Genomic DNA, 121,896 nt, shown 5'->3' with positions numbered 1-121,896 from the left:
TATTTAACCAGTGACTTTAGGACAATCAGCAAAAGAAGAAAACTGTATTTCCATGGAGCCAAGACAAGAAAATCATTTATACAAATTAAACTGATACAAAATACATTATAAAGAGAACCACACATACAAAAGTCATTAAGCTGGTCAAAGAGCAAGAATGCCACAGAACCACCACACTGAGAACACTGGTGTGAATTCATTTCGGTTATGAAACGTATGTCCGAGAAAGTCTGAGTTTTCACATTTACTGAGGTAAAGGCACAATCACTTCCACGTAGTTAATGGGGAAGAAGCCAGATTCCCCATGCAGAACTCCTTCATACCAGTTTTCATCTATTTGATTGGTTAACGTAATGATGTCCCCTTCTTTAAATCCTAGTTCTCCTTGGTTTTCAGGCTCAAAGTCATAGAGACCACGACAGCAGGGCTGGTCCATGGGAACGTTAGAACCTGTCCGCATCACGTGGAGACAAAAAGTACATGGTTAACATGACGGAGCATCTGTGGGGCGCTGCAAAGGTGGAGAGTTGCAGAGACCAGAAACAGCAGGCCCCTGCCTGCCTTTCCAGGACAAGGCTGGCTCAGCACCCACAGGGGGCCCTGCACTTGGGGCCTCTGCCCCCCTCAGCTCTCCCTCCTCCCCTAGCTGACCTCCTGAGCCCATGGCTTTCCTCGTCAGTTCTCCTAGCCAGAAAAATTCAGGCCCAGCCCGTTCTTGAAGCAGCTGTTCAGCTCTGCCCGCAGCCCAAGGGAGGTGCAGAATTTTACAAGGCCTAACCCCTGCCCTCAGGGGGCTCAGAGTTTCTTTCGGAGAGTGGACAACACATGAGAAACACCTGAAGGACAAAGATGAGGGACTTCCCTGGTGGTCCAGTGGTTCAGACTCCAAGCTTCCAATGCCAGGGACGCAGGTTCAATCCCTGATCAGGGAACTAAGATCCCCGCATGCCACACAGTGTGGCCAAAAAATAAAATAAAGTGGTACAAAACCAAGGCTAAAACAACAACAACAAAACAACAAAGACAAGGTAGTGTATCACCTATAAGTCAGAGAAGAAGGAAGCAGCAAAGGCCTGGATGGTCAGGGCCATATTCCTAGAGCTGGTAACCAGGGTCATGGAACATGGCAGGGTGTGAGACTACAGAGACAAGAGCAGAATCTTCCACAGGTCAGCCTTCAGCCTTGGGATTGTTGCACCAAGCCAGTAGTTCTCAGGACAACATTTTTAACATAACTATTGTTTCACTTCAAAACCAAAACTAAACATGGTAAAAAGAGAAAGACAAAAAGAGAGAGTAAATACATGCAAAACTGACTGCTAATGAAGAGGTGCGTGTGTGTGTGCTAAGTCATTTCAGTCCTGTCTGACTCTGTGTGACCCCATGGACTGTAGCCCCCCAGGTTCCTCTGTCCACGGGATTCTCCAGGCAAGAATACTGGAGTGGGTTGGCACGCCCATCTCCAGGGGATCTTCTGGACCCAGGGATCAAACCCACATCTCTTACAACTCCTGCATTGACAGGCGGGTTCTTTACCACTGGTGCCACCTGGGAAGCCCCAATGAAGAGGTCACCAGTGTTAAATTAATGTGATGGCATAGAAGCTTCCAGATAACTTTATGAATATATTTGTGTATGTATTTAACATAATTATTTTCATAAAAGAATATTTCTATTATATTACTATGAACATTTTCCAGGTTACTTTTAATTACTGAACAGTTGTCAACTATATCAGGATAACATAATTTCTTTACTGTTGTTGTTTTGGCTGCATGGTGTGGCATGTGGGATATTAATTCCCTGACCAAGGATCAAACCCCTGCTCCCTGAATTGGGAGCTCAGAGTCTTAACCACTGGACCACAGGGAAGTCCCTAACATAATTTCTTTAACTGATATCCTCTCATAGGATATTTAAAGGTCTTCCTTTCCTTCCTTCCTTCCTTCCTTCCTCTTTCTCTCTCTCTTCCCTCTACATTCCTTCCTTTTCATTTTCCCATTTGTTTCCTCTTAGCATTCATTGATAACTCTTTGAAAAATATCATAATATATGTGTATTTACAAATAACATACATTTAATTCCTGAGGGTAAACTTCTAGAAGGAAATTTCCTCTTCATAGACATAACTTTTTCCAAGATTTTTAAATTTTACTACCAGTGTATTTTTCTATTTTCTTTGTCTTAAAAGTATTAGGTGCCTGACTACAAGGAGATCCAACCAGTCCATTCTGAAGGAGATCAGCCCTGGGATTTCTTTGGAAGGAATGATGCTAAAGCTGAAGCTCCAGTACTTTGGCCACCTCATGTGAAGAGTTGACTCATTGGTAAAGACTCTGATGCTGGCAGGGATTGGGGGCAGGAGGAGAAGGGGACGACAGAGGATGAAATGGCTGGATGGCGTCACTGACTCGATGGATGTGAGTCTGAATGAACTCCAGGAGTTAGCGATGGACAGGGATGCCTGGCATGCTGCGATTCATGGGGTTGCAAAGAGTCGGACATGACTGAGTGACTGAATTGAACTGAACTGAATATATTATGGACTTTTATATCATAAATATTAACCCCGTATCTGTCATGTTTGATATATACACTATTTCCAGCTTATTATCTGTATTTTTTTCCTTTCATTTTGTTTTTGGAGTGTGTACTGGGGGTGGGGCAGGGATGGGGGTTTCTGTTTTATTTTGTCATCCATGCAGAAATTTTAAACCACATAAGCAAAGTGATGAAACTTTTCATTCATAGTTTCCCTTCCACAATTATATATAAATATTCAACTAAATTTATCCCAGTTACATTTTAAAATTAATTTTTAATGTGAAGATGCCTTCCTTCAATCCATTTAGATTTTTGCAAATAAAGATATTATATATTTTTAATAATGTTTAAGCAGCTACCTGAACACAATTTATTAAATAGTAATAATCCATTATTCTCCACTGATTTCAATACTACTTTTGTCTTATGTGCGCTTGGATCTATTTTAGCATTTTCTACTTTCCCCCACTGATGCATTTCAGTAACTGTACCACACCATTTTAAATACTGTAGCTTTAAAGTAAATGTCCCTTGGACTGCAAGGAGATCAAACCAATCAATCCTAAAGGAAATCAACCCTGAGTATTCATGGGAAGGACTGATGCTAAAGCTGAATCTCCAACACTTTGGCCACCTGATACAAAGATCCAACTCACTGGAAAAGACCCTGATGCTGGGAAAGATTGAAGGCAAAAGAAGGGGCAGCAAAGATGAGATGGTTAGATAGCATCACTGACTCACTGGACATAAATTTGAGCAAACTCCAGGAGATAGTGGAGGACAGGGGAGCCTGGTATGCTACAGACCATGGGATTACAAAGAGTCTGATACGACTTAGCAACTAAAGAACAACAAAAATTAAAAGCAATTAGTAGAGCAAGTTCCTCTCTATTACTCTTCTACAGGAATCCCTTGGAGATATTGCAGGTTTGGTTCCAAACCATTGCAATAAAGCAAACATCTCAATAAAGCAAGTCACACATTTTTTGGTTTCCCAATGCATATAAAAGCTGTTTACACCATCCTGTAATAGCATTGTGTCTAAAATACAATGTATACACCTTAATTTTAAAATACTTTATTGCTGAAAAATGCTAACCATCATTTGAGCCTTCAACAAGTCAATCATTTCTGCTGGCAGAGAGTCTTGCCTTGGTGTTGATGGCTGCTGACTTAGCCAGTTGCCGCAGCCACCCAACCACCAAAGGTTGGGTTGCCAAAGGCTGGGTGGCTGCAACTTCTTAAAATAAGACAACAGTGAAGTCTGCCTCATGGATTGACTCTTCCTTTCACAAACGATTTCTCTGTAGCAGGCAATGCTGTTGGATAGCATTTTACCCACAGTAGAACTTTTCTCAAAATTAGAGTCAGTCCTCTCAAACCCTGCTGTTGCTTTATCAACTAGGTTTATGTAATACTGTAAATCCTTTGTTGTCACTTCAACAGTCTTCACAGCATCATCAGTAGATTCCATCTCAAGAAACCTCTTTCTTTGCTCATTTATCAGAAGCAGCTCCCCGTCTGTTCAAGTTTCGTCATGAGGTTGCAGCAGTTCAGTCACATCTTCAGGCTCCACTTTGAATTCTACTCATTCTCTTGCTCCTTCCACCACATCTGCAGTTATTTCTTCCACTGGAGTCTTGAATCCCACAAAGTCATGCATGGGGAATGAAAGCCACTTCTGATAATGTTGATATTGTGACCTCGCCCCATGAATCACAAACATTCTTAATGGCAAGCAGAATCCCTTCCCGAAGGCTTTCCATCTACTTTGCCCAGATTCATTAGATGGGTCACTACATGCGGTAGCTATGTTGCTCAGCTGCTCACTCATGTCTGACTCTTTGCGACCCCATGGACTGCAGCCCACCAGGCTCCTCTGCACACGGGATTCTCCGGGCAAGGATACTGGAGTGGGTCCCCATTTCCTTCTCCAGGGGATCTTTCCAACCCAGGGATCAAACCCGTGTCTCCTGCATTTGCAGGCAGATTCTTTACCACTGAGGCACCAGGGAAGCCCCACACAGGCAGAGTAGATTTAGCATAATTCTTAAATGCCTTAAGATCTTCAGAATGGTAAATAAGCATTGGCTTCTACTTAAAGTCACCTGCTGCAATAGCCCCTAACAAGAGAGATACCCTGTCCTTTAAAACTTTGAAGACAGGCACTGATTTTTCTTCTCTAGTTTTCAAAGTCCTAGATGGCACCTTCTTCCAATAGAAAGCTGTTTCATTTATACTGCAGATCTCTTCTTTAGTGTACCCACCTTCATGAATTCTCTTCGCTAGATCTTCCTGATAACTTGCTGCAGCTTCTACATCACTTGCTACAGCTTCAACATCAGCATGTGCTACTTCACCCTGCAGTAGTTAAGAATCCACCTGCCAATGCCGGGGACATGGATTGAATCCCTCGTCCCAGACAATCTCACACATAGCAGAGCAACTAAACCTGTGTACCACAACCAGCGAGCCTGTGCTCTAGAGTCTGCTCTGAAACAAGAGTTCCTCTGCCATCCTGCATTTTCCATTTCAATTTCCTCTTTCTATTATTATGAAACATTCTTATTTCTCTCCCCATCTAGACTTTAAGTAAGAGTTGAAACAAGTTCTACTAGAGACTGTGTTCCTTTCTCAACAAGTCTTTTCCAGCCAAGTAAAGAGAGAAGATAAATTTGGGGCTGGTCAAAAATTCAGCAAGCAGCACCTGTTCTCTGGGGGAGGGCCTCCCTCAGTGCCACCCTCAGTATCAGTTCAGTTCAGTCACTGAGTCGTGTCCGACTCTGCGACCCAATGAATTTCAGCACACCAGAACTCCCTGTCCATCACCAACTCTTAGAGTTCACCCAAACCCACGTCCATCGAGTCTGCGATGCCATCCAGCCATCTCATCCTCTGTCATCCCCTTTTCCTCCTGCCCCCAATCCCTCCCAGCATCAGAGTCTTCTCCAATAAGTCAACTCTTCGCATGAGGTGGCCAAAGTGCTGGAGTTTCAGCTTTAGCATCATTCCTTCCAAAGAACACCCAGGACTGATCTCCTTTAGAATGGATTGGTTGGATCTCCTTGCAGTCCAAGGGACTCTCAAGAGTCTTCTCCAACACCACAGTTCAAAAGCATCAATTCTTCGGCGCTCAGCTTTCTTCACAGTCCAACTCTCACATCCATACATGACTACTGGAAAAACCATAGCCTTGACTAGATGGACCTTGTTGGCAAAGTAATGTCTCTGCTTTTCAATATGCTATCTAGGTTGGTCATAACTTTCCTTCCAAGGAGTAAGCATCTTTTAATTTCATGGCTGCAATCACCATCTGCAGTGATTTTGGAGCCCCCCAAAATAAAGTCTGACACTGTTTCCACTGTTTCCCCATCTATTTCCCCATGAAGTGATGGGACCAGACGCCATGATCTTCGTTTTCTGAATGTTGAGCTTTAAGCCAACTTTTTCACTCTCCTCTTTCACTTTCATCAAGAGGTTTTTTAGTTCTTCTACACTTTCTGCCATAAGGGTGGTGTCATCTGCATATCTGAGATTATTGATATTTCTCCTGGCAATCTTGATTCCAGCTTGTGCTTCTTCCAGCCCAGTGTTTCTCATGATGTACTCTGCATATAAGTTAAATAAGCAGGGTGACAATATACAGCCTTGACGGACTCCTTTTCCTATTTGGAACCAGTCTGTTGTTCCGTGTCCAGTTCTAACTGTTGCTTCCTGACTTGCATACAGATTTCTCAAGAGGCAGGTCAGGTGGTCTGGTATTCCCATCTCTTTCAGAATTTTCCACAGTTTATTGTGATCCACACAGTCAAAGGCTTTGGCATAGTCAATAAAGCAGAAATAGATGCTTTTCTGGAACTCTCTTGCTTTTTTGATGATCCAGAGGATATTGGCAATTTGATCTCTGGTTCATCTGCCTTTTCTAAAACCAGCTTGAACATCCGGGAGTTCACGGTTCATGTATTGCTGAAGACTGGCTTGGAGAATTTTGAGCATTTCTTTACTAGCGTGTGAGATGACTGCAATTGTGTGGTAGTTGGAGCATTCTTTGACATTGCCTTTCTTTGGGATTGGAGTGAAAACGGACCTTTTCCAGTCCTGTGGCCACTGCTGAGTTTTCCAAATTTGCTGGCATATTGAGTGCAGCACTTTCACAGCATCATCTTTCAAGATTTGAAATAGCTCAACTGGAATTCCATCACTTCCACTAGCTTTGTTTGTAGTGATGCTTTCTAAGGCCCACTTGACTTCACATTCCAGGATGTCTGGCTCTAGGTGAGTGATCACACAATCGTGATTATCTTGGTCATGAAGATCTTTTTTGTACAGTTCTTCTGTGTATTCTTGCCACCACTTCTTAATATCTTCTGCTTGTGTTAGGTCCATACCATTTCTGTCCTTTATTGAGCCCATCTTTGCATGAAATGTTCCCTTTGTATCTCTAATTTTCTTGAAGAGATCTCTAGTCTTTCCCATTCTGCTGTTTTCCTCTATTTCTTTGCATTGATCGCTGAAGGCGGCTTTCTTATCTCTTCTTGCTATTCTTTGGAATGCTACCCCATGGACTGCAGCCTACCAGTCTCCACCATCCATGCGATCTTCCAGGCAAGAGTACTGGAGTGGGTTGCCATTTCCTTCTCCAGGGGATCTTCCCGACCCAGGTCTCCTGCATTGCAGGCAGATGCTTTAGCATCTGAGCCACCAGGGAAGCAATCCCTCAGTATCACGCCCACTGCTAACCTTCCACCCCACGTGGGAGTGAGAGCCAAGCCCCACCCTGGCACCTCGCTTAGCGAGCGTCTGTCAGTGAAGTTCCCCAGTTGGACTGAGACGGTCCCCTCTTGCCTCCCTGCTGCAGTGGTTCTCAATCTGGATAAACACCCCCTACCTGGACTGACCCCAGAACAACTAAATCAGAAGCTCTGGCAATGGGACCCAGACACTGGAGTTTAAAAAATTTCTCAGGTGTTTCCAATTTCCAAGAGAGGTTGTGAACCACCAGCCCCATGGTCCTCTTTCACTCCAACTCCTTTGACAAGAGGCTGGGAGTGTCTGGGAGCTAGTGGGGAAAGGAGGTGGGGGGAGTGATGGCGGGGGAGGGGAGGCTGTTCTTCCACTTCAGGTGGGAAGCTACTTCCCAGGTGTGACTTCCAGGTAGGTCAGCATTTTAAAATCTGGGCTCCTTGCCTCATTATTTCTAGAATCTTCCTGATGCTTCCAGCATGTAGATGGCTCCTTCCATGACAGAACACTGTCCCACCCCAAGTTTGCTGTAATGACGGGAATTGGGGATTGTTTAGTCGCTCGGTAATGTTGGACTCCTGGCAACCCCATGAACTGTAGCCCGCCAGGTTCCTGTCTATAGGATTTCCCAGGCAAGAATACTGCAGCAAGTTGCCATTTCCTTCTCTAAGGGATCTCCCTGGACCAGGGATCAATCCTGTCTCTCTTGCATTGGCAAGTGAATTCTTTACCACCGAGCCACCAGGAAGCAGGAGAATTTAAATAGGGGGCCCAGTTCATGATCTTGAATGTGAACAGAATAACCTTCACTGATTTCAAAGCATTAGGGAATTGTGTGTTTCCAGGCCAGACTTTCCATTTTCCTTTGGAAATACAGCTCGGATCTAGGTGGGCTGGGGGGCTGTGGGAGCTGGTCACTGAAACCCTGCAGCAAGTCAGGCTGCTGAGTCAAAGTCAGTTTTACTAGTGAATAACTGTTCCAGAGTGGTCTATTAAAACGATCAGTATTCTTTTGTCATTTCTCCCACGACCAGTTTTTGACACAGAGGGAGTCAACTGCCAAGCCCCATGATGGTTTTGGGAGGCATTTCCTGGAACACAAAACGTCCGTGCTAGAAGGGTCTTTAGTGGTCTTCCACAAGCTTTCTTCTTGAAGAAGAGGCAGTACGTGCCCCTGAGAGGTCACAACAGCCTGGCCCCAGAGCTAATGGCAAAGTCAGAAAGACACCAGGGCTCCGCCCGTGACTGCCTCTCCTGATGTCACCTCCTACATGCTCTACGCCACTGCTAAGTCTTACCAAGAAACTTCATAGGCTATCACACTGATTACAGGGCTGTGTGTGTATGTGTGTATGTGTGTATGTTGGGTTGGCCAAAAAGTTAGTTCTGGTTTTTCCATAACATCGCATGGGAAGACCCGAATGAACTTTTTGGCCAATCTATTTTTCCTCCCATTCACTTTGTAAGCCAACTGTGATGACTGAAATAAATACTAAATGGCAGACATGCATTTATCCCAGCCCCCGCCTATGCATGCATACGTGTGCCCTCGCTGCACACATGCTCTGAACCAGTCGGGGGAGAGACACGTCCCTCCCGTCTCACTTCATTTACTCCAGGTGAGGGACCACTGCCATACTTCCCACTTCTGTCTCCTAAGAGCTGGAACTCAACCAGCACTCACATCACACTCCATCAGCAAATCAACCCCAAACGTGGCGTCTCTCCCAAGACCCGGGAGTGGAGAGCCCCCGGCGAGAGTTCCCCAACTCCAGTGAGGCGTGAGTGCTGGTTCTCCCCAGCCTCTGCACTGTCCCTCCACCCCCAACATCCACCCACCGAACACAGTTCTCAACAACAGTGCAGGCACCAGGTAGGTCCACCCCCAGCGGAGCTCGGCCCACTGATCTGAACTGTACATGCAGCAAGATGATATTGGGAAGAATCATCTGATGCCTTCATCATGCTGGGTCACCTTGGCTGTCTGGGGACCCCAATCCAGAGAGCCATGGTCTCCTGTACTTTAGGGAGAGGGTGGAACCCACACGAGGGAGTGATGTTTAACTGGTAAGTTCCAAAATAATGCCATTTCAGTTGCGAGATGGTGTGGACACTGAGGCTTTCGGGCTTTCATGCCTGAGCCAGATAGGCTTTTAGGAGATTTGAAGCTGAGGTGGAGCGAGACTTCTGGGTTCCAAGGAACCAGAGGCTGAAGAACTCGGAGCACAGAGATTTGTCTTACAAGCGTGGGGAGGGAGGGACTGTTTCTTGCCACCAGAGAAGAGACAAGAGCACTTCCTGGAGTCAGGGAAGAGGTGGAAGAAGAGGGCAGTTTGAAAAGGCTGAGATGCTTCCTGATCCCACCCTGGGGTGGGGGTCTTGGCCCCACTTCCCACTGGAACTGTAGGAGAAGGTAGGCTTCAAAGAGCTCTAGACTTGGGGGTGCTGAGCACAGTGGAAATGGTGGGTTGTGTAATTAAACAGGGGCTTCCCCTGTGACTCAGCGGTAAAGAATCTGCCTGCAATGCAGGAGACGTGGGTTCAATCCCTGAGTCCAGAAGATCCCCTAGAGGAGGGGATGGCAACCCACTCCAATATTCTTGCCTGGAGAATCCCCATGGACAGAGGAGCCTGGAAGGATACAGTCAATAGGGTTGCAAAGAGTCGGACACAAGTGAAGCCACTGAGCACCCTCACATGTATTTAAACAGGGAGGGTGCCTGAGGGGGTCACCTGGGCTCCCCATGCACTGTGAATACATCTCCTGAAGGTCAGGCAGGAAGTGAGAAGTGCTGAGGGGGGATCTGGACCAGAGATGGCCTGGGGGTGGTTGCACAGGCTCCCAGTACAGAGGTCCAATAACCCAAGGGCAAAGCCTTGGTCCTCTGACCCGGACCCAGACCTGGTGTGATAAATCTCCTCTGTGGAAGCAGTTAAGACCCTGACAAGCTTCCCCACCCATCACGGTGATGTTCCCTAAACACCTCCTGTACCCAGGCAACATCTTGAGGGTACAGAAGGAGGTAAGAGACAGCCTTGGAGGAAAAACCAATAGCTCTGGCAGGAAATTTTAGCTGAACTGACCAGGTTTAAGTCTTGAATCAAGCAAGCAATAAATGGACAGTCTGCGCTTTCTATTGGAAGAGACCGAGTTACCTTGAAATGGCCAGATTACGTTTTTTTCCACCATTAGAAGAAATGGAAAAAAGATTAATTTTTTTTTTCTCTTGGCCAACAGTAGAAATGGAAAAAAGATTAAGTTGTTTCCGCCATCGGTCTGAAGGGAGGCTCACGAGCAAGTTTGGTTAAAGAGGAATCAAGTTTGTGCTCAATCCGTGACAGTGTGTGAACTTTCCCTCTGCACAAAAGACAGGGCAGGACACCACAGATGGGACGCTAGAAGTGAAGGCAGAAGAGGTGACACGTGCTCAGTGGGATCTTTTCAAACTGGCCGTGCTTGGCGCAGATGTGTGCAAGGAGCCTGAGTGCTCAGTGCCCAAGGATAAGCTGCACCTCTACCCAGATCTTCCCCGAAGAAAGGAGGGGTCCCACCCAGCGGCTGCATCTTTCCTGAACACCCACTCCCCTTTCCCCTGGACCTTCCACCACCACCTCCATATGCAAGCTGTCTCGTGCATGGTACTTGGCACCTGAACTTGCTGAGAATCTGTGCACGTGAGCTCCTGGCAGCCGAAGCCCCAGCCCCGGGCCATCCAGTGAGGAGGCTGCTTCTCCCGCCCTGGCCGGGGAGCCTGTGTTTATTTTCTCTCACTCCTGAGGCCTGGCTTCACGTAATGTGAGAGCAGAGGTGGGGAAAACACAGTCTCTTCCTTGTTAAGGCACTGAAACAAAGATTATTTTAACAGAGAGAAGGGTGTGTCCCTATTGAATATTTATTATTCAAGCTCTGTTCCACACCATTAGGGAGTTAAAAAAGAGACCCAACCACAAGAATTTTAAGGGAGGTGGTCGGTCAGTCAGTACTGCATCGGCAACATGCAACAGGTCAGGAAATCGTGTTCTCTCTAAAAGAAATTTCACTCCCTTCTGGGCAATAATGTGGACTGGCTTCTGACAGTATTTGGTCCCCTCTTGTTTTAACAGAAGGAAGATTCTCTGGAGGCTCTTCTCTGACTCCAGCTTTTATCTCCCCAAGTCCCTGCTGCAAAAAGCTACTCACGTGAATGGAACTGCCAGGCACATTTTACTCTGGTAGCCACAGTCCCAGAATGAAAACCACAGTCCTGGCCAGCTAGAGGGATAGAAGACTAACCCTCAGTTTCAATATTTACCATGTGCCAAGAAAACATTCTAAATGCCTACAAGCAGACTTAATTCTCAGAGGAACCCTTTGATGAGGTACCATTTGTCATTGTTGTTCAGTAGCTCAGTCGTGTCTGACTCTTTGTGACCCCGTGGACTGTAGCCCACCAGGTTCCTCTATGGATTTCCCAGGCAAGAATACTGGAGTGGGTTGCCATCTCCTCCTCTAGAGGATCTTCGCATCCCAGGGGTTGAACCTGCATCTCCCACACTGGCAGGTGAATTCTTTACTGCTGAGTCACCTGGGAAGCCTGAGGTATTCCCCCCGATGTGATAGAGAGAGAAATTGGGGTTCCAAGCATTTAAGCAGCAGTGCTGAGATCTGACCTCCATCTAGGTCCAGATTCTGAGCTCTTGATCACCATGGCATGCACCCAGTCTGAATATTGTTGGATGGTGAGTTTATGCCCACTCGGTTTCCGAGCCAACCACAGTCAACAGGGTGGTCCATCAGCTGGGTTGGAAAGAGCCATGGGTCCTCAGCAGGGCAGGCTCCTGGAGCTCCCAGGCCTGGGATGCTCTTCAAGAGTGCTCTCCACCTTAATCCTTCTCTGATCCTAGAAGGTCTGCCCACATCTCACCCCACCCTGTCAGTCACTGGAGGGATGCCCTTCAGGGCCTTACTCTCTGTGCAGCTTGAAAGTGAGCAGCTCAGGCTTCAATCAAAAATACCATTAAGTCCCTATACATGCGAATGAGTTCCATTCCGAGAGTGCATTTGTAAGTCCAGTCTGTTCTTAAGTCCAACAAAGTTAGCCTAGCTAACCAACTGACTAATCGGCTATATACTGCTGCTTTTGCGCTTGCTTCTGGACATTCTGGGCTTGAAATAAAGACACCGCTCTACTGTCCTCTACACAGGACTGTACAGTAAAGTGCACACAAGCACACCCACTTGTGGAGGATGCATGCACGTGACAATGTATGCCAGACATGAGAAGTAACTTGCAATAGCTTTGATTGGAAATGCAAACATTCACATCTTGGAAAGTTCCCAACTTGAAGGTTCATATGTATCGGACTTAGTGTAACAAGCAAATAAAAATGGGCGTCTATTCCGGGTGGTAGGTTAGACCACAGGGTGGAGCTGGTGTGCTGGCGTTTCTGCAGCCCAGCCACCTCATGTGCTCCCTCCCTCTCTCTCTGCCACCAGCCAGGACCTGGGGGCCTGTTGTCGAAAATATATTTCTCACCCTGACTTTGAAGGAGATCATGGAGGAAGTAGAAGTGGTAAGAGGGGCAGGGACATCCTTCTCTCCGTGACACTAAAAGTCACAGCTCTTTCGTTGTCCTTGAACTTGCCATATTTTCAGATCACCCAAGGAACCCACTGCACTCTTGTCTCCTCTGGTGGCCCTGACTTTGGGGATTTCATTACCTGGAAGCATCTGGTCAGAGCATCACAATCGAAAGGCAAGCGACAACCCCCACTCCTACTTTGTGGTGAGCGGGGAAGGGGATGGAGAGAGAAGTAAAATTCACACACCTGCTGTCAACATGCGTGCCTATCAATGTACAAGGTACAGAGTCTACAGAAGCTACTGACCTGAGGAAGGTTCTTTGTCTTTTAGTAAATGCCCCAAACTGCTGTGCCTTTTAGAGATTTTGTTCCTGCTCCTTATAGTGTTTCTCTTGTCTCCCTTGTCATCAGGCTGCGACCTGTCACTTTTTCCTGCCGACAGTGGGCCTTCCCGGAGCAGTCCCCCAGGCCTTTCTAATCTGCTCCTTCCAGTCTGCTGTAGGCTGGGAAATCAGATAACCAGTTATGAAACGTTAACAACTGCTGTGTCCTGGGCACTTATACTATGTAGCAAGTACCATGTATGCCCAGTACCTCTTATTTATAGGATCTGATATAATCCTCAGAATAACCCTCTGCAGGTAAGGTGAAAATTCGTATTTTTTTGATGACAGAATTCTGACTGAGAGGGATGGAGTAAAAGCCAGGACTTGGGCCTTCCTCTGAAAGGCAGGTGACACCTGTCCTGGCTGGGTAAGCCTGTTTTCTGCTCACTTCCTGGTCTCAAGCCTTGAATGCAGGGGTGTCTGCACATGACTTCTGCTTCCCATGGGGAGAGAGAAAGGTACCCGACAGCAGGTGGAATGGGCAGCCAGTTAGGAGGAGTATGGTCAGCCACCCAGAGACTCACCACACCCATACCATCTAACTAGAGAGTTCATCTCTTAACGGGTTGGGCCAAAAAAGGACTTGGAACTTTCAAGTCTATTTCTGTTTCAGACTCAAACACTGAGTGTGTACCCTGGGCCAGGCACCATCTCTCTTGAATTAGAACCAGCATATCTGGTTCCAGCTCCTTCAAAAGTTGTCATTTTTTTCTTGATCAAAAATCTCAAGCTCTGGTAGCAAACATTTTTTTGAAGCCAACACTTTTGCTTGAGCTGACCCAGATACAGCATTGGTATATAACTCTGACGAATACTACAAAACTCATTTTTGTTCAACATCTGTAAAGGACAATTTTCGTTCATTTGGTAAGACCCTATGAGATAGACAGTTTGGATCCCTGGGTTCTAGCTCTGGGTGAGGTCACCTCTGGACCCTGGTTTCCTTACCTGCAAATTTTACATATAGATCTATGGCTAACACCATGGACAGAATGTCTGTGTGCCCCCAATATTCAGATGTTGAAGTCCTAATCCCCAAAGTGGTGGTATTAGCAGGTGGGGATGTTGGGGGATGACAAGGTCATGAGGGTAGAGCCCTCATGAATGGCATTAGTGCCACCAGGGACAGACGACGAGAAGACAGCCATCTGCAAACCAGGAAGGGGTCCCTCACCCGACAACGAGTCTGCCAGCACCTTGATCTTGAACTTCCCAGACTCTGAAACTGTGAGAAATAAATGTTGGTTGTTTTAAGCCACTTGATCTAGTATTTGTTATAGCAGCTCGAGCTAAGACAGTTAAGTCGTAAACTAGTGAGTACTGTCTAGTAAAGGTTTATGAACAATCTAGAAATAAGAACTCTGTATTTATCCATAGGAGATGTGATTTGTTAAAATAACTTGTCAGTGGAACTCAAGCTTAATTATTATAATCTATAAAAATAAGCACCTTTAATTTGTTTTTACCTTAATACCAATCCTCTACCACTCACAGATTATAGGAGATGGATTTAATTAGTGATGTTTGTGCCCTCCTCCATTCACTAACAAAGCTTTCCCTTGTGTACCAAGATAACTCGCACAGACTTCTCAGAAGCTGTGGCCCATTATTTAGCGAAGTTTCCTGGGAGGTGAGCCCTCTGCTACAACCGGGTCCAGCGCGTGTGGGTTGCCTTTGCCACTCTGAGTTAAGCGAAAGGAGAAGATGAACAGCAGCCTTAATCAAAGGTGGCTTCCTGGCCACTGGCAGGGGGATCAGTTTGCAGACGGTGTTTTGCTTGGCCAGCTCCACGCTTTGTACATTGTGGATTAGTTGCCAGTATTTAAAAATCAGGAGATTGCACATAAATATGTGATTTCTGGCTTCTCTTGGAAAAATCCTAAGGGCTGGCTATCCTCGGTCCACATTCTCGGGCAACAAGCGGCTGCAGTTTGGACAGGGTGAGTACTCTATCCGCTACAGACTCCTCTGCCGCGGTGCTCCTGAGTTGGAGGTCTGCAGTCAGACATCACTGGCCTCACTGTTTTCTCGTTGTTGTTGTTTAGTTGCTCAGTGGCATCCGACTCTTTGCGACCCCATGGACTGTAGCCCACCAGGCTCCTCTTTTTCCCAGGCAAGAATACTGGAGTGGGTTGCCATTCCCTTCTCCAGAGGATCTTCCTGGCCCAGGGATCGAACCCATGTCTCCTGTATTGGCAGGCAAATCCTTTACCACTGAGCCACCTGGGAAGACCTTCCCACAATCTGGCATCAGGATTTGCACCTGAGGCCACACCCACTCAACTCCAGAGGGGGTGTCACCCATGTGGATTCAAACACAAGGTCCTCTGGAACTGTGCTGCATGGCCGCCCTGTTTGTAATCCTTGGAGACTGACTTCACTTGACTATTTTTTTTTAAACATAAGTACATACATGAATATTAAGATAACATTATTTTAAGTTTGAGCTTAAAGACCAAGCATATCATTGTAGAATATATGCTGAGATTTTAAAATATGCATCTGAGATGATAGAACCATTTCAGCCAAGGAGTATTAAAATTTTGACAACTAAATTGGAAATTATGTCAAACAGGCTTTTCAAAAACTCTTTTTACAGACTATTTAGCAGAGTTACAGGAAACCATCCCCTGCAGCAAGAAAACTTTTCCCTCGGAAGCTTTCTTGAGACAAAAAGAATAAAAAAGGACCCTTCCCTCTTTCTCACATCAACGCCTACTGATCAAGAATAATAATCAGAGCTCACACTTTACTTTTTAATAGTATTTTTTAAAATACAGAGAATAGAAAAACGTTCTGTCTGTGCACTTTGTAAATTTTTAAGAATGCTAAGCCACAGAATTTAGAGCTGGAAAAGAAACCTGGAATGTATTGAGTCCAATCACTTCATTTAGGAAAAAGCATAAATCAGTCCAGAGATGTTAAGAAACTCTCCCAAAGTCACACAGCAAATAAGCGCCAGAATTCTGAATTCCAACATGAGACTCCCATTTTTTGCTTATATCGCTTTGTCTATAACTCTGACTCTGAACCACTACTGATAATATACAGACATGGAGACTGCAGACAGGCTGATGGCAAGGGAAAAAAAAACCAAGGAAAGAGCGGGAAGGACAGGAGAGAAAGAGTAAAAAAGGACCTGCTGACCGAGCAATCACCGTTGTCACTGCTGTGTGAAATTTTAATTTCCTCTTTGGAAATTCAGGTTAAAAATACATCCATTTCTACTTGCAGAGTGCTCGTCTTCTTTAAGTTTCACACTTCACACTTTACTTCTGAATAAATGTTTATTTTCTAATGTAATCCTAGAGATTTTACTCCATTGAGGGGAAGGACTTAAGCCCTAGACATTACATCCGAGCTCCCTAAGAAGTGTCAAGGAATTTATAAAAAGTCTCTTTATACCCAAAGGGAGTTAGAATGTCTTAATATACATCATTTGAAAGATTTATTTCACCTCGCTCTGAAATGCCTGGAGCACGTTTGAAACCAACACTTGTTCACCCATCTCTGCCTTCCACATTCTTAACGCCAGTCTCAGTTTGGTCCATATTAACCCTCAGTTGTGATTAGACAAAGCGGAGCCCTCTTTAAGAAGAGCAGTGCAAAAGAATACCTCCATAGGGACTTCCCTGGTGGCGCAGTGGATAAGTACCCACCTGCCAATGCAGGGGACACAGGTTCAATCGCTGATCCAGGAAGACGCCACATGCCCGCCGGGCAACTAAGCCCATGCACCATGACTACTGAGCCTGTGCTCTAGAGCCCAGGGGCCGCAACTGCTGCAGCCCGCACACCGAGAGCCCATGCTCCACAACCAGAGAAGCCATCGCAATGAGAAGTCCACGTACCGCCACTAAAGAAAGCCCGCTTGCAGCAATGAAGACCCAGCACACCCAAAAATAAAAACACAAATAAAATTAGCAAAAAGAAGGCCTTCATAAATAAGTGAGTTGATTAAAAAATGTACAATAGCCTCTGTTCTCTAGTCTTTACATTTAGAATTCAGCAAGTGACAACTTACCCAAGGTAGGGAAGATGCCTAAGCATAGGTCACAAGTTCCTTTACTATTTTCCTGAAAACCAAGGGTTTTCTGGGAACGACCCAGGCACACATTTTACCACGAAGACTTTTCTTGGCCTCCCTTTCTCTTTGGGGACAAAGAGGCAGCATACTCCGCTGAAGCCTCATGACCCCACACTCAGGGGCTTGGACAGGCAGTGGTTTCTCCTCGCCAGAGCCTAAACTTGGATTTTGTCTGCAATCCATCATTTCAAGATGTGATTTCCACCACCACCCCCCTCTCCCTTTTTGGCTCACTTTATTCATTCTCTTAAGTACCTAGAAACCATATTATCAAAGATTCCATCTCAGTCCCACCATGGATTCAGCCTAATTGATCCACGTCCTTTCATCTCCCCCTACCTCTTTTTTTTTTTTTTTCTTTAGAAAGAAGAAATGATGAAGAAAATGTTCTTGGAATTCATTTCTGGCAGAGTCCTAGGAGCTTTGCTTTAAATTGTTAGTGAAATGCTTGACATTTTTCCTTCACTTTATAAACATTATGTGCAAATCATTCAGAATCCTAATGGAAAGCAATTTCCCATTAATACCGGCTATAAAATGCCATTTTCTTTTGAAACTGTGCCTTAGAAACAAACAGTACGGGACCCCTTCACACTCGCAAATTCTACCCACGAATCAACGAGGAGCCCAGGGCGGGGGTTGGGGACTAAAGCGGAGGCAGATGGTACGCGGCGGCATGGCATGTGATGTGCTGGAATGGAGGCTCCAGTTGTGGACCCTGAGCCTTCCTGAAAGCCGTCTTCTACACATCTGTGATCTCTGGCTGACCATCACCCAGCTAACAACTTAATCTGCCTGGGGACTGAGCTACTGGCCAAGAAGGAGGGGACACAATACTACGTGCACAGTCTGGATGAGGAGGCCAAGGAACGGACTGTCCTATCACTGCTTTCTTCTTCCAAGTCAGATGCATACAACAGACTCCCTCTGCAACCACTTGCTGGCCCGACTCCCTCCGATCAAGAATCTTGGAAAGAAATCTTTCCTGATGCTCTTGAACGTCTGCTGACATTCCCCAGTATGATTTCTTAACAAGATAAAATGAAAAATCTGTAAGATGTAGAACTACCATATGACTCAGCAACCACACTCATGGGCATACACCCAGAAAGAACCATAATCCCAAAAGACACATGCACCCCATTGTTCACTGAAGCACTATTTACAACAGCCAGGACATGGAAGCAACCTGGATGTCCATGAACAGATGAATGGATAAAGAAGCTGGGGTATGTATAGACAATGGAATATCACTTGGCCATAAAAAGGAACAAAACTGTGCCATTTGCAGAGACATGGATGGACCCAGAGAATGTCATACAGAGTGAAGTAAGTCAGAAAAAGAGAAGAACAGATATCGTACATTAATGCATATATGTGGAATTTAGAAAAATGTTACAGATGAACCTATTTGCAAAGCAGAAATAGAGACACATAGAGAACAATGTACAGACACCAAGGGAGGAAGGCAGGAGTGGGATGAATTGGGAGATTGGGGTTGACATATACACACTGCTGCTGCTGCTAAGTCACTTCAGTCATGTCCGACTCTGTGCGACCCCATAGATGGCAGCCCCTGAGGCTCCCCCGTCCCTGGGATTCTCCAGGCAAGAACACTGGAGTGGGTTGCCATTTCCTTCTCCACATATACACACTACTACGTATAAAATAGATAATTAATGAGAACATACTGTATGGCACTGGAAACTCTACCTAATGTTCTGTGGTGACCTAAATGGGAAGGAAATCTAAAAAAAAGTGGGGGGGACATTTGTAAATATATGGTTGATCCACTTTGCTGTACAACAGAAACTAACGTAACATTGTAAAACAACTATACTCAGTTGTGTCCAACTCTTTGTGACCCCACAGACTGTAGCCTCTGTCCATGGGATTTCCCAGCCAAGAATACTGGAGTGGGTCGCCATTCCCTTCTCCAGGGGATCTTCCCGACCCAGGGATCGAACCTGCATCTCCAGTGTCTCCTGCATTGGTAAATAAATTCTTTACCACTGAGCCACCTGGGAAGCCCTTCTGGGGTCCTAGGGTCTGCTGGTTCTAATTCATTCAGATACAATACAGGGAGGAAGGCAGGCTGGGGTTGGACTAGCTTTCAACGTTTTTAGTTGTATTTATAACCAGCTTCTTTCTAACAGAAATTTTGAAATGGCTCACAATAACATATGTATTCAGAAGAGAGGTTCCACAGACCAGAAAGAGAAAAGTAAAGCCATAAAAAGTAAGGAAACAATGTATTTTCATACAAACAATAGAACTTGTGAGTAAAGGTTGGAGGGGACTATTAAAAATGGTATGAGAGGGACTTCCCTGTTGGTCCAGTGGTTAAGAATCCACCTGCCAATGCAGGGAACACAGGTTCCGTCCCTGGTCCTGAAGATCTCACATGCTGCTAGGTAACTAAGCCTGCACAGCACACCTGCTGAAGTCCATGTGCCCAGAGTCTGTGCCCTGCAATAAGAGAAGCCACCGCAATCAGAAGCCCGCACACCACAGCTAGAGTAGCCCCCCAACTGCAACTAGAGAAAGCCTGCACATAGCAACAAAGACCCAGTGAAGCCAAAACTAAATAAAGACATTTTTTCAAAAATTATACTGGAGCAACAGACATATGCTGGGACTGTCCCAAGCAAACTAGGATGCAGGGTCACCCTCGTGAAAGGGGAGGAGGTGCACATGGACCAGCTCGGGCCATTTTATAATGATTGCTGTGCTTGAACTTTGCATCTGGCACTAAGCTTCCTGGGGCTGGGGAGAATATGGAATACAATGGGTACACAGTTTTCTGTAAAGAAGGAACTATACCTATTCTTCAAAAGTCATCGACTTTCCCATTATTAAATACATGCTTGTTTATTCAAATACACTTATTGAAATACAATTTAAAGAATATATCTTTAAAAAGGAAAATATTGCCCAGAATCCCACCGTTTAGCCTGGCCTACATGCACATATTGATTTACAAGGATCTGTATGCAGGTCAGGAAGCAACAGCTAGAACTGAACATGGAACAATAGACTGGTTCCAAATAGGAAAAGGAGTCCGTCAAGGCTGTATATTGTCACCCTGCTTATTTAACTTATATGCAGAGTACGTCATGAGAAACACTGGACTGGAAGAAACACAAGCTGGAATCAAGATTGCCAGGAGAAATATCAATAACCTCAGATATGCAGATGACACCACCCTTATGGCAGAAAGTGAAGAGGAACTAAAAAGCCTCTTGATGAAAGTCAAAGAGGAGAGTGAAAAAGTTGGCTGAAAGCTCAACATTTAGAAAACGAAGATCATGGCATCCGGTCCCATCACTTCATGGGAAATAGATGGGGAAACAGTGGAAACAGTGTCAGACTTTATTTTGGGGGGCTCCAAAATCGCTGCAGATGGTGACTGCAGCCATGAAATTAAAAGACACTTACTCCTTGGAAGAAAAGTTATGAACAACCTAGATAGTATATTCAAAAGCAGAGACACTACTTTGCTGACTAAGGTCCATCTAGTCAAGGCTATGGTTTTTCCTGTGGTCATGTATGGATGTGAGAGTTGGGACTGTGAAGAAGGCTGAGCACCGAAGAATTGATGCTTTTGAACTGTGGTGTTAGAGAAGACTCTTGAGAGTCCCCTGGACTGCAAGGAGATCCAACCAATCCATTCTGAAGATCAACCCTGGGATTTCTTTGGAAGGAATGATGCTAAAGCTGAAGCTCCAGTACTTTTGCCACCTCATGCGAAGAGTTGACTCATTGGAAAAGACTCTGATGCTGGGAGGGATTGGGGGCAGGAGGAAAAGGGGACGACAGAGGATGAGATGGCTGGATGGCATCACTGACTCGATGGACGTGAGTCTGAGTGAACTCCAGGAGTTGGTGATGGACAGGGAGGCCTGGTGTGCTGTGATTCATGGGGTCACAAAGAGTCGAACATGACTGAGCAACTGAACTAAACTGAACTGAATCATAGTACACTGATAACTCTATGTCTTTCTTTTCAACTTCATATCAAACCACAAACATTCGAATGTTTCGACATAATTTCCATGTCAGTGAGTTTGAAAAGCTGCACAATATCCCACTTGATATACCATCATCTACTTAACCATTATCCTAATGTTGACAAATATATATAAATAAATATTGGTCATTAGTCTGTTCCCAATTATAACTTGTTCTTCCTCTGTATAGTGCTGTAATAGGTACAGGAATATGCTTTTGGTTAAATTATTTCTCTAGGGTACATTTCCAGGAATGAAGCCACTGAGAGTATGCAAACATTTTTATTAATTTTGATTGATATTGTTGAGTTGATTTCCCAACGAGTCACCCCAGGGTGGCAAACTCTGGCCTGTGGGCCAAGTGACATTTGAATGGAATACAGCCATGCTCATCCATTTCCATACGGTCTGGGGCTGCTTTCACGTCAGGACAGAGTTGAGAGGTTGCAACCAAGACCAAATAACTGACAAAGCGTAAACCTTTTATGACCTGTCCCTCTACAAAAAAAGCTTGCCAACTCCTAGGTTATCCTTAATGCACGTTCCCATACCACCCTGCATGTGGTACCACGTTCTAATGGAAATGAATTGTGTAGGGTCTGATGTGCTCTTCCACAACATATGTGTAGTAGATAGATGTGTGTGGTAGAAATTGCAAGCTGGCCACCAACACTCTCTCTCTCCTCTTCACGGTGATATAGTGGTGGGATGTGGCTCTCCAGCTAAACCCACTCCCCCAACCTCTGCAGCTAGTTGTGGTCCTGTGACTAGGTCCATCCCAGGGGGATGGGAGTGGAAGTAACATCAACCATCTTTGGTTTACTTCCCTAAAAGGAAACCTCTAGACCTGGACTTCCATTCTTAATTTCTATCTCATTTGAACCATTGCTTTCTTGAGTCTCTGTACAACAGTAACTATTCTTACCCTAACTCATGCAAAAACTGGTACCAGAAGTGGGATGTTGTCATGATAAAAGCTAAAATTAGTGGCCAAGCCGTAATGAAGAAGAAACAGATATAAATGGCATGAAAGTCGGTGATCCTAGTTAGGGTGTGGACAAATATTTGGTAAAACTTTTGCCTGTGATAACTTTCAAAGCATGCCACATATCAGGAGCCTAAAGGAAGAAATTGGGGAAAACAGAATGTGACTGGATGGTAACTGCTCCTTGGTACATCTAGCTACTTATTGTAAGAAAGGGAAGAATTGCCCGGTTTGCAAGCAAAAAGGGAAGAGACAAGAATCAGAGATTGGGTCCCGGAGCATTAGAAAAGCTTCTGTACCACCAAAGAACGGACAATGGGTAGGTTGTGCTCCAAGTCATTCTCAGAGACTTCTGTAAACTGAATGAATGGACCTCATTCCACAGCAAAGATTTATCTAAAGGTATTGCCTTCCCACCCATCTGCTATTCCAGATGGCCTCAAGGTAGCCTCCATAAGTTAAGAAAGGTTAGCTGGGACTTCCCTCATGGTCCAGCGGTTAAGAATCTGCCTTGCAACACAGAGGACACAGGTTCGCTCCCTGGTCAGGGAACTAAGATCCCACATGCTGCAGGACAACTAAGCCCACACACCTCAACTAGAGAGTCTATGGGCCACAATGAAGAGCCTGCATGATGCAAAGAAGATTCCACGTGCCACAGCTAAGACCCAAGAGAGCCAAATATAGAAATATTTAGAAAAAGAAAGGAAAGGTTAGGCAAGAAAGGAAAGAAGGCAGTCTTAAGAGCTATCTAAGAAAGAAACTTGGATGTGATTACTGGCATGTGGGAGTGCTTGGGAGACCCAGATCAGAAGCTATTACACTTTTGGAGGCCTTGAATTGGGAAAAGGAAGTGCTGCTCTAACCTGAAAACATCTGCAGAAGAACCCTCAAGACACCTAAGCAGCAAAGCACAATTGTCCAAGGAAGCGGCTTTCCAAAGGCTACTTCAGATGTGAAGATGTGGAAGCTATGAAAGACGTCTGAGAAGACAAATCTGGGGACCTGCAGGATAAAGGACAAGAGCTAGGCTTCTCACCCCTTCCAGGGAGTAGAACCAGGGTCTAATCTTCTTTCACTGACTCAGTAGGGGGTCCCGCAGAATCCATCATTTCTTTGGACAAGTGTGTGCATGCTCAGTCACTAAGTCATGTCTCACGCTCTGTGACCCCATGGACTGTGGCCCTCTAGGCTCTTCAGTCCATGGGGATTCTCCAGGCAATAATACTGTAGTGGGTTGTCATTTCCTTCTCCGGGGGGTCTTCCAAACCCAGGGATCAAACCCATGTCTCCTGCATTGGCAGGTGGTTCTTTACCACTGAGCCACCAGGGAATCCCAGCAATCACTAACGATTATAAAATAGGTATGTCTTCCAAGGGGGAAGAAGTGGGGTCGGAAGAATTAGGAGATAGGGATTGATACATATACACTATTGATACTATGTATAAAATAGACAACTAATGAGAACATACTGTATAGCAAAAGGAACTCTAATTCACTGTGGTGACCTGAACAGGAAGAAAGTTCAAAAGGGAGGGGTTATATGTATATGTATGGCTAATTCACTTTGCTATACCATAGAAACTAATACAACATTGAAAAGCAACTATACTTCAATAAAATCAGTTTTAAAAATTAAAAAATAAAATAGGTGTGTCTTAAATTCCAAATAATGTTGGAAAACAAGAAGGACCATAAATTATGAAAACTATAAGGAATATCTGAAAGATAGAAATCAAGCAGCTGGAGAAAATGAAGCTCAAAATGGTCCCCAAAAAGAGATGCAACAAAAGTGGGTTTGGAGGGTGCCCCAAACTCAGAGTAAGTAGATTTGGGAGCTGGAGGACTAGTTGGCATTCTGGGAAAAGAGTGGCCTGATGACTCCTCCCACCCTGGCCTTGTACCAAGTACCTGGGAGACCAGGCATCTGCCTCCAGGAGGAGTACTGAGTGCAGGGACCTGAAACAGTGCCATGAGGGAGGCAGCCAGCCAGAAAACCAGAAACCACTGCACCTCACTCAGCAAAGCATCTGTAATCCCTCAAAACCATGGGAAGTGGGCAGCAGTAACAGACACAGCACCCCAGGCAAACTGACATGGAATCTCAAATGAGAAGTTGCACACAGAGCAAAGAATTGTTTATCCATTAGTACTTGGCAAAAATTGAAGTCTAATGACACAGGCAAGGGGAAGCAGGTATTGCTATATTAATAGTAGTGTACCTGTTTCAGCAGGTAATTTGGCAGTATCAATGGTCTCTTAAATGCATTCACTCTAACTCAGCAATTTCATTTCCAAGAAGGACTTGCCCATCAGCATGTAGAGGCAGATAAAGGACATTCCTTTTAGAAAATAACTGGAAGCAACCTTAATGTCTATTAATAGGGGAAATGGTGTCTATAATGGAAAACTATGAAGCCACTAAAAAATAATAGGATAACACATACAACATGGAATATGACTCAGCCATAAAAAGAACAAAATAATGGCATTTGCAGCAACATGGATGGACCTAGATTGTCATACTCAGTGAAGTAAGTCAGACAGAGAAAGACAGTCAGACATATATATACATGTGATATAAGTAATAAAAATATGGTAGAAATGAACTTATTTACAAAATAGAAGTAGAATCACAGATCTAGAAAACAAAGTTGTGGTTACCAGGGAAGAAAGGGAAGGAGGGCTCAACTGGGAGATTGGCATTGACATATACACACTACTACATATAAAATAGATAACTAACAAGGACCTATTGTATAGCACAGGGAACTCGACTCAACAATCTGTAATGACCTATATGGGAAAAGAATCTAAAAAAGAGTGAATGCATGCACATGTATAACTGATTCACTTTGCTGTACACCTAAAACTAACACATTTTAAACTGACTATACTGCAATAAATTTTTTTTTTTAATAGTGGGATAGATCCATATGCATGATGTGGGAATAACTCCAAGAAACAATGGTACATTTACAAAAGCTAAGCGTAGCACAATACCTCTAGTACAAGATCTTGTATTTGAAAAACAGTGAAGGGTTTAAAGCAGTAAGTATACAGTATATCTATGCACATCAATAGATATGACAGTGTTCATACCAAATTTTTAACACTGGCAACATCTAGGAAGGGGCCTGGGGTAGAGTGAGTGATCACAAGGAGCTAAAGTATGACTTACACCACTTGAATGTTATTTTTCTCAGTTCAACCATTTTCTTTAGGCATATATTTGTGCCATTTGTCTAATTAAAAAATAATGATGCAACACTTATGATGGTGCCTACCACATAGCAGGTGCTCAGCCACTGCTGATTCAAATTTTTTCTTAAATTAGGAAAATATTTTACAAGAGTTAAAAATTTAAATATAGAGGGTAATGCACCATGATGGTTCTATGGCCAAGGTTTGACACACGAGAAGGCAGTAGATATAGATATGATAGACAGTGCCTGATTAACTATGGACAGAGGTTCATGACATTATACAGGAGACAGGGATCAAGACCATCCCCAAGAAAAAGAAATGCTAAAAAGCAAAATGGCTGTCTGAGAAGCCCTTACAAATAGCTGTGAACAGAAGAGAAGCAAAAAGCAAAGGAGAAAAGGAAAAACATACCCATTTGAATGCAGAGTTCCAAAGAATAGCAAGGAGAAAAAAGAAAGCCTTCTTCAGCAATCAATGCAAAGAAATAGAGGAAAACAATAGAATGGGAAAGGCTAGAGATCTCTTCAAGTAAATTAGAGATACAAAGGGAACATTTCATGCAAAGATGGACTCAATAAAGGACAGAAATGGTATGGACCTAACAGAAGCAGAAGATATTAAGAAGAGGTGGCAAGAATACACAAAAGAACTGTACAAAAAATGATCTTCATGGCCGACTGTGTGATCACTAACCGTGGGCCAGACATCCTGGAATGTGAAGTCAAGTGGGCCTTAGGAAGCAACACTACAAACAAAGCTAGCGGAGGTGATGGAATTCCAGTTGAGCTGTTTCAAATCCTGAAAGATGATGCTGTGAAAGTGCTTCACTCAATATGCCAGCAAATTTGGAAAATTCAGCAGTGGCCACAGGACTGGAAAAGGTCCGTTTTCATTCCAATCCCAAAGAAAGGCAATGCCAAAGAATGCTCAAACTACCGCACAATTGCACTCATCTCACATGCTAGTAAAGAAATGCTCAAAATTCTCCAAGCCAGGCTTCAGCAGTACATGAACCATGAACTTCCAGATGTTCAAGCTGGTTTTAGAAAAGGCAGAGGAACCAGAGATCAAATTGCCAACATCCGCTGGATCATGGAAAAAGCAAGAGAGTTCCAGAAAAGCATCTATTTCTGCTTTATTGACTATGCCAAAGCCTTTGACTGTGTGGATCACAACAAACTGTGGAAAATTCTGAGAGAGATGGGAATACCAGACCACCTGACTCGCCTCTTGAGAAACCTGTATGCAGGTCAGGAAGCAACAGTTAGAACTGGACATGGAACAACAGACTGGTTCCAAATAGGAAAAGGAGTCCGTCAAGGCTGTATATTGTCACCCTGCTTATTTAACTTATATGCAGAGTACATCATGAGAAACACTGGGCTGGAAGAAGCACAAGCTGGAATCAAGATTGCCAGGAGAAATATCAATAACCTCAGATATGCAGATGACACCACCCTTATGGCAGAAAGTGAAGAAGACCTAAAGAGCCTCTTGATGAAAGTGAAAGTGGAGAGTGAAAAATTTGGCTTAAAGCTCAACATTCAGAAAACGAAGATCATGTCATCTGGTCCCATCACTTCATGGGAAATAGATGGGGAAACAGTGGAAACAGTGTCAGACTTTATTTTGGGGGGCTCCAAAATCACTACAGATGGTAACTGTAGCCATGAAATTAAAAGACGCTTACTCCTTGGAAGGAAAGTTATGACCAACCTAGACAGCATATTAGAAAGCAGAGACATTACTTTGCCAACAAAGGTCCGTCTAGTCAAGGCTATGGTTTTTCCTGTGGTCATGTATGGATGTGAGAGCTGGACTATAAAGAAAGCTGAGCACTGAAGAATTGATGCTTTTGAACTGTGGTGTTGCAGAAGACTCTTGAGAGTCCCTTGGACTGCAAGGAGATCCAATCAGTTCATTCTATAGGAGATCAGTCCTGGGTGTTCATTGGAAGGACTGATGTTGAAGCTGAAACTCCAATACTTTGGCCACCTGATGCAAAGAGCTGAGTCATTTGAAAAGACTGGGAAAGATTGAGGGCAGGAGGAGAGGGGGTCAACAAAGGATGAGATGGTTGGATGGCATCACTGACTCAATGGACCTGAGTTTGGGTAAACTCCGGGAGCTGGTGATGGACAGGGAGGCCTGGCGTGCTACAGTTCATGGAGTCGGACACGACTGAGCAATTGAACTGAACTGAACGTGGTGGAATTCATCCTTGATGTAAGTGCTCAATACAAGGAAGCAGGAAAGGGTGCATTACTAAGGGGGAAAAGCAATTTACCAAATAACCTAAGAGAGAAATTCAGGACCTCAGTGTAGCCACACAGAATTCAGCAATGAGCAATGAGCAAGCACTTTCAGGAGAGCCTTGCAGAAGGGCGTGCGGTACCCACAGAACGGTCAGCTCACCTGTTGTCTTTGCTGAGGAGGCGGTGGACACCCCATTGAGCTCGCTGGGACTCCTTTTTATGGGCCGTGGCTTGTATTCTCGCTTGGGGATGTTGGATGCAGCCGATATCCTGTGATACACATTTTAAGATGAGTCAGACATCTGATGAAAAATTCAAAGCCTCCAAACCTACATTTGTTCTGCCTTGTGGACCTACACATTTAGGTCCTAAGGTGATGGTCATGAAGGGGTTGGTTTTTACACATTGACCCTTGAGTAGCCCAAAGTGATGGCTTTGATATCCCAAATGTAGTTTTTTGGCTATATGCAGACATACCTCATTTTATTGCACTTTGCAGATATCTGCTTTTAAAAAAAAAAAAAAAAGAAAGAAAGAAACAACTGAAGGTTTGCGGCAACTCTTGTACAGCAAGTCTCTGGGTGCCATTTTTCCAAGAGCATTTTCTCACTTTGCATCTCTGTATCCCATTTGATAATTCCCCAAATATTTCAAACTTTTTCTTAGTTATCCTATCTTTCGTGGTGATCTGTGATTAGGGATCTTTGATGTTTACTGTTGTAATTAATATGGGCCCCAGAAACAGTGGCATGTGAGCTGGCAAGCTTAATTGATAAATGTGTGTTCTGACTGTTCTACCTACCACCTCCAGCTGTTCCCCCATCTCTCTCCTTCTCCTTGGGCCTCCCTATTCCCTGAGACACAACAATATTGAAATTAGGCCAATTGATTACCCTATAGTGGCCTCTAAGTCTTCAAGTGAAAGTCTCATACCACTCAGTTTAAATCAAAAGCTAGAAATGATTAAGCTTCGTAAGGAAGGCACATTAAAAGCCAGGAGAAGTCAAAACCTAGGCTTCTTGTACCACACAGCCAAGTTGTGGATGCAAAGGAAAAATTCTTTCAGGAAATGAAAAGTGCTCCTCCAGTGAACACACAAATGATAAGAAAGCCAAACAGCCTTATTGCTGCTATGGGGAGAGTTGTAGGGGTGTGGATGCAGCTCACGGATGACTTTGGGGGGTTCAAGACTTCGGTGAAGGAGGTCACTGCAGATGTGGTGGAAAGATTAAGAGAACTAGAAGTGGAGCCTGAAGACGTGACTGAATTGCTGCAATTCTCTGATAAAACTTGAATGGATGAGGAGATGCTTCCTATAGATGAGAAAAGAAAGTGGCTTCTTGAGATGGAATCTATTCCGGGTGAAGATGCTGTGAAGATTGTTGGAATGGCAACAGAGATTTAGAATATGACATGACTTAGTTGACAAAGCAGCAGCAGAGTTTGAGAGGGTTGACTTCAATTATGAAAGAGGTTCTACTGCGGGTAAAATGCTACCCAACAGCACTACCTGCTACAGGGAATTCGTCTGTAAAAGGCAGAGTCAACTGATGCTGCAAACTTCGTTGTCTTACTTTATGAAATTGTCACAGCCGCCCCAACCTTCAGCAACAACCACCCTGATTATTGAACAGCCATCAACATGAAGGCAAGATGCTTCACCAGCAGAAAAGATTAGGACTTGCTGAAGGCTCAGGTGATGGTTAGCATTTTTAACAATAAATATTTTTAAATTAGAGTATATATTGGGTTAGCCAAAACATTCATTTGGGTGTCTTCCATAAGGTGTTACAGAAAAACCCCAAAACAAACATTTTGGCCAACCCAATACAGAGTGGGTTGTTTTTTTTTCCTTAGACATAATGCTATTTCACACTTAAAAGACTACAGTTTAGCATAAACATAACTTTTATATGCACTGGAAAGCCAGAATATTCATGTGACTCACTTTACTGAAACATTCACTTTATTGTGATACTCTGGAGCCAAATTCTCAGTATCTCCAAGGTATGTCTGTATCTGTAAAGTATTTTCTCTCATAAAGTCTCTGAGGCATCTAGCAAGTACCAGGGATGAACTGGGCACTCAACAATGTTCACTTCCTTCTCTTTTTCCTCTTATAAAGATAGAATTAGGAAAAGACACACATGTGAGCAGGAGATGAACTACCTGCCTTCGAAAGTGGATGATTCAGAGACTGGACACATCTTGTGTCTTCCTTTTATAATTGCTGCATTGATTTCAGCCAAAATCCCTCCAAATTTACTCATTTTGATAATCCCATGTAAAACAATTATCTGTTCTCAAATTTGGTCAAAAAAGGGGGTGGTATTTCAACCCAGTATTTCAATTAATAGGGTTACTAAGCATGACATCACTGATTTTCAGAAAACCAGACAACACGCTCATCAGTAAAGTCATAAGGAACATGGCAATCTTTCTTTGACCATTTGGGGGCATTTTTGGCTCATTCAGTATCAGAGTCAATATTATAAACATGCCCTGATATTTCTGCTGGGGAAGTAAAAATACATCTTGTTCGAGATAATTACATACTATCTGGTGGGCTTCCCCAGTGGGTCAGTGGTAAAGAATCCGCCTGCCGATGCAGGAGATGCAGTTTGACCCCTAGGTCAGGAAGATCCCTTGGAGTAGGAAATGGCAACCAACTCCAGTATTCTTGCTGAGAAAATCCCATGGACAGAGGAGCCTGGCAGGCTACACTCCATGGGGTCACAAAGAGTCAGATTTGACTGAGTGAGCAGGCACACAAGAACCTGCTGTATAGCACAGGACTCTACTCAATGCTCCGTAATGGCCCACACAAGAAAACAGTCTAAAAAACGAGTGAAAAGTGTTCGTGGCTCAGTTGTACCCAACTCTTTGCAACCCCATGGACTGTAGCCTGCCAGGCTCCTCTGTCCATGGGATTCTCCAGGCAATACCGGAGTGGGTAGCCATTCCTTTCTCCGGGGAATCTTCCCAACCCAGGGATGTATGTATATGTATAACTGATTCACTCTGCTATACCTGAAACTATTAATAATACACGTTGTCTGAAGACCATCTCACTCCTCCCCACATCCCTAGATGTTGGGGAGTGGCCCTATACCATCCCACCTTCAGCTCAACTCTCATCATGTCAGCAATGAAGACAGGACCGCTCTGAAAGGGCTGAACTCCAAGGTAAGTGTGCAACCTGGGTTGCCCTAAACACAGGTCATGAAATAAGGGACTTGAGCAAAACGAGAAAGGAGAAAAGCTGCCAGACCTCCTTTCCAGGTTCTGTCCTATTGGACAAAGTCATACGGTTATTATCTCAGCACAATCCACACCCAACCATGAAAACCAGTGGAAGAAAATGCAACACAGGAAGGGGCAGTGGGAAGGGGGAACTGGGGAGAAAGATAGAGAGATGGATTTCTGACTTCAACTCTGCAGCCCTCGTCTGGCAGTCAATGGGGAGGCACTTACCTCATCTGTAGCTTGCTCTGCAGCTCCTGCAGAATCTCTGCGGACTGTCTGTGATAATCTAAAGCGGCCTCGACAAACACAGCCAGCTGGCTGACTTGTTCTACCTGCGGCACAAGTGGAAAATGACTCCGTGGAGGCCAGCGCCTGGGTCATGTTCAGACAGAGGAGACTAGTGACCCAGACCCGGCTTTTCAGGGAAGACCCCCACCCCACCACCAACAACAACCCTGTCTGCCTGGGCTCTGGTCGATTTTGTTTCATTTCATCACAAAGTAATAATCACACAGGTCATGGTAGAGAGCTAGACATGCTAGAGAAACATGTTCAAATTAGTTTTGATTATGAAGTTGCTTTAACTCAATAAAAAAAGTCTGTTTTTCCAATTAGATGATATTCCCGGGAGATGTGTATGCTATAAAGCTCATGGATCTGAAAAAGTAGAGATAAAGCTTTTCCAATGACAACTCAAGCCAACATTTAGTAAATGAATTTGCTTCCTTAGTGAAGTGTCTCTATCGGCAATTTTGAACTAAGTCACATCAAGAAAGTAAGTAAATTAAGCTGTTTTCAGGCTTCCCAGGTGGCGCAGTGGTAAAGAATCCACCTGTCAATGCAGGAGACACAGGAGATGCAGGTTCAACCCCTGGGTTAGGAAGATCTTCTGGAGGAGGAAATGGCAACCCACTCCAGTATTCTTGCCTGGAGAATCCCCATGGATAGAGGAGTCTGGTGGGCTATAGTCCATGGGGTCACAAAGAGTCAGACACAACAAGCAACTGAGCAGCACACAAGCTGTTTTCAGACAAGAAAAGAAGCCAGGGAGCAGGTCGTGCCCCAGGGCAAAGATATGCCAGCCCCCTATATGTATGTATTGCCATCAGCACAAAATAATTTCCCGGAAATAAACAACCCAAAGGAATGAACTAGGAAGACTCTGGTATCTCTCTTTCCCATGAACCAAGACATTCATGAAATTTGAGACCAAATTACAGGGATGAAAAAAAAAAATCAAAAAGTTATGTTATATAGAGAGCCCCAAAGACGTGGGGATGCAATATTTTAGGAAGAGACATCTCCAGTGGGGTATCAGAGCTCTGCCCCCAGCTTCCCTATATGTCTGGGGGGCTGCAACAAAAAAGAGGGATGAATGGAGCTGATTTCCACATGCCTCAGAGGAGGGGCCACTGGGTGGAGGTGATGGGGAGGGAAGGGGTTCCAAGAGTGAATGCCATGAACTCCAGAACCAGACAAAGCACAAACCAAAATCAATCCCGCTCTTTCCTAAACTTCCCCAGAGTGCATACCTCATCTCCTTACTTCATTTCTAAGTAACTTAGGGGGAAGTCTGCCTGCTTAGTCCCTCCTACACAATAACCCTGCAAAACCAATCATGGGCTCCTTTGCCTTCAAAGACCCAAGCTATTTTCATTTTCAATCATTGACTGTGCTTTATCTGTCTACACTTTAATTCTCCTTGCCCACGCACACCATTTTAAACACAGGCTCACTGTGTTTAAGATCTACATGGACTTCCGTTTGGGTCATTCTGTGATCCGCATCTGCACAATGAAATCCCATCATATCACATTTACATAACCACACTCTGTGGCTGGAAAAGCAACAAGCCTAAGCCTGAAATTTCCAAAAACCCAATAAACAAAACAAAGACAGCCTGGCCCCTGCGAAATTCTAAGGATTTAAGGTTCACGTCTTTGGCTTTTACACACGCTTTTAAATAAGTCCAGCACCATGGCCTAACAGGATCACAGCAGAATCTGCTTCAGGCTCCTCACAGTGCAAGAGCTGTGGCTGGTTAACAACTGCACCACACTCCTCGGTCTTTAGTAAGGTTAATTCATATAGATACATACATATTTTAAAATTTTTATTAATTTACTTTTGGCTATGCTGGGTCTTCATTGCGGCACAGGCTCTTCTCTAGTTGTGGCAAGTAAGGGCTACTCTCTAGTTGCGATGCACAGCCTTCTCATTGTGGTGGTTTCTCTTGTTGTGGAGCATGGGCTCAGCTGCTCCACGACATGTGAGATCTTCACGGATCAGGGGTTGAACCCATGTCTCCTGCATTGACAGGTGGATTCTTTACCACTGAGCCACCAGAGAAGCCCAACTCTTAAAAAGAGTGTATTTTTTTCTAATGTGAACCATGTTTAAAATCTTTATTGAATTTGTTAAAATATTGCTTTGGTTTTATGGTTTTTTTTTTTTTTTTTTTTTTTGTAGCCACAAGGCATGCAGGTTCCTAGTTCCCTGACCAGGGATTGAACCCGCACCATCTGCATTGGAAGGTAAAGTCTTAACCATTGGACCACCAGGGAGGTCCCAAAAGTCATTTTCTAGGGGCATGTGACTAAGCAGAAGCAAAACCAAAACCACATAACAGGTCTTTCACTCTTTGTTGGATGTGTCTTTCTACTAATGCAATACTTCCTAGATGTCTTCTTCCACATATCACAAGTCCCTTGATATGTCTATAAAATAATAGTTATAAATTCCCTAATGGCTCAGCAGGTAAAGAAATCGCCTGCCATACAGGAGACACAGGAGACTTGAGCGACTCAGGTTCGATTCCTGGGTCAGGAAGATCCCCTGGAGGAGGAAACGGCAACCCACTTCAGTATTCTTGCCTGGAAAATCCCATGGATAGAGGAGCCTGGCAGGCTACAGTACAAGGGTTGCAAAAAGTGGGACACGACTGAGCACACACTCATTCGTTCAATAGTAATAATAGTGGTGTGGAAGAGTTCTATGATCAAATAACTTTGAGAAACTGCCTTGTGTATTCTCTCTTAGGACTCTCTTAGAGATTAATTTTTCATATATTCATATAATCTGAACAGCCTTGTGATAAAGAAAACCTGTTTAGTTTTGGTTAACCCAGGGTTTCCCAAACTTATTTGACTGTGGAGACATTATTGACAAAACACAAACTACATCCTGTGGAATAAATTTTGGGAAACTCCACTCTAGATCAATGAAAAGCACCCAGGAATCTGGACTCTAGTCAGTCCACTTGTCCTGGAAGCCCATAGACAGGGGAGGAAGGGTTCCCAGGCTGGGCGTTTGTATCAAGAGAGCATACAGAATCCTGCAGATGCCTGCCTTCATGGAGCTGGGGAAATGGCATCTTTGTGTGGTATTTCTGGCTCTTGCCGAAGTCAAAGACCTACATTCCGTTATGTCAAGTCATGAGGAATAAGCTTCTCTGCAAAGACAGAAGAGGAGCATGTTAACAGGTCTCCAGGTGATTCAGCAGCAGTGGGGGGACTTCCCTGGTGGTCCAGTGGCTAAGACTCCCCACTCCCAACGCAGGGGCCTGGGTGCCATCCCTCGCCAGGGAACTAGACCCCACGTGCCACGACTAAGAGTTCACGTGCCTCCACTAAACATTCTGAGCACCATAACTAAGACCCGGCGCAGCCAAAAACATTACAATAATTGGGGAAAAAAAAGGCAATGGAGACTGGGAACCAACTTCTGAATACCCTGTACCCCCACCTCAGAGCCCATTGGGCCCAAGGGCCCCTCTCCTAGGGGGTGCTGCTCTGGGTGCCTCTGAGGGCACTGGCAGTCCCAGCCTGACCCAGCGAAGGAACCATCCTAGACCTGCCCCTCTGGGCTCCTGGAAAGCTCAAGGCCCCAAATGACTCCTGCTTGCACCTGCGTGTAGAATAAGGAAGCTACTCGGCCCCCAGCCAGAGATGAAGTAATGCTCGATGTCTCAAGTCCCACTCTTACTGACAAGTCCCTCAGGGACAACAGTGGGGGGCCAAAGGGGACTCTTCTCGCATTCCCAACTCTGCCCCAAATAGGCAGGAAAACAGAGGCCGCTTTCCCTTAGGAGTGTTGGTGTGAACCACTCAGGTCCTTCTCACCACCCCTTCCTTCTTTCTACACCAGAGGAGGAGGAGGCCTGTTTGATTGATGAGATCAGGGCAAACGGACCCTGTACTGGAAAGGCAAGAGGGTCTTGGCCCAGGAGGTCTGTTTTCTTGAAGAGAGTGGGTTTGTGAAGCGACTTTTCTGCTCGGCCCAACCACTCCCCGAGGGTGGCTCTACAGGCTAGACCAGGCCTGGGGGAAGCAGCTGGAGCCCAACGTGGGCACAGGCCCAAGCCGCCCACATGATTTTCCAGATGGTCCTGTCCTCCAGGCAGTGGGCTCGTTTGTCGTCCTTGTATGCCTGCCCCCCTACCTCTCACTGGGGAGAATGTAGATGGAGAAGACAGATAGGCAACCTCACCTGGAAACCCCTACAAATGGCCCGTTGGCTAGAGAATCAAGGGGAACTGGAGAACATTTTCCAGACCTTTCCTCCTCAAAAAGACTGCCAGACCACCTGGATGTGACCAGACACTGTTGTGGAAAAAGACAAGGCTGTCCCTTTCTGGGTCCCTTTCTTGCGGTTGCCACAAGCAGAGGATGAAGGCAGTCTTCCGGAGCTTCCACAATAACTTGTGAGTCTTCTCGACTGTAAACCTGAGAGGGGCAAAGTTAAGAGCAGCCTCCCTCTCATGAGTCACTCCGTAAATGGTAGCTCTCGTCACTGTCATCGCCACCACCACCACCGGTCTCCTTAGCACTGTCATTATCTCGAGAATCAGCAACCACAGCACAGATGGGTAAGGACCACTGTGGTTAAAAACAGCACAAGGAAAGGTGGGAAGAGAAAGAGAAGGAATCTCGTACCAAGGAAGCCTGCAAAGGCCTTCACCCTTTCTTTATTTTGATCTCTTCCCATCTCAATAGTCGATTTCCATAGAGATGTGAGCCCAGGTCCCAAAATGAGGGAGTAGACCCTGCTCCTCAGAGCTGAATGGAGCCACCCCACCTTTACCTGCTAAAGGAAACTTTAGGGGGAACCCTGAAATTCATGCCTCTGTGAGCCCTGAGTTACAAACTAGCCTTCTCCCAGGATAGCATGGGAAGGGGTTAACTCATTTGAGACAAGCAGAATACTGTCCCTGTCAACAAATGGACAAATGACTGAGCTTTTATAAGGACGGGATTATTTCTGATTTTGATTGATACTAGAAGGAAAACTGAGGTCTCTTGGGTCAACCACCAAGGAGAGAGAAATTGATTCAGGGCTCCCTAATGGAGTACTTTGTAATAGCTTATCACAGATTATGAATGAAGGTCACGACAAAGCACCTGGGTTAGATAGCATGTTTGCCTCAGAGTTTAAATCCATCTCTAAAGGGCACAGGGCCGGAGGGACGATCTTTACTGCAACCCAATAAGGAATACATGCATCTGATGCCTCTCAAAACACTCTCTAAATACTTCATTTTTGAATCAATATGGCAACCCAAGACAAAACTAAACCAAATGGCCTATGGTTTGGGGATAATTTCAAGGAAATGTGTATTTTTAAGGGAAAGCAAACAACAAGGGAAAACTGTTATACCACTTCTCATTTTTCATAAAGTGTAAAAAAGAAAAAAATCTGATAAAATATTTAAAAGGAGAAACAGAATGTGCTTCTCAGCACTGGGGTCTAATGGACATGGGAATTTCAAATTGTTTCCTCCAGGATTGATGTCTTGTTAACATTGAACATAATCTTTCCTTGACATCACCATGGCAGATAAAAGGTGCTCAGGAGACTTGGTTTGACTTGACTCAAAAGATGCAAGACCTCAATGTACCTTTTAATAAATTATTGTAAGTAGAACATAGTTTTGCAGATATATAAATCCTCTGACTTGTTCCAACAGGTTGGAAAGTTCAACAAATAGGACCAAAGTAATGCTGGGCTGAGGTGGCTCATGGCTTCACCAAGGCCAGGCTTAGGGCAGGAACTCCAGAGGCAGGTGGCCAAGCGTTCTTGAAAAATGCCAAATGACCTCTCATTGCCAAGGCAAAGAAGAGTGGCTTTCAACCTTCATGGTGTCCGCTTGGGGGTTACCATCCTGTTTAGTTTCATTTCCACCTGGTCTTCCCAGGTGGAAAAGCATGTGCCTGCAATGCAGGAGACACAGGAGACGTGGGTTCGATCTCAGGGTCAGGAAGAGCCCGTGGAGAAGGGAATGGCCACCCACTCCAGTATTCTTGCCTGGGAAACCCCATGGACGGAGGAGCCTGGTGGGCTACAGTCACGGACGGCAAAGAGCTGGAAACGACTGAGCGACTGAGCGCGCACACAAAATCTAACTTTACTTGCACAAATAAAATAAGAGCCGGTGGCAAGAATCACGGTACAAGAGAATGTTAGCATTTCTGAGGGATCTGTGTCAAGACCTTCACAATCCCCAAGTTCACAGGTACTACAAGGGTACAGCTGGCCATGTTTTCATATCCTGAAGGTTCACTGTGACAAGCAAAGGCACCGGAGAGCTGGATGATGAGTGAGGCTTCCCATGAGCCAAGGAAGCTGCTCCTCCTCAAACATCTGCCTCACAGAGCACATTTCAGTTTTAGCAAGACCGCAAATTACCATATTCTTGGGCTTTCCATTCACCTGCAAAACCACCAATAGTATAGCCTCAAATATCACAAGGGCAGCTCTATCATGCACTTCACCCAAGACAATCCCGCCTCCCCAGGGCTGACCTAAGCACATCTCTGAGGTAATCCCAGGATAAACAGGACCCTCTCCAGATCTGAGATTTGAGTCAGGACTTGCTGGATGTCCAAAGCTATTTCTGAGGCAGGAGATAATGGTTACGGAAAATTCCAAAAATTTGTAACAACTAAGGCTCCCAAGCTCCTCAACATGCTGACGACCCTGGTCATACAGTCAACGTTTTCATTCACATTAAAGTCTCCTGTTTGGTGTAAATACTTACATCATTTTCTAAAAAATTAAACATGCTTCTTTCAGCCAACTCCTTTGACTCTTCAAATTTTTCTACTGCTTGTCTGACTTCTTCATCTGGTATCTTACCTACTCGCTTCTTTTTATAATCGTAATCCAGGCGGCGGCCTTCCAGCTTTTTCAGGTGGTGCTAAGGGACAAAGGAGTCCTTCAAAGAACTGTTACACAACACAAACAAACTGTTGGCATTACGACAATAGTCATTGCTTTTTCTCAGCATAAATTCTAGGGGGCAGGACCCCACCTTATACTTCTTTTGCATGCACTCAGCATCTATTAGCAGCTCCTCTCACTGCTGGTCAACAAGGAATATTTGTGGAATGATTGAATGGGTAGATGGATGGATGGAAGATAGACTAAATGAGTGTCTATATGGAACATAAAGATGCAGTATCAGGTTTTAGATTAATTTTCCAAGGTTCTCTATAGAACCCTTCAATTAAGTTCCATTAATTTCTAGGTAATTTCCAACCAAATTAACCATACTCCCAAAAATGTACGTTTCTTTTGGCCACTCCTCACTAAGAAGTAGATTATAAAGCACAAATTTCTAGTATCCTCTTGAATACTTAGGGATCTTCCATAAATTTCCCAAATAATTACAAAATAAGTTGAATAAACGCTATTGATGAATGTAAGGCATACAGAGGACTGAAAGTATGATCTCTTTAACAAAGTAGAACAATTTAGAGGTGTCCATCCGTGGAATCCAGTGCCTTCTGTGGTAGTAAGTTCCCCATTACAGTCTGTTTAAGCTGAGGGCTCTCGTGTCAGAAATACTATAGAAGGGATCACTATACAGGTCAAGGGAGTTTACAATTATAACCCCTGGAAAACAGATATTTGATATTGAAAGTGTAAGTCAAAACAGACTTCCCACTGAAGCATGTGGGTAGCTTGACTATTCTTTTTAGTGGGAAGCACTGGTTCTAACTTCCACAATGGTTGGGTGAAAAAAGTATGAGACAAAAAGTCAGAACCATCTCTCTTACATGTTCCGTGACTCAGGGCAAGTCTCTAAACCCCTTCATACCTCCACAACTATGGCTGTAAATGGGGACAACCGGGCTTAACTTGGCTACTTATGGGTGATGAAATGTCTGTAAAAGCTCTTTGACTCCAACAAGACCTTTTATAGATATGTCAGGCATATGTTAAATGAATGGGCTTCCACTCAGGAGGTCCAAGATACATAAAGCATAGTTGAGACTATGAAAAGCCTAATGAATATTGGACACAAGTCTTGATCATCTATAGTATTAGGTTTAAATGTATACAGATTCTCCATCAAACCAGAGCTGAGTAACAAGTGGTACCACTTAAAAATTATCTTTTTCATAGGGAAAAACATCTAAGGCTATGTGTATTTTGAACATTTATCCCACTTTCTATTTAGGATCCACATTCATATCCAGCCACCCTACTGAACCAGGTCGAGTGGAAGAGCGATGTCGTCCAGTGAAGTTTCTGTCTTTCTTCAAGGACAACAGCATAAGAAGAAAGGGCATATTATGTATTTCCACAAAGGAGGTGTTTGGTTTAAAGGTTCTGCATTTGGGAAAGATACCTTGGTATCCCCACAGCTCATAATGCCTCTTCTCTAGAATCATCTGTTCAATAATAATCTGTGAGCACAAAGGCTGTGCTAGTCATCGTGACTACGAAAGTGAACAAAACCTGACTCCTTACTCCAAAGCACTTTCTCCCAAACAACAGAAACAGAGAAGCCGTGATACTCACAGCACAAGGAGCTGTGATTAAGTCCAGCAGAGAACAAGAGCTTCCCACAGGGCAGAACATCGGAGCTGAGACCCGTGAGGTGAGATGGCTCAGCCGGGAGAAGTGGGGAAAAGGAGAACGAGAAAGAACAGAGAGAGCGCCCAGTGCCATGGGGACTGTACCTAATTCAGTGAGGCTGGGCAAAGAGCTCAAGTGGGAAGGCGCTATCAAGCCCAACCAGTCAATCAACAGAGAGGAGGAAGGACTGGGAATTGGGGACTAAGCTGCTAGGTCTTTACTCCCCGTGGGCAGCTCCTGGAGGGCTTGTCCCTTAGGAAGACCGCTCTGGCTGCAATGTGGAGAGTGGACCGCAGGGGCCGAGATGTGAGGCTGGGAGTCAAGGGCTGCTGTGCTGATGTGTTTAAACATTAACCAGAAGAAGTCAATAGAGAGAAAGGGGAAGAAGGGAGGTTCTAGAGAGAGGATGATGGATGTGGCAAAGGCCCTGAAGAGGTGAGGACGAAGGATTCCGGGGCCCAGTGAAGGACTGGCCTGAGGGAGCAACTACTGCTGCTGCTAAGTCACTTCAGTCGTGTCCAGCTCTCTGCGACCCCATAGACGGCAGCCCACCAGGCTCCCCCGTCCCCGGGGTTCTCCAGGCAAGAACACTGGAGTGGGTTGCCATTTCCTTCTTCAGTGCATAAAAGTGAAAAGTTAAAGTGAAGTTGCTCAGTCGTGTCCGACTCTTAGCGACCCCATGGACTGCAGCCTACCAGGCTCCTCTGTCCATGGGATTTTCCAGGCAATAGTACTGGAGTGGGTTGCCATTGCCTTCTCCAAAAGAATAGACAGCAACTGCCCTGATATGGAAGAGGAAAAAGGAGGACAGTGGGAGTAAGGCTCTGAGCGAGGTGCTGGGCATGGGGTAGCAGAATGTTCTAGGAGTTCCTGAATGGATGCTTTCATTTTTCGTTCAACCTCGCCAAGTTCCCCTCCATAGACCTTGGTCTCAGTGTAAATTCTAAACGTCTACACGGGCACCCCAGACTCTCCCCTGGGAAGCTCTGGGATACAGCCCAGGAATCTGCATTTCTAACACGAGATGATGATGCTATTGCTCGCCCTGGGACCACACCAGGAGAATCACTGGGCCTGAAAAAGAGAAAGGGGGATCTCCCCAAAGTTCAGATGGCTTCCAAGCTGGTCCCCGGCTGCACTCAGATCACTCTTCAAGGCCCCAGGTGTTAGACTTCTGGGCAGCTCCTCAAGAGGGTGCCCAAAGAAGGTCTCAGTGCAGGCTGTCCCTCCAGAATAGAAGTCCCTGGTGGGGTGGAAGTCTCAAGGCTGCTTTTGCGCATCTGCCAAAACACCACCAAGCAAGTGATGTGTGATTATTTACAGGTCCCTGAAAGCTCCTAGATATGCTCTGGAGGGCCATTTTTAACATTTTCCAAACACAAAATTGGGCTTCCCTGGTGGCTCAGATGGTAAAGAATCTGCCTGCAGTGTAGAAGACTTGGGTTCAGTCCCTGGGTTGGGAAGATCTCTGGAGAAGGGAATGGCAACTCACCCCAGTATTCTTGCCTGGAGAATACCATGGACAGAGGAGCCTGGAGGGTTACATTCCATGGGGTCGCAAAGAGTCAGACACGACTAAGAGACTCACACCAACACTAAACACAAAATGCTGATTCCTAGATACTGATTTCCATGAGAAGTAATGGAAAATAATGATCCCTAGTGCAATGAATTGAAAGACGCAGCCTGGATGGGAGGGGAGTTTGTGCGAGAATGGATACATGCATACGTATGGCGGAGTCCCTTTCCGTTCTACTTGAAACTATCACAACATTGGCTATACTTCAGTATAAAATAAAACATGTTTTAAAACTAAAATAAAAAAGATTTGCGAGAGTAACACTGAAACACATACATTACCGTATGTAAAAGAGATAACCAGTGGGCATTTGCTGTGCGACATAGGGAACCAAAGCCAGCCAGTGCTTTGTGATAACCTAGAGGGCTGGGATGGGGAGGGAGGTGGGACAGAGGTTCAAGAGAGAGGGGACATGTGTATACCTATGGCCGGTTCATGCTGATGGACGGAAGAAACCATCACAACATTGTCATTATCCTCTAATTTAACATAAAAGTTAAAACAATAAATAATAGATGGTGGCATTAAAAAAAAAAAGATGCAACTAATACCGCATGATTTTGATGATCAAAAAACCAGTACAAAGTTCTGGAATCATTTTGTTATGTGAAAACGACTGTAGAAATAGGTATCTTGAGCTTGGCTTCTAGCTGGCTTCAATAAGACACAGAATAAAGGTCTGACTGTCCTGGAACTCTTTCCTGGTAAGCCAGGTTACCATAACTGAGTTATTATTTTACCACCCACAGTAAGATGATGTTTTCACTGAGTTGCTATGGAAACGTTCTAATGATTTTAAACAGTCTAAACATCATATTAAGTAGCAACAGGCAGATTTATAGCCTAGAAAACTTACCCCGATCTCTTTTAAATCTTTGTCTTGTAGTAATTGAAGTGGATCAATAAAAGTTTGCTTTACATTAATATCAAGAGAGTCTTTCACCTCAGCCATTAGCTTCATGGATTCACCAACTTCTATCAATGCACTGCCTTCAACAGAGAATACAAACAAAAAAGGCCCTTTAGCAGACTTCAAATCTAAGTGAACAGTGATATTTATTTAACTCCTTCCCCAAAGTCTGTGATGATCAATGATGTGAAATAAGGTCCTCAGTCTGGGACCTCTGAATCTTGACCCAGAGAAAAGAAAATGTTAAAATGAGAAAGTCTTTCTATTTTACACATTTTCCTCACTGCTTCTGCGCTTTTCACTGCAGAGAATTAAAACCAAAGCTCCGACAGACTGAGGCACTTGCCGTATCTGCCACTAGAGGGGGATAAAGCTCCTTGATTTTAAACTGGTGGTTTTGTGACCTGGCACCAAAGGTTCCTCAGAAACTAGAACAAAATCCCTCTTTGTAAACAGTGAAAAGGATTCATTCATGGGGGCTAAGTATTAACCAATAAAGATGACAATAGAAATAAGTGAACAAATCCTCATCTCAGCTTCTGGCTTCTAGGTCTTCTTGAGGCCTTGTATTGAATACTCCCTGTATTCTTGAGATGGTTCTAAGGCTCCCAGCCCTTTCTGATCAAAGAAAGCCTGGCAGTGTCACACACACAGGGTGGGCAGAATCTGCTCCTGCAGTGAAGTGCAGGCCAGCCACACCGAGCTTGAGCAGCCACAGGCAGCTTCAGCTGGATTGAACCCTGATATTTGGCACCAGCTAACCTGCAATAGTACACAAGTAGGCATTCGGGGCGGGGGCAGGGAGGCGGTGATTCTAGGTGGCTCATGGTAAAGAATCTTCCTGGCAATGAAGGCAATGCAGGAGACTCGGGTTTGTTCCCTGGGTGAGGAAGATCCCCTGGAGGAGGAAATGGCAACCCACTCCAGTACTCTTGTCTGGGAAATCCCATGGACAGAGAAGCCTGGCAGGCTGCAGTCTATAGGGTCACACAGAGTCAGACATAAGTGAAGCGACTGAGCATGCATGCACACATTCTGGCAGCTGAGCACAAGGAGGGTTGTAGTGACCAAGCTGACCAAACTCTCTTTGCATCGAAGCCCCTGCCCTGTCACCTGACCAGATGCACCGCAGGGCTGTCCATGGATGTCAGGGCCTGCCTGGCGGCCTCTCCTGTTCCTTTCACTGGTCAGCCTTCAGAACAAGGAATAGGTCGTCTTGATCCCAGTCACCCAGGAAATAAAATAAAATTCACATTATACTGCTCCAAAGGACACTGATACCCTCTGAGACTAACATTTGAGGGTCTTTTTTTTTTTTCAAGTTTTCAAAAGACTTTCCCCCCAGTTTCCTAAATGAATTACTATGGCCTAATATCTGAATTCTCAATTGCCATATCTTGCCTTGTTACCACTACAAGAGGAGCAAACATGCCAAATTCTCCAGGAAGACTTAACAATTCAATTCACCCACAATTTATCAATTTAAAGTAATCTCAATCAAATTATATATGCTTTTCTGTGGAATTCCCTAGCGGTCCAGTAGTTAGGACTTGCCTTCACTACCATGGGCCCCAAGTTCAATCCCTGGTTGGGGATCCTGCAAGCTACACAACGTGGCAAAAAATAAGATAAAATTAATATTTTTTTTTGTTTTTAGTAGAAGGAACTTAAAAGAACTCTAAATTTCATCTGGAAAAATAAAATAGGTGAGTATGTCTGTGAAATTTTTATAATTTCTAGGGGAAATTTAGTTAAATATATTTTTAAATGATGATACTTAACATGGTACTTGATCAAAGCAGAGTACAGATCCAGAAAACAGAAGAGAAAGATCAGAAACAAATTTAAAATATTATATATAAAATTTTATAACAGAAAAGCTATAGCTGAGAAAGGTTGAACTTTTCAAAAAACTATTAGGGCAACTAGCTATGCATTTGTGAGAACACAAAATTAAAACCCTATTGCACAGTATTTGTCCATTAAACTCAAGAGCTTAGAAATTTAAAGGTAAGGAAAGAAAATATAGGTATGAAAATTAAGTATAAATAAACATTTGTACAGTTTATTAGTGCAGGGGGAGGGGTGGAAATGTTTTTCTAAACAGGATACCAAAGCCATAAACCATAAAAGAAGATCAGTGAGCCCCACTAAATAAAAAGCAAAAATCTTTCTCCGTTAAAATGATCTCTGTCTACAAGAGCAGAAGGTACAGGCATACCTGGGGCAAAACTTCATCCAACATATGTGACAGACAAAGAGTAGATATTCTGACCACTGAAAAAGGCTCACAGGGACTTCCCTGGTGGTGTACTGGCTAAGACTCTGCGCTCCCAATGCAGGGGGCCCGGGGTTCGGTCCCTGGTCAGGGAACTAGATCACAAGCCACAACTAAAGGTTCCACATGCCACAACGAAGATGGAAGATCCTACACGCTGAAACTAAGAGCCAGTGCAGCCAAATAAATATTTACAGAAAAGAAAAAGTTCACGGAACAGTAAGAAAAAAAATGAACACCTTAATATAAAAATAAGCAAAAGACACAAATATAAAACTCACAAAGATGATGAAAAACATAACTAAAAAATCTGCCTCACACACAATCCAAAAAATGAAGTTAAAACAGTGCCCAGATACCGGTTGTATTTGCTAGAAATCAGATGATCAGTTATTTAAAAGGAAACTAACAGGATAACTCTCAGAGTTAGTATAACTGTGCTGGAAAACATTCTCATACCCTCCTGGCAGGAGTGTCAATATGGTATAACCCTTCTGGAGGGTCATTTGAAATTATGCTTCAAAAACCTGAAAACTAAGCATCCTCTTGACTCAACAACTTAATTACTAGGAATTTCATCTAAGAACATAATCTTGGATATTTCCAAAGCTTTATCTAGGAAAGTGGTTATCATAAATGCTGTGTAAATTTTTTTTACATTAAAAAATCTAAATATCCAGTAAATGGGATTCATTGAACAAACTATGGCTATATGGAATATTATGCAGTCTTTTTTAAAAAAAGGCCTGTGTGGAATATGACTCAGCCATGAAAAGGAATGAAACTGAGTCATTTTTAGTGATGTGGATGGGCTAAGAGTCTGTCATACAGAATGAAGTAAGTCAGAAAGAGAAAAACAAATATATTAAGGCATATATGTGGAATCTAGAAAAATGGTGCAGACGACCCATTCCTGCAGGGCAGGAGTAGAGATGCAGACACAGAGAATGGGCATGTGCGCATGTGTGGGGAGGAGGGGAGAGTGGGGTGAATCAGGAGAGCGGCACTGACAGACACGCGACCACGTGTAAAACCGATGGCTGGTAGGGAGCTGCCAGGGCACAGGGAGCTCAGCCTGGTGCTCTGTGACGCCCTACAGGGGAGGGGTCGGGGAGGAGAGGGCGGGGAGGGGATGCGTGCATACACATGGTGAGTCACACTGTGTACGACAGAAACTAACATAACACTGTAAAGCAACTATCCCCCCCAGAAAAACAGTGGAAAGTACTGCGGAAGATTGTTTAACAACAGGGACCGTGTTATAGTCAGTGGGAATAAGCAGATTACAAAAGGGAATTAGGGTATATATACTATAACCCCACTTTAATATTTTTAAAACTGTATATGAACAAATACAAGAATAAACCAACAGCATTTAATATAAAGAACAAACAACTCTTGCAAATGAAGCAACTGACAAACAACTAATCTCAAAAACATACAAGCAACTCCTGCAGCTCAATTCCAGAAAAATAAACGACCCAATCAAAAAATGGGCCAAAGAACTAAACAGACATTTCTCCAAAGAAGACATACAGATGGCCAACAAACACATGAAAAGATGCTCAACATCACTCATTATCGGAGAAATGCAAATCAAAACCACAATGAGGTACCATTTCACGCCAGTCAGAATGGCTGCAATCCAAAAGTCTACAAGCAATAAATGCTGGAAAGGGTGTGGAGAAAAGGGAACCCTCTTACACTGCTGATGGGAATGCAAACTAGTACAGTCACTATGGAGAACAGCGTAGAGATTCCTTAAAAAACTGGAAATAGAACTGCTTTATGACCCAGCAATCCCACTGCTGGGCATACACACTGAGGAAATCAGAATTGAAAGAGACACGTGTACCCAATGTTCATCGCAGCACTGTTTATAATAGCCAGGACATGGAAGCAACCTAGATGTCCATCAGCAGATGAATGTGGTACATATAAACAATGGAGTATTACTCAGCCATTAAAAAGAATACATTTGAGTCAGTTCTAATGAAGTGGATGAAGCTGGAGCCTATTATACAGAGTGAAGTAAGCCAGAAAGAAAAACACCAATACAGTATACTAACGCATATATATGGAATTTAGAAAGATGGTAACGATAATCCTGTATGCGAGAGAACAAGAGACACAGATGTATAGAACAGTCTGTTGGACTCTGTGGGAGAGGGCAAGGGTGGGATGATTCGGGAGAATGGCATTGAAACATGTATAATATCATATATGTAACGAATCCCCAGTCCAGGTTAGATGCAGGATACAGGATGCTTGGGATGACCCAGAGGGATGGTACGGGAAGGGAGGTGGGAGGGGGGTTCAGGATGGGGAACACGTGTACATCCGTGGCAGATTCATGTTGATGTATGGCAAAACCAATACAATATTGTAAAGTAATTAGCCTGCAATTAAAATAAATACATTTAAATTTAAAAAAAAAAGAACAACAAAGAGTATAACTGGGCCCATCACTGGGGAGGTAACTATGGGTGATGCTGGCATCTTCTTTTATTTTACTTGCCTGTTTTCTAAATGTCTTACGATGAACATGTATTATTTTTTAAATTTTAATTAATTTAATTTTTGACCATGCCATGGGGCATACAGGATCTTAGTTCCCTGACCAGGGATAGAACCGCGCCTCTGTGTTGGAAGTGCAGAGTCTTAACCACTGGACTGCCAGGGAAGCCCTGAACGTGCATTTCTTGATAATAGGAAAAATTAATAAGGGTTGTTAAAATGAGGGTTTTGTGCGTTACCAAAACTCGACGAAGGCTACGTGCTCAGCTCTCCCAGTGACGTGGTAATACTCACCAAAAGTGGAGCCTTCCCCGAGCTCCTTGCCATATTTCAGCATGCAGTCGCCCAGCAGGCCCTCCGTCTGCGGGTACCCCGTGGTTTTCACCTGGCCTCGGATCTTCGACACAGTGTTCAGCATTCCTAGCTTAGCTCTGTATGCTTAAAAACATTACCATTTGTAATCCCTTCAAGTGGCACAGCAGAGTGACAGGCACACAGCATTTAACAAATGCAGCCGCGAAATCAAGGTCGCCCTAGACTCAGCGTCAGAGACCAGAGACAGGAAGGGCCCTGTGTGACCCAGTTTCTCACAAGGCTTCCTAGATTACTAACTAGGATAGGCGCTAAGGGCCATGAGGAAAAAGAGAAATTAGGGCACAGACTGTTGACTCCCAAATAACATTGTAGTAACCGAGGCTATCGTTACCCTACCCACAGCTAACTCATTGAGTCAAGACGCGGACACTGGGGAAGACATATTTTCCTAGGGACCGACTGCAAACTAAGAATAGAATGGCTGAGGTGGGTGTTTCAAACCAATTGGTGGTTAACACCCACCCCCACCCCCAAGAGTGTATCCAGACTGATGGTCTTCAGTGTTATGGTACCAGGGCACTGTGCGGCACACTCCCATTTAGGAAGCAGAACCAGCAGGCAACAGACACTCCCATGGTGAACAGGAGTCTGTGCTGATGGCCCCTTGGATGCAGCTCCACTTCTGGACCCAAGGGAAATGGTGGGCGGCCCCTAGATCCTTTCTCTGACCTAGGCCATGAGGCTTGACTAATCCCAGCTCTGTGCGACACACCACGCTAACTACTAGGACCTTAGAGAGACCAAAGACAGGGACGCCCTGGTGAACCAGTGGTTAAGACTGTGCTTCCACTGCGGGAGGCATGGATCCAATCCCTGATCAGGGAACTAAGATCCCCCATGCTACTCAAGGTGGGCAAATAATAATTTAAAAAGAGAGACACCTAAGACACACTCTGCCCTCAGGGAGTTCACACATAGTTCTTGGAAGGCAAAAAATCTAAGATGTCATTATACAAATAAAGTCTTATGTGGTATACAGAAAAGAAAATATAACAATATGCTGAATAAAGATGGAAAGGTGCCTCCATCTCAAAAGTTCAGAAATAGAGTAAGATGCAGAAAAGGAATGCTTATGGTTTATAACCAACAGATAAAGGGTAGGCTGCTTTGACTGAAGAAGAAATTAATACAGAACAAATCAGGAAATCCTTAGCGGAAAATTGTACTATGAACTGAACTCCAAGCTAAGGATCTGGGATTTTATTCTGCAGGCTATGTGATGTTTGAGATAATTTTAGGCAGTAACGGGATAAACTTCTATTTTCTCTGATTTTAATAATTACATATTTATTTTCATGTATTCTAGGCTACTGTTGCTACTGCTAAGTCGCTTCAGTCATGTCCGACTCTGTGCGACCCCATAGACAGCAGCCCACCAGGCTCCTCTCCTGGGATTCTCCAGGCAAGAACTTTAATGTGCCTGCAAAACACCCAAGGATCCTGTTAAAATGTAGAATATTTTATCCAATGTATGTTTTTAGATTTATTTCCTAGATTTTCAGATGTTTGGATGTGTGCTGATTCCTACAGCCAAGGGAATCACAGTAATTATGTACAAATAATAAATTCATACAAAGTAAAAGCAGATTTGGAAATCCACAGAATTCAAAGCTTGGACGCCCTCTGTTGGTCTCTATAATTTAGAACTCAGGAAAACTTCATCAAGGGAATCCTGCTTCTGTGCCTAGGAACGGAAGACCTCCTGTCAAGAAGCTGCAGGAACAGCGGATATTCTCCTGTTTCTGAGGTTTATCCGATTCACTTCATCAGTGTTTGAGCCATGAAGTGAAAGCAGTTTCAAAGTCACTGACACTGTCAGAACAGGATGGCAGAATTAAAAAGAAAAAAACAGAAGAAACAACTGAATAAGGAAGTATTGACAAAATATTCAGTGGGTTTCCAAAGCCTCTCTTCCTTAGGAAAGGGCCTTAGGGCTTCCCAGGTGGCACCAGTGGTAGAGAATCCATCTGCCGATTCAGGAGACGCATGTTCAGTCCCTGGGTGGGGAAGATCCCCTGGAGAAGGAAATGGCAACCCACTCCAGAGTTCTTGCCTGGGAAATCCCAGGCCACAGGAGCCTGGTGGGCCACAGTTTGTGGGGCCGCAAAGGATCGGACCCAACAGAGCACACACGCACGCATGCAGCAGGCTCTTGCTCTAAGATCAAGGCTCCATCCAAATAACGTCTCCATAGTTCACAGAAGCCTCTGCCATGTTTGCCATCAGCTAAGAAACACTGCAACTACCTTTAGTCACTCAACTTTAAACTACTTAATTTCATTATTTGGACATAGAGGACATTGTTTCTAGATCATGTCAACCATACGCTCAGTAGATACTGGTTATTAGAATCTGTGATGCTCAGTAAAATTCAGTTATTAGAATCTGTGAGTGAACAATTGAATATTTCAAGACATTTTCTAACTTTACCTGGATTTGGCTGAAGATATTCTGTGGCTTTTGAAAGAATTTCTGCAACAGCTTTATTCGTAATGTCTATTTTCTTTTTAGAAAAGAAAGAAACATAAAAATATTAGTAAATGACAAATTCAACAGAAAAACAAACAGAAGAATAAATTTCATTAAGTTAGTATTTATAACAACACTGTTATAATGATTTTAACTCCAATGAGCCTTTCAACATTTTGAGTAGACAGAATAGTTTCTTAACTTTTAGATTCTGGGACATCCTTTCAATAATTGCTCCTCCCAATGACAGTAGAGAACACTAACTTCTTTTTCAGCATTAAAATGAATATTAATGTAATTTAGGAAACTTGCAAAACTTATTATGCTCCACTAGATTATTGGATATACTTGAAGGTCTCTCAAAACCAAGCCAACCAATTCTGGACACTCTGGCTGTTGGTTGACCAGAAGATATGAGCATATACAGTAAAGTTAACCATGCACATTTCAATAGCTTTATTTTATACCATCAGTAGTCAAAAAGAGAACGTTTTAAAGTAAAAGGATATTCCACTCATGAGAACAATTTAAAAATCATCAAAATAATGAGAATAAATATTTGTTTTAGGTTTGATGTTAAGTTTGAGGGAATCCTAAGCAATGCATTTGTATTGTAGTTTGAAAACTCCAAGGGAATTTGCCTAATGACATAATGAGTTGGTGATAAATGTGTATTTCATCTGTTAATGTATGACTTAATGGAACCTAAAGTGAAGTTCACTAAAAATGATCGCCAGTTTTCTATACTGAAGTTATTCTTGTTTAGTTGCTAAGTAGTGTCCAACTCTTCGCAACCCCATGGACTGTAGCCCACCAGGCTCCTCTGTCCATGGGATTTCCCAGGCAAGAATACTGGAGTGGGTTGCCATTTCCTTCTCCAGGGGATCTTCCCGACCCAGGGATCAAACCCATGTCTCCTACAGTGGCTGACAGATTCTTTACCACTGAGCCACAAGGAAAGCCCAGTACTGAAATTACTAACTGTATGAATAAGATCCATATGTTTAGCTTAAGGCTTAAGACCTGGGTTTGAGATTTATAACTTTGTATAAATTCAATATTAATTAAAGCACAACTTGGAGTGGTCATTTCATGTACACAGTTCTCCTGGGACATGAAAAGTCACTAGGTATCTAAGAATCACCTCTGAAGGGTGAGGGTGAGAGGAGGTAGAGGCGAGAATACTTTCTACTTAGACTCTTCTATTTCTTTTGGGGGAAAACGCCAAGAAACAAACAGCCCAAAACTCAACAGGCCTTGCTCTGCACATACTGGCAGTGCTTCCAAGACAGCCCAGGAATGAATACAGGGAATGAATCCTTTACAAATGAAAGAGGATGCCACTAACCATGTTGGCAAATGCGGTCAATCAAGATAAACACTGAAAAAATAACTCACTGCATAAAAACAAAAAAAATTAAAAACAAAAACCTTGCTTCTAGAATAAGTGGAAATACTGGGGGTAGGGTGGGTATATGTGTTCAGATTAAGAAAATGCAATGAAGGGATTTCCCTGATGGTCCAGTAGTTGAGACTGCCAGAATTATCTTTTTTTTGGTTTTACTGATTGATTCTACCTTTTTGCTGTTATTATTGTGTATTTGATTCATCTCTCATTTATCTGTATTGATTTCTTCCTTTCACCTAGAGTGATTTGTTTGCTGTTATTTTCCTACCTTTTGGTTTGAATGATTTATTCATTCTCTTCCAACATTTACTTTCTGTTAAATGCATTTAAGACAGCTATATATCACAGGTTTTGACACACAGAGTTCTCATGACTAAGTGATCTTTAATTTTACTTTCCATTTCCTCTTGAGATAAGAATTATTTTTGCATGTTCTTCCATTTCCAAACATCCAGAATTTGGAAACTATACCTTCCTTGTAATTCTTGTGTTCTACGATTTTACTTAGGAAATTTGTTTTTTTTTCCTACAGTCCAGTAAATAATTGATTACTGAAACTGTTTTGAAGGAATTTGAAGTGAATATAAATTCTCAATTTGAGAAATGAAGACTATATTTACTTACAATCAAATTTATTAGTCATATTTTATGCAAATTCCCTATGATCCTATTTATTATTGTCAACTTAATCTGTTATTTTATGGGAAAGCTATGCATTTTTGTCAGTTCTCTATGTATTTCTGATGGCTTTTGCCTTCTATATTTAGCTGCCATGTTATATGATGCATAATGTTGTATGATGTCATCGTGTTCCAATAGACCACATGATACATCTTCCTGTAATGCTTTAAAATCTCCTTTTTCCAGCCAGTACTCTTTCAGCCTCAGATTTTACTTTGACATCACTTTTGCTCCCCTGTTGTGTGTGGTCAGCACTTGTCATGGCATGTCTTTCTCCACTGTTGTTGTTCCATCGCTAAGTCACATCTGACTCTTTGTAACCCCAGGGACTACACCACGCCAGGCTCCTCTGTCCGCGGGATTCTCTAGGCAAGAATACTGGAGTGGGTTGCCATGCCCTCCTCCAGGGAATTTTTCTAAGCCAGGGATCGAACCCACATTTCTCATGTCTCCTGCATTGGCAGGCGGGTTCTTTACCACTGAACCAACATTAACTTTGTCATTTCTATGTTATGTTTCAGGTGAGTCTAATATCATCTAATTCACCTGTTGTAGAAAGTCCTTAAAGCTTCTTGTCACCTATTAGATATTTCCATGCTTTTTGATGCTGTAGCAAAACAGATAATAATTTTATTTTTATATTTGTTGTGTCACTCACTTGGGTTTGGGGAGGAAAAAGAAGTAATCAAGAGAGGTTTCAGTCCATCAACTGAAACTAAAATTCCTGAAATGTGCTTTTAAATTTAACCTTTCAACTGAATCACTTTGTTAGTAATAACGTTGCATAAAATATCTTTATTTGTAAAGAAACTTTAAAGTAATTTTAGGTATGCCAGTGATGTTTAAATGTTCTGTGTTTCTCATTCTTCCAAAACTGTTTCCAAAAGCAAAACAAAATAAGCTTTCTGTTAAAGCATTAGCATTTCTAGAAAATTAACTGTGCTCACCCAGAAAACAAGAAACTCCCCGGAAGACAGTGAGACCAGGTCCAGGGCATCCTGTAGAGGGTAGCCCCACACACACCCTGCATGGCACAATCTGGGGCTGGACTCTCTTCCCCAGCATCTGCTGAAAGCCCTGCTACCTGCTACAGCCTCCATCTTACCCCCAAGGAAGCCTTTCCTTGGAAAGCAGAGAAAGCTTTGATTTCTCTCAGCCCTCTCTCATTGGGGGAGTCTGGTTGTTAACACAGGGTTATGTTTAAAGGTCCCAAGACAAAAGGGAAGGGAATTGAGGAGACTGATAAGTAGTGATGGTCCCACTTTTGCCTCTACCTAAATTATTTCACGGGCTTCCCTTGTGACTTAGTGATAAAGAACAGGCCTGCCAATGTGGGAGACACAGGTCCCATTCCTGGTTCAGGAAGACCCCCTGGAGAAGGAAATGGCACCTGCTCCACTACTCTTGCCTGGAAAATCCCATGGACAGAGGGGCCTGGCAGGATATAGCCCATGGGGTCGCAAAAGAGTTAAAAATGACTTTGACTAAACAACAACAGCAAAGGACTTCACACAGGGGACCAGGAAGCTTGTTCAGAGACACAGAGTCCATAGTCTTCCTTTGGAACATGATAACAATCATTTCCCTGTACACTCACTGGATTTTTTAGATGTTTTCACACATATAATTTTTTTTTTTTTTTGCATAATTCTTAAAACATCCATGTGAGGCAAGCAGAGCACACATTATCATCCTGTGTCACAGGTCACGAAAGTTTGAAACAGCTTATCCAAGTAGGCGCAACTGGTTCCAGTGGCAGAACCAAGATAAAAGTTGCTGTGCAGCTGCTGTAACACATGGAAACAGAGTCCTCCACACATTAGATCAATGTTTACGTATTTGAAGAGTCTCCTCCCAATAGTACAGTTTGACTCTCCAAGATACTTAATCACAACGACTTCAGTTGAAACTGTTCACCAAGATGGGCCATCTTTTGAGCATTCTGACTTTGTCCAGTAGAGGGCACCAGTTAGCCATAGCCCATCTCTCAAGAGCCAGGGTCTTTATTTGAACTTGGAGGTAATGAAAGAACTGCCTTTCGGATTCCATAATCTACACTTTAATTCATACCTCCTAGATCCCCACTCTAATATCCTTTACGATACTAGTATATCTCATATCACAGTAAAAGTCAAATTTACGAGATAATTTACATTAAAATGTTTTCTTACCCTTTCCATGTCAAGAAATTCGTCATCTAGTTTTGTTCCTTCAACGCCACTGATTTTTTCACTAAACAGCTGTAGAAATAAACACAAGTAATTTGTTTGTACAATCATTCGTTATCACAGTATTTGACTCAAATTATTACCAAAAAAAAAAAATTCAATTCCAAATTGTTGGACTTTTTGGACGAAGTACTTTAAGAAAATCATTGGGGGGGTAACCATAGCTAAGAATATGGGAAAAAACACACCCCTCACTCGTTCAACAGACACCTACTATGCACCTACTACACGTAAAACACCAGAGAAGGCAATGGCAACCCACTCCAGTACTCTTGCCTGGAAAATCCCATAGGTGGAAGAGCCTGCTGGGCTGCAGTCCACGGGGTCGCGAAGAGTTGGACGCGACTAAAGCAGCTTAGCAGCAGCAGCAGCATATGTGAAACACAGGCAGTTTCTCTAGTAGAAACATAAATAAGATCTTTTATCTCTGCTGCAGCAAGTGGGATCTTTACTTGTGGCATGTGGGATCTAGTTCCCTGACCAGGGATCGACCCAGGCCCCCTGCATTGGGAGTGTGGAGTCTTAACCACTGGACCACGTTATTTTGAACACACTAAGGTTCATCTGTGTTAAGGAGGAGATGGAGAATGAATGGCATAACTGACTTAATAAGGTATGAGAAGTATCTGCTTTATGTAATTAGGGGTAACTACTAAAAGCTCAAAACAATTAATATACATATAATACTACGAGTTATAACCATACCAGCACATCAGTGGAAAATCAACGATTTCCTATCCAAAAGAAAACAAGGATAAAGGATATTCAGGAGAACATAAAAGGTGACAAGTGGAAACTACAAAATTAAGATAGTAATCACAAGTCCAAAAAGGTCAGTAATCATTATCTACAACTAAGTTCAACACATGAAAGGATAATGAATAGAGTTGATTTTAAAAATCCAGCTATGTAGAGCTTTTAAGAGACATACCTAAAATGCAATGCACAGGAGAGTGAAAATACTAATAGACAAATTATCTTCTTGTTGTTGTTTAGTTGCTAGGTCATGTCCGACTCTTTGTACCCCGACAGGCTCCTCTGTCCATGGGATTTTCCAGGCAAGAATACTAGAGTGGGTTGCCATTTCCTTCTCCAGGGGGTCTTCCCAACCCAGGGACTGAACCCAGATCTCCTGTATTGCAGGCAGATTCTTTAGCATCTGCAGCCATGAAATTAAAAGACACTTGCTCCTTGGAAGAAAAGCTATGACAAATCTAGAGAGCGTATTAAAAAGCAAAGACATCCTTTTGCCAACAAAGGTCCATTTAGTCTAAGCTATGGTTTTTCCAGGAGTCATGTATGAATATGAGAGTTGGGCTATAAAGAAGGCTGAGCGCTAGAGAATTGATGCTTTCAAATTGTGGTGCTAGAGAAAACTTGACAGTCCCTTGAACTGCAAGGAGATCAAACTAGTCAATCCTAAAGGAAATCAACCCTGAATATTCATGGGAAGGACTGATGCTGAAACTGAAGCTCCAGTGCTTTGGCCACCTGTTGTGAAGAGCCAACTCATTGGAAAAGACCCTGATGCTGGGAAATATTGAGGGCAGGAGGAAAAGGGGAAACAGAGGATGAGATGGTTAAATAGCATCATCAACTCAATGGACATAAATCTGCGCAAACTCCCAAGATAAGGAAGGACAGGGGAGCCTGGCCTGCTGTAGTCCATGGGGTCTCAGAGTCAGACACAACTTAGCGACTGAAGAATGAAAACAAAATTAATAAGGAGAGACCTGATCTAACAACAAATGGAGCAATTCATGAAAATTCTAGTATAATATAATCTGCCTAACAGCATAACTTAGAAAAAAAATAAAGCAAAAACTGAGAGAAATAACTGAAATAACAAATCCACAATCATTAAGGAGATTTTAGCACAACTCTCTCAGAAAACTGGCAGATCAAACATGATTAAAAGAAAATAACTTGGAAGGGATACAGATAGTTTTAATGATCAAATTAATATCCTTGATAAAATATGCACAAATATATATATCCCTCCAACTAATAAACAGATAATATATAGTCTTTGGAAGTACAGATAGAACATTAGAAACAGTGATCATTTACTAGGTCACAAATCAGTCAATACCACACAGAACACATTTTTAACCATAATTCAGTTAAATTAGAAATCAATCCAATATAAATAAATATGCAGGTATAAAGTTTTAAAATTCAGTCCTAAATAACGAGTTTAAAAGGAAGTCCCAAGAGGAGTTATCCAAAAAAAAAATTTAATAATGAAGATACATCAAAACCTGTGAGATGCAGCAAAATCAGTGTTTTGAAATCAATCTGTTACTTTAAATTCATTAAAAAAAAAATCACCTCCATGTTTCAAACTGATACATGTCATTCAATCTAATTCAACAAACATCTGAAAGTCTACCAACTAGGTCAATATGCTAAACGTACAAAGATCAATCAATCTAAATACAATTTCAGGTCTTCCCTAACAGCAGCAGCTGGTGGCTCTGTGGTAAAGAATCTGCCTGCCAATGCAGGGGACATGGGTTCGATCCCTGGTCCTGAAAGATCCCATATGCCGCAGAACAACTAATCTCATGCATCACAACTGCTGAGCCTGTGCTCCAGAGCCCGGGCACCACAGCCACTGAGCCCACACGCTGAACTCCTGAAGCCTGTGCTCCGCAGCGAGAGAAGCCACCACAGGGAGAAGCCCGAGCACTGCACTGGAGAGCAGCCCCCGCTCGCCGCAACTGGAGAAAAGCCCATGCAGCGACGAAGACCCCGTGCAGCCAGAAATAAACAGACCTCCTTAAATACACTGCAACCACTTACACTGAGAGGCAGAAGCAAATGGCCGTAACACAACGAGATGCGGAACAGAGAGAAGCACAATTTGTTCTTCAAACCCAGACGGAGGAAAGCAAATTAAATGGATGAGAAGGTGCCAAGACATTCCCAGAACTGACCAGAAGTGGGACAAGGAGATTCATTAGGAGATAAGGGACACACACACAATGAAGAGGCAGACAGTGGAAGAGTGTCCAAATTTTAATCTAAAACTCTATCTACCCTCTTCAGCCTTAAACACTAGTAACCCCTCACCTATCCAGCTTCTCCATCACAAACACTGCATCTGACCTAAGTAACGAATCCAAAATACACATAGCCAAGGAAATATGTCTCCTGTGATCTTCCCCTCGTGAGAAAAAGGGTCCTGTTGCCCATCAGACCTGTCCCAGGATGGCCTGTTGCTATAATCAGAAATGACAATCTTCATTCACCATCTACTTCTCGGTGGGCTCCAATTTAATCAGCAATGGGAAAATAAAAACCGTTTTCAAAGACTACAACAGAGCACTGATGCAAAAGACACTTATTTGGGAGACATGAAGGTTTTGCTTTTCATCTAGATGTGTTGGAGTTTTAGTGGTAAACGTTAACACAGCCTTGGACTTCTGCTTGTGCAAAAAAATAAAATCTGTTTTCAAAGAACTCTTGGCTTCTCCAACTTCTTCCCTTTTACGAAGCAAGAAAGCCAGAACCTAGGAGAAAATGTAAAGAAGCAGATTTTATACATCAGGATTTCAAAGTGTGCTTTGGAACGGTGTTTTCCAACACATGTGCCACAAAACACCTGCTGCACAGGATACGAGTAAGAATCGTACAAAAGAACAGCTCCTTCACCACGTCCTTGGAAACATGGCAATAAATAAAACTAAGCAGACCTCTACTAAAAGAGACTTTTCAGAGACTTTAAAGTGGAAATGGGCATCGTTGATTTCCAAGGGGGTGCATGTAAGATAGAGCATCTCCCACCCATATCTGGTCATGGGAGATGTCTCAGCTGAGTAGTATGTGCTTTGAGAAGTCCTGAACCAAAAATTTCACCTTCTCTACTGGCTCCTTTTTTCTTCATTCAACCAGTCAGTAGTCATGTCCTGCTGTTATCAGCTTGGAAAACAAGGCAACACTCCAGTGTAAATCTAAATCATGAAGGTTATTTATGAGTTGTTAACATTAGGAGACGAGCACAGGGCACTTGTGAATTCTCTGTGCTAGTTTTGCAACTTTTCTGTAAGTCTAAAAATATTTCAAAATACAAGATGATTTTTAAAAGTCTCTGAAGGCAGCAGAGAGCAACCAAGGCAATCAGGATCTCAGAGGCCCAAAATCATGAAGAAGGGAAACGCGCTGAGAAGAGCAATACATTCACAGCTGTTTTTTCCCTTTGGGGAAATTCTTGCCTTGCCACACATGATATAAAAGCTAAACAGAAAGCCTCAGCCTAGAACCTGCAGCAGCCTTGCTGGGCTGGGAAGAGGGAAACTGAAGTGCACTGTAACCTAGGAAATCAGGCTGCTGCTACTGCTGCTAAGTCCCTTCAGTCGTGTCCAACTCTGTGTCACCCCATAGACGGCAGCCCATCGGGCTCCCCTATCCCTGGGATTCTCTAGGCAAAAATACTGGAGTGGGTTGCCATTTCCTTCTCCAATGCATGAAAGTGAAAAGTCAAAGTGAAGTCGTTCAGTCGTGTCCAACTCTTAGCGACGCCATGGACTGCAGCCCACCAGGCTCCTCCACCCATGGGATTTTCCAGGCAAGAGCACTGGAGTGGGGTGCCATTGCCTTCTCCAGGCAATCAGGCTAGAAGAGGCCAAAATTCCAGGAAAAGAAAAAAGGACATATGAAGAAGTAAACCCAATAGGCTGTGTGCAATTTTTCTATCAAGGCTTTTGACAATTCTTAAGCTATATATGCACAAGGCAAGATGCTTGGCTATCAGCAAAAAGTGGCTGCTAGAAGGCTAAAGATCAAAGTGGAGATTTCTGCATCATCACAGTGATCAAGAGACAAAATTATAGAGTTCAAGATGCCCCAAAACAAGGAACTTCAGTAAACACCCTGGGTTTTTGGTTCAAACCCTGAAGGCCTAAAGGCCTAAGACTAACTGCCTAAGACTAAAATAATAAATACAGTGAAGCTGCAGAGTATAATATCAATATGAAAAAGTCTGCTGCAGACGTAGAGAATGAGCTGACCATTGTTGGCAGGAAAGATGGGGGAAAGGGATAGTTTTATTTAATTCACATAAAATTTAAAAACAGAAAAAACTAACCCATAATGATAGAAATAAATGTAATGGTTATCTTTAATGGGTTATCTTCAATGGGTTATCTTTTCAGGGTTACCAGGGAGCATTTCAAGGAGCCAGTCACGTTCTACACTGTGAATTGGTTTTGTTGATGTGCTCATGTTGTTCAAATACATCAAGCTATATATGTGTGAGCTGTCACTTCCCTGTATGTATATTTTATTTCAATTAAAAAAAAAATGTTTAACTCACTCTCCCATGAGCCCTGCATTCAATGCTTTCAATATTTGCAATTATCATATTTTCATGATTTATTTATCCACAAGGAAGCTTAATAAATAATACTGGTCCACTTCTTCCTCCCTTGTCTCAATAACAGAAAAAAAGTTCGTTGTCTGACTATTTACATCTGGAAGGGTCTGCTTCTTAGAACTGTGACTAAACCATACAGAATCGAATCACCTAGATTCAAAAGAACAAAAAGCCTGTAGGCTATTACGTGGTATTGCATCCACTGTGCCCTAAATGCTGCTTTCAGTTTAATCGTTACAGCAGCAGGATAAAGAAATTGACAAACGTCAACAGGAGACAGGAGATAGATAAAAGACCTACAGAAAATGTTGCAGATATTGAATCACGATGGTGGCTTGAACACACACATCTTCCTCTTCACTGTACCAAATACCTTTAAATAAACTTTATATATATATATATATATATATATATATATATATATAAAGAGAGGCATATGACACATACAAAACAGTGCTGAAAAACAAAAAGGGTGCTAGCAGCAGATCAGAAATGGTGAGAAATTCCTAGAAGACAGGAAGCAGATGGGATCAGCAAGCTGAGGAAACGGACCAATATAGACACGGCAGAAAACCGCTCCCAAGATAAAAATTAATACAAAGAGATTCCAAGTCTGAATAAAATGAGCACAGATAGAAGAGAGTCTCTTTTATCATCCAGAGACTTGATAAAAGAGCCGTACAGAAAGCTACAAGGACCGACGACTGTCCAGCCCGTCCCCATTCCCACGTCTGTACCTGACGGCAGGGTCTGAAGTTACTCCATTTTTGGTTCAAACCCCTAACAGACTGCTGATTAGAGAAGAACTGGGCAAATTATGGAAGCTCTCTGTGCCTCCAATTCCTTATCTGCAAAATGTAGAGACATAAGGGTTACTACATATATATACATATATATATTCAACATTATATATGTGAATATATATATAATATATAGTTAGAACTGGACACGGAACAACAGACTGGTTCCAAATAGGAAAAGGAGTACGTCAAGGCTGTATATTGTCACCCTGCTTATTTAACTTATATGCAGAGTACATCATGAGAAACGCTGGACTGGAAGAAACACAAGCTGGAATCAAGATTGCCGTGAGAAGTATCAATAACCTCAGATATGCAGATGACACCACCCTTATGGCAGAAAGTGAAGAGGAACTGAAGAGCCTCTTGATGAAAGTCAAAGAGGAGAGTGAAAAAGTTGGCTTAAAACTAAACATTCAGAAAACAAAGATCATGGCATCCGGTCCCATGGGAAATAGATGGGGAAACAGTGGAAACAGTGTCAGACTTTATATTTTGGGGCTCCAAAATCACTGCAGATGGTGACTGCAGCCATGAAATTAAAAGACGCTTACTCCTTGGAAGAAAAGTTATGAGCAACCTAGATAGCATATTCAAAAGCAGAGATATTACTTTGCCGACTAAGGTTCGTCTAGTCAAGGTTATGGTTTTTCCTGTGGTCAGGTATGGATGTGAGAGTTGGACCGTGAAGAAGGCTCAGTGCCGAAGAATTGATGCTTTTGAACTGTGGTGTTGGAGAAGACTCTTGAGAGTCCCTTGGACTGCAAGGAGATCCAACCAGTCCATTCTGAAGGAGATCAGCCCTGGGATTTCTTTGGAAGGAATGATGCTAAAGCTGAAACTCCAGTACTTTGGCCACATCATGTGAAGAGTTGACTCATTGGAAAAGACTCTGATGCTGGGAGGGATTCGGGGCAGGAGGAGAAGGGGAAGACAGAGGATGAGATGGCTAGCTGGCATCACTGACTCAATGAACGTGAATCTGAGTGAACTCCGGGAATTGGTGATGGACAGGGAGGTCTGGCGTGCTGCAGTTCATGGGGTCGCAAAGAGTCAGATATGACTGAGTGACTGAACTGAACTGATATATATTATATACTAGATATACATGGGTGCATGTGTGCTAAGTCACTTCAGTTGTGTCTGACTCTGCGACCCTATAGACTGTACCCTTCCCAGGCTCCTCTGTCCATGGGATTCTCCAGGCAAGAATACTGGAGTGAGTTGCCATGCTCTCCTCCAGGGGATCTGCCCAACCCAGGAATCAAACCCATGTCTCCTGCATCTCCTGCACTGGCAGGCAGACTCTACCACTGTGCCATCAGGGAAGCCACAGCTATAATAACTTGCAGCCAAACTCATTCCTACTTGATAGACCTTAGTATTGATACACCTTGAATGGTTCTATTCAACCTGCTCTCACCAATGACCCTTTAGTTTCTAAACTCCCAAAATAAATTTTCACTCTTCACTAAGATGGGCTCTCTGGGTATTCTGACTCTATTGACCAACCTCTTCCTCAGAGTTCCTCTTTTCTTGGCCTGTGGAACCTAAGTCTCTTCTCTTTCATCCCTGGATGCTCCTTTATTACCACTAAAGTTGTTTTTTTTTTTTTTTCTCATCGTACACACACTCCTCCCCTTCCTACTCCCAACTCATCAGCCACTAACTCCTATCCTACATCCCAAACATCTCTTGATTTCGTTGCCTTCTCTCCACTTCTGTGAACACGTCCTCCGTTCAGGCCACTACTCTGAGAACCTCCCAGCTGGGCTCTTTCAACCCCTCCTCCACACTGCTGCCAGTCAGCTATCCGAAATGACAACTGAATAATGTCATTCCCCACACTGATTCAGTGGCTTCCCATTGCCTTTAAAATAAATCCCACCTCAGCCTCCCTGGTGGCTCGGCGGTAAAAAATCTGCCTGCCAGTGCAGGAGACACATGTTCGATCCCTGATCCAGGAAGATCCCACATGACACGGAGCAACTGAGCCCATGAATCACAACTACTGAGCCTGAGCTCTAGAGCCTCGGGAGCTGCATTTACTGAGCCAGAGTGTCAAAGCCTGAGCCCTTGAACCTGAGCTACACAAGAGAAGCCACCACAATGAGAAGCCCGCGTACCGCAGTAGAGAGCAGACCCTGTTGGCAGCAATTAAAGAAAAAAAAAAAAAGCCCATGCAGCAAAGACCCAGCACAGTCAAAAACACATAAATAAAATTACTTTTTGAAAGAATAATTTAAAAAAAGTCCTTAACAATTTTTTTTAAAAAAACCCATCTCCTTAACACAGTGGACCACGCCCTCCGTGATCTGACTGCTCCAGTCACTGTCCTGCCACTCTTGATCAACACTGCACACTGCTTCCTTTCCAATCCTGAGTCCCTTGGAGTATCCTGCCCTTTCCAGCCTTTGTACATGCTATTCCCAATGCCTCGGAAGGCTCTTCCCATCTAGCTAACCCCTAACGAGGCTTCAAGGCGCAGCTCAAGTGTCACAAGGATGACCTAGCTGGATGCCGCTCCTGTGGTCCCCTTCACACAGTAAGTGTCGACGCAGCACTTATCCCCCTGCACTGTCAGCCAGCCCCGTGCAGTGGCCTGTGAGATCCCTGGGAGCAGGATCTTGTGTGTCCTCCGCATGACAGCATCCGTAACACTAGAAGAGTACAAGCCAAACAGTAGGCCTCCTGGCCAACAACTGCTCCCCCTCCCACTCCCCGTCAATGCACTGAAGGACATGGAGGCAATCCGTGGAAACATTAAGAACATTGTTTGAAGTTCTGTTAGTGACTCTCTGCTCTGCTCAGTTGTGTCTGAATCTTTGCGACCCCATAGACTGTATGTAGCCTGCCAGGCTCCTCTGTCCGTGGGATTTCCCAGGCAAGAATACTGGAGTGGGTTGCCATTTCCTCCTCCAGAGGATATTCCCAACCCAGGGATCGAACTCTCATGTCTTTTACATTTCCTGCACTGGCAGGTGGGTTCTTTACCATTAGTACCACATGGGAAGCCCTTTCTATTAATGACACTTTTCTCCAGTAAAAGTCCAGAAAAAATTGATCCTGAATGATAGCAAGGAAATAACTATACTATGTCTAACCATGTGGTCGCCAATGAAGATAAGAAGATTCCAGTCAGTGAAATTAAGAAGGTTAAAAAAATTCTCATCATACAGTTGCTACATGGCAATACCAGAAAAGAAAAGCATGATGATTAATTGAAGGAAAGCAAACCTGTTGCTTTAGTAACTTCAAGATAAGAAAAAAACTAGTAGTCTGGGTCACTTTACAAGAGCTATGTGGAATGAAATCTCAGAAACTTAGAAAAAAAATTCCTCCCACAGAGTTACAAGTGAAAGGCATGAACCTATATGACTTCTCTTTGGAAATCGGAAGACACATTGCTCATGAGAAAACAACAAAGAATATAGTATCTAGATTTCTTTTTAAGCCAATAGAGCAGCAACTTGTAAGTACTGAACCTTTCAGAAGAAAATGCTGATTCACCAACACCATCTTGCAAAAAAAAAATCTCCAGGACCACAAAGGTTTAGGCTCACATCTCCCTAATTGTGCACACACTCCACTGTCACTTCCTCTCATGCTGACCTCACGCACTCCCCAATACTCCAAGAGGAGCCAGACTAGAGAATTCCCTGGCAGTCCAATGGTTAGGACTCAGTGATTTCACTGTCAAGGGCCCGGGGTTCAATCCCTGGTCAGGCAACTAAGAACATACAGTCTTGCAGTTCAGTGGCGGGCGGGGGCGGGGGGCGGCGGCTGGAGCCAGACTTATTTGAAAATTCAAAACAGGTGGAGAAGAAATCACCTTACATAGTTTAATCCCTTTCTACAGCCTCTGTCATATCCTCTGGCCCTAGCTGTTGGGTTAAATTTAACTTTCTGTATACCAAATATGACCTCCGTTCACCAGAAGGTTTTGGTGACCACTGGGATAGTTGGTTTTTCCCAACACATGGGCTTCAGGGAGGAGAATCCTCACTAATTTCACATTCAGTTGATATCGGAAATGTGATACCACTGAGAGATACAAAAGATAACAGCAAAATCAAAACAAAATAACCCTGCAAGTACTTGAGGCCACACCAGACGCTTAAGTCAAACTTGGGTCTGTATCTGGAGCTGAGGGCCAGATGTCATAAAAGCTCCCCAAGCTTGGCCCCAGGGAGCAAAGAAACTACTGACATGAACCCCTCCTGCAAATCCTGCACGTGTGCTCCATCATGTCTGAGTCTTTGGGACCCCATGGACTGCAGCCCACAGGGCTCCTCTGTCCATGGGATTCTCCAGGAAAGAATACTGGAGTGGGTTGCCATCTCCTCCTCCAGGGGATCTTCCGGACTCAGGGACTGAACCCACATCTCCCACGTCTCCTGCATTGCAGGCAGATTCTTTACCTGGGAAGCCCACAAGATGACCTGTAACACAGTTGAAAACCTGAGGTAAGAAAGCCTCAGTGCTGCTTGGAATGGTTTGGGTGCACCACCCACGTCCCCTTCAACATGCCAGTCTCGGCAGCTTCCTGGGAGATGCAATTCTGGCCCTCCTCTGTCTCTTCTTCGCAGAGCCTCCATTCTCCTCCAGGGCACCCACCGCGTGCTTCCTCCATAAACCCTCCCACACAGCCCTGCCCTTCCAAACTCTTCTGAGGACGTTTTTAAAGTCCTCGCTTGTTTCCACAGGGTCATTTGAGCTCAAGGCTAAAGGACTCAAATCAAGTGAGACGTCACTGATATTGCAGCCATGAAACTGTAACAGTACAACGTACAGCTGGTCTATTTTGAGATGCTGATAAGGGGGAAAGAAGACGTAAAAAGGAATGGTACATTCTTTTCCTTCCCATGAAAGCTTTCATGACCTTGCTCTACACTTTACAACCATACTTCCTTTCTGGCGTGTGTCCCTGAAAAAATGTGTAAATCTGTTTTTTCACAATTCAAAACACGTTCTTAACTCACTTTAGCAGCTTGTTTACTTAAAGGCATCATCAAAGAACCCTTTAGTAAAATAAAACGATGCTAATGATGTAAAGATCACACTTATATCTACTGGTCATATAAATTCAGATTTGGGTACATCTTCTATTCTCAAAATGTGGACCATCTCGATGGTTTGTGGATGAGGGGAAGATAACTATTTGAGTTAAAAAAAATTTTTTTTTCTTTTTTGTTCTTTTGTTTATTTTTTAAACATGGTAGATTTAAATTCCCGGTGGCTCAGCAGGTAAAGAATCTGCCTGCAGTGCAGGAGACACAGGAGAAACGAGTTTGACCCCTGGAATGGGAAGATCCCCTAGAGAAGGGAATGGCAACCCACTCTAGTATTCTTGCCCGGAGAATTCCATGGACAGAGGAGCCTGGGGGGGCTACAGTCCAGAGATTCGCAAAGAGTGGGACACGACTGAAAGACTCACACAGCCTTGATTTAACAACAACTAGAGTCGGACACGACTGAGCAACTTCACTTTCACTTTTCACTTTCACGCATTGGAGAAGGAAATGGCAACCCACTCCAGTGTTCTTGCCTGGAGAATCCCATGGGTGGAGGAGCCTGGTGGGCTGCAGTCCATGGGGTCACTAAGAGTCGGACAGGACTGTAGCGACTCCACTTTTACTTTTCACTCTCATGCATTGGATAAAGAAATGGCAACCCACTCCAGTGTTCTTGCCTGGAGAATCCCAGGGACGGCGGAGCCTGGTGGGCTGCCGTCTATGGGGTCGCACAGAGTCGGACACGACTGAAGTGACTTAGCAGCAGCAGCAGCAGTAAAAATTTTTGTGCGTGACACAATAATTCAAAATTTTTATAAGATTTATACTCTACTTAATGTTACTGTAAAATAAGTAGCTATATTCCCTGTACTGTACAATATACCTTTGAAGCTTATTTATTTTATCCAGAGTAGTAATATTTTTTTCAGTTCTACTTGCTCTTACCCATATAGGCTTTTTCCTACAGTCACAGAGGAGGTTTCACTGGACACTTTAATCAGGAAAAAGACCTTTCTGTGATCTCAATGAAGATTTCAGAGCCTGCATGCATTTTGCCTCTTCTTTGCCAAACTGAAGCTATTGACTCAGAAAATTTAGTAATTTTGCTTTTTAAAAAGCAGCTATAATGACAAAGCAAAAAAGAAAGTCAATGGATCAAACTCAATTCCAGAACCAATTTAAGGCAGCAACATTAGTGTGACCACAAAGCGTATGCAATTCCCAGAAACTTGCAGAAATGGGGACAGAAAAGGCCAGTTCGGCAGCAAAGGGGCAGGAGTGTGGACTGTCTGCCCACATCATGTTTGTACAAGACGTCATTAGAGGAGACTATCTCCAAAAATCAACACTTTGGGATCAGAGCTTCCAACTGACATCACGGTTGTTGAAGGTATCTTCTATTACAGTGCAAATAAGTAACACCCAGGATGAAAGGTGCAAGCAAATAATCAGGTCAAAGGAAGAGCTTTCTGAGACTCCTCTGGCAGTCTAGTGGCTAAGATTCCACCTTCCGATGCAGGCGATGGGGGTTCCATCCCTGGTCAGGGAGCTAAGAGCCTACACACATCGCAGCCCCAAAACCAAAACAGAAGCCATATTGTTTTTTAAAACAGAAGCAATATTGTAACAAATTCAATAAAGACTTAAAAATTGGTCCACATCAAAAAAAAAAAAAGAGTTTTCTATCAGGATGGTCTCTCTCTCGTCTCCACAGACTCCTCTCACTTTGAAAATGCTGAGGGTCCTACCAGGTCTGGTTTCAACTCTCCCCTCAACTCTTGCATTCTCTCCTGGGAAATTACGTACACTCTCAAAATCTTCACTTACCATCAAGCACCCAAATTATTATCTTTATCCCCAAATCACTCCCCTGAGACCCAGATTCACACGTCCAGCCACCTCCTTAACGTCTCCATTCAAGTCACGCCCCACAAGGAGCTCGTCATTTCCCTCCTCCCTTGCCTGCTTGCCCAGACAGCACCAACTTCCCAGGCGATAAGAGAGGAGACCACGTTACAATCTCCGAAGTTGTGACTTTCGGCTTTGACCTGGGAAGTGCATATACATCCCAAACTAATTCAGTTTGACTTAGGAAAATAATCAGACGCATAACAAAGAGCAAACACAGGCCCAGAGCCTCCTTCCATAGTCAGCAACACTGGCCTCCACTAGCCTCAGCTTGGACACAGTTCCTGCTGAGGGGCTGGGACATCAGAGAGAGAGGCCAAAGAGCTGACCACCACTCCACATGGACCCAGGACTGGCAATAAAATGAGCACTATAATTCTTGAACTGTTGGAGGATGTTCCAATCTGAACAGTTTGCTGCTGGGAATCTGTGCTGGTTATTTCCCTATTGACTCTCAGCCGCAGCCCCACCCTCCTGCATCTACTAGGTGATGCCAAGGCTGGGACTGTGCAATCTACATTTGTCAGGCTTGCATGCCGCTGGCTTCTATGAGGTTCTGATGGTGGAACGAGGGAGGAGGCGGGAAAAGGCTCTGTTTCTGCTTTCAGCCTCTGTTAGCATCCACTGAGCAGCAGCACAAGCTCCATTTCCTAGTCTTGGCTCTTGAGTACCAGCTGTGGGATGTGCCCCAGGGGATTCAAGTCCCAGCTCTCATCACTCCCTCAGGGCAGACCCCAGCCACGGCAGCCCTCCTCTGAAACCCTAGGTTTTGAGATTACAGCTCTTCCTTTTGTCCCCCAGCATCTAGATGTAGCAGCCGCTTCCACTTCCTGAAGTTACTCATGTCTGGATGACTTCAGCATCCCCTTGTGTTCTTTCAATCTTCCAAACCTGGCACAGTCAGAAACCCCTCTTTTTCGTTGTTAATAATTACTTATTTTAATTGAAGGGTAATTTCTTTACAATATTGTGTTGGTTTCTGCCATATAAGAACATGAATCCGCCATAGGTACATATATATGTCCCCTCCCTCTTGAGCCTCCTCCCACCTCCTACCCCATTCCACCTCTCTAGGTTATCACAGAGCATTGGATTTGAGCTCCCTGCGTCATACAGGAAATTCCCCCTGGCTATCTAATTTTACATGTGGTGGTGTATATGCTTCCCTGCTACTCTCTCAATTCTTCCCGCCTGCTCCTTCCCCTCTGTGTTCACAAGTCTGTTGTCTAAGTCTGCGTCTCCACTGCTGCCCTGCAAAGAGGTTCATCAGGACCACCTTTCTAGATTCCACGTATACCCTGAAGGAAACCATAACTGAAAAAGACGCAGGTACCCCGGTGTTCATTGCCACACTATTTACAATAGCTAGGACATGGAAGAAATCTCCCTTAATTGAAACACTTCGCGTGGTTTCTGTAACCTAAATGGACCCTAAGTTATGATACAAAATTTCTTTTCCTCTGTGGTTTGTTTTCTTTTGTTATAGATTTTACATTCTCTGCTCACAAAATATCACTTCCCATGGCTGAAGTCTCTACCTTTGGTTACCATTTGTTCTGCCAAGGAGACTGCTCTCCAGCCTGGAAATGGAAGAGTACACATCAGTCAGAGGAAACTGAAATCTCATGAAGGAGGCTGGCTGGACTCACAGATAATTCTGGGCCTGCGATCCACATAACTCAACTCGCAGATTCTAAATTCAATTTTATACTGAATATTTAATAGGTTAAGAGAATCATAGGCCTATTTTAAATGTTTGGGGTTTTCTCTTTGTGGACACAAATACATCCTAAGATCTGATGAAAAAGAATCTTGTTCTGATCCCTCTCCCTCTTGTGGCCCCTCTCCCAACAAGCCACCATCCTATGTAGTCCTGTCCATTCAGGCTCAAGCTGCAGGAACCCCAGTCTAACTCACCAGGACCTGACCCTGGACAGTCTTGCACTTGTCCAGGACGTGATATTTGGATAACTGCGTGGAATTAATCGTTAGCATGGAAAATGACAAAGCTGACCTCCCTTCACAGACAAATTAATACCAGGTAGGTTACACCAGCGTGAGATAATTCTCGCCAGATCTCTCATGTCTCTGCATGTCTTGCAAGCAGAGGCTTCACTCCCTTTGTCCCAGGCTATCTTCTCAAGGATGCCCACACAGCGACCAGTCTTAGAAGATATGATGTTTCTCTCCAGGGAAAAGGACAGATGTGTTGTGTGCACACATGAAGCAACTTGGCACACAGGCACACAAACACACCCATCTTTTTTCCTGGAGAGAAACATCATATCTTCCAAGACTGGTCGCTGTGCAAACATCCTTGAAAAGACAGTCTGGGGAAAGGGAGCAAAGCCTCTGCTTGTAAGACAGAAATAAAAGAGGGTGTCTCCCTTTGGAGCAAAGGTAAGGCAAGCTTACTGCCCATAACAAAACGTTCAGGTTCCCTAGGCTCAGGATTCCTCTCCCACAACACAATCTACTTTGTGTACAGGAGTTACGTGACCCTCTTCACATGTCTTACGGGAATTCGGTCTTGGAAACTAGCACTAGAAAATTCTGCTAGTCTGGCTACTACTATTTTTGTGAGTAATAAACTCATTTGTCAGGGCTTCCCAGAGGGCACTAGTCGTTAAAGGACCTGCCTGCCAAAGCAGGAGACTGAGAAACTTGAGTCAATCCCTGGGTCAGGAAGATGCCCTGGAGAAGGTATGGCAACCCGCTCTAGTATTCATGCCCAGAGAATCCCATGGAGAATCCCTGGCGGGCTACAGTCCATAGGTCGCAAAAAGTCGTACACGACTTAGTGACTTAGCACACACACATGCAAAGTCATTTGTCTCTGACCCAGAATCCTTGTATCTTTTGCAGCATTCATGAAATGGAACAAGCTAGCTTATTAGCTTGCAAGCAGAGGAAAGTTTCAGACACTCCACAGTTTTTAGCACACATCAGCTAATGTGAAAACAAAAACTATCACGCTTTAGAGGATGAAGTAAAGAACTGCTTCATAATTTGGAACTGGGAAAAATGTCTTAAACAAAATACATGAAAGGAATATCAAAGAGGGAAAAAATAGATAAATTTGACTACACTAAAGTTAAGAAAGTCCATTCACCAATGGACACTATTAGGACAGTGGAGATGATGTTCACAATAATAAAAAAAAAAAATTGATGTACAACTGACAAAAGTAAATGCAGAACAAACATATATCCTGTAAATCAGTAAGAAAAACACATAAAATCTGATAGAAAAATTGGCAAAATAATTGAGTACAACCTTCACAAAAAGGAAACCCAAGGGCCAATAAACAGAAAAAGGTGCCTAGCCTCATTCAAAATCAACAAAATAAAAATGAAAGCACCATGGAAAATCATTTGGGAAAACAGTTTGCCATTATTTAATGATGGGCACCACAGGACCCAGCCATTCCTAGCAGCATTATCAGTACTAGCCCCAAACTGAAATAACTCAGAAGCCTACCAACAGGAAAATGGATAAATAAATCAGGTATTTTATACTGAAATAACTCAGAAGCCTACCAACAGGAAAATGGATAAATAAATCAGGTATTTTATACCCCAATAAAACTGAACGAACTACAGCTACATGAAACAGCATGGATGGCTCTTACAAAATAAACGTTGAGTTGAAAAGAAGTCAAACACAGAAGGGAATATATATCACACCTTGTATTTATAAGTTAAAAAAAAAAACAGGCAAAAGTAACCCATTGTACTTAGGGATGTTTGGGTTGTACAATTATAAATAAAAGCAATATGCAATGGGCTAAGAAAGGCAGGATAGCAACCGCTTTTAGGGAGAGAGAGGGGTATATAACTCTGAGAAGCTACATGGGGACAGGTGGTGTCTGGGATGCTAGCAATGTACCGTCTTGTTCTTGATGGGATTACACCAGTATTCAGTCTACAAATAAACCAACAATCTGTATGTTTTATACCCTTAAAAATTAGTAAATATATACCAAAAAGACTGAGGAAACAATATCCAGGTCATGAAATTGAACTCAGCCCGTAAACCAGAAGCTCACACATAGCCCTTTCCAACTCAACCCTCTCCCCTACCTCATAGGTTATCACTATTCTGACTTTTGGGCTTCCCTGGTGGCTCAGACAGTAAAGAATCTGCCTGCAATGCGGGAGACCTGTGTTTGATTCCTGGGTCGGGAAGATGCCCTGGAGAAGGACATGGCAATCCACTCCAGGATTCTTGCTTGGAGAATTCCATGGATGGAGAAGCCTAGAGGGCTACAGTCCATGGGGTTGCAAAGAGTCGGACATGACTGAGTGACTAACTCTTTCACTCTCACTTTTAACTTTTACCCTAAAGCGTACATTATCAAATACTATGGTTTACCTCGGTCTGCTTTTGATTTTTCCCTAAACGAAATTGATAAAATATTTGCATTTGAGTCTGAAAATTATTCTTGATAAATCAACTCACTCCTGTGATGCAAATGCTTCTTTGAACATAATATTTTTGTAATGAATCAAAGAGTTCAGTTGAAACAGAACTTTACAAATGTGTGTAGATTCATGAGAACAGCAACTGAAATTAAGCAAGAGAACCTTATCCATGGGATTCCCTGATAGCTTAGTTGGTAAAGAATCCATCTGCAATACAGGAGACCCCGGTTCAATTCCTGGGTCGGGAAGATCCCCTGGAGAAGGGAAAGGCTATGTGCAGATTCATGAGAACACCAACTGAAATTAAGCAAAGGAACCTTATCTATGACATTAACTCAGTGGTGTTCATTTGAATTTTACTGGATTAGCAGTTTTATTTGCATTTAAGTTGAATTAAGTTTGGAGTTCATGCTTAAAACTATAAGCATAAGTTAACAGTTTCAAGTTCATCCATATTTAAGTAACAATATAATAAACTAAATTTAACTCGACACATGGAGTCCCTTATAAAAAGGGGTCTGATGTTCACACAGATTTGAGAAACCCTGCCTAGGAATTGCCCACCCCCCTCCCCACGCACAATTCTCCCATCTCACTCTACTGCCTACACCCTACTCCACCTTTACCCCAAGACAAAACCACAACTTGCTTTTTACAGCTGGGAACATTTAAGCAAAATGCTTTCCAAACCACCCATGTCATCTCTGTGAAGTATGTCAGGCACTCTGCATGTCAGCTTTGGAATTCATTCCAATTCCATTTGTCATATAGGTGATCAAAGCTGGGAACCAAAATCAGGCACAAGCAACTAAGGGAAGTGTGCAAACAGTTTATTTGGGCCGGGTGACAGATCTTTGAAACGCTAATGACAATTACCCACAGCTCATGCTTTGGCACTGCAGCTGCTTCCCTACGAGCTCAAGAGTAGAAAGCCCTCACCCGGTGCTTTTCTTGCCTACTGCCGCTGTAAAAAATTACCAAAACCTTAGGGGTTTAAAACAACACAGATTGAGACTTTCCTGGTGGTCTAGTGTTTAAGACTTTGTGTTCCAAGGCAGGGAATGAGAGTTCGATCCCTGATCACAGATCTAAGATCCCATAAGTCTCTTGGCCAAAAAAACATAAAACAGAAGCAATATTGTAACAAATTCAATAAAGACTTTTAAAATGGCCCACATCGGAAAAAAAAAAAAATCTTGAAAAAATAAAAAAAATAAAACACAGAAGTCTACAGTTGGTGTTTCCAGGCTAATATAAGTTGCCGGCATGGCTGGTTTCTTTCAGAGGCTTGGGGGAGAAAGCGTTTCTTTGCCTCTTTGCGCTTTTAGAGGTCATATTCGCCTGCATCCTTCGCCCCTGACCCCTTCCTCGCAACCCTCCAATCTTCTGCTTCCACCTTCACTTGGCCTTCTCCTCTGTCCTGCCTCTGTCTTATTAAGGACTCTGTGATTACATCACACCCAACCAGGAAATTCAAGATAATGCCCCCATCTCAAGATCCTTAACTTAATTGATAACAAGCAAGGCCTGTGGGGCTCCTGGGCAAAAGCCTTTCTGTGTCCATTTGTTTGATTACAGGAAACAACCTTCATTCAGCTTCCATGAGCTTCCATGAGTTTCAATGGGCAGATTCGAGTATTTGTTAATTAGGGAAGGGGCGGAATGCGAGACCAGGGAGAAACAAGCAGCCTTGGGGCAAGGTCCTGGTTCCCCATCAAGGGATACTCACAACAGTATCTTTGAGGTGTTCTGCAGATACTGAAACCCCCTGCAGGGGGTTAAGGAAGAAGTTAATGATTAATGATGGTATACTGCCCACAAGCAGGTAGACCCCAGACCAGCTGGACCTGAAGATTGAGGATGCTGACTCCTTCTTATCTCACCATCCACCCATCAGAAGAATGTCCACGAGCTGACGATATCTTCTTTGAAAAATTACTATAAGACTTCTCACTATCCTCTCCAAGTGGACACATAGTTTTTCAAGGCAGGATCCTGCTGTGTCCCCATTTGCCTGGCAAAGCAATAAAGCTATCCTTTTTCTGTGTGTGCTAAGTCACTTCAGTCGTGTCCAACTCTTTGTGACCCCATGGACAGTAGCCCACCAGGCTCATCTCTCCATGGGATTCTCCAGGCAAAAATATTTGAGTGGGTTGCCATCTCCTACTCTAGGGGATCTTCCCCATCAGGGATTGAGCTCGCGTCTCTTGCATACATCCTGTATTGGCAGGCAAACTCTATACCACTGGCACCACCTTTTAATATGTGAGAAGCAGGAAAAATGTTGCTGGTTGCTCCTTTATCGAGTTAATGAGGATTCTCTGAGGGTTCTCTGCAGAATAACACCTTATCTGGAGGGAGCCGATGAGGAGAGAGAAGGAGTGACGTGACAGCCAGGCCAAGGGGGAGAACAAAGTGCAGGTCACATTGTGACTCTGTGTGTGTGTGTGTGTGAGAGAGAGAGAAAGAGAAAGACGGGGGATGGACTTGAAGGAGGGAAGGAAGGGGAGGAAGAAAGAGAGGAACAGGGGTGACGGTCAGGAGATGATGCTGGTGTCTGACTACACTGTTTGGCACCTTTGGTTTCACAGAAAGACAGGAGAGCTTTCTAAGACTGCGCTGGAGGAAAAGTCTTAGGTGAGCCTCTTCTCAGGACCAGCTCTTCAGACGCTGGTATAGGCAGAGCTCATTCCTCCACACTGTGGCTGCTGCTCAAAAGCAAATTTTTGGAACATAAGTACCTCTAGATACTCCTGACTCTAGCAGCAGTCTTTTAAAATTTTTAATTAGAGTATAATTGCTTCACAATATTAAGTTTCTCTTGTACAATGAAGTGAACCAGCCATAGGGATACGTAGATCCCCTCTTTCCCGAGTCTCCCTCCGACCCCACCCCCATCCCCCCTCTAGGTAATCACAGCGCACCGAGCTAAGCCTCCTGTGCTACACAGGGCTTCCCACTAGCTCTCCATTCTATCCCTGAAGTGTGCAGATGCCAGTGCCACTCTCTCAATTTGAAATGAAACTATTGGGACCTCAGAGAAGCCAAGGATTAGATCAACACTAAATAAAGGTAGAGTTTAAGAAGGTGAAGATTATTAAACATCTTTTACCGGAGGTGTATTTTTAATCAACTAAACTATGTATCTCTACCTCTTACGTTATGTAGCTAGTGTGAATGTATCTGGGTTAAAGAAAGGTTACCTTACCCACAGTCCCACCAAAATGCTGGCAAGAAGAGCTCCTGAAGAGGTTTTTTCTCATCCTCATTAATGGAGAGAAGCAAAGATGGGCCAAGTGCCCTAAAGAGACCAGTGACGTTTATCTCCCTTGAGAGGACCCGTCAGAGCCATCCCACACCTCTCCATGGGACCCAGGTCTTTAGGCCCCTGTACCACATGCTTCCCCGTGGGGAACCTCACCACAGCAAGTCTGTCTTACCTACACTGTGGGTAAGTCCCTCATGCCGAGGGACTAGGCATCCAAGGGCCTGGCTCCCTTAGGTCCAGCATTTTCCCCAACTCCCCTCTGAGTCTAGACCCCTGTGAGCTCGCAGCTGTCCACCACTAGGGCACCACGACAGCCTACCGCCCTGTGGGGTGGGGGTGCTAGGAGGAGATCCCAGAAAGGATGGAGAAGGTCGAGCATGGCTTCTCAGAAGCCAAGGCGAGTTGGGCAGGGGAAGGGCACACTCTCGGAACACTGGGGGAGCAGACTGGCACGTTTCACTGGGGCCCTGGAGATTAAGCAGCTGGTGGGGATGCTCACAGGCCAAGAGAAGAGCAGTCTCTGGACTTTGGTATTTTACAGTAGTAAGCACCAGTAATGGCAGTAGTAGTAGTGATAATAAAAACGTAAAACATAATTTTTATCATTAATTGGAAATGGCTACCCACTCCAGTTTTCTTGCCAGGAAAATCCTGGGGGATGGAGGAGCCTGGTTCCTCCAGTCCTTGGGGTCACAAAGAGTCAGACACAACTGAGCACACACACACTTTCCATTATCTAATCATATTATAAAATACTTTGTATTAAACCAAGACAATAGATATATAATAATAATAATCCTATTATCATTAAATACAATAAATTAGTGTTTGTTATATTAAATGTAATAGTGATATTATTAATGTATTATTGTTACCATATAACAAAATGTTTCTAAGTTTTCATTTTATTAGGAAAGTACACTTCTTTTTTCTTGCTGTTTCATTTGAATAAAGTCCTTTCAATACTAAAATTATACACATATATTTGCACGTCTAAACATTTTTTTAAATCGGAGAAGGCAATGGCACCCCACTCTAGTACCCTTGCCTGGAAAATCCCATGGACGGAGGAGCCTGGTAGGCTTCACTTTCACTTTTCACTTTCACGCACTGAAGAAGGAAATGGCAACCCACGCCAGTGTTCTTGCCTGGAGAGTCCCAGGGAAGGTGGAGCCTGGTGGGCTGCGGTCTATGGGGTCACACAGAGTCGGACACGACTGAAGCGACTTAGCAGCAGCAGCGGCAGAGTTGCTTTATAATGTTGCGTTAGTTTCTGCTGTACAACAAAGTGAATCAGCCACATCTATATATATGTCCCCCCCTTCTTGAACCTCCCTCCCCTCAGCCCCACCCCACCCATCTAGGTCCTCACAGAGCACTGAGCTGAGCTCCCTAGGAAGAAGATAATCTTTGAAATCAGGTAAATTCAGATTTGCTAGAAATCTGCTTCATTCCCTTATTTGTCCTTATATTTTTCTCACTTTGCTAAGGACCAGTAACCACTTCAAAAGAGGCCAGAAGTTCACATGTGGAGCTGGAGAGTCAGAGGGACTGGACACCAGACACTTCTGCCAGCCCTGTTTCTACTTGTTCCACAGGTGGCTCTGCAGAGGACATGCCTTCTATAAAGAGCAAGGCCTAAGGCTCAGACACTGGGATGCCAGGGCCCACAGTATCCCCTCATGCAATCTGCTCTTCTGATTGGCCAATTTTCTTTTGAAAGAAAGTGAAAGTGGCTCAGTCGTGTCTGGCTCTTTGTGACCCCATGGACTGTAGCCCACCAGGCTCCTCAGTCCATGGAATTCTCCAGCAAAAATACTGGAGTCAGTAGCCATTCCCATCTCCAAGGGATCTTCCCAACCCAGGAATCAAAGCTGGGTCTCCCCCACTGTGGACAGATTCTGTACCATCTGAGTCACCAGGGAAGCATCAGGGAGACAGAGGGCAAGCCTCACTCCCATACTGCTGCGTTCTGGTGAACATGCTCTAAGTGACCCTTCCCAGAGCCCCAGAGAAAGCATTAACTGGCTGCTCTGCTCTTTTCACTTTGGCTGCCAGGAAGCTCAACAACAAATGTGAGGATCAATAATAGCAACTCCACGGACCTTCTCACATGCATATTTACATGAACATCTATTCACATGGGGGCTTCCCAGCTGACGCTAGCATTAAAGAACCCACCTGCCAGTGCAAAAGACACGAGACTTTGGTTTGATTCCTGGGTCAGGAAGGTCCCCTGGAGAAGGGCATCGCAACCCACCCACTCCAGTATTCTTGCCTCAGGAACCCCCATGGACAAAGGAGCCTGGCGCACTACAATTCACAGGGTCACAAAGAGCTGGACATGACTGAAGCAACTAGGCACACATGCATACTCCCACAGACCTCCACAAGCCTTGACTTTACAACAATGTATTTATATTTTCCCTGGTCACAATTACTCTTTTTCACATTTTACTTCTAAAATTTCCTGTAAACTGTTTCAAACCCTATGTGGTACAAGAGAATATAAACACTATATGCCAAGGAAAAAAATGTTTAGGTTAAAATTATAAAAATTTGCGAAAGCAATTCACAGACAACTGAGGCAGACATGATGTCTTTTACATAATAACCAAACTGCAAAAAATCACTTAGGCCACCAGATAAGGCATCAGGGCCCAGACTTGTCTAAAGCAAAACGATATTTTTCTCCCTGAAAGATATAATATAGTGTGTTATCAGCTTAATTTAAAATGCACACAGCTTCTAAACAATAAGAGGCACTTTTCTTTTCCATGAACAAAGACGTTTTATTCATATGTGAATAAAGCAAAGATTCTTTCTGTTCTATCTACATGAAGCAACTCTGCATTTTTATACAAAATGAGGTATTTTGCACCAGGCAGAGCCATATTATAGAACCACTGTGCATTCTGGATGAGGTTGTCTGATTGCACATGCATTAATAACAAAAAGCACTTTGTATTACCAAATAAGAAAAAAAAATACTTAGGCCCTCCATGACACTCTCTTCTGTTTCTCCTTCAACACAAGCGTTGATGGGCAAACCATACATTAATGCATTCACTGCTAACCTAGCACTCGGCGTGCTCCATTAAGGGTGGCGAAAGTGTGTGGGCCCAGAGTGAAAGGACCAAATAAAAGAAACATGAACCTCCATACCAACTATTTTTGAACAGCTGTTGGTTAAATTTTTTCCAAGAGTATAATTTTAAATAGGTTTTGTGAGGCTGGGGGTCGGAGGTGAGGCCCAGGGAAGAATCTCCCCCCAAATGATTGTGAACTCACTGAGACAGCAAAGGATTGTTGCTGTTCAGTCACTAAGTCATGTCTGACTCTTTGCGACCCCACGGACTACAGCACATTAGGCTTTCCTGTCCTTCACTCTCTGTCAGAGTTTGTTCAAACTCAGGTCCATTGAGTCAGTGATGCCATCCAACCATCTCGTCCTCTGTTGCCCTCTTCTCCTCCTGCACTCAATCTTTCCCAGCATCAGGGGCTTTTCCAATGACTTGTCTCTTCACATCAGGTGGCCAAAGTATTGGAGTTTCAGCTTCAGCATCAGTCCTTCCAATGAATATTCAGGGTTGATTTCCTTTAGGACTGACTGGTTTGATCTCCTTGCATTCCAAGGGACTCTCAAGAGTCTTCTCCAGCACCACAGTTTGAAAGCATCAATTCTCAAAAGATAGTTTCTACTTATTCTAGGGTTAAATCCCTGAATTATTCATATTTCAGGATAATTATAGAAGCATTATAAAAGTAGCATATTCTTTAACGAACTTTGCTCTTTCATCTCCAAAAGTTTAAACTGTCTTCTTAAGACTGTAAATAGAGGGACTTCCCTGGCAGTCCAGTGATTAAGATTCCACCTTCCAATGCAGGGGCTGGGGTTTCAATCCCTAGTCAGGGAGCTAAGATCCTACATGCCTCACGGCCAAAAGCCAAAACATAAAACAGAAGCAATATTATAACAAGTTCAATAAAGACTTTAAAAATGGTCCACATCGAGAAATCCTTTTTTAAAAAAAGAGTATAAGTATAGTTCTTAAGTTAAAGAAGATCCAACACTGACCAACCTATTAACAGGAACTGACACTTATCACAGCAATAAAACCAGATTTGAAATACGAAGTCTTAACTTAAAAGCAAAATTCTTCATTTCTCCCACATTTGAGCAACAAATTACCGAGAAGTCCCGATCTCCTGGGTGAATAGCTAGGAAGAAATGAGACAGAGAAAGTATAAACTAATTTAAAACTAGAATCCAGACTTCCCTGGTGGTACAATAGGCAATAATCCACCTGCCAGGGCAGAGGGCATGGGTTGCATCCCTGGCCCAGGAAGATCCCAGATGCCGCGGACCAACTAAGCCCACGCACCAAAACTACCAAGCCCATGCTCTAGGGCCCATGTTCCACAACAAGGGGAGCCCGGGCTCACAGCAACTAGAGAAAGTCCTCTGGTAGCAGTGAGGATGCAGTGCAGCCAAAAATATATAAATATTTAAAAAATAAAATAAAGCCAGAATCCACAATGATCATTTGGAAGCAAAACATGAATATCATCATGATAGTCCTCGCTGTCCCCCAGCCTTCGGCAGTGTACATGGGAGGGACTTTACTCCAATAACAATATCCTTGGGTTCTAATCTTAGTACATGCAGGGCGTGCCACCCCAATCTTCAACTCCGAAGCAGGCCAACCTATGTTATCCTGTATTCTTCACCTAAGACAAGGCTTGAGCTAAATGGCCTGCTCCATAGACAGCTCCACTGCCTCATCTTTATGTCTTATCCTTTTCCAAGAAAAATTTCTTAAATGTGTGGTTCTTTTAAAAAGCATACTCTCCTGCCCTGGTACTCAGACAGGCTCCTGCCCCTGGGCCTTTGCACAAGCTGTCCCCTCTGCTGAGCACACATTTCCAGCAGATATCTGCACAGCCACCTTCCTCACCTCCAAGTATTTGCTTAAATGTCACCTTCACAATGACATGTACACTGACCATCCTATTTAAAACTGCAACTGCCCCCATGCCTACCTGTATTGCCCCAACCCATCCCCCCTTCTTTAAAAAGTTATTTATTTATTTATTTATTTAGCCACATTGGATCTTAGTTTTGATGGCAGGATCTTCACTGGGTCATGCAGGATCTTTGGTTTAGATGCATAGACTCTCCAGTTGGGGCAACTGAGCTCAGTAGGTACTCCCCAGTATATGGGATCTTAGTTCTCTGACTACTGATCAAACCCAGGTCCTCTGCATTGCAAGGCAGATTCTTAACCACTGGACCACCAGGGAACTCCCAATCCATCTTCCCTTTGTTCTACATTTTCTTTTTTTCCCAAGGTCTTATGACTTTTGAACCTACCATGTCATATACTTGTTGGGTTTTTATACAAACACATCCCAAGCACCTAGAAAAGTGTCTGGTACATAGTATGTACTCAATAAATATGTTTCAAATGAACAAGTGATTCCTTGGAAAGATCCAAGATGAATCACCAAAAAGAAATTAAAACCAATGAAAGATAGCAGTAACGGTCATTAGCTAAAAATAAGTACACACAAAAATGAATTTTCAAATCTTGATAATAACCAGCTAGGAAAATTACATGTTTTTAAGCAGAAGAATTGTTCACATAAATAGAACCTATGACAGTAAACAAGGAAGAACAGAGCTATGATGCTCCCCAGCTTCTCAGCCACTCCTAGAAGCCTTTGAGCTCTGAAGGAGAGGGGTTTGAAAAGTCACACACTAAAAAACACACAGAAAAAAAGAGCCAGTTCATCCCAGCAACAAAAAACATTAAGTACTTTCGAGTACTTAAGAATAATTTGTTAGACCTATATTGAAATAAAGCCTACAAAATTTTTACTGAGGGACATAAAAGAATTCAAAAGTAAATGGCAAAACATGGTAAATTCTTAAGTGGGAGGATTCAAAAATCCCAAACAAGCTGTTTCTCCACAGGTAATTATCTAACACAATCCCAACAACTCTTAATGGCAAGACTTTGATAAAACTGATAAATAGATCCTAAAACTCATCTCGAAAATAAAAATGTAAAAAGAAAAAAAAAAAAAACAGAAAATGCCCAAATCCATAGAAAGAGCAACAATCAGAATAGAAGGTATAGAAATAGAGCCAATATGTAGGATCTGGTTTGACAATTCAGGTGGCATTTAAGATCAATAGGGAGAGGCCACATTATTTAGTAAACTCACTACCCACATTATAGATAAGAAATGGCAACCCACTCCAGTATTCTTGCCTGGGAAATCCCATGGACAGAGGAGTCTGGCAGGCTACAGTACATAGGGTCACAAAGAGTTGAACACAGCTGAGCAACTAAACAGCAACAGTTAACCACATTCATGACACTGAGGGGAAAAAAGCATCGCTATAACTATGTGCTGTGCCGTGCTTAACTGCTCAGTTGTGTCCAACTCTTTGAGATCCCGTGGAATGCGGCCCCCCAGGCTCCTCTGTCCATGGGGATTCTCCAGGCAAGAATACCGGAGTGCTTTGCCATGCCCTCCTCCAGGGGATCTTCCCAAACCAGGGATCGAACCCAGGTCTCTCACATTGCAGGCAGATTCCTTATAGCCTCAAAAAAAATTTTCTGGTGAATTCACAGTTTAAGTATTTTAAAAATGGGGGACTTTCTTCAAGGTCCAGTGGCTAAGACTCCATGTTGCCAATGCAGGGGGCCTGGGTTTGATCCCTGGTCAGGGAACTAGATCCTACATGCCACAACCAAGACCTGGCACAGCCAAATAAATAGATAAATATTTTTAAAATGAAACCATATAAATAAAGCCACCGTAGGTAGGTGAAATTGGTGTAATCTCAGTTGGAAGCCTTTCTAAATATGATTTCAAAATCAGAAGCTATGATAAGAAGGACTAATAAAAATATCGTAAGTAAATAAATAAATTCTATTACATTAAAACAACAATTTCGTTTTGTCCAAAGACACCATCCAGTCATTAGAGAGTGAAAAGACAAGCCAGAGAGTAGGAGAACACATGCGCACGACATGTAACAGCAAAGGCCAGTACCCGGCATGTATTTTAAAACCGCCATAAATAAGAAAAAGAAAACTACTTTTAAATGGACAAAGTACCTGAACAGGCACGTTACCAAAAGGGAAATTCAAGTGGCCAATGAATAAATAAAAATGTTCAGCCTCTTGGTCTCCAAGAAAACATAAAGTAAAACACCAATGTGTTGTCCCTACATACATACTAAAGTATTGGCAATACCGAGTGTTGGCGAGGATGCAAACTATATAAAGAGGCTCTTAGAAACCAGTAAGACACAAACACCATGTACGATGTGAAGCCCTATTCCTGAGCAGTAATGGGAGACAGGTGTGCTGAGAACTGGGCGCAATACGAAACTGAATCCGGAAGTAGCAGCAGTTAAGTGCAGCAGCCGTGCAATGTGACAATTGCTACAGACATCACTTACACTGAGTACCAGAACTGCTGGAGCTCTGAGGCAGCCCAAGAAAGGTGCAAAAAGCTTTCTGTTGTGATTACCAAGCCCTGTAAATGATTCACACCTTTGATCTGCAAGTCAGCTTTCTAGTTTCACCACACCTGTGAAGAAAATGCATCATCCCCAGGAGAAGGTAATTCCTGAACACTAACTAGACCCTTGGGGCTTCCCTTGTGGCTCAGCAATAAAGAACCTATCTGCCAAGCAGGAAACTAGGGTTCGATCCCTGGGTCAGGAAGATCCCCTATAGGAGGAAATGGCAACCCACCCAGTATTCTTGTCTGGAAATCCCATGGACAGAGAAGCCTGGTGGGTTACAGTCCATGGGGTCACAAAAGTGTCAGACACAGCTGAGCAGCTAAACAACAACAAAACTAGACCCTCAGAGAGAAGGCTGTGATTTAGACACGCAGTTATCACAGTCTAAAACCAAAGCCACATCTTCAGATGACTTTAAGTCATTCTTCAGATCAGAAGTTTGTATTATTCCTGGAGAGAAATCTGATCTCTATATAACTTGTCTGAAAATGAAACTACTGCAGTTAACATGATTTATAAAGTACCTATTTTTCTAATGAATCATCAAATTTCTTTCCTTTCCTACAAACTGTCTTAAAGGAGGCTAATAAGTCTTAAATGCAAGATAGGTTCTCATATTTAACTAAGATCTTACATCCTAACAAGAAAATAATAAATTGACCTTTAAATGTCTGTTCTCCTTGTGATATCAATAACCCCATTCTGAATTCCACCTTTTCCTTCCCATTAAACAGGACCATGATAAGCAAAGTGAATTTTTTTAAAAAAATGTGTAAGTCAACAGGAGACAAAAATATTGGAGCAAAAAGTACTTTTATGATGTTCTTTACAAATCTAAAACTGAAATTTCCTTAAGATATATCCTTCATAGTTTGGTTTATATCAGCATACCTTGGAGATATTGTGGGTTTGATTCCAGACCATCACACTAAAGTGATGAACACAATAAAATCACAGAAATTTTTGTTTTCCAGCACATAAAAAAGTTGTTTAGGCTGTACTGTAGTCTTCTAAGTATGCAATAACATTATGTCTAAAAAAACCAGTTACATAACAATTTTTAAAAAGCTTCTTGATAAAAAGTGCTCTATATCATCCAAGCCTTCAGCAAGTCATCATCTTTTTGCTGGTGGAGAGACTCAAACAGAAGAAGCAGGGAGAGAATCTCATGAGATGCTCCAGGTTTGGGTTCAGTATAGAACCTTTCAAGAATTAAAGCTCTGTCCAACTGCTTTAAGGTACTCCGTAATCACAATCAGCAATGTCTGCCCCATTCATTCTTTCATACGTATGTAATGAGTGACTACCAGGATCCTGTTCCCCCTCTGTGCTAAGTCCCAGCAAAACAGTAAGACAATTCCAGTCCTCAAGGAGACCCAAATCTACTCAAGGAAACATGCGTCATTCACTAAACAAACATTTACTGAGTGCCTAGCTGGAGTGCTAGACTCTCCTTTTGGCCTGGAGACTCCATGAGTAATAGTCAATAAAATGACCACAGAATGGTAAACAATGAGAACTGTACTGATTACAACCGCTAGTAAATGACTGCACGCAAGTTCAGTCATGTCTGACTCTTTGTGACCCCATGGACTGACCCCCAGCCTCCTCTGTTCATGGGATTCTCCAGGCAAGAATACTGGAGTGGGTTGCCAGTTCCTTCTCCAGGGGATCTTCCCAACCCAGGATTGAACCCCGTGTCTCCTGCCTTGGCTGGTGAGTTCTTTACCAATGAGCCACCAGGGAAGCTTGAGTAAATGATTACCAATGTTTTAACTAGTTGCACTGGGACCTGAGTCAGGTATATGAAATCCCATCACTATGTAGGGTTTTAAGAAGCAAACAAATAAAAAACCATTATGAAGCTCCAATACTTTGGCCACCTGATGCAAAGAAACAACTCACTGGAAAAGACCCTGATGCTGGGAAAGATTGAAAGCAGGAGGACAAGGGGACAACAGAGGATGAGATGGTTGGATGGCATCATTGACTCAATGGACATGAGTTTGAGCAAACCTGGGAGATCGTGAAGGCAGGGAAGCCTGGCATGCTGCAGTCCATGGGGTCGCATAGAGTCAGACATGACTAAGGGACTGAAAAAGAACAAATACAAAACAACAGGGCCTGGGCGCCAAATGGATAAAGATCTAGATAAAGTCCTGGAAAATGGAACCAGAATCCAGGAGCCTAGCAAGTCCTTGATATTTTGCAGGATGTGTTCTTTCAGGAAAAGGTGCCAGTCTGCTGAAAAACTGACCTATAAATTGGACAGGATCCCAGTGAAAGGAATGGAGTAGGGAAGTCCTGCTGACCACTTGATACCAGTGAGGGGGCCGCGGAACAGATGCGAGCTCACACTGCATGATTCTGGAGAAAGGACCCACATTCTGAGTCCAGGTCCCAAACTCTAACCAGTTCCATGGAGCTTCACTACATTTTGGGTACTAATGTTTTGCAGGGGACTACAGGTGACCACAGTCCCTTATCTGGGGGGTATGGGATAAAGAAATAAGCCCCTGTATTGAATATAATGATTGTAATAAGGTATAATGACAGTAATAACTTTGTAGGCATTTCTATATGCACATACTTCATCTACTTTTTAAGCCTTATAAGAATCATACCTATTGAACCTGTAACTATAAAGTATTTAAGAGAAATTAAGAGAATGTATAAATGGTATTGTGTGTGGGATTTCATTGGTTACATTTATAAAACTATTCAAAGAGCAAGTGAAATGAGTGCTTTTCATTTTCAACACCAATATTACTAGATTTACAAATGAATTTGCAAGATTTCACCTTTGGGTGATGCCATGCATGTGTGCTCAGCCATGCATGTGTGCTCAGCCATGCATGCTAAATCTTGTCCGACTCTTTGCGAACCTAAGGGCTATAGCCCCCGCCAGGCTCCTCTGTCCATGGGATTTCCCAGGCAAGAATACTGGAGTAAGTTGCCATTGCCTCCTCCAAGGGATCTTCCCAACCCAGGGATCAAACCAGCGTCTATGCATTGGCAGGCAGATTTTTACCGAGCCACCTGGGAAGCCCTATGGGTGCTGCCATGACCTTGCAATGCATCACATCAGGAAGTAAGGCCTCTAAGAATGGAAGATTTGTCTAGCTTTAACCAGCTTTTCTCCTCTTTCATTGGTTGGCTAATATTCCTTAATTCAACATATTCCCAAGCAGGCTAACTTCTTCCAAACGTTATGGAAGCACAGCAAATATGAAGTAGACAAGCCAAGCTCTGTGTCATCCAAAGGTCTTGCCCGAAATTTTCAAGCAGGGTTTGCTTGTGACTCAGAAGACACACCCTAAAATGTCATTTATTCTCCCCACTCTTCAGAGCACATTTCAAATACCAACCTCCTTTTGAAACCGATTTCCATACCGCAACAGTGCATGCACCACATGTATCTCTCTGGCTCTGAATTCGCTTACACTTTAAGCTTCAACACATTCCAAAGAGAAGAGATGTTCAGATCCTGAAATCTTACCCACACCACTTCACAAAAGTCTGCCCTATTGCAAGAATGCATGCTCAAGAAACAGCTTAAGACTCTTGAAGAAATGCTAAAATTAAATCCAGAGAAGGTTCTAGCCCACAGAAATGCTTCACACAATACTGACAAGTTGAAAATCTTCAGTCATTGATGTTTGGTAAAGAACCTCATTGCTGTTTAATTATCCAAGGTCATTTCCACTTGCCTCCATCAAACTTTCTCCATTTCAGAGTCCCTGTTGTCAATTCACTCAATTAAAAAAAAAAAAATGACCTAACCCTGTGAGCTCAGGAAGGGCACCAAGCTTCCTGGGAAGGAGTTCTCTTTCTCTCCCCTGTGATGCCAATTCTTTCAACGTCAACCCAGATTCACAATGTCCCAGCCTGTGTATCTTCTTACAAAAGTATCAGAGACAAGGATCCATTTTTACTCAAAACACCCTGACACCAGATGTGTGGGTTTTCATTTCCACCCAACAACCAATTCCCTAATTCTCCAATACCAACTGAGTGTCTTACAATTCAGTTCTGACACTGATTACCCAAAGCTCACATCAGACTCCATAGGTTTCAAGGCTCCATCCCACAAGACTGCCCAGACTTCAGATACCAGGCACAAGTATGGAGTCTCCAGGTTACCCACACTTCTGTCTGACTTGGCTACTGTGGACTTAAAAAATATTCACAACCTAAAAGTGAAGAGTTATGTTTTATTCCGTGGGAATTTTTAGGACTTAAGCCTGAGAGGCAGCATTTCAAATAAGCCTAAGAGAACTGCTCAAAGGAGGGGAGGGGAGGACCCAGATTAAATAAAAGTTTTGCAACAAAGAGCAGGTAGTTAGAACATCAAATGATTGTGCTTAACTGAGTCCAATTCTTTGTGACACCATGGACTTTGTGACACCTCTGTCCATAGGATTTCCCAGACAAGAATACTGGAATGGGTTGTTATTTCCTTCTCCAAGAGATCTTCCAGACCCAGGGATCAAACTCAGGTCTCCTGTGTCGGCAGGGAAATTCTTTACCACTGTGCCACCTGGGAAGCCCCTACTGACAACAGGCACAAACTGTCCAACAGGCTTAACTCCCCTTCTTGATTTCACCTGGAAAGGACACACTGGTTCAGCCTCTTCATTTTCCATCAAAGTGGAGGCCCAGATGGGTTAAGTGATTCTCCCAAGATCACAAAGCAGAGGCAGATTGAAGTCTAAAACTGCTGTGCCCCAGGGTTACTGGACCATTCAATATGAAAGGATGCTTGTGTTTCTAGTTAAACAGGAAGAAAGATACTGTTTGCAAACACATCAAGTTGCACCTAGGCTGTCAGCTACTACTGGGGACTAGGGAGAGGTTCACCCCCAACACAAGAAGCAGGAAATACCCTGGAAACGCAAACCGGATGAAAGTGGAGAAAGGGATGGAGAAATGGAGGTAACAGTAGTTAACCCTGTATGCACGCACACTCAGACATGTCCAACTGTTTGTGACCCCATGGACTGTAGCCTGCTAGGCTCCTCCATCCATGGAATTCTCCAGGCAAGAATATTGGAGTGGATAGCCATTCCCTTCTCCAGGGGATCTTTCTGACCCAGGGATCAAACCTGGGTCTCCTCCACTGCAGGCAGATTCTTTACCTTCTGAGCCACCAGGGGAGCCTTCACCCAAGGCTCTGCCCCTTCCTTAACCTGCAAATTGTCCTGGGTCTTGCCTTCTCAGAGAGACATGACCCCATCCCAATAGCTTTCGGTTAAATGGCTTGGCCCTCCCTCTCTGTTCCTCCTATGGACCCGTGCATTACCCCTGCCTCACACCCACCTTTTCTCACTGCCCCAAATACCCTCAAGAGACCTCAGTGAGCAAATCAATAGCCTTATCAAAGAAAGAACATGTCATGCTGTCTATAGTGCTTTTCATCCTTGGAGAAGTAAATTAAATAAATCCAATAATATTTGTTCTTTAACAATCTATGCCAGTCTTCTGATATTACAGTCCTTATTTTGATGACAAGCTTCCAAGAATTTTTCAATTATGACAATTTCAGCTGATTTCCATTCCCAAAGAACCTCCACCTAAATCTACCAAGGAGAATAGATACACCATATTTCTTTAAAATATGCGTGTCTGGCAACTCGAAAGGGTACCATCTGGTTTGCATAATTTCTGCATGAAATTATGCAGTTTCTGAAAAGCCTATACAACTTATATGAGGCACTCCTGCTGCAGTAGAAGCCAAAACATTCCATGGTTATTGTGCAAATTGACTCAGGTTAACTGAGGCTGAAACTGGCCATGGTCCTTAGAATGATCAACACCCTGAGAACACGGCTCACCAATTAAAATATACATATTTAATCCATGTCATGCTAGAGAGGAAAGATAAACATGGAAATGACATCATCCTCAAGAATCATTTTTGAGCCCTGGGAAAAGTAAGTAGAGAACTGGCAAGAAAAGCAACTGGTACTCTTTCAAAATGAAGCAAAGGAGAACGCAAAATGAAGTCGGAATAATTAAAACAAGAAGGGAGCAATCATGGAGAGGAGGGAACCCAGTGAGGGGAATCGGTGCTGCTTCCCTGGTGAGGAATCACAGTGAGAGACGCATGGCAAAACACCTAACAACCTCTACCCAACCCTAGTAAAAACACCTAGGTCATTCCTCTTCAGCAGTGTAAACTCTGGCTAGAGGAGTCCGTAGGTGTGTGACAGCCGGTGACCTCGGGGTACTCGAGTCTCCTGAATTACAAAGTAAGAATGTATCCAGGTCACCAGGATGAATCAGACTTGTTAAGTGACTGGAAAGCCTCCAAAAACACACAAGCCAATTGCAGATGCAGACAAAACGTTTTCAGCGTTCTGGCCAGGGTTTCAGGAATGCTCACACCAGCATATGCAAATTCCCTAGACGTACAGCTCAGAACAGAGGTTGGCAAACATTTTCTGTAAAGGACCAGAGAGTAATATTTCAGGCTTTGCACTCAATGTTGTCCCTTGTCACTACTATTTGATTCTGCTTTGTGCCATAGACATATGAGCATGGAAATGAGCTGGGGTGTATATGCCAATAAAACTTTATTTACAGACACTGAAATTTTAATCATATGTCATTATCATGTGTCATTAAAAATGTGAAAATCATTCTTAGCTCACAGGTTATGCAAAAAAATAGACGATGGGCTGTCTTTGACTCATGGGGCAATTTACCAACTTCTGACTGAGAACTTCTATTCAATAGAGGCTAAACAAGTGACACATGGTTCAAATGAATGATAACACCCTGAATTTATGCAAAGATTGAAAATCCTGAGGAAGAGGGTGGAGGGTAGGAACAGATTTATCTCATGCAATGGTGACAAATACTGGACTGCATTTGTCTTGGAATCGCAGAGGCCTGTCCTTGAGTCCTTACAAGACCACTTGCCAGCTGTATGACCTTGAGCAAGTTTCACTTAACCTTGCCAAGCCTAATTCCCTCTCTTGTAAAAGAAGGAATATGATGAGTACATTATTTTTTGTCAATAATCATTTTTTAATTGAAATATAGTTCATTTATAATGTGTTAGCTTCAGGTATATAGCAAAGGTATTCAGATATATTTGGGTGAGTGTGTGTGTGTGTGTGTATATATACATTCTTTTTTAGATTCTTTTCCATTATAGGCTAGTACCTTCTTGATAGAGGTTATCAAAGAGATGAAATGAGATGCTGCCTCTAAAAATACTTTGCACAGTACTCAGCACCTCTACAAAAAAAAAAAAGCTAATTAGCATTATTATTATACTCATAGAATGATGAGTTGATTGACTGCAAAACATTCTTCCTGGATATGAAGACAACATTTCCTGGATGAAAAAAGTTCAGACTCCTAATTTATGGAAGTCAAAGCTCAAAATAAGGTAGATGCCAGAGACGAACATAAAATACAAAAACAGAATATTTTAATTTGGTGCAACACCCCAGTTATTCACCTATTGGGACCCTGTGCTCAGTCCCCGGGATTCTCCAGGCAAGAACACTGGAGTGGGCTGCCATTTCCTTCTCCAGTGCATGAAAGTGAAAAGTGAAAGTGAAGCCGCTCAGTCGTGTCTGACTCTTAGTGATCCCATGGACTGCAGCCTACCAGGCTCCTCTGTCCACGGGATTTCCCAGGCAAGAGTACTGGAGTGGGTGCTGCTTCCTCCTCCAGAGGACCTTCCAGACTCAGGGGTCTAACTTGCATCTCTTGCACTGGCAGGTGAATCCTTTGCCACTGTACCACTTGGGAGTCTCCATTTTCTATAAAAGTTGCGAGCCTGAATTCATGAGAAAAGAATGCAAGCATCAACAGTCATTCAGTCTCAATAGGCATTTCTAAAGACTTCCATGAGAGCCTGCCTGCCTGGTTGTATAAGAGGTAGCCACTGACCAAGCCTGCCTCCACTTCTGCTTCCTGTCTCTAACCTTTACTCCATGACAAAGATAGCAGCCGGCTGCGGATGGTCAAGATAGCTTCTATCTCCCCCTGCCCAGCCCTGGCCCCAACCAGCACCAAACAGACAGTGGCAGTGGCAGCAGCAGGTGATGAGGAAGACTGTGGATGGCTGCCAGCCTGTGCGGCAGACTGTGGCACAGGGCATTGCTATTAAGAAGTCAGCAAAAATGGATGAGCAAGCTCAAAGGTAGCGGATGAAATGTGTTGGTGGCCCAGAGTTCTTTGTTGCTGATGAAGCAACAGGAAAACCTTCATATGTAAAAAAAAAAAAAGAAAGGTCGCCAATCAGGACTTCCCTGGTGGTATAGTGGCTAAGACTCTGCACTCCCAATGCAGGGGGCCCAAGTTCAATCCCTGGTCTGGGAACTAGACCCCACATGCTGCAACTAAAAAAAATCCCACAGGCCACAACTAAAGATCTCAAGTGCCGCAACTAAGATCTGGTATGGCCAAGTAAATAAATGCATAAAAATAAATATTTTAAAAGTGGCCAATCTGCCAGGGCATAGTTGAAGACTGGTACTTGATGGAAAGCTTTATGGATCAAATGATCTTTAAGAGCAGAACCTGAAGACCATTTTTTTGGATTGAATCTCCACTGAATACTCCAGACAACAGGGAATACACTGCTGAAATAATGTTCTAGGCTTGTACATTTCTGGGCAGGCCATTCTCGCCTAAGCTGCATACTAGACCTCAAGACAAGCAGCAGAACAGTCTGTCTTTTGGTACAATACCAGACAGTGGAATCAGTATCACTCAGGTCATCCCTGTGACTGAAGGGCATGTGATTGTCAGCTATATTAAGTACACATTCCAAACACAGGATGAAATAGAACATATGTTATTCAGCAATTGCTGGGAGATGGAGACAGAGGAATCCCTCAGAGCAATCCTGGGAAACTTCAAAGAACACTATAGTATGCCTGCCCAGATTTAGTAAAAGAACTTGGTAAGTATAAACAGATGGATCAAAGTGCATTAAACAGTATACTAGAATCAATTCTATCTCAAACAAAGAATTTTCCATTGGTGTTGCTTTTGTTTTGTTTAACCTTTTGGATATCTCATTATACAGCAATTTTTAAATTTGTGTTTTATTTATTTATTGGCTACACTGGATCTTCATTGCTGAACAGGTTCTTTTCTCTAGTTGCAGAGAGCAGGGGCTACACTCTAGTTGTGGTGTGCAGGCTTCTCATCATGGTGGCTTCTCTTGTTGCAGAGCATGGGCACCAGGCGTATGGGCTGGCGGATGGCCTGTGGCACTCAGGCTTAGCTTCCCCACAGCTTATGGAATCTTCTGGGACCAGGGATCAAACCCATGTCCCCTGCATTGGTAGGCAGATTCTTAACTGCTAGACCACCAGAGAAGTCCAGGTGTTGGTTACCGAGCGAGTCTTAGGACCTGAATTTTCTTTTCATCTAGAGTGTGCTACTTCAGGCTTTACTCAACCTATCTCAGAAGTTGTAGATGAAGGCATTGACAATTGTCTTGCTGATGTCAGACGTCGTCTCTACAAGATTTTCCTCTCTGGAGGTTCAACCATATTCAAGGACTTTGCACATCGCTTGCAAATAGATTTGAAAAGAACCATAGATGCCAGGCTGAAATTAAGGGAGGAACTGAGAGTGGCAGACTGAAGCCAAGATTTATCGATGTACAAATCATACACCCAAAACGCAGACAGTTCAGTTTGGTGGGTCCATGCTGGCTTCCACATCAGAATTTTGCCACATGTGTGCATCCTGAGTGTGCATGCTCACTTGCGTCTGCCTCTTTGCGAACCCCTGGATTGCAGTCCACCAGGCTCCTCTGTCCATGGAATTTTTTAGGCAAGAATACTGAAAATTAATTAATTAATTTAAAAAAAAGAGTGGAGGCTATATGTATACCTATGGCTGATTCATATTGATGTATGGTAGAAACCAATGCAATAGTGTAAAGCAATTATCCTTCAATTAGAAATAAATAAATAAAAATAAAGACACTTTTCAACTGCTACTGCTGCTAAGTCAGTTCAGTCCAACTCTTCGTGACCCCATGGACTGCAGCCTACCAGGCTCCTCCGTCCACGGGATTTTCCAGGCAAGAGTACTGGAGTGGGTTGCCGTTGCCTTCTCCGGACACTTTTCAAAGATATATATAAAAAAAAGAATACTGGAGTGGATTGCTATATCCTCCTCTGGGAGATCTTCCCCATCCAGGGATAGAACCTCCATCTCCTGTGCCTCCTGTAAGTCCTGCATTGCAGGCAGATTCTTTACCATCTGTGCCACCGGGAAAGCACCATACCCACTTCTACTCCTTCAAAATAAATCTGAGCCTCCATCCACTATTTCCCAGGAAAGAAACCCACGGCTGAAAATCAAGAGAAATAAAAGTGAATTGTTGGCCCCGAGCTTCCAAATGTCTAGGTCTTCACTGCTGTCACCGCTCAGTCTCTTCAGTCGGGTCTGACTCTGTGCAACCCCATGGGCTATAGCCCACCAGGCTCCTCTTGTCCATGGGATTCTCTAGGCAAGAATACTGGAGTGGGCTGTCGTTTCCTTTTCCAGGGGATCTTCCCAACCCAGGGATCGAACCCAGGTCTCCTGCACTGCAAGCAGATTCTTTACCACTGAGCCACCAGGGAAGCCCCAAGTCTTTGCTATTTATGGCCAAATCAGGCCATTGTATAGGTTGTTTCACTCTGAAATTTCTACATTTCTACATAACTGCCAACACTGCACCTGGTCTGGAATATCATTCCATCATACGGAGAACTCAGCCCTTGAAGAGATATGACCACAAGGTTTAGACGAAAACTCTGTCTTTTCTTGGAAAAAGTGTTTGATCTAAGATGTCAATTTGAATAGCAGGGATCCAAGATAAATAAAATTCAAGGATATCGGTTAATTTTGTTAAACAAATTTAACAAGTTATTGGGTTGGCCAAAAACTTTGTTCAGGGACATCATGCAGAAAAAAATGAACTTTTTGGCTAACCCAATACATAAAATTAATCAAAATCTTTCTTAAGATACATAACTTTGACTTATGAGATGCCAAGGTTCAATGAGAACATCAGGGAAGGGGTCCTATCTGCCTTAGGCTATTCTAGAAACCATCTATTCTTACATCCTCTTCTCAGATTAGTCCCAAGTAGGTCACTAAACGCAAAGTGCTCACTCTCCCTCAATTCTTGCCAGCGTTCTCACAGTCACGTGAGGCTGCCCACTTTCTTCACAGCCTGCCTTCTGCTGCTCTGTCTGCTCAGCACTGACGAATTCGTATCAGGACTCGACAGCTCTCTGCCCTCAAGCCTGATCGTTCCACAGTTCCCACATCAAGCCAGCCAAGTTCCATCAAAGAGGCTAACACAATGCACATGGGCAAACACGCAGCTTGGTTCCATCCAATCTGCCTTCCAACAAGGTTTCCAGGAAACGTCCAGGACAAAAAGCCAAGAGCTGTCTCTACAGAGACCATATTCATCTCCTAAGCAAGTTCCTGGCCACACCACAAGTGCCCAGGAATTATCCTTCTACTATTCAAGCTTGAGGAAAAGTTAACCTGCAGATAAACCATGTGTGCGAGTCGACCGTTCGGCGGTGCACCATGGTAACTCATCACACATGCTTCTTCTGGCCCTGCACAGCTCTTTTAAAATTTAAATGAATTGCCAATATTTCAAAACTTGGAAATTTCATTTTTTAAAAATCTGGATTTTGAACATTTCTCCCCCTCTCCCCCAAATCAAGAGCATCCAGGCAAACAATAGGCTGGAGTTCAACAGAAGCAGGTTATCCAGGTTCCAGTCCTCAAAACCTGCTGAATGTTCATTCAATATTAGCGGATGGTTCTAGTGGTGTTCAAAAGACTTAGGATTCCACAAGGGACAAACTGGGCAAGAAACGACCAGACAGTCAGACCCTCTCAGAAGGGATTTGATTTGGATAACTCAAAGGACTTCTGCTTCAGGGAAGATGGAATAAATACATTTTCTCTATTCCTCTCACTAATTACAACCAAAATGCTTGGCATTATATATAACACAAACCCAGGAAGGCCCAAGCAGGTGGAGAAAAGGAGGTACACTGAGTAGGCACCCCAGGGCCCAAGAAATGACACAGTAGTGAGCTTCCATTTTCTTTTTCCTTCATAATCCAAGACTTGGAGCTGAAGAAGTGGCAGTCTAGAAATACCAACAGACACAGGAAAACAGGCAAATAAACTCAATAAAGGCCTGCTCTCTCTTGTCAAAGGACCAGGCAAGGGGCAGTCTAGCAACACAGAAATTATTAGACAATATCTAAACTATTAGAAATTACTAGATAATACCCACATCCCCAATGGCTCAGCAGTTAAAGAATCCTCCTGCAATACAGGAGACACAGGAAACGCGGATTTGATCCCTGGGTTGGGAAGATGCTCTGGAGAAAGAAATGAAAACCCACTCCAGTATTCTTGCCAGGGAAATCCCATGGACAGAGGAGCCTGGCGGGCTACAGACCAAAGGGGCGCAAAGAGTTGGACACGACTGAGCAACTGAGCCTGCACACACTCTACTCCAGCTTTACTCCAAACACCATAGAAAGAACTGGGACCCCATCCCCACTGACACTGTAAAGGATGAGTGGAATGCAGGAACTTGCGTCTTTGCCACATGATTACAAGATGACCCAGCACCCCCCAATTCTCTCTTTCCCTGGGTGGTGCCAGAGAAAGCCAAGTAGGGAGTCCCTGCCAGGCGATAAGCTCCAGCCGGCTCCTCCCACCCCTTCAGTGTCAGTTGAGACCATGTCGGGGAGCCTGGACCTCCACTCCCACAGCAGTACTAAGCAGCCCACTCACCCTTCTTCTGGGTGAGGAGGCCAGAAGAGGCCTTGTAGGAAGTCAGGACTTCTACCACCACCCAGCAGTAAGGAGGCCACCCCTCCCATGGCCACGTGGGAAACAGCAACAAGGCACGTCTATCCACCTCAGCCAGAGGGGTGTCCGCAGAAGCTTAGTGAGGCACCAGAATGCCCTCCCACACAGCAGTAAGGAGGCATGAGCCCCAAATGTCAATAGTCTAACTGAGAAGCCTGGACGCTAACCCCCACTTGGAAGTAACAAGGCAATGCCACCACCTTCCCCTGCCAGAGCAGCGGAAAAGAAAGCCAATAAAAACAGACAATTTAAATACGATCTAGAGTCTCATAAAATAATTCTGAAAGGCCCGAGGTTCTATTTTAAAAATCCTGCCGTCATGAGGCTATGGCCAAGATGGTGGAGTAGGATGACCCTGAGCCCACCTACCTTGTGTACACCAAAATTATAACTATGTACAGGTCAACTATGGATAAGAATGACCCAAAGACTAGCAAAAAAAGGTTTTCCAGAACAAAAGATGTAAAGAAGGAACCACAGTGGGAGAAGTAGGAGGGGCAGAGACATGGTGTAGTCAAGATCACACCCCCAGCTAGACATCCACGAACAGGAGGATAGTTACAATTGCAGAGATTCTACCGGAGGAGTAATGGAAACAGTGACAGACTTTATTTTCTTAAGCCCCCAAATCACTACAAATGGTGACTTCTGCCATGAAATTAAAAGATACTTGCTCCTTGGAAGAAAAGCTATGACAGTGTATTAAAAAGCAAAGATCTCATATTGCCAACTAAGGTCCATATAGTCAAAGCTATGGTTTTTCCAGTAGTCATGTACATATGTGAGAGTCGGACCATAAAGAAGGCTGAGCACTGAAGAATTGATGCTTTTGAACTGTGGTGCTGGAGAAGACTCTTGGGAGAGTCCTTTGGACTGCAAGGAGATCAAACCAGTCCATCCTAAAGGAAATCAACCCTGAATATTCATTGGAAGGACTGACGCTGAAGCTGAAGCTCCAATACTTTGGCCACCTAATGCAAAGAGCCAACTCAATGGACATGAGTTTGAGCAAACTCTGGGAGATAGTGAAGGACAGGGGAACCTGGTGTGTTGTAGTCCATGGGGTTGCAAAGAGTTGGACACAACTGAACAAATGAACAATGACAAAATATCCACAATAAGTAGGTAAATGTTAAAAAGATATAAATATGAAGTCAAATTACTAAATGTGAAGTGAAAGGGAGTAGAAATGCAAGATTGTTAAAATACATTCAAGCTTAAGAGGTTATCAGTAACCTCTGTTATATATAACCGCTGTTATATATAAATTTCAGTTGGTAAAGAATCCGCCTGCAATGTGGGAGACCTGGGTTCAATCTTGGGTTGGGAAGATCCCCTGGAGAAGGGAACAGCTACCCACTCCAGTATTCTTGCCTAGAGAATCCCATGGACTACATTCCATGGACTGTATAATCCATGGAGTTGCAAAGAGTCAGACACAACTGAGTGATTTTCACACCACATATACAAACCTCAGGAAAACAAAATCTATAATAAAACATAAACACACAAAAAAGAAAAGGGACTCCAAAACAGATTTAAAGCAGAGCCTGTAAGAAGAGAAAAAGAAGGGCATAACAGAATGATAAAAGGATCAATCCAACAAGAAGATGCAATGCACACACATATACATATATATATGTTCATACATCAAATGAATAAAATACATCAAAATTAGTGAAATGCAACTAAAGCAGTGCTGAGAGGAAAATACATAGCACTCACTGCATACGTTAGGAAAAAGGTCTCCAATCAATAATCTGCTTCCCTTAAGAATCTATAAAAAGAACAAAGTAAACCGGAGCAAGTAACAGGAAGGAAATAATAAAACAAGAGCAGAAATCAATGAAATTGAAAAAGCGAAACAATGGAGAAAATGAAATAACCTGGTTCTCTGAAAAAATCAATATAACTGACAAACCTCTAGTAAGACTGATAGAGAAAAAGGCTGAAGGTATGGAATTATCAGTATCAAAAATCAACTCTATACACATATAATAAGGGAACTGATAATGATTAAGAGAAGAATACTACATATAATTCTCCACACATAAATCTGATAACCCTAAATGAAATGGATTGATTCCTTAAAAAATCACAAACTAATGAACTTTTCAAATGAGAAATCTCCAAGCCCAAATGGTTTTACTGGAAACTCCTACTAAATGTCTAAAAAAGAATTAACATAAGTTTTGTGTAATTTCTTCCAGAAAACAGAAGAGTAAGCATCTCCCAATTCATTTTATTAAAGCAGTATTACCTGATACTGAAATTAGACACAGTGCAAAAACTAAAGACCAATATTTCGTATAGAAACAAAAATCCATGACAAACCATTAGCTGATTCACGTCATACAGAAACCAACATAACACTGTAAAGCAATTATCCCCCAAGTTTAAATATATTTTTAAAGTAAAAATACATGGGATTAGAAAGGAAACCATCTGTACTGAATATAGTCATCAAAATATTTATGATACAGTTTTTTCTTTTAAAGTTAAGCAACGTGGGCTTCCCTGGTGGCTCAGTGGCAAAGAATCCTCCTACCAAGGCAGGGGACACGGATTCTATCCCTGGTCTGGGAGGATCCCACATGCCTTGGAGCAGCTGAGCCCCGCGCCACAGCGACTGAGCCTGTGCTCTAGAGCCTGGGGGCTGCAGCTACTAAAGCCTGAGTGCCCTAGAGCCCGTGGTCCACAGAAGAAGCCACTTCAGTGAGAAGCTCACGCATCGCAGCTGGAGAGCAGCCCCGGCTCGCCTCAACTAGAGAAAAGCCCGTGCACAGCAACAAAGACCCAGCACAGCCAAACACAAATAAATACATTATTTTTAAAATATTTTTTAAAAGTTACGCAACGTGATAGAGAGGGCATACGACATTTGAATTGCATGGTCAGGAAGACATTTCTGACAAAGTGGCCTTTAATCTGTGCTATGATCTAAACAACAATAAGGAAACACTTTGCAAAGATCTAGAGGAAAGGCATGCTAGGCTGAGGGAACAGCTCTGGCAAAGGCCCAAAGAAAAGTAGACCTCAGCACATTAAAGGAGCAAAGAGAGGCCGGTGTGGCTCAATGGCAGCAGGAGAAGGAAGGGAGAGGCCAGGTTATGTGAGGCTTCACAGGCCAGAGGAGGAAGCTTGGGTTTTATTCTAAACACAGCTGGGTGCCACTGAAGCACTGAAGACTTGTAAGCAGTCTACATTACATTCACAGAATGACATGGTCTGAGATACATTTTCAGAAGAGCATTCAGGTCACTGTGGGTCAATGGATTGTAGCTGGTAGGAAGCTGCTAGCTTCCAAAGTTCTAGAATTTGGTGAGGAGGCTCTAGCAACCATGTGGGCAAGAGGTGACAGTCAGGAGGATAGTAGAAGCAGAGCCAGAGAGAGATAAATGGAAGAGGGATGTATTTTGAAAATAAAACCAATAGTTATTAGCACTCTCTGATGAATTAGGGATGAGAGGAAGAAAGCAATCAAAGATGAATCTTGTTTTTGTCTTATTTTGCTTGAGCAGTTGAACACATGTTGGTACAACTGACTTAAATACGAACCACCAATAGAAAAACAGGTTGGGGTGGAGAAAATTAAGAGTTCAGGTTTGAACATCTTATGTCTGACAGCCTTTTAAATATCCAAGAAGTGAGGTGCCGTAGGCAGTTAGACTTAGAAGTTTGTTATGGGTCTGTGAACAGGAGGAGTGTCTAGGCCAGAAACATAATTTAGAGAGTAATCAATGTACAGATTGTTTATAAATCTGTGAGGCTGGATAAAACACCTTGGCAGAGTTCAAGGTTGAGAAAAAGAGGAGCTATTCCAAGCCAGAGCCCTGGGGCACTCCAGGATTTAGAGTTCAAGGGGACAAGAAGGAGCCATTAAAGGAGATCTGAAGGAACAGCCACTGAGGCCAGAGGAAAACCAGACCAGCATAGAAGGGGTTGTAAGCAGAGAACGGTACACTGGGTCAAAAGCCGCAGAGTGTCAGCTGGGAAGTGACTCTCAGACTCAGCAACCTGGAGGTCACAACACCCAGACAAGGCAGTCTCTGCCCAAGAGCAAGGAGGAACACAGATTCAGATGAGGACATACAACTCAGATATCAGGTGCATTGGTAGAGAGTACCCATGCTATCCGGCCTGAAACAGCAGCAGCTTCTACCACTGATGGATGATTTGATCTGGCAAAGCACCTGGTGATGTCAGTGCTTGAAAAGGACTTAGCCAAATGCCGGTGGAAAAGACACTTCCACCCAATGAAAGACAAAGTCAGAAGGAAGGACACTGGGCTCAGGAAGGTCACTGCTGCTGGTGCTGTGGTGAAAACAAGTGGGGATGAGCCTGGGAATTGCAAGGGAAGAGCTCATGATAAAGGCATCTCACAGAAGAACTCAAATAGAACTGCAGCAATGTCTTCCCAATACCAACTGGATTCCTCCAGATTCTTTCCCCCAATTTAACACTTTCCCAGGTTTCTAGCAAAAAGTAAGGGCTTTCCTTATAGTTCAGTTGGTAAAGAATCTGCCTGCAACACAGGAGACCAAAATCTAGCTATCCTCACTTGGCTGGTATAGAATCTCCAGAATACATTCACCTATTATTTAGTCAAATAAAGTCGTGTATCGGTTCTGTTTATTGGCAGTTTCATTTTCTGGGTAAAGTATGCCAACAATCAGTTCAGTTCAGTTCAGTCGCTCAGTTGTGTCCAACTCTTTGCGACCCCATGAATTGCAGCACGCCAGGCCTCCCTGTCCATCACCAACCAATAGCAATCTCCAAATACATAAGATACACACACATCCCCCACTTAATTTTGGGAAATATAATTTATAGTCATTTTTTAAATAAAGTTGAAAAATTAATCTGAAACAAATAGTATATCCATACACACACACACACAAATCTGCTTTTAAATGCATTTTTAATCAAATTCTAAGAGATAGCCTAAATTACTTTTACTTTAGAGAAAAGGCATCAGTGGTAAGAAATGCTGGAATTATACTATGTTCTTCAGAGATTAAAAAATTAAAACCAATTTAGTTTCAACATCTACTCTAGCATCCCAAGTTAAAAATATATGGTTAACACATAGACCCAAGGATTAATTTATCAAGCAGTCTATGTGGAAAGAAGCAAGCAAGTTTCAGCTTAACACATTTTCTGATGCACCTACATAAAAAACAAAGAATCATTATGGACTTTGCAAAGTGCATTTTTATCTTTCTCCCTAATGAGAAAATGAAACAAGAGACATTCACCGCCTCCCTAGAGATTCTCATAATTTACAAAGAATATCCTTCTCTATAGTGTTTACCCATAAATGGCCAGCCTGTGCACTTAGTCATTACAGAGAGAATGTCTTGGCCCCTTAGGACCACTCATCATTTTTCTGATTCAGGCATCAAAAGGGAAAGAGGGGGAAATTACCGAAAAAAAAGAGCTTTGTTAGGAGCTCCCCACACCCTATTGTGTTTCTGGGTCACGTGATAGAACATTGCTAGTAAAAACAAGAAAATTTAACATGAAGAGTCATCACCCCTCTTGTGTCCTGACTAGCTGGTTAGTTTGGGGCAAGAAGAACAAGAGGAAAGAATAAAATCAGGCTTTCATGGGATGGGGAACCAGCTCCTAGAAGTGCAGAAAGGGAACAAATACTACAGCTATTAGAACAATGTCCATGTCACAGTAAGCACAGATGTGGCCTAAGCATCCTGCAGCCAAAATAAAATGCTGTCAAGAAAATTACTATGACGTGAACATAATTAATACAAATCAATGAGTGGCGACATATAATTATTATGAGTTACATTTTTATTGGTCAGGCACACCACTTAACAAGAAACCACATGACCTTTCTAAGCTATTTGTGTATGTGTTAGTCACTCAGTCTGACTCTTTGCGACCCTATGGACTGTAGCCCACAAGGCTCCTCTGTACATGTAATTCTCCAGGCAAGAATACTAGAGTGGGTTGCCGTTCCCTTCTTCAGGGAATCTTCCCCACCCAGGAATCAAACCCATGTCTCCTGCATTGCAGGCAGATTTTTTACCACCTGAGCCACCGGGGAAGCCCAAGATATTTGTATTTATCTCTAATAACTCAAACTGCATCCCTACCAGTAGAAGAGTAAACCTCTGTACTAAAAAAAACCTTTTCAAGAGAAAAAAGTTTTTAATTATGATCGTGGGACCCTTAGGTTATAATCCCAAATGTTGAAGGAAAGGATTAATTAAATTTTGTTATTAGCTCAACTTGTATTCTTCTCATTTTAGTTGATTTCTTCCTCTTTCCTTTTAGTCTCCATGCTGCCAAAGTGATGCATAATCCCTGGGATTTAGAGTTCCTCATTCTCTGTAAAGTAAGGGGGCTTTTTTTTTTTTTTTCCTGCAGAGATAGGTAAGGTATTAAGAAAGCCAGAGCACTTAACCAGGAAGTTATAAGTTATTTCACCTTTTCTATCATTGAGAAAAATCACCTCAATTTGTCAAGGTCTTGGTTCCCTTATTTATAAAAGGTCCACTTTATAATCTTTCTCTTTCTCTGAAATACTTTAAGCGAATTACTTAACAATTTCAGAACTGAGATATATTAGATATAAAGATAGAGATATGGTTAGTTATATACTTTCTTGAGATATAATTTATATACTATACAATTCACAACTTAAAGTCTATAATTCAGTGGGTTTTTTAGCATATTTTCAGAGTTGTGTGATCATCACAAGAAATTTTAGAACAGGAACATAGCTTCTAAGGGCTTCCCTGGTGGCTCAGCGGTAAAGAATCAGCCTGCCAATGCAGGAGACCTGGATTTGATCCCTGGGTCAGGAAGATCCCCTGGAGGAGGAAATGGCAACCCACTCCAGTATTCTTGCCCGGGAAATGCCATGGACAGAGGAGCCTGGGGGGCTACAGTCCAAGGGGTTGCAAAGAGTCAGACATGACTGAGCATGCACAAATACAGCTTCTAAGTCGTCTAATTCACTATACAGATGGGTTAAATCATGTTTCCCAGGTCACAGATCTGGTCAGTGGCACAGCCAGGTCTGGATCCCTGGGAATTATTAAACCATTGACATCATCCCAGCCTCCCTTTCCCCAGCCCTGGGAAAGTTCTATGTGAATTAAAACCTGCTGTTAAAATGTTGCCTGTGAAGAACATCTGGCACTTTTTATGATCATGCTCCCTCTTATTATATTAAGCCTAGTCTAATTTCTCCACCAAATCTGTCCCACTGCAAGATTTCTTAGAAAGACTTTCAGAATAGATAAAAACATATCTATTAGGCACTTTGACCACAAAATGTGATTTGTAAAGCCCAGAGAGAATCTGTGATGTCTTTCTTTTCAGATAAAGTCACAGAAAGATTTCGGTTCATGCAAAAAGACTAAATTAGACCCTCTGCTCATTTCCTTTTTTAATGGACTGATGATGAGTAGTTAAACTAAACGACATCATCTTTAGCATATTATTTACCAATGTCAATAACTTCCTGGGATTTCAACCACTCACTCCGGTTAGTGGTCAGAAACCAATTTCAATCCTCTTAGGGCTGTGTCCTGTTCATCTCTAAGGTTTGCTCCCATGAAGTCTATTCTCAGTAAAAGAATATCTTTCAAAAGAGGTTAGTACCCTGCAGAGGATGAGATGGTTGGATGGCATCACAAACTCAATGGATGTGAATTTGAGCAAACTCTGGGAGGTGGTGAAGGACAGGGAAGCCTAGCAAGCTGCAGTCCATGGGTTCACAAATAGGCAGACACGACTGAGCGACTGAGCTAAGAAAGCTCCTGTAGCAAGCCTAGCTAGCTAGTGATTAAGCTGACACTGCCCTGAACACAGAGGCAATAGGCCTCTGGGCTGCCCACCCTTCAGTACTGAGTTCAAGGCAGACTTGCTAACTGCTCCCACCTTTTATTTTATTTTTACTTTCTGGCTGCATCACATGTGGGATCTTAGTTCCCCTACCAGGGATCAAACCCACACCCCCTATTCTGGAAGTGCAGAGTCATAACCGTTATACCACCAGGGAAGTCCCTGCTCCCACCTTTAAATGCACCCACTTCTTAGGTTCCCATGATACTCTGCTCTCCTCCATTCTACTAGTTCTTCCCTTCTTGTGTTTCTCCACCCCCATGCTTTCACTTATCCAATAAATATTTATTGAGTGGTCACTGCTTATCAAGTCCGGGCCTAAACACTGTCCCTAAATGTGCGTGCTCCCTACAGTCTATGAATATAACTCACTGTGCATTTTTTGACTTCCATTTGCACTTATATTTTAAAATCTCCACTGAGGCTGGAAATCCCCACAAGTCCATAGCTCCAATCTGGATCTCACCCACTGGCCCCCAGGCCAGAGTCATCTGAGTATCTCATGGATTTTTCAAAGTGTCCAAAGCCCGCCTGCAGTGACCCCATCATCTCCCTGATCACCTAATTGGCCCCTCATCCAGGATTCCTCATTACCCTAATAGTATCACCAACCTCCCAGCATCCCCAGCTGGAAACTGCACACCACCCAGTTTCTTCATGGAAGGGATGTGAGTGAGAGAACAGGCAGCACTTTTCAACATGAGACAGACAGAAAAGAATCTTCTAATTCCAGCTGCTTTTCAGGGACCAATGTGTGAAAGAGGCAAGATAAGACCTCATCAGAAATGTGAATTCTGAATGAAATCTGTCATCAGACCCAGCAGTGCCGATATAGGGTTGATTTTACCATGTGAGTTCTGCCATGGCTGGGAGACTGAAATCTTAGAATACGAATTTGCTTGTCAACAAACATCCAGACAGACAGACACACACACACACACCAATCACATGCCAGCTTGCCTGTCTTCCTGTTTCCTCCGTTCAGAACGCCTATCCTTTCCACCCACACCCTCCACCACAATTCCTTCTCATATTTAATTTTCAAATGATGCGACTCTTCCTCCCGGAAGTTCTCCCTGATGCCCCTATCTTATTATCTGCCATCCACTGTGCGTGGAGGTGTGTCCAACACTATATGTTTACGTGTCTGTCTCAGTGTCTTCCCACAAAACTAGCAGCTCTTAGAGAACGGGAGCCTGGTTGCCCAGGCCCGGGCCGACACCGGGAAGACTATGCGGGAGGAAGGACGGCTGTAGACAGCCCAGCCAGGAGCTGCGGGCAGTCAGGCAGGCGGGGTCCATGTCCAGGCCGGGAGCGCCAAGTACACAGCATCCCCGGATCCGCCGACGCCCGCGCGGCTGCCCAGGGGTGGCAGGACGTGCCCCGGGGGAGGGGGAGTCTCCCAACCAAAAGGTGGGGGACTCGAGGGAGGCCCTGCCGGCCCTGCACTCTCTGTGGTCCTCCTCCCCGCGCCGGTCCGGGAATAGAGGCACGGAGCAGAGCCTCCAGGCCTCGGGACGCCCAGTCTCTGCTCGCCCGAGCCCCTGCGGCCCGCCACCTCCCCTCCCGAGAACCTCTCGGAATTTCAGTGGCTGGGGATGGAGCAGGGGGCCTGGGGGCTAGCAAGAAGGAGGCGCCAAGAAGCGGAGGAGAGCCGGCGGCCCCTCACTCCACCCCCGCGCCCTCTTAGGCGGGAAGAAATCGAACCCTCAAAGAGGACCCTAAGGGCGCCGGAGCCTCAGAGGCCCCGGAGCCTCGAGGGGACCGCTGCTCCCCTGGCCCTCCTCCCTCCCTCCTCCGTGCGTCCCTACCTGGCTGGCTTTGTGGAACTGCTTCTTCAGCCCCGCCACCGACATCGCGACGGCGCGGCGGCCGGGGCTGCTGGTCCCCGGACTCGGCCGGGCCACGCGGCCGCGATGCGCTGGGGGAGCGGGCGCCGGGGCCGGTCCCCGCGCGGCTGGGCTCCGCCGGGCCGGCCTCCCACGGCCACGGCCACGGCCACAGCCGCTGTCACACGCGCACACACACGCGCACGCCGATGGCAACACTGCGTTCCAAAGCCCATGCGCAGCCCATTGGCCAAGCCGCGGAGATATGCAAATGAGGCCGCTGGGGCCGCCCACGCTTCATTGTTGCGTGGAGACCCTGGAGGACTGGAGCTGCGGAGAAAATGGGCCTGCGAAGCTGGGCGGCGTGGGCATGTCCCCGGGTCCCGAGAGCAGAGCCATACAGGGCTGTCTGCAGGGCATGGGACCGGATGCATCTGGCCGTACGTAGGACTGCCCTGGATGGGACAGAGGAATCACCTCGCTATGCTTCTGGGAAATATCGCCGCCCTCAGGGGCATTTTTGGTAGGTTTCTGTTTTTAAAAACGGACGCCCTCATAATACAGGCTTCCCTGGTGGCTCAGATGGTAAAGAATCTGTCTGCAATGCAGGAGCCCCCTAATACAGCGTGTTGTTCAGTCGCTCAGTTGTGTCCGCCTGCAGCACACCAGGCTTCCCTGTCCTTCACCATCTCCCGGGGCCTGCTCAAACTCATGTCCATTAAGTTGGTGATGCCATCCAACCAACTCGTCCTTTGTGGTCCCCTTCTCCTCCTGCCTTCAATCGTTCCCAGTATCAGGGTCTTTCCTAATGAGTCGGCTCTTCCTACCAGGCGGCCAAAGTATCCGTCCTTCCAATGAATATTCAGGATTGATTTCCTTTAGGATTGACTGGTTTGATCTCCTTGCCGTCCAAGTGGTCCACTGGAGAAGGGAATGGCAAACCACTGCAGCATTCTTGCCTTAAAACCCCAGAAACAGTAATACACTTAAGGGGAGAGAAAGGTAACAGAACACAGAATCTGTAATAGGAGGAATTGGTGTGTGGGCGGCGCATCTGTTTCTTCTCAGCCCCACTGGGTGCAATCCGGCACTCTACGTGCCCAAAAGTTACTGGGTAATTTATTAAATACGGTGCTGCCTCCATACAGCACTTAGCCCACTGTCAACTATATTAAGAGCAACTGTCTCCAAGGAGCCTTAAAGGAAGCTCTGTATCCAGGCAAACTCACCCCAGGAGGAGACCAGCTCCCTCGGTAAGTCTTACCATGTCAGCTACAAGGCACCCTTTTGCATGGAGGCCTAGCCAGGGATCTGAAGCATACCATTGACCTTTGAGTCAGAGCTGCACCCAACAAGCCAGCATCTGAGCTAGAAGCTGGCCTCCAAAGGTCCCTGAATTAGTTACACAGTCATGTCTGACCCTTTGTGGCTCCATGGACTGTAGCCCGCCAGGCTCCACCGTCCATGGGAATTCTCCAGGCAAGAATACTGGAGTGGGTTGTCATGCCCTCCTCCAGGGGATCTTCCCAATCCAGGGATAGAACCCAGGTCTCCCACATTGCAGGCAGATTCTTTACCATCTGAGCCACCAGGGAAACCCCCAAAGGTCCCTAGGGCCCCCCAAGACCTAGAAACCACTTTTAGCAGCACCTAACACTAAAAGAAACAATCATATTCCTCCTCCAGTCTCCACCTAAAAGGAAGAAGCTCCTCTTTCTGCACCTTCAACAGATCCTATCTGGGATGACCAAGTTCAGTTCAGTTCAGTTCAGTTGCTTAGTCGTGTCCGACTCTGCTACCCCAGCACACCAGGCTTCCCTGTCCTTCACCAACTCCCGGAACTTGCTCAAACTCATGTCCATGAAGTTGGTGATGCCATCCAACCATCTCATCCTCTGTCATCCCCTTCTCCTCCTGCCTTCAAGCTTTCCCAGCATCGGGGGCTTTTCCAAGGAGTCAGTTCTTCGCATCAGGTGGCCAGGCAGTATTGGAGTTTCAGTTTCAGCATCAGTCCTTCCAGTGAATATTCAGGACTGATTTTCTTTAGGATGGACTGGTTGGATCTCCTTGCAGTCCAAGGGACTCTCAGAGCCCCAGTTTACACCTGTTCCTTGGCGTCCACTCCTGATACCTGTATTTCTGCAGGATAAAAGTCACCCAGCCTCTCTGACATTAGCTCCCAACTCCCTTATTCCTGAGGTCGTCCTAGTGAGGCTAGTATCTACATCTCCCTGTGCCTACATTCCCTCACTTTCCCTTTGGAGGGTGGGACTGGCGCATTCTTTCTCGGATAGGGGAGGTAATGAAGGAACCTAGTGAAGGAGATAAAGGCAGCCATCCAGAGGGTTAATCAGCATGACTTGTGCAAGTGCTCGAATGACCTACATACAGCTGACACCAGCCACAGAGAGGTAACTGGAAGGTGTGAGGGTTGTAACAGCTAGGTCCAAAGAGTATAGCAAGATGACCCGTTCATGCGACAGGCTGACCTCCACTCAACAGGAGGCTCTGCTCCAGGGGAACTGCTACTAAGGCAAGGGCAACTAGGGGCCAGGGCCACCTGGAAGAGGCTCACCTGCCTTTCCTGCTCTGTGTCCAGAAGTAATTTAAATAGAACAGGTTTGAAGGAATTTCTCCTTAAGTCAGTCTCCTTAATTTTTCCTTAAGTCTCCTTAAGTCTTCGCCCTTGGGAAGGGGGGAAGGGGTTTGAATTTTTTATTAATAAAACTTTTTAACCTTTTTCCCTTGGATGATAGCACATTCCAGCTCAGTTAATTTCGGTAATTTATCTCTTAATTTTATCAAGTGTAGAACTGTCATCATAGTCTCATCACTTCATAACTTCAGAATCATTCATATACATTTTTCCTTCGTACAAGCATTTGTGACTTTTCTTATTTTTTTCTGTGATAAGTCTCAGAAATTTGCCAGTTTTATTGGTTGTTTAAAACAACCAATATAAACTTGAGTCTATTCATCATTGCTATGGGTTTTTTTCTCTCGTTAGTTTATGTCTTTATTATACATTCCTTCCTTCTGTTTTGTTCAGGGGATTGAAGTTATTCACAGTAGAAACTGACCCTAGACCAGAAGAAGAACGTACCGGAGAAGGATATCGTGCAGCCCAGATGTTCAGAGGCTGTAGGGAACCAGGTAGGGGGATGAGCAGAAACTAGGAATCTGAGTAGTCAGATCCCCAGCTTGTTGGGATGTGCTGGTTGTACCACATGTCCAGGCTACAGCTACCAGAATGACCACTAAGCTGCTTCTATTTCTTTTAGGCACTCATTCCAAGTTCACAGTTCCAGTTCCAGGGAGCAGCATCTGATCAACAAGTCCAGATGTTCTGCCTCAGCTCTCCATGTCTAAGACCAACATCATGGTGGATTGCCCTGATAGGAGGAGAAGCTTCAGAAGCTAGGCAGCCAAAAACAATTGCCTACAAACAAAACGCGAATGCCCACTAATGTTTATCTGGGGATTCCTTCGTTCCTTCAGTTGAAGGTGCTTTATTTATTCGTTATGCTTTCTGGTTTTATAGTCGGCAAATGTAAAGCTATGAATTTTCCTCCTTGATATGGCTTAGGTTTCACACTTTGTTTTCATTATATAATATAGCTCTTCTGCTTGTGTTCTAAATAAATTTGTAATTGCAGTTACAAAGAGGAAATTACCCTTTAATCCAAATTTTATTCAGGACAATTTTTGAAAACCTTTTCTAGGTGGTTTGATTTTTCTTATTCATGGTGTATGAAATTTGAGACTTGTGGTACTATTGTCTTTAAGTTCTTTTCTTTCAACATAGTCTATTATGTTACATTTTATAAATGTACCACAGAGGTTAGAAATAATGTGTATTCTCAGTTTCTAGGGTATAGTTCTAAGTTCATGGTTAGTGGAAGCATGTGTTCTCCTGAAGTTCCTAGCTCAGAGGGAGATTTCAAAGTCCTACTAGCTGGAGTCATGTTGGCCAATTCAAGGTTTGCCTTTTACATCACCATCAACCCTCCAGGGCCCAAAGGCCCATAGCTCCTCAATCTGCTTAGAGGAAGAGAATACAGATGTCTGGGGCTGTTTGACAGAGCTGTCTGCATGGAATGAAACCAATGGGAGAGTCTTGAGGCACAAACAAGCATCACCCTAATTTGAAGGATCTTGGGCTGTTGATGACCTTCAAGGTCCATGACAAAGAGGGATGCCGTCATGGCACTCTGGACAGACGGCCCATTGCCAGAGGTTTGGGTGTTCTCCTGTGTTCCTTTCCTTATCTCACTTGCTCCCTCTTCCCCTTTCCCTTCCCTGGTCCACAGAGGACAATGCTGCTGCGCATTCACATCTCTCTCTTCTTGTGGGCAGGCCAGCTTGTCAGTTAGGCAGTCCTCACGCCTGGCCCGGTCATGAATGACACAGCTGTCTGTGTGGGCAGGAGCAGAAGAGCCTTGGGCAGGGGATTGGCAGGAAAGGAAGCTTGCTGATTAGCGTCTCCAAATATTATCCCATCATGCATGCTATCTGTCCCTGCCTCCCTTCAAATAGCTCCCTTGGGACTTCTCTAGTGGCCCAGCGGCTAGGACTCTGCACTCCCAATGCAGAGAGCCCGGGTTCAATCTCCAGTCAGAGAACTCTATACCACATGCCACAGCTAAGACCCGGCACAGCCAAATAAATAACTTTTTTAAAAAAAAATAGCTCCTTTTATCACTAGTATCTATTTGTTTCAAAGCTTTTCTCTGCTTTTCCTTCTTTATTTTTGGAAGTTATATACTCAATTTTTACCCACTAGTGGTTACCATTGTTCTATAAAATATTTGACCTTATATTCTCTATCAGCATCAATAATTAATCATTTAGGGAAGCCATAGCATGGCTAGAATGAGCTGTGGCCAGGGCACCTGGACTAGGGTCATCTCATCACCTCCATCCACTTAAAACAGCTCATGCTCTAGCCCCAGCCAGCTGAGAAGCTTCCACCAGAGACCAGAGTGAGTCCACTTTCCTTTGTCTGAAATAGAAAATGAACCAGTTTGAGACTAGGATGCAGGGTGTTGATTTTTAAGTAAGGGAGGAAAGATGGAGAGAAGAAGACAGCTTAAACAGAAATTCTAAGATAAAAGAATAATGAAATTATTTTAAATTCAAAATAAAAGTTTTCACAAGTATAGATTTTCCATGACACAGTAACACCTACAATTTGAAGCTATCAAACAGTAAAAAGGCAGGGACGTCCCTGGTAGTCCAATGGCTAAGGTTTCGCCTCCCAGTGCAAGGGGTGTGGGTTTGATCCCTAGCTAGGGAGTTGAGATCCTACATGACTTGTGACCAAAAGACCAAAACAGAAACAATATTATAACTAATTCAGTAAAGACTTTAATATTGGTTCACATAAAAAATATCTTTAAAAAAAGAAGGAAATTTTACCTTGGGAATCACCACTGAAGCAACTGCTCTTAATATTTTGGCATGTTTTTCTTTCACAGCCTTTTTCTATGCAAAATTTAAACACAGCAGGATCGTGACTATGCATACTACTTTATTTTCTTCTTTATTCTCTTAATTATGTGAGCATTTCTACACTGTCTAGTCTTCACACACATATTCTCATGACAACTTAATAACCAATTATGTAGACATGTCAAATTATATTTGATCGTTTTCTATTACTACTCATTTAAAGGATTTTCCCCCAAATTTTTCATCACTTAAATAATGCTACATGAAACGTCTTTTTCCATATTAGAACGTATTTCTGTATTTAGGAATAGTTCCTTAGAACGGATCCCCAGATGTGAAGTTAGTGCAACAAAGACTTGAACAGTTCTAACTGCAAATTGCCATTTCTGGAGCATAGCTATAATTGCTCTCACTGCCCATGGCCATTAGAGAGCATAGCTATAATTGCTCTCACTGCCCATGGCCATTAGAGAGCAGTATCATATAAAGTCAGGGAGTGTCAAAGAGACATAGATCTGCGGCTACCGTTTTCCTTGAATTCCATGACGTGAATCCTGTGGCATCATATAAGCTTCAGACTGCAGTTCTTGGCTGTCTTTGGAGAGCTGAGTTCAAACACATCAGCCTTGAATAAACCTAAAGTGTTAGTTTAACCATGGCCTCTCAATTTCCAACTTTACTCTCTTTTTTTCCCTGAAAAAAATAAAAAGCTTTCACCCAGACTCTGTTCTGGGGAGGCACTGTGGGTTGCTCGTGCATGAAAGGGTGGAGCTCTGGCCCATGAAATAGCATTTGTACAATATGCCAAGTATCTAGATAAACTTGACCCAGAAGCATTCCTTCTCCCAGTTTAATATTTTCATATACCTGCTTGCAGCAGAAAGTTGAGAGCATGGCTATGATTTTGCTTTCCTTGTAACTCCGTAGGCCTTTCACTGTGCACATGTGGGAAAGACATGTGCCCATCAATGAGGTAACAGAGCAGATATGATGAATCCCCGATGTTCACCGTGGCAGTTTGCCTTGAACTTGCAAGACCACAACTGGGAACAAACGTATAGATTTTCTTCACTTATTGTTTTACATGAAGCTGATGGAAAATCAATTGATCGGTTCAAGAAAAGGCCAGAGAAATCTTTCCATTTTAAAATGGAAAGGAAAAACACTGAAGCATTCTTGAGTGTTTCAAAATGAGGACTGGATAAAGGGCTACGATCAACAGTGACAGTAAATATACTTAACTGGTGACTTAATCCATTTCATGGTTATACACAATACATGACTCCGTTATTCTATGCTCTAAAAACATTCAGTTAAGCATTCTAGGTCATGGTGAAATTCTAATTAGTCTTTGTTAATTGCATAGTGCAGTTTTCATTTTCACATTTTACCCCACAATTTATTTTGAAATAAATGCCGGAGATGAGCAATTAGTGAGAGGTGCCCTGGTGGCTTTTGTAAACTACTGCTGCCACCTTGTGGTGCTTCTGAAAAGTGGGCGAGATGAACATTTAGGAACTGTAAGTTTATCTGATGGTGGTTAGTTGTAGGTCATTTACTTACATTTCAGTTTTTTAAGAGCACACTAACACCTCTAGTCTTGTCACAGCAGCTCATCTGAATGGTGCTGAGTGCAAAAAATGTTGCTGGAGTTTGGAAACCTTGAGATTTTGGGTCGCTTCTGGGACTTTGGCCAATCAAGGGTTGCCTCACAGTTCTCATTGTGTAAGAATCTCAAGAAGGGCTGCTCTGTCACTAAGACATTATCCAGAGAGGAAGCAGAATAATAAATAGAGGGTGGTGGTCATGGTATCAGAGGAGGAATTTCAAGAAAGGAAGTAGTCAGCAGAGCCGGTGGTTGCTAAGCAGCCCCCAGCATCCCAGTTCCATCACTCTCTATCCCCCTTTCCTCCCTTTCTTTCTTCTTCCGTAGCTCTTTATTCTAGATGCCTGATACTTTCATAATATCTAATCTTTAATTTTGTATTATCCAACTCCACCACCAGAATGAATAAAAGCTCTTCAGCAGGGACTTCCCTTGTGGTCCAGTGATTAAGAACCTGCCTTTGCACTGCAGGTGACACAGGCTCGAACCCTCTTTGGGGAACTAAGATTCCACATGCCTCAGAGCAACTCATAAGCCCACGTGCCACAACTAGAGAGTCCATGCGCCACAACAAAAGATCCCATGAGCCAAATAAATCTTAATTTTACAAAAAGTTATTTAAATTAAAAAAAATTTTTTTAAGTTCCATGGCAGTAGGACAGAACAGAAATTCTAATAGAATTTTCCATGATGATGGAAATGTTCTCTACCTGTGCTGTCCAAATCTGAGAACCACTAGCCAACTGCGGCTATGAGTCACTTAAGAAGTGGCCACAGTGGCTCTCAATTTCTGCTTTGGCTTTAATGAATTAAGATTTAAATAGCCACATGTGACTAGTGGCTACTGTGTTGTATGAAGCAGCCCCAGAAGGCTAAGAGTATTCTACTCTATTTCCTGCCATGCTCCCAACACCAGAAGACAATGTAGAGGCCTAGGGCCCCTCCACAAACATAATTCATTTAGCGAATGCATGACTATGAAGACTCAAAGCAATTTATTCTATTTAGTAAGAAGTTGTGGTTGAGGCTTCCCTGGTGGCTCAGACAGGAAAGAATTTCCCTGCAATGCAGGAGACTTGGGTTTGAGCCCTGGGTCAGGAAGATCCCCTGGAGAAGGGGATGGCAGCCCACTCCAGTATTCTTGCCTGGAGAATCCCACGGACAGAGGAGCCTGGCGGGCTTCAGTCCACAGGGTTGCAGAGAGTCAGACAGGACTGAGCAACTACCACTCTCACTTGTGTGTTGAGGTGAAGCGATCAGGGAGAAGCTGTGGTCCAGGCAGATGCAGTTCGAAAACCAAGGAGGCGTGAGGGGCCATGTTCGCATTGCATGTCCAAGGTGATGTGAACAAGGGTCCTGCCAGCACTGACTCCCACGGTCTGGTGGGCGTCAGTTCTGCGGTCAGAGACTGAACTAAGCCAGGAATCCTGCCAGGAGGGTCAGCGGAGGGAGGGAGCATAGGAAACCAGCTTCTCCCATGGGCCCATCTGGGCGGGTCCACAGCAGCCCTGCCATGGGGGACAGAGAACTCCTATCTGTCTGTGGCTTTGTCCTTGAACCTGCAAGTTCCCCAGGTCCTTCCGTGGACCATGAGGTTGACAACAGTGACCTCACAGGTGTGACAGGACTCGGGGAAGAGCTTTATTAAGTGCACAAGACAGCCTCATTAGTATCACGACTACACATGGTTCCTTCCTCTTCTGGTCACTGCTCATGGAGTTGCAGAGAAGTCTGTGACCCTCCCTGGCCAGAGACTCTGACCCTGGACCCCAGCAGTCCAAGCCTGCACGTCTCCTCTGCCCGTCTGCTCCAGGCACCTACTGGGACTAATGCTCTAAGTGTGTCCCCATTCCTCCAGGGGAAAAATGTCAGATTCCTTTTATAATATCTGCTAAATGAAGCACTGAAGGACATTAAGACACCAATTCTCAGGACTTAGAGGTAATAATTATGGAATTATAGATCACAGGATCATTCTAAAAAGACCCCCAAAGACACAGACGTTCGATTTTAAGAAAAGAATGCTTGTCAGTCTGCTAAAAAGTGTGTTTTCCACTCATTTTCCTATGTGTGTGTGTGTTAGTCGCTCAGTCATGTCTGACTCTTTGCAACCCCGTGGGCTATAGCCCACCAGTCTCCTCTGCCCCAGGAGTTCTCTAGACAAGAGTACTGGAGTGGGTTGCCATTCCCTTCTCCAAGGGATCTTCCAGACCCAGGGAAAGAGCCCTGGTTTCCTGCACTGCAGGCATATTCTTTAACATCGGAGCCACCTGGAAAGCCCCCATTTTCCTATAATCCCCCTTATTTCAGAGGAGAAATCAATCCCCAGATTGACTTCATATTCTCTTTCCACTGCTTTGTGAGAAGAAATTGTGGTTTCCTTTAAGTGTAGTATTTGGTGCATTTACAAATGTTGCAGAAAGGTGCTTAGCATTTGGTATTTCAAGAATCTCCCATTAGTTCTTCTTTTTTAAATTTATTTTAATTGGAGGATAATTACCTTACAATATTGTGGTGATTTTTGCCATACATCGACAAGAATCAGCCACGGGTGCCCATGTGTCCCCCCGTCCTGAACTCCCCTCCCACCTCCCTCTTTACCCCATCCCTCTGGGTTGTCCCAGAGCACCAGGTATGAGTGCCCTGCTTCGTGCATCGAACTTGCACTGGTCATCTATTTCACATATGGTAATATACATGTTTCAATGCTATTCTCTCAAATCATCCCACCTTTGCCTTCTCCCAAATACTTTGGCCACCTGATGCAAAGAACTGACTCCTTGGAAAAGACTCTGATGCTGTGAAAAATTGAAGGCAGGAGGAGAAGGGGATGATAGAGAATGAGATGGTTAGAGGGCATCACTGACTCAATGGACATGAGTTTGAGCAAGCTCCAAGGGTTGGTAATGGACAGGGAAGCCTGGCATGCCGCAGTTCATGGGGTCACCAAGAGTAGGACATGACTGAACGACTGAACTGAACTGAATATTCCATACTGTATATGTACCGCAACTTCCTTACCCATTCATCTGCCAAGGGACATCTAGGTTGCTTCCATGCCCTAGCTATTGTAAACAGTGCTGCAATGAACACTGGGGTACACGTGTCTCTTTCAATTCTGGTTTCCTCGGCATGTATGCCCAGCAGTGGGATTGCTGTGTCATATGGCAGTTCCATTTCCAGACTTTTAAGGAATCTTTACCCTGTTCTCCATAGTAGCCATACCAGTTTGCATTCCTACCAACAGTGTAAGAGGGTTCCCTTTTCTCCACACCCTATCCAGCATTTAGTGTTTGTAGACTTTTTGATAGTGGCCATTCTGACTGACATGAGATGATACCTTATTGTGGTTTTGATTTGCATTTCTCTAATAATGAGTGATGTTGAGCATCTTTTCATGTGTTTATTAGCCATCTATATGTCTTCTTTGGAGAAATGTCTGCTTAGTTCTTTGGCCCACTTTTTGATTGGGTTGTTTGTTTTTCTGGTATTGAACTGCATGAGCTGCTGGTGTATTTTGGAGATTAATTCTTTGTCAGTTTTTTTCTTTGCTAGTATTTTCTCCCATTCTGAAGGCTGCCTTTTCACCTTGCTTATAGTTTCCTTCATTGTGCAAAAGCTTTTATGTTAAATTCAATCTCATTTGTTAATTTTTGTTTTTATTTTCTTTACACTTGGAGGTGGGTCACAGAGGATCTTGCTGCGATTTATGTCAGAGAGTGTTCTGCCTATGTTTTCCTCTAAGAGTGAGTTTTATAGTTTCTGGCCTTACATTTAGATCTTTAATCCATTTTGAGTTTATTTTTGTGTATAGTATTAGAAAGTGTCCTAGTTTCATTCTTTTACACGTGATTGACCAGTTTCCCCAGCACCACTTAACAAGAGATTGTCTTTTCTCCATTGTATATTTTTGCCTCCTTTGTCAAAAAGGTGTCCATAGGTGCGTGGATATATCTCTGGGCTTTCTATTTTGTTCCATTGATCTATATTTCTGTCTGTGTGCCAGTACCAAGAATCTCCCACTTGTTCTGAATGTGCCTTTTGTAACCCTACAAGTTTACACAGTGTCTGTGCTGGTGTGTATTTAAAAGTTGGTTTGTTGCTGTTACGATGACTGCCCATAGGGGGTAGCGAGGAACCTCAAAGCAAAACAGCAGAACTTAAAACATGGTCAAACATGATTCTGCAGCTCCATAAAGCAGTGCTTCTCAATCTTTGGCTTTCTCTGGTGGCTCAGACAGTAAAGAATCCACCTATAATGCAGGAGATCTGGCTTTGATCCCTGGGTCAGGAAGATCCCCTGGAGAAGGGAATGGCTACCCACTCCAGTATTCTTGCCTGGAGAATTCCATAGACAGAGAGGAGCCTGGTGGGCTACAGTCCATGGGGTCGCAAAGAGTTGGACACAATGAGTGACTTTCACACACTCACTCAATCTTTAATGTGTACACAAATCCCCTGGGTATCTGGGTAGAATGTAGGCTCTGATTAAAGCCTGGGTAGAATGCAGGTCTTCCCCAAGGGCTAAGATTCCACATTTCTGACAAGCCCCTGCTGCTGCTGCTGCTGCTGCTGCTGCTGCTGCTGCTGCTGCTGCTGCTGCTGCCGCTAAGTCGCTTCAGTCGTGTCCGACTCTGTGCGACCCCATAGACGTGCTGCTGGGCCAGGGACCACTCTTTGAGTAGCAAGGCTGTAAGTGACAAGTCCTCAACAGTCTTAGAGAAACCCCAGGATGTAGCTTTTCTTATTTAACACACGCTCATTCTATGAGCACTGGAAATGCACTATAAACAGGATTCTTTGTATTTAAATGATCTGGACGGGCTGAGTTCCAGGTTTGTCTTTCCCTTGCCAATGGGAGCAACATTTTCTCTCCTGTGGCACAGCTACTCTTCTGGTAAACATCAGAGGCTGGTATTGTTTGTCATCACCTTCGCCCCAGTGGGTGTGGGATTCCGAACCTGATTTTGCCAGATCTTGTACAACAGTAAAACGTGTCTTTGCCCCTGAAATATGCAACTGGTGGCTTGCAGCTACTTTCTGTGACCTGGACCATCAGAGGCCCCTGGACATGCGAAGGGAAAGAAGCCATGGTGTGTATGGGACATGCCACTGTGCACTCTGACAGCAAGCCTGGGAGATATGTACAGTTCCTCATTTAATGATGAGACCGAGCTCAGAGAGATAAAGTGGCCCCAGTAAGAGGTAACTGACCCACCTCCCAAACTCTGGCCTCGGAAGTCTACCCACTGGCCTGGAGAGAATCAGGACTTTGATGTATATGAACAGTCCTTGCTCTAAAGTACACTAGGGAGCTTCCCTGAGGGTCCGTGGTTAAGAATCTACCTGCCACTGCAGGGGACTCAGGTTCGAGAAGACCTAATCCGAGATGATCCCACATGTCATGGGATAGCTAAGTCTGTGTGCCACAGCTACTGAGCCTGTACTCGGTGGAGTCCATGCTCCACAACTAGAGAGTAGCCCCCGCTTCCTGCATCTGGAGAAAGCCCACACACAGCAAGGAAGACCTGCATGTGTGAGTGCTGAATCACTTCAGGCGTGTCTAACTCTTTGCGGCCCCTATGGACAGGAGCCCAGCCCGCCGGGCTCCTGTCCATGGAAATCTTCAGGCAAGAATACTGGAGTGGGTTGCCATGCCCTCCTCCAGAAGATCTTCCTGACCCAGGGATCAAACTCACATCTCCTGCACTGCAGGCAGATTCTTTACCACTGAGCCACCAGGGAAGCCCCAAGGAAGACCTAGCACTCCAAAAATAAAAGAAAGAAAAACACCTATTTAAAAAAAAAAAGAACCTGATGAACTCTATCACCTCACAAAATCTGAGAAGTAAATGAGTGACTTAAGATCTCACCTGAGGGTCTGCAGGTCATAATTGGAAGGACTTTTAAATTCATTTTGTTTTAAACAAATCTGACCTAAGCTGTTAAAAATCAGGAAACTACTGACCCATGGGAGGGGCAGTCAGGACTGGAAGGGGTCCCAGTGAGGCTTCTAGGGGCTGCTAATGTTCCATTTCTCAGGCTGGGTGCAGGGCACAGGACAGGGCTCCCCTGGCGAAAATATAGTAAGCTGTACCCGTGAAACATGTGCATTCTTCTAGCTGCACCAAAAAATTACCTAAAGTTCATAACTTGGAAGGATTTTGACTACAAAGAGCAGCCATTTAAAAAACAAATTAAATCATAATGCTTAAATCAATGACAATGAACAAATGCCCTGAATTCCCCCCTTCTGCAGATCCACCACTTCTGCTTAAAAACAAAAAAAAATCACCAATTACCTAATCTCGGCCACCCCCGTGCAAATGCATTGTAAGGCTAAAAACTTCAAAAACGGCCCGTCTCCTCTCTGTTTTCCATTCTGCTTTTCCTCTCTCCCCACTGATGCTTGGGGAACGACCTCACCTGATTTTTATGTAGAAAATTGAGTCCATCTGGCAATAGATCCCTCCTGCCCCCTTCCCCCAACTTGAATGTGGTCCTGGGAGTCCATGTTTTCCCACCAGGCTCCCCTCTGACAGTGAGGAGAAGGAGCCCCATCTCCTCTTGGCCTCTCTGCAGCTCACACCCCACAAGTCTGGTCCTGACACACACCTCCAGGGCAAGGGGGCGGGGGTGTGGATCCCCTCCCCACAGACAGAGGCCAGATGTTCCAGACCTGGCCCCAGCAGGTTTCCAAGGTCTTCAGTTTCAGGAAAACAACCTGAGCCACTGCCCCACTCCCTGAGGATGCTGGTAGACCCCTCCCTTGAGATCTGAGTTCACCTTTTACACAGTATTGACCCCTTGACTTTTGTCTTATTTCCTGACTTCCAGGCATACATAGGGCCTAATTTTAAATGGCTTTGGAAGTTTAGACATTCAGGCTTTTGCAAATGATTTAATTGAATGGCCGGAAATGCGCAAGTTTCTCGAAATACCTAGAACCTTTTAAACTCTTTAAACTGGGTGCTTCAGCTGTGCAGTCAGAGAGCTGGAGGCCCAGGCCTGGTCTTCCTTCCTGTCCACAATACACAGATAAAGTGTCTAGCAAGGAATTTACCAGGTGTCACACAATCTGGGTCCCAACCTGCTGGAGGGCCCTGGAGAAGCCTGATTTTCCTAAAAGCTAAAACATCCATTGTTGTGTGCTATGCTAAGTCACTTCAGTCACATCTGACACTTTGTGACCCTTTGTTCACTTTGTGAACGTGAGGCTCATCTGTCCATCAAATTTTCCAGGCAAGAATACTGGAGTGGGCTGCCATTTCCTCCTCCAGGGGATCTTCCTGTCCCAGGGATTGAACTCCCGTCTCTTTTGTCTCCCACACAGGCAGGCAGGTTCTTTACCACTAGCGCCACCTGGGAAGCCCCTTAATGATACACTTCCCCAAAGTTCATAGTTGTGGGATCCATTCAGTTCACATACGATAAAGTAGTCTCTGCTCCCATAAACCCTACAGCGTTCATGCGTTCCCAGGGGCACCTAACTTGGGGAGTGGAATGCAGGTTCACTTCCTCAGCTGAACATCTTGTTCAGGATACAACCTGCACAACTGTTCACAACGCCCCTGTCTATTATTTTGGAGATATTTTAGGTAACTTTTGATATCTTTCTGCTTCCTCTACTTTTAATCATATCAATAATTATTTTTAACCACTCCTTCTAAGAATACTTTAACTTTATTTTCATGCTTATGGTACATATTTAACAAATCCCCAGAATCTTTACCCAAGGTATCAGATTTATCTCTTTAAAGTGTCTTAGTTCCACTTTACCGTTTAAAAATGGATTTTTACAGAACTTGGTACACCATAGGGAATTATTTAATCAAATTACATAGCATATAGAGGGTTTATGCCAAATTACTGAGGCCTGCCCAGACAGAATGAAAAGAGGCAAGAGCTGTAACACAAGTGTATTGAGCTCCATTGCATTTTGTTTTCAAAGCTAATATATTGCACTTTGTTTTTAAAGGTAATATATTGCAATTTGTTTTAAAACCTAATGTAAATAAATAAAAGGACTGGGAAATCGCAAATGCTAATTAATACATCCAACATATTTAAAATACATTTATGGGTTTTCTCTCCTCCATTCTTTTCCTAGAGCCCATGGCTTGCAAGGCTAAGATAATTCCAAAGGATGCTCCTAACATAACCCAAGTCTGGGGAGAAGGCAGATACTCTTCAGAATGATAAAATGCAGGAGATATGCCAAGAGCACAGATAGCTGATGTATTTTAGATAATCCACCTGGAGACCAGATGACCATAATGGTCTTTTTCCATCCAACCAGCAGAATGTGAGACTCCCTCCACCCTCTCTCCAACAATGAACAAAAGAGAGAAATTCACTGCTAAGGACTGATAGATTGACAATGCACACCCAAGGCCATGAGCAAAAGCAACCATTTTAGGGAGAATATGAGGAATAAAAAAAAAAAACTGGGAGTGGGGAGTAGGAAATGGCAAGGAAGCATTCCAAAGGGAACTGTTTTGGCTCATGCACTGAGTAGTTATCACAGACTGGGGTCAAGCATGGGAGATGTACTGAGAAGACAAACATGATTGTCCATAAAGGTCCCTTAAAACTCTATAGCCTGCTGAGACTGGGACTGACATATATACAGTACTGTGTATAAAACAGATAACCTATGAGAACCTATTGTATGGCACGGAGAACACTCAGTGCTCTGTGGTGACCTAAATGGGAAGGAAATTCAAAAACGAGGATATCTGTATATGTATGCCTGATTCACTTTGAGGCACAGAAGAAAACTAACACAACATTGTAAAGAACTATACCCCAATAAAAATTAAAAAAACCTCTATGGCTGACTACTCCTAAATGGTACAGGGCATGAACCTGGGTAGACTCACCCCTGCCACCCCTTTTGACTGCAAACAGATTGATTCTATCACTAGAACAGAAGTTAAGAATTGATTGAAGGAGGTTTTTCAGCTAAACAAAGCAGACATAACACATGTTTATCTCCACCTCTTCCCCGATCCCCACAGAAGGACACTAAGAGAATTAGAAAGAGAGTCAGAGAAGAGATGACAGACTAGAGATGTCAACCAAATTTGGGAAAATTGAAAACAGTTGAATAAATGGTGCTGCCTTCACTGAGCTCTGAGAGCAAAAATCCGACTGCCTGTAGAGGAAATGAAACTGGTTTAAAAAAAAGAAAAAAAATGATTCCCAGTGAAGAAGCCTGGAAAGTTTCAGAAATCAAGGCACAGACACCTTCAAAGAGAAAGAATAGGATGGGTTTGGCAGTGCAAGGCAGAAAGGAGAGCTGGTTTAAAGCTCTAATAAGGAGGAGTTGGGCCCCCAGATCTAAGTGCAGGCTGCAAAGCCATGGGAATGACCCTGCTTCTCTTTGTGGAAGACAGGAGACTTATTCTCCAGAAGGGCTGGACCAGAGAAACGCTGGGTGAGAGTGGAGAAGTGAACTCGGTAAGGGCCTTCTTCCCTACCCCACCCCCACTCAGCTCTGACATGTGGGCTTCAGGAGGGCTGCCGATAAGGGGAAAGCATGGAACTGATAGATGAGTTGGTGTGTTTGA

At 43.8% G+C, this 121,896-nt stretch overlaps 1 protein-coding gene across 1 annotated transcript; it reads right to left on the bottom strand.

Annotated features, from left to right (window-relative positions):
- Positions 1 to 215: 215 nt before the first annotated feature.
- On the bottom strand, positions 216 to 105,315 carry SH3GL3 (SH3 domain containing GRB2 like 3, endophilin A3). Its single transcript, XM_052659767.1, has 10 exons — positions 105,250 to 105,315; positions 54,278 to 54,346; positions 49,979 to 50,051; positions 47,468 to 47,611; positions 42,325 to 42,458; positions 38,064 to 38,222; positions 31,256 to 31,359; positions 27,942 to 28,051; positions 14,411 to 14,461; positions 216 to 450 (listed from the first exon to the last, which is right to left on the bottom strand). The coding sequence occupies exons 1-10, from the start codon at positions 105,292 to 105,294 to the stop codon at positions 245 to 247; spliced, it is 1,095 nt and encodes a 364-aa protein (XP_052515727.1). The 5' UTR covers positions 105,295 to 105,315; the 3' UTR covers positions 216 to 244.
- Between the last annotated feature and the right edge of the window lie 16,581 nt (positions 105,316 to 121,896).

The sequence above is a fragment of the Budorcas taxicolor genome, chromosome 21 (assembly GCF_023091745.1).
Source record: "Budorcas taxicolor isolate Tak-1 chromosome 21, Takin1.1, whole genome shotgun sequence".
NCBI lineage: Eukaryota > Metazoa > Chordata > Mammalia > Artiodactyla > Bovidae > Budorcas > Budorcas taxicolor.
This window is presented reverse-complemented; position numbering and strand designations above follow the sequence as displayed.

Coding starts and splice junctions, on each gene's coding strand:
- SH3GL3 (XM_052659767.1), bottom strand. CDS start 105,294: ATGTCGGTGGCGGGGCTGAAGAAGCAGTTCCACAAAGCCAGCCAG. Junction 47,612..49,978: donor ATATCTTCAGCCAAATCCAG/GTAAAGTTAGAA, acceptor AATGTTTTTAAG/CATACAGAGCTAAGCTAGGA. Junction 42,459..47,467: donor CGGGGAAGGCTCCACTTTTG/GTGAGTATTACC, acceptor TCTCTGTTGAAG/GCAGTGCATTGATAGAAGTT.